Source organism: Coturnix japonica, chromosome Z (genome assembly GCF_054131305.1).
Source record: "Coturnix japonica strain WE chromosome Z, WE-NBRP24, whole genome shotgun sequence".
NCBI lineage: Eukaryota > Metazoa > Chordata > Aves > Galliformes > Phasianidae > Coturnix > Coturnix japonica.
This window is the reverse complement of record NC_140702.1, coordinates 34683898-34828076: the sequence shown is the minus strand read 5'-3', so window position 1 is coordinate 34828076 and position 144179 is coordinate 34683898. Positions and strand designations below refer to the sequence as shown.

General features: G+C 39.5%; 1 protein-coding gene across 3 annotated transcripts; it reads left to right on the top strand.

Moving 5' to 3' along the window:
- Positions 1-44201: 44201 nt before the first annotated feature.
- Positions 44202-143839, top strand: DAPK1 (death associated protein kinase 1). Of its 3 annotated transcripts, XM_015849289.3 has the most exons (26): positions 44202-44400; positions 44554-44700; positions 87210-87431; positions 100566-100704; positions 107304-107433; positions 108250-108298; positions 108438-108464; positions 108850-109002; positions 109152-109197; positions 110797-110886; positions 112087-112179; positions 115164-115283; positions 116416-116514; positions 117345-117443; positions 118956-119054; positions 120650-120847; positions 121931-122128; positions 124577-124675; positions 127549-127626; positions 129949-130171; positions 133482-133670; positions 135157-135354; positions 137917-138055; positions 139313-139433; positions 140628-140816; positions 141408-143839. In XM_015849289.3, the coding sequence occupies exons 2-26, from the start codon at positions 44639-44641 to the stop codon at positions 142638-142640; spliced, it is 4293 nt and encodes a 1430-aa protein (XP_015704775.2). In that variant the 5' UTR covers positions 44202-44400; positions 44554-44638; the 3' UTR covers positions 142641-143839. The 3 variants fall into 3 exon arrangements, with proteins under 3 accessions (XP_015704775.2, XP_085385228.1, XP_085385229.1); XM_085529102.1 differs by lacking the exon at positions 108438-108464; XM_085529103.1 differs by lacking the exon at positions 108850-109002.
- The last annotated feature ends 340 nt before the right edge of the window (positions 143840-144179 follow it).

Below are 144179 nucleotides of genomic sequence, written 5' to 3'. Positions count from 1 at the left end.
CTATCAAGGGAGTGGCATGGGACCAAGTCACAGAATCACTGAATGGCAGGGGTAGAAAGAGACCTCAAGGGATCATCTAGTCCAACCCACCCTGCTAAAGCAGGTACCCCACAACAGGTCACACAGGTTGGCATCCAGATGGACGTTGAATATCACCATAGAGGGAGATTTCACAACCTCTGTGGGCAACCTGTTTCACTGTTCTGTCACCCTTACCATAAAGAAGACCTTTCACATGTCTGTATGAATCTTCCTGTATTTAAGTTTTAGGCCATTGCTTCTCATCCTGTCACTACAGAACATGGAGAAGAGCCAGGCCTCGTACATTCGCCTCCCACCTCCCTTTAGATACTTATAAACAGTCTTTTCCCCAAGGTGAACAGAACCAGGTAACTCAGTCTTTCCTCATGAGAGAGATATTCCAGACTCTTTATCATCTTTGTGGCCCTTCGCTGGACTCCTAGGAGATCCATGTCTATTTCACAATGGGGAACCCAGAACTAGACACAGTGGCCAGAGCAGAAGAGAAGGATCACCTCCCTCAGACTGAGGCCATGGTCTTTTTAATGTACCCCAGGATACCACTGTCCTTCTTGGCCACAAGGGCACACTGCTGGCTCATGAACAACCTGCTGTCCCCATGTCCTTCTTCACAGAGGTCCTCTCCAGTAGGACATACATTAAGTGATTCCCATCCTCCAGTGAATGATGAGGAGGAACTCATGCAGGTGGATCCTGTTGAGAATACCAAGAGCCACTGGCATGACCTGTGTCCCAGGAAGGCTGTAGAGACCAGGTCTGCCCACCCTCCAAGGGACATCACAGAATCAAATCTTGTCCATTACCTGGAGAATGACAAGGACACGATGGAGGTGGATCCTCCAGAGAATATCAATCTGAACAGCCATGACAAATGTTCTGATAATGGCATGGGGACCAGCCAAGTTCACTGTTCAGAGAACAGCAAGTAACAAATTTGTGTCCAATGGCAAGAGACCAAATCATGCCCATCTTTTAAAGATGAGAAGTCCATGGAAGCAGGTCTTCCAAAAAATGCCAAAAGGTCCAAGCATGCTGAATGTCTAGAGAAACCAGGGATGCCAACTAGTCAGTGAACAACAAAAGGCATAGATGCGGCCATCATTCAGTGAACATCAGGCACACACAAGGCCATTTTTCACACAGTTATGGGAGGCACATACACAGCTACCATTCTTCACTTCATGGGGTACATGTACAGTCATTGAACAGACAATGGCGTGTGCCACAGGTTTTGCCATTTTTCTGAGAATGGCATGTAGAACAAGAATGCAAACCACTCAGGTAGGGGCAAGAGGCTCAATCATCATTCAAAGAACAGCAGGGAGCAGAGTCATTTACGCAATTTAGAGAGCAGCAAGAGGCCAAGCCATGCCTGTTATTAAAAAAACAACATTCTACAAATAAGGTTGCTGCAGCTTTGTGCAGGTTTTTGTATTTTAGAGTTTTATTTTGTTTTGGTTTTGTTTTGCTATGTTTTGTTTTTGAAGCAGTTAGAGGGTATGGGTCAGCTTTTATCTTCTGTGTGAAAACGACAGTTTGACTGTGAAGTTTGGCAGGTGATTTAGCTTAACAAATGGCATAACTGCAGCCTTATAAAGTGACAGACTAGAAAAGAAATAATGAAAAGAAATGCAAGAAAAAAAAAACGTAAACAGTGAATATCTCCTAAATTAGGTTTTACTGATGTCTCCTTAAGCACTGTATCTAGAATATCCATGTCCATCTCAGGCACAGGTTTACAGGATCATAAAGTTGTATAGACTGGAAGATCATCCAGGATGATCTAAGGAGATCATCCAACCCAGTCTCCTACTAAACCACGATCAGTTTGATGTGGGTTTTCAAAAAGCCCTTTCACTTCCATTTCTATCTTTAACACCATTTACTAAACTTCTAAAAATGATTTGGGTTTTGCTTCTTTTTAAGCACATGCTTAAAAATGACTGAACACAAGCACCACAATGCAAGAGGATGATGAAATTATCACAGGAGGGCTATCAAGATGGTGAAAGGTGTGAGGGCAAGGGGTGTGAGAAGCGGCTGAAGTCCCTGGGTCTGTTCAACCCAGAGCAGGGCACGCTCAGGGAGGCCTGATGGTGGCTGCGGCTCCTCTCAGGAAGCAAAGAGGCAGCGCTGAGCTCTGCTCTGTGTGACAGCGACAGGGCCCGAGGGAACGGCGTGGAGCTGCGTCAGGAGAGGGAGGGGCAGCTGGGGGTGAGGGACAGGGTCTGCACCAGACCCGTGAAACGGGCTGCCCGGGAGAGTGAGCACGGCCCCAAGCTGCTGGAGTTCAAGGAGCCTTAATACACCACTCTAAAGACATTGAGTTTGGATCTTGGGTGCTCCTGCGTAGAGACAGGGGTTAGAACTTGATCTTTGTTTGTCTCTTCCAAATTCCAAATTTGGTAAACCGGTAATTAAATACATTTAAGGTTAATTTGCCCAATAAAAGCATTCTAGCCATGTATTTTGTTCACTTGATAATAATTTCTTGATGATCATTTCTCGTCCTCCCTATGTTTGAACTTTCCCTTATATGCACAGACACTTTAATAGGTGGAAATCTACATCCGTATCAGAGAGGCCACATCCATTGGGATGTAGATGCTTGTGTCCTCATTAGTGCTGCTGAACTTACTCCATGCTTTCGAAAAAAGTGCTACAGCAGTATGTATAATCATAGAAAATATTGAAAGGCCACTGGAATCCAGGGCCTACATCTCTTATGGTAAAATCAATGCTTTATGCATGTGCCACTAGTGTCATAGAAACAAGTTGCAGTGGAAATACCCCACTTCCATAATGAGCGTTCACCTTTGAAGTGGCTCTTTAATAACTGTCCTGAGAGCATCACTTTGCTTGCTGTTGCCATCTTTCTTTGTGTCTTGCTCACAGCAGTTTTTTCTTGTAATGTAGCTTTCATCCATCCCAAAGGCAACCATCCTTGTATCCTCTTTGAGTTAATCTCCACAGTTGCAGACATTTACCATAATATTTGCTCTCGAACAGCATTCCTGTACAGTTCTCAGAACTGCATTTTGTATTGTCTGCATTTTAGTTCTAGCAGAAGGGAGCTGCATTCAAACAGAAAAGGTTGCTTGATGTCATCTCTTGCCCTTCCTGCTTTGTGTCAAATTTTGATGTTAACCTCCTTTGACTACATGTGAATTATTCTTCTCATATTCAAATCTAACAAACAACAGGAACTGACTTAGTCATTTTATTGACGTTTCTTCCATGTATAAGTAGCCTTACAGAAAAGAAAATTCATGTATGGGAAATCTCAGTACCTCTTGGGATTCACTTGTACTTCCAGTAAGAGAACCCAAGCAATATTGATTTGAGCATATGGCTGGAGGATATTGTTTCCTACCAATGAGCCAACAGGGATCCAAGAGTAAATTTAGTTATCTCAGGACAAAACTTGGAAAGATGTCATTCTTCGGGTCAGATGGTAGAGATGTATTTATGTAGCCAAAAGCAACCAGTGAAACCCAGAAGTCTTCATATTGAGCACTCACTCTGTCCTCACTGATAACAAGCAACATTACTGACAGAAATCAAGCTATTTTGTCTTTTTTTTTTTCCCTAAAGAAAAATGGTGATAAAATCATGAGCCTGTTTACAGACAGACTGTGAAGAATAAGAATTGTGAAGCCTGTTACATTAATTATTCATTATTAACTATTCATCCTGCTCTTCCATAAGACATCATCTCCTCCTACTCTTTCTTTCTCTGCCTGCATTTTCCTGAAGTCTTGACTGCACAATGGTGCAGATGATTCTGCTTATACTTTTTCCAGCTTAAAGTGCTTATAGCACTTTTAGGTTACACATAGTTCAGCATTTTTTGTGCTTATCTAATCTGTACAAAGGCAGGAGGCTGATAAATGCGAAAAATAAAAGAGCGGAACTTAAGAAGCCGAGAAGCAGTGTCATCCACCATTCTGCAAAATCTGTTGAGAGATGCATCTGGCAAAGATCATTTCTTTAATGAATGGAACCTGCTCAGCAGTCCTTTTGAACTCAGACATGTCTCAGGAACTTCAAGGGAATAACCTATGTGAAGATAGATAGCTTTTCCGATGATTAAGAGTGTACTGGGTTTTTAAACTTATGTGTAATTTAATAAGAAAAAAGAAATCCTGCTACCTAATTGTTCATCTTTAAAAGCTGTTTGCTCATAAGCTGATGCTTATTTTAAGAGTTCCCAAAAAATCATTTTTCATCAGCAGAGAAAACAAGCAGACTAGAAATTCACAGCGTGGAACTATATTTCTGAAAAATCTTGCATTATCATTTCTCCTGTTGACCAACAGACCCAGCCTTTTTTTCTAGCTGTCTTTCACTGTCTCCTTGCCCTTCTCAACCATGCATACCATCAAATGGTATATGAGTTGACAGCATACCTCTGTGGATATCTCTTCAATAGCATCTGAATGAGCTACTCTGGCCAAGAGACTTCTGTTTATGGCTTGGGGTTAAAAATCACTGTTTTGTTTTCTCAACATGTAGCCAGTCAGCCCTCAGTCATAAGTCGGTGTACTGCCTGGGAGACTGCATCTGAAGAGGATGTTACTTGCACCAGGAAAGATATTAGTATATGCTATAATTGCACAAGTGACAGACTGCTATACGCTGAAGTCCTATCTCTAAGCTGCTATTTGTACCAAGTGCACATAAAATTACTATAAATTGTTTTGCTTTTAACTGATTAATTCTAAATCTTTGGAAAAAAAAACCTAGCAGTCCTAATGAAGGCATCTTGACCTCCTGAGTGATACTACATATTCACAAGGGGACTTCTCAAACTATTTCCCTGTTTCCAGGCAACCTTGCTGAGGAGAAAAATAAATTAAATATTGAGCTAACAGATCAAGCTATAGCTTTGACAGCTATTTTTAACAAATACAAATCTAAACGACTGCACTCTAGAGCTTCATTCAAAATCTGTGATTTCAGCTCCATAAAACCACTAATTATTTTCATTTTCACCTGAAAATCCACACAAAAGTAATCCAAAACTACAGTTTCTGACAGGGTGATATGGGCAAGCATGTTACTGTTACAAAATACATTTGATGGCTCCTTCCATAATGATCTAAAATATATAGATAACTTGACTGTCCACATATAGATGAGAGAAAGTTATGAGTGGTTTCAATCTGGAGATCACAGAAATATTATAAATTAATTCCTTTCCTCCTCTCCAGAGAAATTTTGGAGCTAAGGTGATGGGGAACGTTCAGCTTTTCTTTCACATACCTCTGCTTATTTACAAAGAATCTACATTTTTTTTAAATTTTCTTCTTTCTTTTCTTTCTTCTACATCCGCCCCTTCCTATTCTCCCCCCACACCCCGCATGCATACACAGCTTACCAAATGATCCACTAATGCCTATTTGTAACAAAAAAATCTCTTCTACCTGATGGTCTGGATGGTCATTCTATTGCTTCAACTCTGTCCCTGTCACTGTGTAAAGTCCCTTAATTGTTCCTTGTGCTGAACTGAAACTATGAATGCTTAACATATGTTGCAAGCATGTCTATGATTATGATCTGACATACATCACTGTTGAAAGTGGCCAGAAAGACACTTTTACTTCAGACCTGAAGAAAAAACTTCTATGGGTAACTGCCCACAAAAGGGGCATCTATCCCCATTTCCTGATCTGGCAGGAGCAAAACAAGAATCAGGAACTGTTTCTGAGCGTCACCAGTGGGATCTTCTGGTATTGACACAACTAAAATATTGTCTCAAATAAAAATACTGCAAAGTACAGTATACAGTAAACTAGAAGTGTAAATTGAAATACAATATAATATTTTATTCTCAGAAATATTTTATTTGAAAAGATCATCATATTGCTTATGAGTCAGGTTGTTCAGTACTAGGAGCTCGGTGCGTCTGCTAATCTTATCTGATAATCTTATTAGCACCAAAACTGCAAGTCTGCTTTTGTTCCTTCTGCACTGATGGCAAAATTTCCATGAAGTAGACTCTAGGTGTCTTAATTAACATCTGTTGAAATTTAGTATCTTCTCTACCTTGATTTGCATAGCTTTTAATTTTAGAAAAGGAACAAAATGAGCTGAATGCAAATAAGCTGATAAGGATACTGTTTGGCAGCAGATGTCAGTGAAGATAAGCACCACAATAACAAAAACAAAAACAAAATCACTGCTGATCCTTCCAGTAACACCAAGATAAAATATTTTCTACCTTGTTTTTGGTATGTTGTGGTAAAAATTCAAGGCTTTTCAGTATTTGAATATTGTACAATTATCTCAAATTATTAGCTGAAATCTGCCTTTGGCATCATACTGAAATCCTGTAGTGCCATGCTATTGTGCTTTGGTAGACATTAGATGCAGAAGCATCCATACTCGGTAACAACACAAATACCAGGATAATCTGATACCTGAATTGTTCAATAATCTAAGTCAGCAACACTGCATAACAGAAAGCAGTATAGTTCTCTTCTTTTTCTCCTGTGATGTAACAGTTCCCTGTTGTATGTTCTGACGTTTTTGGTGGGTACTTCAGGTGATAACAAAAAACACCTTTTCAAGTGAGACACTGACACAGGTTGCCCAGAGATGTGGTTGATGCCTTGTTCTTGAAGCCATTCAAGGATAGGCTGGATCAGGCCCTGGGCAGCCTGATCTCACTGTGGATGTCCCTGTTCACTGCAAGGAAGTTGGACTAGATGGCCTCTAAAGGTCCCCTCTACCTCTAGGGATTCTATGATAATGTGAAAAAATACTCCAGTCATGTGGGTCTCTCACCTGGTGGCAACTGAAGCTACACCTGGGATCTCATCCCTGCCAATGTTAGCTGAGAATATGACTTGATTTTTTTTCAACTTCCATTCTTTATTTTCATAAATAGTCTGTTCATGGCATTATTGTGGCAACATCTTGATTTTTTTCCTCTCTTTCAATCTTCCTTGAGGAAACTGATTTAATGTAATTGTTTCTAAGTAATACAGTGCATGGAAGAAATACTAATTTGGACATCATTAAAAGAAAAAATATTCTTCATTATTGCAAGAGTGAACTACAGAGTTATCTGGTAGCCCTGGAGAACTTAAACCACTCAATATAAGGGTCAGTTTGGTGGCTCTGGAAACTGTAATTACCATCTAAAAGAAGGGGTGCAACAGAATGTCAGTTCACTGGTGTCTGAATGCTGAGACTCATTATGCTTCATTGATGAAAGCAGAACAGAAGTGTATGACACATATGTAGGGCGCTGTACCTTGGAAGAGTCTCTTCAAAAAATAGGTCAGCTAATAAGGCATGATCTTCAAAAAATAGGTCAGCTAATAAGGCATGATGAGCGATACTTTTTCATGCAGTTTAAAAGTATTGATCTTATAACGTTCAGAATATAAATTCATGAATTAACAGTCCTGCTTAAATAGTAATGGAGGATGAGTTATTTTTCTGTTTTTCATGAATTACTTGGAAGTGCAGTGCTATTATTCATACCAGAATATTGTATACCCATCATAGAAAAGCAATGCTTTCATGTGAACATGGAATCATGAGGTAATATATTTGTGCCTTAGAACAAAATCAGTGATAATGAAGCTCTTTCTCAGTTTGGAATGAATACTGTGAATCTGTTAGTTGCTTTTCATGATGCGGAAAAGGGTCCCTAGAAAAAATTTGCTTTTTATTTAAAATTACAGAAGCTTGCCAAAACATTTTAAATACATAATTGTTCTATTTTTTTAGTAGGATCCAATTTTAATTATTTATTTTCATATAACTTCTATGCAGTTGGAAGTGCAAAACTTCACCAAAAACACACAAAATACAGCAATAAAACATTAACACAGAGATTGCAAAGGCAAGAGTAACCTTTCCAGTCAGCGGAACTTACTTTTCTCAGCTGATGTTAATTTATACAAGCAAGTAGAATCTGAGGCCTCTCTTCATCTTTTCTTTTTTATTTTAACTCATTCTCATTCCTGATGTCTTCAAGCTCAACCCAGAGTTAAACACCTAAACAGTCTTAACTTTTTAACACTCTGTCATTCATAGCTCTGTCATCATGCCAGTGGAATACATGCCTGTTAAATCTGAGTCCAAATGTGTGAAAAGTTCAGCAGCCCACCAGTATCCAGGACAGATAATAGGTACGCTGAGTATGCTGTCCCACTCATTGAGCAAGGATTTGTTTAAATGGGTTTCTCCATTTTGGAAAATACACATACCATTTTGAAATGATGCCTCACTTACTGAAAAGGTGCTTCAAATAGGCCTTTTTGAAATAACCATTTTAAGATACACTCATAGATTATTTTGTTTTCACTACACTGTATGAGGACCGAAGGAGCCAGTGGGTGGCAGTGCAGCCCATCACTGGGTAGGAATCACTCAACACAAAAGAAGTCTGGGCAAAACCAGATTGAGGCAGAAAATCCCGTGTGAAACACAAATCTCCCAGTTTCTTTGGAAAATATTAGCTTGAGTTATATTCTCTGTCTTTCTTTCTACTTCCCTTGCTTAGTGTTCTTAATTGTTTTTCCTACTCCTCTTTATCTCCAAATTAATTACATTTTACAATGAATGCCTAATTATTTGTTTTAGTGGTGAATATAGAACAGTATTTGTTTCACAAATCTGTATAATCAAACATAGATGTTACTGAACATCATTGTTAGTTTGGTTTGGCTTTTTTCCTAATAGAATTCTCTGAAGCTCAGTAGATACAGTCCAAATAGTCACATAGGTTTGACAAAAAGCTAAAAGCATAACAAAAATTTAGCTTAAGGTAGTGGGATGGCTTAGGTATAAATTGTGTCAGAGGCAGTAGGATCATGACTCTTGGATAGAGAAGTCAACACAGCATAGGCAGTCTGTATTCACCTTTCAGCTCTGTCTGTCCCACTGTTTCGTCATTTGGTCCAAAGTGAGCTAGGTGCAAAAAACATCAAAGGCCGGTGATTGCATATTATTCTTTCAAGTGACAGCAGAAGCTAGAATACAGTCTAAACATGAATACTGAAACAATATTCAAAAAATAGAATTTGTTCTCAAGGTACACAAAAATTGAAGCCAGCTTCCCCATCAAAGGATGTAATCTCACATTCACATCGGATGTAAACTGAGTACAGGTGAATGGATACTTACTAAATCCCAAACAGCTCCCATACCACTGTAACAACTCTCAGCACAGCAGTATTCACCTTCATTCACACATAGTTGCTCCTTAAAATGAAATTCTATCAGTTGGGAAGAAGTAAGGAAACTGAAACCATAATTTCCTTCTTGGAAGCTGATACTAACAACATCAGATATCTGTACAATGCATTGCAGATTTCATGGATGCTAACTGAATCCAGCAAGTAGGACTTTTTATCTTACCAGTAGAAGTATGTTGATTGTGGGATCTTTCTCACTCCTGTAACATGACAAAAACCCACCTTGCTGTACCTTTGTATTTTGGGAGAGCATTTTGCATACTGTTTGTAGAAGCATGTGGTACCTGTCAGGGTGCTTTAATACGGAATAGAGGAAGCAGTTCAATAGAAGGCTGAAATGGATGCACAGATCAGCCTTCAAGACCTTTTAAGCAAATAAGGAAGATCTCCTTGTATTTCCACAAATTATTTTAAAATATAATTTTTAAAAGACCATTTAACTGAGAAGTTTGCACTGTTCTGAAGGGAAAACAGTACCTAAGGAATAGATCTAGATTCCTCAGAAGCAGTACTGATGTTGTCTTATACTCTTCAAAATAGCCTTTGCAGAATATTTCTGCGCAGTGTTCTCCGAGAAGAAAATCATCTTTGCCTTTCACTAGATATGTGGACAATTGACTTAAAAAGCCCTCAAAGCAACACTACCCAGGTGCAAGTGAAAAAAATGCTAGAGAAATTTCATTTGTCAACATAAATCATCAATGAGAGCATACCTTAGTGAAACAATTTCAGTGATGCTAAGTAACTTTTGCCCAGGATTCATTTCTCAAGGTTGTTCTAGAAGGCATTTAACAAGGATGCAGTTTTTTCTCTGCCAGTGCTTGAAAGCACACATTTCCAGTTATCCTTACATTGAGAGATCTACTTACAGAGATCACCATCAGCAAAATGTGCAAGTGTTCTTGGACAGCTGCTGTGACATGTAGGTATCTATGATATATATTTAAATCAAACAGTAACAGAAATTTTTAGTTTCACTGAAGTCCACCTTCAAAACATTATGAAATCTGCAAACATATTTTTCTCATTTGATATAAACAAAACTAACTTACCAGAAAGAAAATGGCAAAATAAAATATTTCTAATCATTTTATCATAAAGAGTGAGACTTCAATAAGAAAAAAAAAAAGTGTATTTATTATGTCACATATTTTATCATATCCTATGATACAAAGTATTAAATCTCTGAAAGCATATTTTGTATCATATGACCCTGCCAGCTGTCATCAGCTAAAAAGGCGGTGACTCAACTCAGTGATCACTCTGAGAGCAGCATCACTATGGGAGATCCTGTGCATAGTTATACTCTCTAATGGCCAAACTCATTTTAAAGGGGGCAGCCTAGGAAACAGAATTATTATTCTGATCTCAGACAAATCAATTGCATTAAGGTACAGCTGGCTTCTGCCCAGGGGAAGACTGCAGTCTGTGAAATCTGTCAACAAATCCATACTTAGAAACTAAGAACTCCTGAGTGCGTGTAGCTATGTTTGGAGGCAGATAACTAACCCCTTAACCTGAATTTTACTACCAGAATTGCCTTTTTGTTTTTCATTTTTTTCCCCACAATTCAACAAACAAGATTTTGACCTTTGATATTCAATTTACATTAGACATTCCTTAAAGTCTTGTGAAGAGGAAGTACAGTTTGTCAGTGAAAAATCTATATGGTAGTAGCCTACAGATTGGCTTAAGCATTTTATGAGGCCCACTTTAGAACTGTAACAGCACAATTAGTACATCAAACTGTGAAGCTGTCACGGTTTGAACGAAAAAATCCACCTGCGTCCGTGACAGGGGCCGTGGGCCCTGGAGGGGCCCTAGGCCGAAAGGAAAAAGTTAATTAGGAAAAGAAAACAGCAGCAACGATCTAAGGAGGCACACTTATTTACTAAATACTATATCGAAATACAGGATAACACAATATAATACAATATAATTGAAAACTGAGCTAACGAATCAAGCAAAATAGGAGAGAGAATGAGTCCCGTAACCGAGAGGCCTAATGTGAAATCTAGGCGAGATGGCTGAAGGCTCCCACACACTCCCCTGAACGCCAGAACTCGAAAGACGTCAGTCTGTTCTGCGACCAAGTTAATACAGAGTCCAGGTCTCGTGATCTATCATGTTGTTCTCTGGGAGATGTAGTACCTATTGTGTTGTTCTCTGGGAGATGTAGTCTTCTTCTATAAGTTGCAGATTCAGTAAAATTATTCGTGCTTTATATGATGTTATGATGTGGAATACTGATAGCAAAATTACAAAATTATTAAACCATGACAGAAGCTCATACAGAAAGTCTATAACATCAAGCCAGAGAAAACAATAATGCTGTCTAAAAACAGGCATTTATTGAGGAGTGCAGGCCCCCTGAAAAGACTGATGTAATAGAAATGGACCCTTCCTGTAATCTTGTTGTTTAAAAATTATTCTCGTAGTTTTAGCCACCATTACCAATGGCAATATTATGTAGGAGTGACATTTCATTTGCAATTTTTCATTCCAATACTGTTTTCTGGCCACAAGAGAAGTCTCCACTGTGCAATGAAATAACAGTTGGAAGCTTTGGTCCATATAATAGCATTCTACACTTTGTAAATGTTATCCAAATATTCTTTGACTAAATCATAAAGGAGACTTCAGAGGCAAGTAATTACTAGTGTTATTTGTTAATCAAGAGTGCAGATAATCTGAGCAGGAGATTTTAATTTGAGGCAGAGACTGTTGGTCTCCAGTTTGCAGATTTAGAGTTGTATATTCAATCTGTCATGGCTAGAGGCACTCCTACAAAGGTTATATATGACAAAACCCAGAAATTTTGAATGTAAATTACTGGGTATATTCACAGGACTGCTTTTGACTTGCTTAAAGTCTAGGTAACAAGAAGCAAGATAAGAATTGCAGTGTGTTCATTATTTATTTCAGCAGACAAGCATTTTAAACCGCATTTTTCAAACTGGAGAAAGAGCTCTGTCCTCCCCTCCTACCCCCCCCCCCCCCCCCCCAAAAAAAAAAAAAACAAAAAACACCAAAAACCAAAAACAAAAACAAACAAAAAAAAACCCCACAAAGTTAAAAACAGTGATTCTATCAGGGGGAAATGTCAGTTGCAAGTAGTCTGAAGGGTTGTTCATCTTCAGTTCTAACCCTGTTCATCAGCGCATATGACTCTTCTTTTAACTTTCTCTGTGCTTTCTCATGTGAAGTGAATAGGATAAACAAAAAAATGGCTTTATATTATGTTTCAGGAAGTTTGCAGTAAGTTTACTCAAGGCTGGTGTCTAGTCAGCCTGGAATATTAAAAACAAACCACTGTGTAACACAAACATAGAATAGTTCTGCTGTGGAGCAGGTTGTGACTAAAGCCTGCTGCAGGGATCCTGTTAGAGGAGTGGCAGAAGTTCTTACTTGGAGCTGAGCGGGAGCATAAGAAAAGGCAAAACACTGGGAAGGAGAGAATCTTACAAAATGGTGGATGAGCTGGGTTTTACTTTGTCAATCCAAGTCTTGTTTATTTCCATACTACAGCCAGGCATAATCCTCTGGCCTTGCAGACAACAGGAAAAGCTTGGTTCCAATCCTTATAGCTAAAATCTCTTATCCTCTGGAGTAGTTTGTCTTTGTCTGTATGACCCACTGAGAACAGCTTACGTACTCTGGTAATTTCAAGGCACCCCAGACTACTGCTTTGCAGGGTACTAGCTGGTGTAGGCCAGAGCTGTGCTCTGGATATCATTCCCCTGCCTTGTTTTCTGTACTAACACAGGGTAACCTGTTTCACTTGGATCCTTTGTTCTGTGAATATTGCACATGCAGTGGATGTAATGCACGTATGCTGAATAAAGCATATAATTCTTTTTTTAAAAAAATCTTTACATTTCTTACTTTTTTTGAAAGTGCAATCTGAAAATTAAGCCTAAGAGTGAAACACCTACTAGTCCTTCCATGTAATCTTTATAGTCAGACAGAATGTCATAAAATTGGCTAAAAGAGCTTTTCAAAATATTTCCCCAGGGTAGGATCTATTTGTCTTTAAAGAGGAAAAATGGATAACTTTCCCTGTTGAGAAACCTCAGGGCAATCCTGCAATTTTTGATGTGTTAGACCAGAGTACTATAGATACATATAAGCTTTCAGAAAGGAGTATGGGTTCCTGCTTAAAGAATTCCAACTCTTAACGATCAGTGTGGTTCCCTCACCATTTAGCAGATCCTTAGAAATAGGCCACAGACATTCAACTTTTAAAGGGTCTTTTAATCCTATGATCAAACTCTCGAACCTCCATTGGGTTAGGAGTCATTAGTTTGATGGGAGAAGAGGCCAACTCCCACCTCACCACAACGTCCCCTCAGGTCACTGTAAAGAGCAATAAGGTCATCCCTGAGCCTCCTCTTCTCCAGACCAAATGTTCCCAGCTCCTTCAGCCAATCCTCATAAGGCCCATGCTCCAGACCCCTCAGCAGCTTTGTTGCCTTTCTCTGGACACACTCCAGGGCCTCACAGTGTCTTTCTCATAGTGAAGGGCCCAAAACTGAGCACAGCAACAAGGTGCAACCTCACTGAGGCTGAGTACAGAGAGATGATGACTTCTCTGCTACTGCAGGCAACTCTATTTCTGGTACAAACCAGGGTGTGCCATTGGCCTTCTGGGCCACCTGGGCACACTGTTGGCTCATGTTCAACTGAGCTGTTGAGCATCAATCCTCAGGTCCATTTCCTCTACACAGTCTTCCAGCCACTCTGCCCCAAGCGTGCAGCATTGCCTGGGGTTGTTGTGGCCAAAGTGCAGGACTCGATACTTGGTCTTGTTGAACTTTATCTCACTGGCCTCAGCCCAGTGATCCAGCCTGTCCATATCGCTCTGTAGGGCCTTCCTCCCCCAGGCAGGTCAACACTTCCTGCCAACTTCATGTCATCTGCAAAGTTACAACAGTGTACTTGATGCCCAGTCACAAGAAATGAAGAGCCCCACCATACCACATGATTTGGCTAATGACTGTTGTAAAATAGTGTTTTGTAGTTTAGAATTTGCTCTCACAAACATTGTTAATGTTCTCTTTGTTGTAGTTTCAATGGAAATAACAAGGAGGCATTACTTTCAGAATGACCTACATATGAGACTGTGATGTTACTGCATTCAGCAGCAGCCAAAGTAGGAAGAGGATGTGACACTGAAGGCACTACAAGTACTCTAGGCAAAGCAGTCCAGGCTCTATCTATTTCCTACTTTCCAGAAATTAGCTGGGATTTGCGTTGATGCAAGTTGCAGATTGTTAAGTCCCTTAATGGACAATCTTGTAGTTTGTTTAGAAGGGAGGGGTCTGTGTCTTAGTATTGAAGAGATAAGGGTAGTTCCACCAGACTTTGATTTTGAATAGATAAGGAAAGTTCCACGACTCTTGATATGAAATATATAAATACCTCCAGGAAGATCTCTGAATGCATACAAACTGAAGACATTTTGTGCAAGGTATGTGTGATAGTAGGAGAGTATCTCCTGTAAATCTGGTGCTGTTTGTAAAGAAAGCCTACTTTCTAACACTACAACTTGAGTCTTAGAGAGTTTATTGATAGACTTCTTTACATTAACAGTGTGGGATACAGGGTACCAGTTTTGTAAGTTGAAAATAGCAAGGTCCTGGAAATGGTGATGACATATACCATGCACTCAGCTTCAAAAGTACAGCATATGGAGGAGGAAATACAAAAAGATGGAAAAAATTGAAATGCATGGTATTAGAATCACTGTCTATATAGCAAAGGGTATTAAGCCTGAGGCCAATGTCTTACTTTGTAATACAGCTTTATATAGTTAAGGATGATAAATTCTATGTAATTTTTAAACAAATATTTGGGTCTATTATATGGTTTGCTTATTAGCCCAGGAGTAGCCCTTGAGATGATTTTGGTCCCATGAGATTTTGTATAATCTTTCTCCCATTATCATAGCCAATGACCAAAATCATCAGGAGAGATGATGATCACCACAGCATGAAGCTCTGTCAAAACACTCATACTTTATGAGTGATTATCTACAAAATGCAAAAATAGAGCAGTGACAGTACAAGTAGAAGGCAAAGTTGTTTTGTTTAATCTGCATGGATATGAGTTCACACTCAAACTACATGTTGAGCAGAAAAAGTAATTTGTACCAGATAAAAGAGAAGTGCTTATGATGAAAGAAAATTATTTATGAGGCTCTCATCTCTCTGTGACATCAGACATTTTGTTGCACTGAGTTACTTTCTGTCCAGTAGGATTTTTTCCCAGAGCAGTTCTACATATTGAGGAATTAGTACAAAGAATAGCTATTTTGATACTGTCTCCTTAAGGCAAAGCACACAGAATTTTTTTCTTTCTTTTTTTTTTTTTTTCCCCTCTTAGATTTTTAGCAGTTTATATAGTTCTGGAGGGAAGTATTAGACTGGTATGAGACTCTCTTAAAGGTCTTAAGAGATAAATCTCTAACACAGTGAACTCTTTAGATCCTGGATGCAACAAATGAATAATGAATTATAACTTGAGTCGCAGCTTGTCGTTGTGATTAGATGCAGATGAACACCTCTTGCAGAATATAACTCGGAAACATTTGGGTAACATACAGAAGCATGTAACCCCATGTGTAATTTAAAAAAGCAGTCAGGCCAAATTACCTACCTAAGAGACAGGCAGATATGTGAGTGAGGCAAGTTGGCACTCTGAAAGTGGGTAGGTTAAATCTGGGCAAGATCGTGGTGTTGTGTGGTGATAAGGCAAGGCCACAGTTACCGTTGCCATTGTTTCTGATCTGCCCTCATGGCAAGCCATTTCAAGACTTCCACACCTCCGGACAGGCCACATCAAGTGGTCAGAGGGCTGCTGCAGTTCTTGGGATGCTGTCTGCTGTAAGCTTCTGGCAGCCTGGTTTCTTTCCTCTAGCTAACAAAGTGACATATTTCCAGGTGGCCTGCTGTCTTTAGGACAGGAAAACCAGCATTGTTGGTGGTGTCACCTGGTACTCAACAGCAGTTTGCCTCCTGCTGCCTGCTTCTTGGTCAAGCATCTTCTAGGCTTGACCAGGAAGCAAAAAATGGTTCACATGGTTGCCCATGATGACCCATGCTAGTGTGCAACAATCTTTTCAGGAAAGATACGTAAGCAGGGATATCCACATGGCCAAGCACTCGCACCAAGATGGAGGACTGAGTCTGTGAGTGGATGCTGTTGGCAAGGGTCATGAGCACCCACTCAGATGTCTCTCCATTACTCCTGCTGTGTTTCAAGTAATGGCTTCCGAGAATGTTCACAGACAAACAGTTGTGCTAGATTGAGCTCTGTGTTTGAAGTAGCCTGTAATTTTGTGTTTTTTGTTCTTTCAGAGGACAGGCAGGAAGGCCTGAGGTTTCACTAAGTTATTCATTCCCTTTGAGTTTTTAAGAGGAGGTTGTTCTTCCTTCTTTGTTTTCAGAAGTCAGAAACCTCTGGAAATATTAATGAAGTGATTACAGTCTTCTCTTCCCACGTCTTAATGAGGTGTGACTTTGAAATAACTTCTTAGTATGGACAGATTCTGTCCAGAATGCAAGCTGCTAGCAAATAGATGTTACAGAAGTGGGAGTCAGACAAACTTTTAGAGACAGGATTCCCAAACTTCAATTCATGTAAGATTACTTCCTGGATCCTCTATAGAGCTGGGAACACATAACAGAATTAATTTGTAGCATAGAACCTTTCATTTAATCATGTACATCAATGAAAATGCTCATTAGCAAGCCACAAATGCTTCTTTGAACTGAAGGCAAAGGCTGAGAAAGTTGTGAGATGAATTTGGGTGGGCAGGCAGAAGTAATTTACCCAGCTGGACAGCTAATACACTTGTATTCATAGAAACAAGTGGGAAGGAACTGCAGGCTGTTTCTAAAGTATGCAAGGAAAAATAAGATCATCTTCTCTTTTGGTATCAGCATGCAAAGTTGATCTGGTTCATTGCAAAACAATAATTTTTATTTTTATTTTTTTTATTATTTTTTATTTTTTATTTATAAAAATGTAGAATGGCTTACAGCCATTCCAAGCCAATCCAATTCCAACCCCCCACCTTTGGGAGGTCTACCACTGATCAGACCAGGCTTCCCAAAGCCCCATCCAACTTGACCTTGAATGCCTCCAGGGAAGGTGCATAGACAGGACACGACTTCTCTGGGCAAACTGTGCCAGTGTATCACCACCCTCTGTGTAAATCACAACTTGCTCACCTAAAGCTTTTCAGTCTTCTTATGCTCTTCTTAAGTAAACAGCACCCTGGAGATAAACTTAATACTTCTGTTATCTTGGATGATGAGACTGAGATTCTTATTATAAATTGAAGTCAAGCAAAATGATGAGAAAGTATTTTTCTGACTTTTTGCTCCCAAACGTGCCAAACAACAGCCACCACTACTTTGTATCCTCTGTTAGATCTGCAAGCTACTGGAAGGTGGAGCTGAGTACAGGAACGATTCTTGGAAAAGAAGGCAGCAAGTGTCTGGAGCATGGGTTCTGCTGTAGACAACAGCACGTGCAAGTGCTAAAATGTGCTGCTGCACCAGTGGTGCCTGTCAAAGCTGCTGACAAGCTTCTCTCTGTTAGCTTGCACAGAAAACAGCTTGGCTTTTAATAATCTGGAAGAGTATGAAAAAATGTCTGCCTGCATAAATTATGTCTGTATCTTAAAATAAGCTGATGTCTTTGATTATTCTACAGGATATTGTTTTCAAGTGAAAGAAATTAAAATGTTGTTAAAACTCCGTTTGGTAATAATTAGGGAAAACAAAGCTCTAAATGAGCCCTAGTGCACTATTACATTTATAAATGAAAATTATGTAGGAAATTCACCATCATTTCAATTGAGGGAAAATATTCTTCCCGACAAAAGCAGCTGCACCATATTCACTTACACATCATAAATATTTATTTTTTAGTTCTAACATATTCTACCAGCCTCATTTTTCATGCATAGTTGTCTTACCGGAGCAGGTAAACTGCATTTTCTCTCAAATATTTCTCTTTTTACCATCAAAATATGCCATAAAAATCTAGGTGGATATTATTTGAATGTATGTAAAACGCCACAACTAACAGTATTTTGAAAAACTGTAACTTGAGCTTTCCAGTAGAGAATATAGGAGCTAGTAACCTTGTCAAATGATACAAATAAATAAGTATTCCTAAATTCTAGCTCAGCCATGGTACTATTCTGCTCCTAGTGTGGCAACTGAAATGCCAGAATCTAAGCATTTTCTTCATTTTATTGGAACATAGCCTGCCAATGACAAGTACACAGTGTAGAAAACAGAAGTGCTTGGCTCTACAATTCATTCTTTCTCAGTCATCCTTTTGAAAAAGGATTAACTGATAACACAGAAGAGTATTTCAGTAGTTAAAATCTAAATTAGCTTGGTCTCAGTCTCTTTAATTTTAGGAACAGGTTTGACACAATTTATTCAATATTCACACTCAAAAGCAAGGACTTGTGAAGAGATATGAAGGAATGAATGTCAGTGAATTCTAATGGAATTCAAAGCATGTTCTCTGACAGAAACTGATCATCCTACCATCTTAAGTGGAGTATCTATGCACAGGTAAAATTGAATAGCCAATACCTTATAATAACTGACAAACTGAATCACGGGGGATCAGAGATTCCCTGCTCTAGTACATCCATCTCATTTTTCAGTCCATAATAAGGTTAGAATATGATTTTCATATACGAGCAAGTTTTTCATCTCCAGCAGACTGTGTTTCAGGCAAAATCTCAGGATCTAACTACAGTAAGGATCTTATGAATTCAGACAGTAAGAAATAAATCTATGCTTACATTGAAGTTGTCCAGTTTTATGCAACACTTATTAATGAAATGCTCTTTTTGCCAAGCTTAGCAATTATACACCTAAAATCCACTACTTGGTAAAAAAAAGATCAACTTCCTTTCGTCCTTACTTATCCTTCCTATTCATTTGCTCTGAATTCTGGTTGGTTACCTGTTACCTTCAGGTTAACAGTTCTTGTAGTACAACACAATGCAGCAATGCAAAAAAATGCAGTACACATCTTTTTATTTGTAAATAGCATACGGTGTTTTTAGGAAGAGCCCATGTAAGCACAAAGCAACTTGTAATACAGTATAATAACTATCTGGACTGCATTCATCTACCAAATAATCATTCTACAGTGACTGTAAGCAGACTATTTTATCCATTTATTTTCAGCAAATACATCTTAAGTCTTGTATAAATTGCATGTTTTTGTCATACCCCAAGTCTTTCTTTGGATTTTGTAAATAAACATTCCACCTGAAATTACAGCACAAAATAATCACACAGAAGTTTACACTTCATGCTAGTCCAATCAGTTTTCTAACTTTTGAATCAACAGTACTATAGGAAATATTTTTGACTTAACATCTGTTTTGGATGGGTTTCTTATATTTTGAGAACAGTACAGTATGATTAATATGCAACCTGACACAATTCTGTACAGTGGAACACAGAAGAACATAACTGCCCTGAATTTCCAAGATAGATCTTCATTCAAGGATTTGTGTGAATTGTCTTGCACAACTTGTCCGTGTGTTTTGCTATCCACCCAGCCTTTTTTAGCCTGTTAAGCTAACAGTGGGATCTACATTGCCTTGAACAGCTGTGCCTGTTTCTAAGAAAGGAAACACTTTCTGAGACCTGTTGAGATGGTTAGATGTAAACTGTCAGGTTTGGACTCATGAAAGGTTTTCTCTTTTTTTCAGTGGCAGAAAAGGAGTGTTAGTTATGTTGCTGTGCCTTGGTAACAACTACCTCCTACCACGCATCCGTCTGGATGCACAGGACAGAGCAGCAGTTTCTGTTGGAGGCATTTCCTCCTATTCCTTCCCTCCAGGGAGACTTAGGAGTTCCTGTTTGCAAATGTCAAGGAAACACATGGCTAAACTCTTTGCACATGGTATGGTATCTTTTTTAACTAGCAGTGCAGCTCTGCTGGCCAGGTTTAACCCTTGAATGACAGAATCATATCATCTTAGAATGCTAAAGTCTGGAAAAGAACCCTAAGATCATCTAGTCCAACCATCAGATCATACTCATCATGTCTCATCCATGTAACCATGGTTACATGTAGTAACCATGCCCCCCAGTGCCACATCTACACATTCCCCTCCAGGGATAGTAACTCCACCATCTCTCTGGACAGCCTCTTCCAAATATCCCACCACTTTATAAAAAAATAAATATTTCCTTGTATCTGACCTGTAGATCGCAATGTGTAAGAATGTGCAAAAAGCAAGTCCTGATGCACTTTCATCTGTGCCCTGAGCTACCAAACAACAACCCATGCAGAGTTTTTCAGAAACATGGAACAGTATTTTAAAAAAGGCATGCCTCAAAATGTCAGAAGATCTTAGTTAGTGAGCAGTTTATTTCTGCCTGCCTACGTAAAAGAACTGCATTCATTGCTACACTTTACATTCTTTCAGACCTCTACAAGCACAGTGGGGATTTTTTCTTACCAAAGAGAGTACAGATTCAATACCAGCTTTTAAGCTGTGAGCTTTAGGCCACAACAATTTCTGAAACCTACTGCAAATTGTACTGACAAAAATATAAGTTCTTTTCCTCCCCGCAAACTTGAGTTCAAATCTTTCACTGAGCAAACATAAGCACAGGGCTCTGATCCTATTTTTCCTCTTTTGCATACATCACATAGCCATTGCAAATCATGATTTGCTGCTTCTGTTGAAGGGACCAAATGCCAGGAAAAGGAGTTTGTCAAAGGCAAAACTCAGGTGAAGTGAAATGACTGGGGAAAGGGAGTGTAGGCTCATGGGGAGGGTATAAGTACTTCATTAGAAATGCATAAAGTAATTTCTTGTTCTGTACCTTCAAAAGTAAGCCCTTCACTAGTGAAAACCAGATTCACATTGATTGAGTTTTTTAATCCTTCAGTCAGCAAAAAATTCTGAACAATCTGTCCTCGTGAGAAATACTGCAAATTGCTTTGCATGACCAAAATTGTAGACTTTTCTTCCACATTCTGCCTGATTGCATATAACTAATGCAAACATGACAACGTGTTCTTTCTGCATGTGGACACTAATACAGTTTTGTTAACAATTTGCTTTTGAGAGCACCAGTACTTTGTCTTAATTCATTGTGTGCTGGGCAGTTATAGAATTAGGATTCTGGCCATCTAGAAGCTACAGATACTGTATGTGTGCACTGCTGTAGAAATGACTGTAGCATTAAAAACAAAACAAAACAAAAAACAAAACAAAACAAGAAGGAAGGGGAAGGGGAAAGGGAATGAGGAAGGAAAGGAAAGGGAAAAGAAAGAACAAAAGGAAAAATTCTGCATTTCAAACATTATTTTCTCTTGATTCTGTTTTCTGTAAAGACCTAGAATTTAGGATATATATTCACGTAACTATTGAGAATATATGTGTAACTATTAGGCCCAATATTCAAAAGATTCTAGGATTCTACCTCCTACTTGATTTCAGTTATGAAATGTGAATCTGTGAGCCATTGGAGCCAGGTAGTTCTAGTGAGGAGTAAATGATAAAATGATACTGGATGGAAAGATGAAAGGGGAAAAAATGAAAGAAAAAAAGAAAAAAAGCCACAATAGGCGATATTTATCCATGTGCCACCCATTAAAACATTCGCTCTATGAATATATATATTATGATGGTCATTGGAGAAAAGGCTGCATTCATGGGGATAGTCCATCTCCTTACTTCTTACTCACCAAGATGGATTAAAAGCTGCTATAAATGTTCTATTATTTCCTAACATGTTTTCAAGTAATTACTGCTGTCGCCCTTCTGCATAACTACCATTTGTCTATTAAAAGGTAAAGCAACTGCAGGTTTGCATCTTGTGTCAATAGCTAACAGTGACAGAATGTGCCAAATAATTTCCTTAATAGACTGTTATCCCAAACTGAGTAACAAATTTGATGGTGCAATCCTGCAGTTGAATTGGAAGGATCATGCGGGAGGAAGAAAATCTAGCATTTAGGGGAACTGCCACCCTCTTAATGTTGCACAATCTCATCTGGAGTTAACATCTGGAGTACACTTTCTTGGAATTCAAACCAGCTACAGCTCATGATAGTCAGGAGGGGAGTCATATTCCTCAAACTAGCACTTAGTAACCTTTGTTAGCCCGGAGGCTGATGCCACATGGCAATCTCTTCTCCTCCTGCTATTAGTTCTTCAGACAGTATTGCTGTATTGCTTCACTGGAGCTGGAAGAATATATAAGTACATTAAACATAGAACAAAGCCGAGACACAAAAAGGGATTTGAACAAAACTTTACATGAAGTTGATATATCCTAATGTAATTTAGAGCCTCAACAGACAATTGTGTTTTATGATCCTATCTTATTTTCCACTGCACTTATTGAAGCCAGCCTCATTTCACACTGCAGATGTTCCTCAGTCATTGCTAATTTTCCCAACAGGATGCAAAACTTTTGTGATATACAGAGTCGTCTGTATTTATGCAGTCATACAGTTTTATTACTGACTATAACAGCATGTCTTTTAGATGACTGCTTTTCTTACATAGATTCCCCCTCTTCAGCGGGGGGATGTTGAGCTGTGTGTTAAGAGGTCTTAATCATGGACATAGGACTTCTTGACTTGGATAGCAAGAGGCTAGCTCCATAGCTTCTTAATTCTTCAGTTTTCTTCCCATTTCCTTGGAAACAAAAACATACCTCTGAGCATTTCTATGGAGCATTACTATAAAGCATTTCTGTGTTTCATAGTTTCATAGTCTCGTGCGGGTTGGAAGGGACCTTAGAGATCATGGAGTCCAACCCCCGGGATTCGAGCCTCTGTGTAGCAGAGCGGCACTTCTACCACTTGCGCCACAGGGGGGATTCGAACTCCGGGCCCCAGTGTTGCAAGGCGGTGTCCTTAACCACTGCGCCACCGGGGCACACTTCCATTTCCCATTTCCACTCATCTGCTTCTTGTATCACTTTTTTTTTTTCTCAAGCCATTTTCAGCACAGAAGGGTACAGTGCCGTCCCCTGTGATTTTGTGAAGTTCAGATCTATCACAAGACAACAGAATGTGGGAAGTTTGCTGTAAATAGAAATGCACTGAGTTCATTGCTAGTGAATAACTCTGCAGTTGTAAAGTATTTGTCCCCAAATAACAATCAAGATTAGCTTTCACAGGAGGAAAGAACAGTGATTCACTGATGAAAAGCAAAGGTCCTAATCAAAGGCAACTTCAGCAGCCCTGAAATGCAGCTTCCTCAGCAAGTGAAGTTCTCTCCTGCTGGGAGAGAAGGATACAGCCTAACATACTTTAGCTCATTTGGAAGTAAAACTGTCTCCCAGTATGGACTGTACAGACTGTAGAAGAAAACACAATGTAAAACTGTAGACTAGCTGAAAGGAGACAGGAGGTGTGTGATGAGCTGAAGATGCTGAGCTCTGAGCTGATCTGTTCACAGTGACAGTTCCTCCTGGCTCCTCAGTACTGATTCAACTGACAGAATAACTTTTCTGACAGAGGAACTGCAAAGAGAGGAGCTCTGTCCCAAGAGCCCTGTGAACAGACAGTAGGGGTCTGTTACCAGCACACCTCCTCCTGCAGACTAAAAGGCTTTCATGGAGTGTTAGGTCTAGAGGAAAGCAAAAACCACTGTCTCATCCTGGGAAAAAAAAAAAAAAAAAAGAGAGAGAGAGAGGGAGAGAGAGAGAGAAATAGGATAATAGGATAAAATAAAATAATAAAATTGAAATATTGTTCAGTTCCATTCTTTTCCCATCCTCATCCTACATAATGGATCAAAGTAGATACCTGTTTCACTGGGGCAGGGCTTTGGAACAAGATAAATTATTTCTGTTACCACAGCCATTAACTGCTGCTTACATGAGCAGCTCCTTACAGTGATCAAGAAAGGCAAATGTCTGAATTAGAAAGAACTAGAGGTGGAGATTACCATACCATTTTACTTACAGAAGGTCAGTGGGGCTTTTAAGACATATGTGCATATGTCATAAGGAGGGGGCTCTACTGAGGAGTATGGTAACTAAAGGAGCCCTGAGTTGAAAGATGTGTGCATCAGTATCATAGTTTCTACTTCTATTCTCATGTCATTTTATCCAGAATGTATATGGGAAGTCACTGCCTCTGTTATGATCTGTACTGTGCTCCAGGGAATACAGACATGCTTCTGCTCCTACATACATGAACATAGAATCATAGAATTACCCAGGTTGGAAAAAATTACCTTGAAGATCAAGTCCAACCACAGCCTAACCATAGTACCCTAACTCTAAAAACCCTCTGCTAAATCATATCCCTGAGCACCACGTCCAAACGGCTCTTAAACACATCCAGGGATGGTTATTCAACCTCCTCCCTGGGGAGCCTATTCCAGTACTTAACTACTCTTTCTGTAAAGAAGTGCTTCCTAATATCCAACCTAAACTTGCCCTGGTGCAACTTGAGGCCATTTCCCCTCATCCTGTCACTCGTCACCAGTGAGAAGAGACTTGCCCCATTCTCACTGTAAGCACCTTTCAGGTACTGGAAGAGGGCAATAAGGTCTCCCCTCAGGCTCCTTTTCCCCAGACTAAACATACCCAGAGCATTGTGCTGCAAGCTGGGTCCAAGTAATATATGCACCAGAAATAATCTGTTTTGTCAAGAATACTCTATGAGTAGTTGAACTTTTCTTAAGTTGAAGGCGACAACTTCATTCTTACACGAATGATCAAATGAAAATATGAGGCTCTGTGTTCCAATTAATCTGTGAATCCTGAACCGAGATATATATTTCCATCTTTTCCAATTACATCCAAGGCAAGAAATTCCTGCAAAACTATTTTGCTTTCAAAATAAACATAATTGCTACAGAACTCTGCCTCATTTGATGGATTTGTTGTTATTGCTAGCTTCCTGGAAATCACCTACATGTCTCATGTCACTTTTCCATGGTCCCACTTTATTGAAGATCACCATTTTATGCATCTGCCTGACTTCCATTTATCTGTCAGTACTGTTATTTCTTTGTTTCCCTTTGGAAACCAGATGATATAATGTGCCCACTATTTGTGGTCAAGGACACTGGCTTCCAAATAGGCAAAGAGGTTTTCAAAAGCTGTAAATAGATTATAGCTTTAAATTGACTATTAAATATCAGGAAAAGGAAAGGCCAGGTATCTGGTATACCAGGCTCTGCAAGGTCACTCTAGTGAGCCCTTCTAACAGAGGAAATCAAAGATCAGGAATTGATCACTGTCTTCTGGAAAGAATGACTAAAATGGCAGAACTGAAATAGGAAAAGGCACAATACACTTTGCATCAGGATTTTGGAAGTCAGACAGATGTTCTCAGTCTTCCTTCTCATTGATAGGATTGAAAGAGATAAAGGATAGCAGGCCAAGAGAGTGAGCTGTTTTATTTATTTATTACCTTGATGTAGACATAAAAGAACAGAGTTTAAAATGAACGAGAATTGCACAGCATTAGGCCTCTCTCAGTAATGAAGCTGTAATTCCAGAGTGAAGAAGTCCCAGTGGAGTTGAGGTAGGCATGAGATCCTCCATGGAAGAGCTCTGAGCACATCCCTGCCTTACTGAGAAGCAAGAGATGTAGTTTAGACTGTTAGCAGCCACAGCTTACCAGCCATAGCTAAATCAGTCTGCATTATTTAATAAATGAACTGATCCTGCAGACATAACAGACACTCCATTGTATACAAATCTGTGTGAGCAAAATGGTTCTTTTATCATTTTTGGATTGACATGAGGGAGAAAGAAAACAAAGCAAGCATTTTTATACTTCAGCAGAAAACAACAATAATAACAACAACAACAAAACAGAGCTGTGACCACACCAGAGTGCTCAGCCAGTGAAGTACATTTGTTTTTCCCTGGAAATAAAACACTTTCTGTTCAGATCAGCCACTGTGTTACTCACATCTTTGGCCTCTCTGTGAGCACCAGAAATATAAGTGTGAACTGTGGAGGTGGTTTGCATTCTGCGCAATGCCAAGACTAATATTTGTTTTCCCAGAAGCCAACCAGACCAAAATCCTGGAACTAAAGTTAATGCATGCATACTCGGAGACACAACCTATGCACAAGCAGAATCTATCTTATAGAGCTGGGAAGAATATTTACATTTCTTTTCAGGTTCTGATCTGAAATATTTGCTTTCATTTAGAGCGGTGATATGTCAGATCTTAAACATTACAGTTCATTTGAACTCCTGTGGTTAAGCTCTTCTGTTTTCAGTACTGAAGATAAGCTATTGTCAGAAAGTTGCATTTTGACTCAAGACTGCAAATATTCAAGTTCCCAGCAACCACAAGATGTTCTTCATCTGGGGCATAAAGTACAAATAACTCTGAGGCTTCTTGATAACTACCATGCTTATGGCTTGCTAAGAGTTTGAACTTTCAAGTCATTAGTATTTTTATCTTGGCAATAGTATCTATGTTGCCTTTTATCAGAATCGGTAATTTAAGCATTTTTAAAATGTTTTACTGCATTATGAAATTGTATAAGATATTTAATGTAATAATAAAGATAATCATCCTAACCACTCTATTTTATAAAAGTCAACATGTTTTTTCTGCCCTACACAGGACTTCAAAAGTTTAATGGATGTTTTGACTTTTTAGGCCATTACTGTCTGACTGCAGTGGCTTTAAGAACTGGTTATATTTTTCAACAAATGCATGAGTTAATACTAATGACAACAGAGAAAATGAGAAGAAATTTATGTTTAGCCAGCTTTATTCTGTTTGGTCATAGTGATGGTTCATTATTTTTCTTCTTTGTCCCCTTACTGTTAAATGCTTGACACTGGGGTAGAGTATCTATGTCATGGATAAAATAGCTCAAGCAGAAGTTACAAGCCTAGGGACATGCGCTGCAGTTATTTTTCTACGTGGCACAGTCTTTCTGTATTCCTACACAGGGGCAAATCCCAGAACCACCTTCTTTGTGTTTACCAGGCAAGGCAGAGTGCAAAGAGGCCTCAGGGTATCAATGTTACTTCTTGGCTTGCTTGCTTGCTTATCGGGCCTGTCTTGGAGCCAAGTCTTCACTCCCTTAGTCTACTGCAAATGGCAGGGAAGGAGGAAGTGTGAAGCTCAGAGAGAAGTGTATAAATCAGAGATGCCCTTCCTTTGACCACCAAAGAAAATGACAGTGAACAAGAGCAAAGCAAGTGACATACTGTCAGTCACTGAAGGAATTTAACTTCCTCTTGAGTCACCTCTTTCTTCATTCTAAGTGCACCACATCCCAGTGAGCACAAAGAGGAAGGCCAGAATTACTCTATGCAAGCAGAATAACTCCATAAATTACTTTATTTATTTATTTATTTATTTATTTATTGCAGAGTAACATATTTGGGAAGGATTGTTTCTAGTGATATTTCCTTACTCTCTGTGTAATTGCAAAAAAATAGCCTTTTAATAATTAAATATTAATAATTGTCATAAACTCAGTGGGTGGTAATCCCCATGCAGACATATGGCATGAAACAACTCCTGCTGCAGGGAAGACAGTACAAAAGAAGCTGATTCTTCCACTGTGACTCATGTTGAAGCTGGTGGAACCACTCCTGCAGCCCTTCTGTTCGCTTCAGTGCAAAGTAGAAGGCCGGGCCCAAAGCCAACTGTGTTTTTTTATAAAATCAAGTCACAGATAAACAAAGACCATGATTCATAGAGGTTGCTATGATACCTGAATCGCACCAGCTCAGTGTCATTCACAGGAGTGCAATCCCTGAATGTACAGTAGGATTTCCTGCAGCTCTCAGGAAGGAACAATTCCAGCACTTACATTACAGAGAGCAGAAAAACCCAGCTATCTTATTTTCTGTCCTCTGAATGGTGCCCACCACGGCAGCAGTATTGCTTTGCCATATAGTGTGGATCATATCACTACATACCTTAATCTGGAGGAAAAAGTAAGAATGAGGATCCCATTTCACCTCTTTTCTGTCAGGGCAATGATGCAATGAATACCCCTCAGTACAACAGCGATGCTGGCTAACTGCGCAGCTTTAATGTCTAAGGTTTTAGATTGCACTGTTGTCCCAGAGGGATGAATGATGCGTAAGGAAAAATAAATGGTATATTTTTGTAGTCCAGCAAATGGATTGTGCTCCTTAACTCGGAGGTCTACTTCTTCCAGCCCCAATATATTAAAAAATATTATTTATGGAAAATTTCTATGGAGATTAATAGGTGGGTGATAAGCTTTCTGTAGAATGCTTATAACAATCCAGAAAGTGGTACAACAGAGTTATAATTCTCCATGCAAACCTATTAGCTGCTATATTTCTACTGAATCTTAATAATTTCTTCCCTCTTCAACTCAATAATGCTTTTCTATAGAACAACTGAACTTTTATTGCAACCTACACAGATACAAGACAAATTAAACCAGTATTGTTTAAAAGGAGGTAAAACTGCTACTTTTCTGTTCTGTTACATACAAATGAGAAGTCACTGCTTCATAACTTCCAAGCTTGTGATACTCAACAAAAATCAATTCATGCTAAACACAGCTTTTTCTAAAAAATACTGCAATTTAGGTTGAATTAACAGCAAAATAAAAATACTGCAATATTCACAGAGGACTATCCAATAAATATCAGCATTAGAAGGGCACAGAGGGTAGATTTATGCCTGCCACAAGGTTACTGCTTGCAGTACAGCAACAGTAAAGATGAATTTAGCTCCTACTGACTAATGTTAAAAAAACGCATTATAAAAAAATCAGTCATTGTGAAGTTACTGCCTAAACACATAGGAATGTTGTGTTCATCTTACGCTCCATTAGCAACAGGAAAGGGAGAAGAAGCTGACAGTACCATGTTGCCGCTGGTGGCAGTGCCAAGGCTCTAGTACAGGTATCCTGACAGCAAGATAAGTGGGTATGTTGTGAAAACAAGAATAACAAGTATGAAGAGCACATACCAGACATGAAAGGTGCATGAGAGCACTCCTGACCTTTATGAGACCAATTTGCACTTCAGTGTCATGAAGATGTAATCAAGTCACTTGCCATCCAGACACAATCACAACAGTTCATGTGAGTAGTAATTACAAAGCAGAAGTTTTCTCTGCTGGGCAGTTCTTTGGTTGAATATTTGTCATTTATGGGCAAGATGAGGAGAGAAGTAAGAGCTGGTCTCAGAAGGCTTTTCAGCATAACAACTCCTCTCAGGCTGCTCTGCCAATCAGACTAATGCATCTCAATATGTCCCAGGAAGATCTACCTGTTTTCTGTATCTTCTCATATTAGGACACACAACACAAGCTGAGATCTGTTTGAAGCCGTTTGGCAGCAGTGATGAGGAGCTGGGTGACACTGAGCTGCCTGTGTAAGGTCAGGGCCAACCTCAGACTACCACATGCAATATAGGTCCTCAGACAACTTCCTAAAGTGGTTCAAAGGTGAAGAAGAACCCACCGAAGTAATTTTCTGTAAGTGTATACTAAATATAGTGAAAGTAGAGACATAAACATTTAAGCAGCTAACAGATGAATTTATGTGGCTTCTAAAGTGAATTTTAAATAGAATAGCATCCTTGCCTCTTCCCGTCTGCATGTTAGAGAAAAGACTCCTTAGTTTCCTGTATAATCCTATCTCTGTGTTTACCATTGAATTCTACCAAAATCAGTCCATGGTCCTGTATAGATTCTTCTCTGTTTCTTGTTTTACTTTTGAGTTTGGTTTGTTTATGCTTTTGTTGTGCAAAACAGTCACAACTGCTTTGCTTGAATTGATTCCTCTTGCTGTAGATGTGCTGCCTTTCTTTACCACAGTTCTGATGTGACTGTTGCTGTGACTGACACTCCCAGAAGATTCTGGTCATGGAGCTTATGGCATTCCATGGCAGCATAAATCTCTTGTCCATGTTCTATTTAGAAAAAATAAAAAGATGTTAAAAAAAAAAAAAAAAAGCATTAAACAATTACAGGAATAGCCTTCAAATACTGTAAAATACATGATTGATGTAAAGAAAAACACTGTCACTTCTGTTGTAGCACTAAAGTAGTGTAAACACGAGTGTAATTCAGACAGGCATCATGTCTGAGCAGAGAAATAGCAAATGCAATTAGTGTAGCACAAGCCTCAAGAAAACAGGGTAGGATGAAGCCTGAAAGGATGAAATGAAGGTGTTGTCTTGAGGGGAATCAGAAGAGCAGAGCATGGGTAGGGGCTAATCCTTGGTTCATCAAGCAAGCAGCTCCAACTTCTCACTGAAAACCTATGGAGGGAAGGAAGCTACACTGACCACTATTCCCTCTGTCAGAGCTCAGACACTCACAAGGAGCCCCATAGCACGCATCTGGTTCCTGGGCATCCTCCTTGTCCTCTGACTGAAGGCCTAGCTGCCTCGTGTAGACATGTGTTCAGCTCTGTTGATGTACTTGAGTCACTTCAAAGCTTCAGCTCTCTCACAGATGAGGTGAAATTGCTGCAGATGTCCTTTCTAGCCAACTCACCCTGATCACATCACTGAAGCACTAATGGGAGGGAAATGCAGCTAGCAGCACATCCTGGTGTGACCACCAAGTGCCTACTGCAGAGGCCGTGAGGAAAAGTGATCACCTCCCTGAATCTGCTGTGTCTATGAAACAAAAAATGATGAGTGCTGATCTCAGCTGCATCTCTTTAATCCTGGAGCAACAGTTCAAGTGCTGGAAATGGAGTATAAACTTTTAAAGTCTGTAGCTGAAAATTAAGCACAATGAAAAACTTTTAGTGTGGATGCAAATCGAGAAAACAAAACTGAAGTGACAATACTCTGTTTAACTTAGAAGAAATGTCGTGGGTCACAAACATTTTAATAATACAAATGAATAACACAAGCAAATAAGAGAATTTCATTCAAATTCACCTCTGGTTTTATGACACTTTTGGATTGAACTCTATTAAAAAAAAAAAATTAAAAAAAATCTATTCTTTGTTGCCATAGCAATAGGTTACCTGGGTGAAATTATATCATACCTGCCTTTCTCCTAGCCTTCTGCAGTATGCAATCACCACCCACTTTCCTAGCCATCAATAATGATCCAGTAACGATCCAGGTCACATTACTTCATGGGAGCATGAGAGTTTATTGTGCTAATTTACACTAGCTCAGGAACCAGCCCAGGACAATTTTAGGATATTTAATATTATTAAATGTTCTCTACTTCATTTGAAAAAGGGCCTAGTGCCACTGTGGATTTACAGGAGGACAAACAGGCACCAGCTCCTTTTTCATACCTCCACCCAAGCCACCTCCATCAGCACTGCTCCTTCTCTGGCCACAGGACAAGCCTCTGGCCTGCTCAGAGCTGAGATCTCTTCTCCCCACAGTCAACATGCACTGGGCTTTCAGTAGTCATTCCCAGTCTTCAGTACAAATTTCTTACCATGCCTGAGTTTTCTACCAAACAAACTGATTACATTTTTCCCTCACTGGCCTGCTTATAAAATATTTGTTTTCTATTCATTGGCAACTTTCTTGCAGAACAACTATTTTTTTTCTTTTTTTAATAAATACAAAAGTTTCTAACTAGTTAAATAGAATACACTGCAAAATACCTGCACAGTGTTATGTGTTAGGTCTTTCCAACAGCATATAGGTGTTAAAAAATCAAAAGGAAAAGAAGATGCATGACAGAACTCTTCCTCTTTGCCTGTCAGTTAAATTAGCTACTAAATATGGTTTCAGGTACAAGAAAGCATTGTTAATGCATAACTTTATTAATCCAACAACAAGATGGTTTGATAGCTCATTGACCATTTAGTAATTCCTTACAGACACAACAGTACCTATTCAAGCAACATACGTGTAAATAATGTATGCTTATTATAACCAAGGCATGATGCTACTTTTATTCTGGGAAAACCAAAATTGCAATCTGCTTTTTAACAGTGGACAAAACCAAGCTCCTCCTTATGTCTTAAAGCCAGAAGAACCTGCATTTGAACAGAAACCCACCCATTTATTTTGGCAGTTAACAAGAATATAAGGGCTTCATCCCCCAAGGCACTGCACTGCTCACCCAGAAGCAAGGTTACAAGCTTGCCAGCCCTTATCCAGAAGATCACCAGCCTTGCTGTGACGGATTCAGTGCTCAGTTTGGCAATCAGACCTCTGGGCCTTCTTTGTAGAACCTGCAGATTCCCATGATGACTTTCTACCCTCATGGGCAACTGTGATGGTCACTGAGAAAAAAATAAATATATTATTTTCAGCACTGACAGTAAGAATACTGCTTGTCACACATGTTCTATTGCAGCTGAGAAGCCTCCAGGTTATTAGCAATGGGAAAGTCCCTGCAAGACTAAGGATGTAAAAGCCTAATAAGACAATTGGGTTTATGGGTATGAAGCAGCTGCCTCTCCTCTGAAAGCTGTGCAAGAAAAATCATCACCAAAACATCAATCAACTAACTGACCCATCCCAGACACTGAATTCACAGTGGAGCCCACTGAGATTTATCTAATACAGTAAGAAATAAATTAAAAGACTGCAATAATAAATCAATTAAGTTCATGCTGGCAGGGATTACCTCAGTAGGGAAAAACAGGTCCTAGCTCCTATTACCATATTCTGCACCCCTTAGCAAGGGAGGTGCTGCTGGCCTCACACCACCACTACACCCTAACATGCTTTGGAGATTACTGTTTTGGCTCAGAGCTTTCTCCCAGCACAGAGGCACTGTCAGGGAAATTGATGCAACGTTTTGGTCCTCAGCAGCCATCCCCAGTGAGATGGAACATGCTTAGGTTGCATGATATCAAGCTAACAATGAAGCCAGAGAAATAAAGAGGAAAAAACAGGCCAGACAACACTAAGCATCTCTGTCTCCTACTGCTCATCTCCCAGGTGCCGCTAGAGTCCAGACCCAGAAGCTGGTGTTTCAGTGGGACAGCAGGCTTTTCCTGTACCACAGGGAAACTTAAACTGACCTGATTAGAGTACCTGAACAATATATACTATCTTTTAATCGACCCACCAAGATCAAATATCACTTGCACAACAGAAGCCTCTTGCACTTTTTTCTAGCCCCCTTCGCATGGTGGAATCAACTGCTCACAAATGTTTAGTAATGCTCCAGCCTCACTATCATCAGGGCATGTACACAAATCCACTGGAGGATTCAAGTTTCTTTTTGTCAGTCCTTGGACAAAGGAACTGCACACAAAAAGATGGAGTGCAAACTTTGTTTCTCTCTGCAGAAATTGCAGCACAAATTCTGTAAAATAGGCAAGACGGGCAGATGGAGTACATAGGCATGAAACAAGTCAAATGTGATCACTCCATCTTCAAAACATTTTGATGACAACTTAATGCAGACATATCTGTTAGGAATTTGTGTTTAGGGATCTTTTGCTTAGGGCTGCAAATATGCAAAGCAAATGCTGCAAAACAATCAAACAGGCATTTCTTCCTATGCTAATGATTTTGTACATGAGCATTTCACTAAAAGCTGGAGTGTGCTCCACCCCACACACTTCCATTGCAGGACAAGGTGCCAGGCAGTAGGTAAACTCACTCCATTCCATGCATTCCAAACCACTGCCTATGGCTCCTCAACACCTCTAAACTGCTGCGTCATATGTGATCCAACAAAAGGAGTCTCACACAGCTTTACCATGAAATAACACCTGCTTCACCTGTTCTGGCTCAGCACCACAACAAAAGTGAATCCACAACAAAAGGGGTGATAGCCACATAATGGCACTGTTATGGTTTTGTAACTTGGTTGGTGTTGGTATTCCACATCAGAACACCATGCCTAATAATGGGAGTAAAGGGGACAAGTTTTTTTCCTGTGGACTGCCTTAATGGGCATGTGGGGAGGGGCACCGGAGGAGAAGTGGGGAAGGGGACGGGGTTGCTGGCCCGGCTCCCTGCGAGGAGACAACGCGGTCGGAGCTTCCCGCCTTCCACAGCTCCATCGGTGAGATTGGGGACTTGGTATTCTCTTTGTTGAAACTCTCTTGTTGTTGTTTAGCGTTATTAGGTTATTAAACTGCCGTTCGTTCTCAGATCACCTTTTTTCTCCTTCATTTTTTGTTAGACCCAATCGCAATCTCCCTTCCCTTCCCCTCTCCCGGAATGCACGTAGCCGGGCCGCGCCGTGCCCTACAGTGCCGCTAGAGAGAAGGGGGGAACTGTTGTTCCTGCTCCCCCGGGTTTGTTCCCACTGTCCCGGAGTGAGCTCTAGAGAGAACTTCGTGACAGGCATCAGTGTGAAAACACAGCCCCTGATCAATACTGCACAAATTTTGAAGCTCCGGTGGCAAACATGGCTTCACAATAAAGACAATGATGCTGTAGCAGCTGAAAATTTAACATGGACTCCCCAGCAGTGTATTCACCATGCCAGCCCCGTGGAAATGTGAAATCTGGGGGAGACACTGAAAGCATTAATGACTTTGTAGACAGATTTTCACAGCACATCCTCACAGGAAACGCTTCCACGTAGCTGTCTGGACTCATGGAAGCTGACAGAGGCAGTTTCTGTGACCATCAGGGAAAGGAACCTAAGCTTCAGGATAGTGTTTCTGTACAGTTATCATCACTAATCTCAGGTGTGACACTGGGAGAGTGCTGCTACAGACATGCTGAATGCTCAGTTTAGCTGTGTTTAGCTGAAAAACAATCAAACAAAAATCAACAAAAAAAAAAACCCACCCAAACAAAAACATCCAGCAATTAAATACAGATACACACATTTGGTGTTATGCCTCACATCCAGCCTGCATTTCCATGCATCATCTGTAAACAGATTACGCTAAATACTACTATGAATTATTTCTAAGTATGACTATATGTATACAATGACTACATGTAATGCAAATCATAGAATAATTGAATCATAGAATGGCCAGGGCTGAAAGGGTCCACAGTGATCATCTAGTTTTGGCCTCCCTGCTATGTGCCTAGGGTCACCAACCACCAGACCAGGCTGCCCAGAGCCACATCCAGCCTGGCCTTGAATGCCTCCAGGGACTGAGCATCCACAACATCCTTGGGCAATCTGTTCCACCAGAGCGGCCCTGCAGAGAAGGGTGGATGAGAAGCTGGACATGAGCCAGCAGTGTGCACTTACAACACTGAAGGCCAACTGTGTTCTGGGCTGCATTAAAAAAGGGCTGGCCAGCAGGGAGGGGGAGGTGATTGTCCTCCTCTACTCAGCTCTTGCGAGGCCCCATCTGGAGTACTGCATCCGAGCCTGGGGCCCCCAATGCAGGCAGGATGTGCAGCTCTTGGAGCATGTCCAGAGGAGGGCCACTAAGATGATCAAAGGGCTGGAGAACCTCTCCTATGTGGAAAGGTTGAAGGAACTGGGCTGGTTTAGCTTAGAAAAGAGAAGGTTCCAGGGATACCTCATCATGACCTTCCACTACTTGAAGCAAGCATTTAAAGAGGAGGGGAATGGCTGTTTATGAGGGTGGACAGTGATAAGACAAGGGGGAATGGTTTTAAACTGAAATGGAAGGTTTAGGTTAGATATTGGGAGGAAGTTTTTCACAGAGATTAAACAGTGATTGAGCACCTGTTAGAAAGGCAGGGACGACTTAGGGGAGCTCAAGTGCATGCAGTGTTCCTGAGTGAACAGAACAGGTGGAACCACGCTCCACCCCTTCCCGGACCTCATTAAAGGGATGGTAGTAGAGACAAGGGTATCTTGCTGGAGATCCCTTCCCACTTGAGGCTTTTTGAAGGTAAGTGGCTTTTTCCCTTTATTTTTATATCCACAGCTGTTGCATTTGAGCAAATTTTCTCAAGAAGATGATACTCTAGCTGGTCATTGCAACCCCTACTACCTGAAAGGAGGAACTCCCAGGGGAAAACCTGCATCCCCTATCTCAGACTGCTGCATGGATTATTGAAGATGATGGTCCATTATTAAATCCCCTTCCAAGATGGCAGAATTTTTGAATAAATTAGAACAAACTTTTCTAATAACAGAGGAAAGAGTAGTAGCAGCATCTGCTGTAGCATGGCTGCTGCTCCTAACTATGAGCTCATATCATTTCTCTATGGAAAGACTGAAAGATGAAATGGAGCTTTTAAAAGACTGTATCAGACAATCGTAAAACAAAATTACACTACTGGTGGGCCAAACTGCCTCCTCTTTGAATGGCAATTCCCCTCTAAAATTAAAGACTATACCATCAAAAGGGAAAAAGGACTTGGATCAACAAGATCCTTGGATCCTGGTTGAATCTAAATATAAAAAGAAAATCAAGCAGACTGAAACGTAACTGGAGGATCTGAGAAACTCAGATCCTCTAGAAATAAGACCAGTAATTACTCATAAAACCAAATGCAGTCCAAGATAGACTGGTGGAGCTGTCACCTGAGCAGTGGCCCCTGCCCACATGATATTAATATGACAGCGATCCCATACACAGCCGCCAAACTCATGAATTTGTTACAATTTAAACAGAATATGAGAGAGAATACCAGCTTGGCTCTTTAGATTATGGGGCATGGGGACTGAAAGTGTGGTAATTAATGGACCAGACATTTCTAAACTTGAATCTATCACCACACATCTGGCCCTCAGACAAAGACAATATGTGACTGTAATGCATAATGAGGAAAATCATTCTCTAATTCAAAAGATAATGGCTGCATGTAGAATCACGTGGCCAAATAAAAATGATGTCCCAATGAATACTGGTCTATGAACTTTGATGGAGACCTTCAAATTATAATAGAGAACTGGGAATGAAGGAGGCAATTTATGATAGTGCTCTTGAGAGTCCAGACCTGGTTAAGTTCTTGGCAGGGATGAGGCACCTCATCTTACAAAAGCACCTCCCCAGCAGTATGGCATGCTAGTGTCCATTCTAAACCCTCTGGTAACCTCAGAGGCCATTGTCCAAAAAGCTACTAAACTGGTGGCTGATCTAGGAGAAGCAGAGTAACTTCAGACCAGGCACTATGTCCAGAAAGCATAAGAGGAAGTGGTCTTCCCTATAAGTAAAACTAGGAGACCCACCCTACGGACTTCTCAATCAGGACCCATACATGTATCCCAAAAACAGATATTTAATGACTTAATCCAGGTTAGGGTTCAATTTGCAAAGACTGATCACCAGTCCAATCAAGTTGTCCAGCTATGGAGGCTGCTGGAAGAAAATAAAAAGTTTCAAAACACCCCCAAAAAAGCAAGGGTAGGAATTGTTTCACAAGTACCAACAAGAACATAGATCTTGGAAGATTTCATAGTTCCTTACAAAAGGAAAGACACCTCAAGTGACCTAGGCCACTGTGCCCATGCCACACGAGGAAAAAGAACTGGCAATTGCATAGTTACTTGCATGATGGGGGATGCCAGCTCCCTGTATCTAGAGGACCCAGATGGGATCTGAGGCCCTATGTTGAATTAAGTATTTTTGGTCCCAGGAGAACATAAAGCAAGTGATAGCATTAGTAGACACAGGCACAGAAACTTTGATTATGTATGGTGATCCAACTAAATACCATGGAGCTAGGATGATGATTGGTGGGTTTGGGGGACAGACCATCCCTGTAACCCAGACACGGTTGAAGTTGGGCGTTGGGCATCTCCCACCGCAGGAGCATGTATACTCAAAGTGTCTATTGTCCCAGTCCTGGAGTATGTATGGACATAGATATGTACATAGCCTGTATAGTTCTTCCACATGGCCAATATGAAAGTTAGACAGAGCATGAAGAATGACAGTGAATTACAGAGAATTGAAAATCACATCACTCATTCATGCAGCCATACCCAGTATTGCCTGATGGATTCTTTGAGTAGGAAGCTAGAGACCTACCATTGTGTCCTACACATGGCAAATGCATTCTTCAGTATTCCATCCATGAAGAATCACAAGATCAGTTTGCATTTACTTGGGGAGGCAGGCAGTGAACCTTTTTAGGTCCTGCTGCAAAGGTATGTGTGCTCGCCTACGTATGTCATACTTAGCAGTGTGTGACCTAGCAGATTGGAATAATCCCAATAACATCAAACTGTACCATTATATTGATGACCTCATATTGATGTCTGACTCACTGGAGGTATTAGGAAAGGCAGTAGACCCACTGACTACCTATCCACAAGAGAAAGGGTGGGCTATAAACCCACAGAAGCTGCAAGGACCAGGCCTGTCAACAAAATTCCTGGACATAGTTTAGTCAGGAAAGACCCAAGTACTGCCCAGTGTGGTAAAAGACAAGGCTCAGGCATTCCCTTCCATGCCAAGAATACTGTGTTCAGTTTTGGGCTTCTCACTACAAGAAAGACATCAAAGCCCTGGAATGTGCCCAGAGAAGGGTAATGAAACTTGCGAGGGGTCTAGAGCACAAGTTTTATGAGGAAGGGCTCAGGGAGCTGGAATTGTTTAGCCTGGAGGAGGCTTGGGGGAGACCTCACTGCACTCTACAATGTCCTGAAGGGAGGTTGTGATGAGGAGGGGCTTGGCCTCTTCTCCCGGAGCAACAAACAGGACCCGAGGAAATGGCTGCAAGTTATATCAGATGAGGTTTAGACTAGGCATAAGAAGAAACATTTTCTCTCAGAGAGTGGTCAGGCATTGGAATGGCCTGCCCAGGGAGGTGATGGAGTCGCCATCCCTGGTAGTGTTCCAGACAATAAGGAGCTAGAAGATATGGTTTAGTGGTTTTCTGTATGGTAGAGGGAGGACAGTTGGACTAGATGATCTTGTAGGTCCCTGTTACACGCCACCTTGCGCTCCGTTCGTCCCCGAGTATCTGCGGCTGGGCCAAATGCCAAGACAACAAGGGAGTGCGTGGCAAAATGGCATTTTATTAATGCAAACACACCCTTATATAACTTTTGGTATAGAACTTGCTAGAAAGTGGGCAAGGCTAATCCCGCCCATCGTGAGTATTAACTAAGGAGGAGGGACCTTTCCCGTCACATCCCATAGCCCCGCCTGCCACCTAATACACTACAGGTCCCTTCCAACCTTGTGATTCTGAGATTCTAAGACATCTGCAAGAATTCAGCAGTATAGTGGAATACTGGTGTGCCACTGGACCCCAGTTAGTGCAGGTGCTGAGGCCTTTATAGCAACTCACAAAGAAAGGCCAAAAATGGGACCAGGAAAGAACAAAACAAGATGCCTTCCAGCAAGCAAAACTAGCTGTTAAACAGGCCCAGGTGCCAGGTATATTTGATCCCACTCTTCCAGCTGAACTAGATGTCCATGTAACTCAGGAAATGCTTGGCTGGTGCCTATGGCAGCACCAGAATTCCATTTGAACCCCAGTTGGGTTCTGGTCTCAGGTTTGGCATGGAGCAGAAGGTACAGTATGACTGAAAAACAGTTATTGGCTGACTACACTTCAATACAGGCATTGGAGCCAATAAACCAAACAGCTGAAATTGTAGTTAAAATGACCTTGTAAATTCAGGGGTAGTTGAAAGATCTGACCAACCTTCCTAAGACAGGGGTGGCCCAAGTGCTGACAGTGGCACAGTGGGTTGCCTGTCCCAGCCAGAGAAGTAGTCTGCCTTTGTCATCATTGAAAGAAGAGCTTCAGAAGACCTAGTGACATATCATAGTGATGTGCCATAAGAGACAACAGTTGCTCCACCTGAGATAAGTCCTGTTAAGGGAGGGAAATATCCTGTTCCTGAAGATGCCTGGTATATGGAGGTTTGCTGGGATGTGACATCATGCCCCAACTGTTGACACCTCCAGCCCTGGAGCAGCTCTGGTCGCAGCTGCTGTGAAGCAGCATGTACAGGTGTGATTTTTTAACAGCCATCACCATTACAGAGATGTAGTGAAGGACAACCAAAGCAACAGATACTTGTAAGGCATTTGGGGTCATTGAGTGAAAGCTTTTAGAAATATTTCATTATCCACATTTTTTTCCTTTATGTGTAGGTGCTCTGAATTTTTCATTTGGTTCTTGATTGAGATAGTAGAGATCTTAGAAAAGGAAAAGGAGAAAACAGATGTGAAAGCAGAACATCATGTGCTGCCTTGTGCATACTGTGCAACAAATCAATATAAAGCCTATCATTTTGCAACAGCAGTACTGATTATTTTTAATTTTAAGCATGTGCATCTAGATATCAAGATGTCATCCAAACTCAAGTTTTACTACACAGTGTGCTGGACAAACTGGATCTTCAGTTTCTCTGTAGAGTTCATGAAGTAGGTTGAGCATTGCCAAGGACTTGCAGAATAGGCTTTCTTGATTTCTTCTTTCTAATGCAGGTTTACACTTCTCTAACAGAGTAAAATTTACAATAAAATTTAATAAACACTGTTATATAATTGATGGGTTTGGTTCTCATAGGGAAGTAACCTCTTTGAGCCTGAAGTCAAAAATCCAGAGGACATCCTCATGATACCTTGAGACAAATATTTTGTCTCACAGAGTATCTAATCCTATATGCAACACAGAGTTATGTTATTAAGAGCAATATTTTAACTAAATGCAACTACAAATTACACATTTTACCTTGCTGAAATTGCTTGTTAAGAAATTTGTGTCAAAATGTTTTGAGTAAACCTTTTCATGAAGAGATAGTTCTGTCAAAAATAAAATTGATCATTTATGGATTTTCTATTAAATAAATACACAATAGCACACATTTATGTGGAAGAATATTTGCAAAGAAGTTAAGCCAAAGAGCTGTAATTTCTGGTTAGTTCTAATTGCAGTTAGTGGTTATACTTGGGTCATTTGGAAGGGGTTTTAGTAGTCTTAATTCAACATCATGGAAAGACACAACTACCATGGCTACAAGCCTTCCTTTTTTCATTAGCAGCTCAATTTTTCCACTGGAAAAGAGCTATTGTCAAGGTTGTAATCACAGAGGGAGTGGCATTCAGCTTTTGGACAACCTGAACCCCAGAGTGCTCTGGCAATACTGTGGGTCTGGTCTTTGGCACAGGGAGATGCTGACATGTGCATTTAAACCCTAAAGTAGCTCAGCTAATCGGCTACTTGCAGCTCAAGTCAGGCATTCAATTAATCGTCTTGTCAAGGAGCTGCTTTGTGGGGATGTACGTGATACAACCCCTTATGAATAAACAAATGAATTAGCAGATCCTAGATTAGCTGCAGCTCTCTGGGGAGATGGAGCATATTTCTTTGTACAAGGAAATGACATAAATATCTAGAAATTACGGGAGGCATTAGTTTTTGTGGAGTGCTTCTGGAGGAACAAAGCCCGGCATTCTCGTTATGTTATCATCTTCGTGGTTTTCAAAACAGCAATGAGACAAATTTTAACAAAATGGTATTCTGCTGACCAAATCACTAAGGAGTTATTACTGCAGCCTGTCCAGTTTACCCTGTGCCACTGACATGAATGCAGTAACAGTGCTGAATCCCTTGCACTCAATCCCTTGTCCAGGTCATCAGTAAAGATAATGAACAGGACAGGCCCCAGTACGGACCCCTGAGGAACACCAATCATGACTAGTCACAGCTGGTTGTAATTCTCTGGGTCTGGCCCTCCAGACAGTTCTTTATCCAGCAAAGAGTGTATCTGTTCAAGCCACAAGCTGACAGCTTTTCCAGGAGAATACTGGGGGAGATAGAGTCAAAGGCTTTGCCAAAGCCAAGACAGACAGCATTTCAGAGAATCACAGAACTGTAGTTGTCTGAAGGGACCTCCAGAGATCTAGTCCAACCCCCTGCCAAATCGGGCTCCCTACATCATGTTGCACCAGGTGTCCAGATGGGTCTTGATTATCTCCAAAGGAGACTCTGCAACCTCCCTGGGCAGCCTGTTCCAGTGCTCCATCACCCTCACTGTGTAGAAGTTCTTTTGCATATTGGTGCAGAGCTTCCTATACTCAAGTTCATGGTTATTTCCTCTTACTCTGCCCCTACAGATCACTGAAAATAAGTTGGCTATATCCCTTTGTCTCCCACTCTTTAGATATTTATAAATACTAATAAGATCCCCTCTTGGTCTTTTCTCAAGGATAAACAGACCCAGGTCACTCAGCCTTTGCTCATAAGAGAGGTGTTCCAGGCCCTTTATCATCTTTGTAGCCTTCCACTGAACTTTTTCCAGGAGATCCTTGTCTTTTTTTTTTTTTTTTTTTTTTTTTTTTTTTTTTGGATTGGAAGCCCAGAACTGGACACAATATTCCAGGTGAGGCCTAAACAAGGCAAAATAGAGGGGGAGGATCACCTCCCTTGACCTGCTGACCATGCTCCTTTTAATGCATCTCAGGATCCCATGGTCCTCTTGGCCACAGGGGAATACTGCTGGTTCATTGCCAACCTGTTGTCCACCAGGACCCTCAGGTCCTTCTCTGCAGAGTTCCTCTCCAGTAGGTTATCCCCCAACTTGTACTGATATATGCTGTTATTCCTTCCCATGTGCAAGACTCTACGCTTGCTTTTGTTAAACCTCATCTGATTTCTTACTGCCTAGTTCTCCAACCTATCTAGGTCCTGCTGAATGGCAGCACTGCCTTCTGGCATGTCAGCCACATTTCATTCCAATGCAGTGTAAAACCTGAAAGCATTCAATGCAATCAAAATTGCTTAACTATATTTGTCAGCAATTTTACATTATTTTTCCCATTCATCACATATGGAATCTAACACCTGTCTCCAGAAGTCAAAAAAAATGTTGAAGGTGCAGCTATTGGGCTGCTTCTGCTTGTCTGAACCAACAGAGTTTCCAATTGCTTCACTTGGTGCAGGGCTGTGTTGCAAGGAATACCCTGAGCAGCATACATGAGCAGTGATGGTAGTGCAAAATACATGTGTGACAACAGGTGCTGCCTCTGTGTGAGCCCATGGCGATCACAAAGACAACAAGAAAAAATGTGAAAATCACAAAAAAACGTTTTGGCTGGCTGCAGCAATTGTCTTTGCATCCACCGAAGAAGACTTCTCCAAAGCCAAAAGGAACTTCTTAACTTTTACCCAATGCTTGTCAAAAGTCTTGGGCTGTACAAACAATGCAGCCACCTCAAATGTGTGAGTTATGACTTGAAAACCCATCAGAGACAAAAGCATAGAAGATGGGTTGAGTACAGGTCTGCTTGCCTTGCTCCTGTGTAACAGCAGTGAAGGGCAGTGATGCTCTGACTACCCTCATGTCTGTGGTGTGGTGCCTGTGGTGCGCTCCTTGGAGGCAGCATGATGGAACTGCACATCACAACCCCTCTGCCAGTACCTCCATTTCATGTACATCATTTGGGCCATAGAAAATTTTGACACTCATCCAAGTCCACATCATGATTCTCTCAGGAGATTTCAGGCCTTTGCTCACTTGGAGCTGAGCTTAGAGAAGGCTGGGCTCACTCAAATGCTAAATGGAGTGAGCATAACAACACACAACTGTGCTGAACTGACACATAGCCGTGCTGAACTCTTCACCTCTGATGAGCAATCCTTTTCCTAAGAATCATAAAGCTCAGATGGGAGCTGAAAGCTGCTCGGTGACCTGACGTCATACATTCCCTCAGGGCTGAACAGTGCAGATGAAAGGAACACAGCAGCTATAAAGAAATGTATGCAGCTAAGTTCCAACCCAGCACTGGGCCACATGCTACAGAACTTGGCAGGCCAAAACCATGCTGCCACAGACCGCAGGAAACCAGGGAAGGACAACGGGCGGCAACCATGCAGCATGGCAGCAATAATGCGTTGGGTTTCACGTGGCCCAGAGACACACCGCCCCACACCGGGTACACCCCTCCAGCGAACGGCCACACGCCCGGCGTAGATACAGCTTCCCCTCTCTGGACAGCGGGCTACCCACGCGCCGCGACCTCCATCCCTCTGCACAATGGCGGCCGCGCGTGCCCGCGGCCGACCCAGGGCGGCGCCACCGCCATCTCCTAAGGCCGGGCAGAGCAGCGGCCGCCGCCCGCTCTCCTCGGTGGGGCCGGGGGCGGGGCGGTGGCACCTTCCCATTGGCGGAGCGGAGGCGGCCTTGTGCTGTGCCTGAGCCGGCCGGGAGCGGCCGTGTAGGGCTTAGGGACTCGTGCGACAGAGGACGAGAAGGCAGGGGAGTAGGGGATCGAACGATCAAGCTCCGACCGACCGGTCGCGGGGGGCGACCGCTGCCGCCAGGCGGTTCCCAGCGCGACAGCGAGCAGGGAAACCCCTTCCCGCTTCGCCTCGCCGGGGTCAGGTGCGGGGAGGCCGGGGGGTGCCCCAGCCATGCTGGGTAGCGGAACCGCGGTGGAATGCGGCGGGCGGGCGGTGCTACGGAAAGGGGCGGGGGTCGCGGAAGGCGGGGGTGGTGCGGCCGAGGCTGGGCGTTCACATCCGCGCTCCTCCGCAGGGCGTGGGGCGGCCCCGGCGTGGCGGTGATGAGGGCGTCGAGCAGGGGCTGAAGGCGGTGGTCAGCGGTGTGGCGCGACGTGACCATGACGGTGTTCCGGCAGGAGAACCTGGAGGAGCACTATGAGACCGGCGAGGACCTCGGCAGGTGGGTGCGGGGCGGCGGCGGGGACAGAAGTTCTCATTGTGCCGATCTGGTGCCTCGGGGAGCGGCGGGAGTGGGGCCGGCAGCGGTGCTGGGGTGCGGTGGGCAACGGGCAGAGCCGTGCCGTCAGCCTCCGGCTCAGCCCCACTCAGTTCGGCCAGCTGGGGTTCGTCATCCTCCCCGCTTCTGTTAGAGAAGGCTGCGGCATTTCGGGACAGCACAGGGCCGAATCTGTGTCCTGCGGTGATGTCAGTGATTGCAAAGCTTGGACGGTATCACATTACTGCAGGGCTGTGCCGAGGGCAGGGGATGCCCTGGCTGCCCCCGGAGGGGGGGGAGGTCGATGGATCCGCCTGGCTTTGCGTTGTAGCGGGGCTCTGAGCTGTGGGACTGCGGATAGAAAGGAGCGGCATGTTATCAGGAACGTTTAAAGCAGCAGAAACGTACTCGTGCAGGCGCATGCAGAACCTTTTCTTACATCTCAGGTGTCTGCTGGACAGTCTTGTGTTGATTTGTTGGATTGATATGTGGTATACTGAACCATGTATTTCGGGTGTGTGGTCCAAATATTCTATTTGGAAAAGAAGATTTTGATAAGAACACGTGAAGTGTTCTAGACTTTGGTTTTCAGTTTCTGGACTACTGAAACTGACACCGTGCTTGTGCTTACAGATGCTGGTACATGATTTATCTTACAGAAGAAAGTAAAGACAGAATCAGAAATTATGTGTTGTGTTTTCTTAAAATTCTTTACGGAGGAAAACAGTTCCAACCTGCTAGTTCAGGAAATAACCCCTCATTTATTCGTTTTAGAGGGAAGGTGTCAGTGCAAACCTTGATCCCCAACACCCGTTTGTGAAAAAGGGCTGTTTCCATAACAATGCTTACATACTGAAGAGGTTCGATAAGGACACTCATAGACAGAATGCAAAAATATGGGGGTTTTCCCATGCAAGCATGCTTCAGAAGTCTCATGTTAGCTCAAGAATGAAGCACTGAAGGTGGGGAATTTCATTTTTAAATCATGGGGAAGTGCAAATACTGAATGATGTTGGACAACATTTAAAAAAAAACAAGTGGAGTTTTTTGTTTTTTTTAATTGGCTGAATATAATGTAATAAAATTCAGTAAAAAAACCCAAATTGTTGTGTTAATGTGATGAATTAGAAACAATATGTTACAGTATCGAGACTGTTTGCTTTTCTCCATTTTAGTGGTGTGAAACCTTGGCATGCAGTTTAAACCTGTAACATTAAAGAATTTAAAATAACTAGTTAAACTATTTGTTTTTTCCTTAAAGAAAGTGAATGTAACAAAGAACCTTACTGATTTTTAGTAACTGTTGTGAGAATATGCTGATTGATCATAAGTGTAGCCTGATGTGTAGGTTTTGCTGTAAAAATAAAAGGCCCTGAAGAGTTCACCTCAGTATCACTTTGAGAAATGCCCATCATTCTATGACTAAATGCTGTCATAAAACAGTAGGGGTAAAGAAATCTCAGCATAGTTGTTGAGCAGTTTAGTTTGCTGATGCGTTTAACTTGTTTTTGAGCTTAAGCTTCTAGGATTTCTTGAAATACTCTTGTAAATCCCATTTATCTCTCTTGCTTCTTTCCCCCTTAGGCTTATTACTTTATTTGCGAGTGTGTTTATATGCAAACATATCAACCCTGAGTGAGGCTTAAGACTAAAGAATCAAGTGACTATTAAAAGCACCTGTGACTTTACTATGTTGGGGTTTTTTTTTTTGTACTTATATGAGAACTTGAGTCATGATCTAAGATTTGGCTAAGCACTGATTAAAGGGGTTGCTGTTGTTTTTTCTGCTTTGTTTTGTTTTGCCTAAATCAGCCAATTTTTCCCTTGTAAGGGATGAACTCATTTGTTTCCACTTAGCAGCAGCGGTGAAACAAATGAGTAGGTAAGCAAACAGATTATTCTTGTGTTATTTTGTTGATTTTTATTGTTGGTTGTTTTTTTTTGTCACTAAGGGGTATTTGCATGTATGGATCCTGAAGCTCCTAGGACCACCTGCCTTTTGAGAAAGCTTTGTGAAGATGCAAATACTTCGACATTTTTGTTTTCACTATTTTTTTCTTCTGAAACATTTTGCTATCTCTGTTGCCTTGCAACACTACTGGCAGTAACTAGAATAAAAAGTAGCTTTGCTGTTCTAGCAAAGGTCTCTCAAAGAAAATATGTGGATTGTTTAAGTGAAATTCCTGGTCAGAGCTAGTAAAGAAGGTTTGAAATATTGCTTGCAAAAAACCTGCAGATGGCTAAAACAAGGGGAAGAGATAATGGCGTGCCTTGGCTCAAAATATGCACTTCTCAGTTTTATGTTATTAATCGATGCCATTGAAAAAGTAATGAACAGTCATTCTCTTGCCAACATGTTAGAATTTTTATTCCATTCTTTGGTTTGTTTTGATTTGTCACTATAGAAAATACGAGGAAAAAGATCTCAGAATTATGAATACCTGTGGAATCATTCACTTTTTTTTCATCTAGACTGTACATGAATTGTGCACATAGCTTTGTGATAGCTGAAGTGAATTTATTTCTTTTGTCCAGTTAAGCTTTTGAGTGTCCCAAGACTTGTCAACCCAATGCTGTCCACAGGACAGAACATCATATGTGGGCACTGTGCTCTTGACCATTGTACACGTTGTTCTATGGTATACTTTCTTGGATCTTACAGATTTAGTGTTATGTATCGATGTGTTATACAGGTGTAAGTTATTGTGTTAAATAATCATCTATCTATGACATTTCAAAGAGTGTTGGAGATTCTGATCCTGCTACATTAGAGATTATCTTGAAAGGGTAACAAATTTACTAAACTGGGTTTATTCATTTTATTTCTGCCTGCAGTTGCGAGCCATCTGACTGTACATTTTAAATACCCTACTGCACTGCCACTGCTTCAGTTTGCCCAAAAGATGGGAATTAAAGTTCATCAGTATTAAAAACCTTATTGGGGAAGGAGACAAGGAAAGACCTTGAAACTAGATCAGACTAATAAAAATGTTTTTTTGTCTGTGTGTGTGTGTGGGTTTTTTTGTTTTGTTTTTTTTACTCTTCTGTGATGGACTTTGCCTGGAAATGGTTGCTGTGAGAAATGATGCTCAGGAAATGACTGGGTGTACTGTCCAAGCAAAGCTACACTACATACATCGTGTTTGTTTATATTAAATGAAGTGACTTGGTTCATAGTCTTAAATACTAAACAACTTCTGCCTCTGCTTTTCTTTCATTTTTTTTTCTTTTTTTTTTTTTTAATCATTAAACTTCTCAGTGTTTCCTAGAAGAGCTGCAGACTTCTGAAATAATGTCTCAGAATTGAAAAATGGCACTTGTGTTGCATTGTGGTTTGCCACTTACTAGGACAGCCCTGTTGTTTCAAGAAGTAGGATGAGAGATCAGTATATCAGACAAATCTTAACTTGTTTGGAATGTTTGAATTCACAAGTGAAACACTTTCAACCACTGTTGAACGGAACAATGGATTTCAGCATTTCTGGAAATTCCTGTGCTTCAGCTTAGTGAGCTACTAAGAAGAGTAGCTTCCAGGGTTAGCTCACTGCTTTCTGCTGTTATCTAAGGTATCTAATAACTTTATCAGTCCAGAGGGGAAAATGCATAGGATAATGTGATGCAGGTGCTGATAAGAGAGAATAGGCAGTTGTGGAAGTGTGTGTTTATGATCTGAAAAATGTTCTTTGGAGCATTCAATTAGAAGATAAATCTTTTCTAGGCCATGTGGGATCTGATGTCAATAGTAAGCAGTGAGTACATAGGCAGAATATATATGTATATATATTCTGGTTATTCATACTTCAGTTTTCAGAAGTGCTTATTTGTAGGACTGCAGAGGCTGTGTCCCTCACCTATCTTTACACTGGAATAGTAAATACATGGCACTCTGATGTTGAGAGGAAAGAGAAAGTGGTGGACAAAAAAATGCTTGGGTGACAACTATAGCATGACCTTTGTGGTTCTTTTCAGACTTTACAACTCATACTAATGAGCTGATGTGCTGATACAACCTAAACAACTCATACTAATGAGCTGATGTGCTGAAATTGTGCATGTATTGTCAAGTTCCATTATGAGATACACAGCATGTGAAAATTCTTCAAGATGATGTTTCCTCTCAGAATGGCCAAGCTGAGAACCATGCAAACTGTCTTTTTAATAGTATCACAGGGTGATGTTTATTTCCTGTTACTTATTCTATTAGAAAGTGATGATAAGGGATGGATGAGGGAAGGAGCAGTTTGAAGGATGGTCTGGTAAAGCTTTTTTTTTAATTACATTTGTCTAAGATTTTAAACTGTGCCCGTGGAAATTACTGGATATTGAAGATGGGTAACAAACAAACCCAAACCCCTGGAGCAGTTTCCTGAGTAACTTGTGTAAGGTTCTCAAAGATAGAATTCAGTACTTTTCTGACTACATGTATGCAAATTTCAGTAATATGTGATGGTGAAATGCAGTAAATTGAATGGGCTGAAACTGTTGGCCCCAGTTCTTGTGTAAGACGCCTGAGTGGCTGATGAAGCCTAGCTTGCAGCAAAGAGCTATTTCAGTGCTTTCTCTGAGCTGTGTATGTGTTGTATCAGTACTGTAAGCTTTGAGAATCAGTACTTAATGCTTGCCTTGATAACACTGAGTAGAGCATGTCCTGGCCCTGCTGGTTGCATGGGGGCTGAAAAAAAAATCCTTTAGCTGTAAGAGTGGTGTTAAGAGTTACTCTTCTGGATCTCATCTTACTTTACCTCAAGTTCAAGCCTCAAAATGGCTCTGTTTGGGAATGTATAATAAAATGCAAGCTGCAGATCATGCAGGCTGCATGCAGCACAGCCACTGACAACTGCTGCATTTTAAAATGTGTTGAGAGGTGTTGCTGCAGGAAAACCACAAGAAGTGCAGCTGCTTTTTGGTGTAACGACTTCTTTCTTAGCTTATGTCTCTGTTCAGTGTCTGATTTATAGGTCTCCTAAAACTGAGTGTAATTAACTCTGCAGCTTGCTGATTATTATTCAATCATCTAGATGCAGAAATATTTGTAAATCTGAACTCATCAGGAAGTAGATTAAAATGTTTGTATGTTTGTCTTTGATTTCTAGCTAGACTCTGTGAAGTACAGTCAGCTCTTGAATTGATGTGCTGAGCGTGTGCTTAAACTTTAATTTGATCTTTTCAGCTTTGCTTTTTTTTTTTTTTATGAGTGTATAGGTGGTTTTTTTTGTTTTTTCTTTTGTGTGGACTTTTTTTTTTTCATCTCTGCTACTTACCTCTACAGATGTTCGGATATATCTCTTTCCCTGTTAGAACTATGTGTACTGAACAGTGTTTGGCATATTCGGCTTAGGAGGAGGCTGAGGCTCTGTTTTCATGAGGGCTGTATGCCAGACTGAGTCTAGGCTGATGGTAGCTGACAGGAGTAGTATCACTTTCCCCTGCTGAATGTTTCTACCCAGTTCTTTGATGCACAGATGCTGTCAAAGAGAAGAAACAACTTATATCTATTTTATGGTCACAGTTCACACTGTGTTTCAACTTGCAAGGAAGTCTTTGCAGATCTGCCTCAAGTTAAACGCATGGGAGGGACAGAGGTAAAGAACTGTAGCGTGAAGGCAAAAGAACATAGGCTGTAAACCAGGAAATAAACTTGAAAACAATGAGAGTGATGGAAAGTACTGAGGTGTCAGGGTAATCTTTCCAGGCAGTTGTTAAAGTTGGTAATACATTAATAGGCCCATCAGTTTTTGGAGGAAATTACGTATTTCCTGTGAGAGTCACAGCTGGTCCTTATAACCAGGTGTCCTGTTTTTGCCGGATTTTGTTAGTCTTGCAGCAAACATATTGGCATAATTGTATGTTATGGAGGAAACAATGTCTGTTAAAACAGTGGTTTAGTAGCTTCTGTTTCCTGAATGATAGAGTCTCAAGTAAGGCTTCTGTCAAACTCTCTTTTGACCCCACTGCTGGAAGGTGGGTGACCCAAAGGAGTACTATCCAGCAAACCTGAAGAGCCTTAATCACCACCACAGTAGATCTTATTTAAACAACACTAGCTTGTGGCAGAAACTGAGGTGGACAATGAAAGTTTGCTTCTCAGGCAGGGTCCTGGAACTGAAAGTACTTCCTTGCATATTTTCATTACACAGTATGTATAGAGTAATGTGAATGGTGTGAAAGTTAGTGGAGCAGTGTAGTAATTTTGCTGCAGTCAGTTCACATAACCTGGAGCTGATATAGCAAGAGTGGAGCCTGTCTTGGTCAGTTGCTGGGTAACATTCCTGTCACAGTGCAGAGGGATGCTATTCTTCTAAGTACTCTGAAAGAATGAAAATGTTTAAGGAAATGAAGGAACTTTGAACTTGAAAGATCTAAATTAGATTTACACTTTAATGTTCACAGGTAAGTGAACAGGCTGCAAATTGAAATGCTGCTGGCCTCCAGAAGAGAGAACTTTGAATTCAGGATTTCTCTTTGAAACCAGACCAGTTTGAACAGGGAACTGAAATTCTTTTAAAGGCTGAGCTTGATAAATTAATGGGGAGTTTGGCTTGACACTGCTGTGGGGAAGGAGGAAGCTGATAAGGATTTATACTTTGTAGGTCTCTTAGATGAGCTTTAAATCTGTCTTCTATACAAGCACATCATAGTCCTTGAGGATATTTCCTTCTTTATGAAGGGTATTAAATTTTGTTGTTGCATGCATTGATGTTGTGGTGAATGTCTTCTAGCAGGTGCTTTTCACCTAAATCCAGAGCAGATCACACAGTTTAGCATTGTTGTGAAACACTGCACTGAGTGATCCATTTGGTGGTGTGTAACCTTACGGTTTTGGTTTTAATATTTTTTAATATATATTTTAATATTTAATATTTTAATGTTTCATATTTTATCCCTTGTCTCTTATTCTCTATTGGTTACATAACCAGATGTGACAAATGACAACTTCTGCTTGAAGATACAGATTCACAGAATTGTAGGGGTTGGAGGGGGAGGGGACCATTGAGTCCAAACCCCCTGCCAAAGCAGGTTCAGTGATACAGTAATGCTGAGGAAGGAGTATCACTGTGTGGCTGCCCAGACCAAGTGTATGCATTCTCCACCAGCAGCATGGAGCTTACAGAGCAGTGGCATGCCACGTTTGTAAAGGAGCGAGTCTCTCCCTGAATAGCCTGTCTCCACATTTAAGGTGCTGCAGGTGTTTAGAGCATGTTGTCTGTACTTTTCTAAAAGCAAATTAGCTCTTACCAGGTGATGGCAAGTGTATGAGGGTATTTCCACATCTTTGGAGAATTTGCAGTCAGTGTAAATTATAATCATGCTTACAGCCTGATTGACAGGTTTAGTTTTGTTGGATTTATTGCTGAGCTGTTCGGGGGAATGAGCTGTTGAAAAGGAAAAAACACATTGCTGTATGCAGTGCCCTACTGCTTGTACATTTCTTGCCTCAGCTCAGTGGTAGGATTGCCTTTAACTGAAGTAATGTACTATTAATGTTTGATTTCTACTGTATCTTTCTTAGTGAGCGATCAGTGTTAGTTATAAATTTTTGCCGGTTATTTGAGGAGGTCCTGCTTACTGTCTTGTATGTCACTTGGCTTCTGGGTTCTTGTCCCTTTTTTCAGCTTTATCTCAAAGGCCATCTCAGACTCACTGTAAGGCTTGAGGTGCAGGATGGTGTGTGCCTCTGAAAGACTTTGCTGTGAGTGCCTTGCTTGCGAGCATGCCTCTGGGGCCAGGGATCAGGAGAGCCATGATCAGGAGCTACAGTGTTTTGAAGTTACTATCCTTACAGGAGAAAAAAGGAAAGGTGTTCATTTTCTGGAGTCTGTGTTAACGTTCAAGACATGATTACAGAGATACAGGATGGTGCCTTTCATCTCTTTGGTCTCAGCTGAAGTTTTTAGTCCCAATTTGTGTTCCAGGTTGTCTGCAGCTTAAGAGGGCTGTTTTTGTTTCTGAAATTGTGCCTTGTAGTCTTGCTTTTCTAAATGAGAAGAAAACCAGTGTTAAAAAATTAAAATGCTGAGATCCTGTGCTCTCTTGAGTGCAGATTGGTGTTTACTGTGCTTAGTTGTGTAGGTATCAGTAGGCACAGGTAACTCTTATGTTACTTGGTTGTATTGTATTCTCTTCTGGCACTACTAGCAGCTAAATTATTTTGCCAAGTTCACTGGAGATCTAGTGGTATGGAATTTGTTTCTCCTTGTGCAGACAGGGAAATTATATTGCTGGATATTTTACTTGGGTCTTGCAAGTTCTTGGCCAATATCCCATCACTTCCAGTAGCTCCTTTTGGCAGCTTATTACTTCCTAAGAAAACCACAGACATGGCAGTCTTGGTCATAGCATCTGTGAAACATTGGGTTAACTCCATTGGTGCAGATTTTTATGAGCGTGGAATGCAGGCATTTGTTCATAGCTGGTGAAAATACATAGCTGATGGTGGTAACTATTGGGTTTGTAGCTGAGAACTTGCTCTACCAAGTAGTGTCATCATGCTGTTTGTAACTGCTGTAGTTTCCATGAAAATAACTAGGAGGCATTACTTTTGGAGCTGCAAGAGTTGGGTCGTTTGCATAGGTTTGCTGTCTGTTCCCCAGGAAAGGAAGGCATGACAGGGAACAGCTTAGTATATTGTCTTTGTTATTGCTTTCTATTTGAAGGGGCCTTCTGATACTGTTTACTTTCTGCCTATACTGTTTATGTTTCTGCCTAAAAGAAGCATTGCTTTTTCTGCTCTTATTACTAGTTAAAACATTGATTGAGGAACAGATAGTTCCAGACTACATCTTACAACTGTTCTGTTTCTGGTTCCTCTTGTTCCTGCAGAAAGGCTTTCCATAATGGTTTTCTCTGTGGGTATGTTGCCATCAGGTAGCTCCTGGTGGGTGCTGCAGTGCTTCCTTCTTAGCCCACCCAGGTGCCCTTAGTGTGTGACCAAACCTGTCCCTAGGAGAGACCAACAAAGGTCTTTGTCCACACCTGACACACTGCCCTTGCAAACACCAGAGCCTTCCATTGTCATGATGAATGGCAGAGGAGCATGTAGACCTCCATGGCACTTCGTGGAAATGCTGCTCTGCAAATGACAGGGAGCCTGGCTGCTGATTAAACCTACATTACAAGGGCTGTTACTACATGCTCTGAGCATGCTTTCTCACTGCGGGAGCTGTAGGGCAGACAGGCAGGCCTTCCTTTGCATGGAGGTTGGAGAGGGCAGTTTGCAGTATATTTTTTTAAATGTTCTGAATTCCTAAGTGCTCCAGCTCATCTGTGAGTGTGAGCAGATGTAAATAAAGACTAAAGAGTAAGGGAAGCAGACAATTACTTTGCTGTAAATAGCAGCTCATAAAACCATAACTTAGACAGTCAGTTACTAAAGCTTTTGGTATGAGGTTTGATTATGTGATAGAAACTGTGCTCTGTTTGCAGTTCTTTTAATAACAGGTTTTGGTGTCTTCCTAAAAAAAAAAAAAACAAAAAAACTAAAAAAAACTAAAAAAAAAAAAACTTAGTTCAGTCAAAGAGAGGCATCACGTTCACCAATGCAGATTTTCTTGCAGAGCATCAATGAATTATGTGCTTATGGATTTTATTGCTTGGTGCATTTCTTGTGTATGTAGCTAATGTCAAAGTGATCGCTGAAAGGGGAAAACTAAAAAACCAAGTATAAGCTTGTGGTTTTAGGTGTTTCTTTGTGTTCTGGTACTGGGAATGTTAGTAACCTGTGGATTTTACAGTGATTATTCATACCCAGTGGGAAGTAAGTGAGATAAAATCTGTATCATACCTTCAACTGTATCCTTTCTTAGGAAAGCGTAACCAGTTTGGGGGCTTTGCAGTCTGTCTTCATTTCTGCTTACTGTCTTTCTAGCAAGTGTTTATTTGAATAATCATTGCCTTGTCATAGTATTAAACCTATTTTTCAAAGATAATGGAAAAACAACTCCTTAAGGCAGCCCTTATATATATTTCTCTGCTCTGAGTGCCATGCATTTGAATTTTTGGTTTTGTGACTTCAGTGTAGAAAGCCCCTGGAGCTGGAGCATAGGAATGTTTTCTAGATGAACATTACCATTATTCATTAAGATCATAAGTTGTCTGTCATAAAATGGAGGTTCTGAAAGGTGAAATAAAGGGAAGTTGTTCATTATAACAAAAGAGTGGTTGGCATAACTGAAATATAATAAGCATTATCATTAGATTCTTCCCAAGCTGCCAGACAAGCATGTGTATCAAACAAGCTTCAGAATCTTTTGCTATAAAGGGGAAGCAAAGCAGGAAGCTTACCTGTTTCTTTTTACAAAATTGCAACAACAGCATTCCTTGCTTAGCATCATCAAAATCAAATGTTTCTTCTGATCATATACTTTAATACTCACAACAGGATCCTAATTTCTAAGGAACTTAGGGCTGGTCTATTGTACATCTAACTTAGAATTAAAAACCATATTAATCCTTCCAACACTTAGGAGGCTAACTTAAGAAGTAATGTTAAATTCTGGTCTGGTTTACAAATTTCTTGAAAAGTCAGAAGGGAAAAATAAAGCTCTAAAGAGCAATACAAGTATTAAGGTTCAAATTCTGGCGTTAGGAACTAGCACAGTAAATTATGTTCCTTATTTATATGGCTATTTATTTGGGCATTGATTCTGTAAGTACTTGTACATGCAAGCTCCTTTTATTATTGCAAATAATAGCTAGCATAGCACTTTAAGAAAAGTGCATTTCTCTGTATCATTTCACCTTATTTCTAGCTTTTTCATTTCCATCAGAGATGTAGCTGTTATTTGAACTGTTTACAAGTGTGAGTACCCTGTTTTTCATATGGTAAAATGGTCTGTGAAAAGGCTTTAACAGATGTACATATATTCAGACCAAATGAGTCCCAGCAAGCTCCATTGTTATTACAAAATGGCTGGTATCCAGCTGGCTTGGAAGTTTTACTCCACACATATTCCCTTGGCTTATATAGTAGGTGTGCTGTGTCTAGGCATGGATTCACATTATGATTTTAAACCACGGTATCTATGAGTAGACTTTTGTCTGAAGCATTTTCTTAAGCCTTTACTTGGGCAACTGAAATAACACGTAGTTCTTCCTGTTCCGGAGTTTAATTGCTAAGTAAAGTGCTAATGTTAAGGGACTTGGCAGAAACAGCAGAAGATGTCTTGTATGACATCTTCAAGCTATGCAAGAGTGATAAGCATGTAAAGAATTATATATTTGCTTATGCTTACAAGGGGATATCCATCAATTTGTTATTCCAAACACACATGCAATAATGCTGCAATTGTTATTTGTGCCTAGGCAATAATTTGATCAGGAAAAAGAAGTGTCTTGGTATTTCTCTGCCTCTTGTATAAAGTTTCTTTGGTGTTGATAACTTGTATTTCTTGCCTTGTCTACTGACACAGCAACAAATGTGCATGTCTAGCATTATACAGACTACATAAGTGAGTGCTACATATATAATATGAAATTGAATTGTTTGCTGAATTGTTTGTGTGTGTTCATGAAATGAAGCAGGTTTTGTGTATGCATCACAACCACCTATTCTGACAATTCTAACAATTTGAAAGTGGCAAAAAAAAATTAATATTTAATTGATTACTTTAGGACTTAAATTGTTTATTCATTGCTATAATATGGTCACTGAAGTTTTCTTTGTAGCTCTTTGTTTTGAATCTGCAGTAACTTAAGGGCTTCCAGCAGGACAGAACCATCAGGCCCTAAGTAATGTTTTCTTATTTTTTTTCAGTGCATCTTCTCTTCCTAATAGCTGCTGTCAGCACAGATCCAGGGTTCTTCTGCTCAATCCCATTTGCATTCCAGAACTCAAAGTGAATGGGAAAAAAAAATACATCTGATATCAGAATTGCTGCTCAAGCTGGGGTATCTCTTTTAAGAAACATCACAGAACTTCTAATCAGCGTGCAGTATCTCTTTGTTCTGATTATCAGCAACAGCACAAATTGACTTATTTACCTGCCTACTAAGCCAGATTAATCCATTGATAAAAGCATGATTTAGAATTCTCAACCCATTACTAGTAACCAGGTTGGTCTAAAGGTGTTTCTCTTTTTCTTATTTTGTGTAGCTTGGACCTTGGAAAACACTTTTGCTATTTGTACACAGATGCTAGTTTTCCTGTGCCAAAAATGTTCGTTCTATCCACTAAAAAGTTCTAGCAACAGTGCAACTCCTCTTTCTGGCAAGGGCTTTGTAAATGCTTGAGAGTTAAAATAAATCTTCCTGCTCCTGTTTTACTTCCTCTTCCACCACGTGCTTTCTTCCCTTGACCTTCAGCTGTGTTAAACTAATTTTAAAGGGCACAGCTTGACCTAATTGCTTAACAGAGTATGATCATGGAGAAATCCCATATATTGTCTGCTAACCCTGCGGTCACGATTTCTTTAAAATCATGTGCTATTTTGAAAGAATGCATGGATGGGAGGGCTGTGTGTTGGTGCTGTCTATGCAGGATTTAGCAGCTGCATAATCTCTCACTTTTCTTCATTGTTTGAAGTACCGTTGACAGTGCCACCTTTTCTGCTTGAAAACCACTTATCCTTCATTCTTCAAGGCACTTAAAAACAAGACAGAAAATTGCTGTCCAGCTCAATATGAATCTCTGCTTTGCTGTTCTACCCAAAAGAAAAATATGTGGGTGTGACTTCTTGTGTGAACTTCCCTTGAAGACTTAACTCAATTTAGGTGTGAGTGCGCCATGCATTTAAACACATGCAATTAAAAGATAACTGCTGACAGCCCCCTCGTTCCCAAAGTCCTCTAGCAAGGTTGTCTGTGGCCCTCGGGCTGTGGGTGCTGGCTGCCAGGCCTGTCACAGCTCATGGCCCACTGTGAGTGCCAAGTGGAGAATTGCTTTCCCTGGCTCCTCTGTGGGGCCAGTAGATATGCACAGGCAGATTGGGAATTATGTTTATGATAAATCAAGTCAGATTCACTGGGGATACAGGGTTTTTTCTGATTCACAGAATGACTTAGTGACAGGAAACTGGTTGATGAAACTAATGGTTTGAAAAGTATGGTGCAAGCAAAAGCATGCATTTCCTAGCTGTGTCTGGATTCCTTAGGTAAACTAATTGTGTGATATCAGTTTTAAACTGTCTCTGAGAGCTAATTTTGACTCACGTCCTTGCATGGTACCTGCTACCCCTTACTCCACTTCTGGAGAACTGCATAAGCCTTGGTGCCATCGCCATGCTCCTTCAGTGGAGAGAGAAACCATTTTCCATAAATGGTACTTTTTGTGTTAGATCCAGTATTACTTGTCCCACTTAAATATAATCTGATTCTTCTGTGTGTTGTAACACCAAAAGAACAAGTTCAGAAAACTGTGTGACTGCTTGCCCTTCTGTCTGTGATGTGTATTGCATACCTTGTGATTGCAAATTAATAACTAAATAATAAATCAGTGTCATTCTGTCTGTGCACTTCCATCGATCTGTAGGTTATGTGGAACAGTCCTAAGTTCCAGTATTGTCAACCATACACCTGTAAATGTTACTGATGTATTGTTTTGCTGGTAGATATATAATAGAAGCTGATAGAAGCTGTCGGGGCTCACTCTCTCTGAAAAATGTGGGGGAAAAAAGAAAAGGATCCATATGGTAGGGTTTGTGAGGAGAGGTGCAGCCCATCCTTGTTGTGCTAAGCAGTGTGTCAGCTTTTGATGTTCTTCTGTGAAACAGAGCTGTTAGTACTTGCGTGATGGGATGGTTACTCAGATGAAATAAGTGTTTTTTGGATGTGTGGTTTATTTATTTATTTATTTATTTTTGGTTGTTTTTTTGTTTGTTTGGTTGGTTGGTTGGTTTTTTTGTTTGTTTTGTTTTTTTGTAGCCCTCACAGGACTTATATCTTTACATCTTGCCAGAACACTGGTGAGAGTGTGAAGTGAGTACCTGAAGCGTGCCCAGAACTGTTGGCTTAGGTTTGTTGCAGGAGTGTTTGTTCACTTTTAGCCTGGGTGCTCTCCTAGCAGAATCCAAAATTTGTTCCTAAGACTTTGTCACGGTTTGAATGAAAATCCACCTGCGTCCGTGACAGAGGGCCATGGGCCCCGCAGGGGCCCTAGGCTGAAATTTAAAAGTTAATTAGGAAAAGAAAACAGCGGCAACGATCTAAGGAGGCACACTTATTTACTAAATACTATATTGAAATACAGGATAACACAATATAATACAATATAATTGAAAATTGAGCTAACGAATCAAGCAAAATAGGAGAGAGAATGAGTCCCGTAACCGAGAGGTCTACTGTGAAATCTAGGCGAAACGGTGAAAGCTCCCACACACTCCCCTGAACGCCAGAACTTGAAAGACCCCAGTCTAGTCTGCGACCGAGATAATATAGAATCCAGGTCCCGTGACCTATCGTGTTGTTCTCTGGGAGATGTAGTCTTCTTCTGTAAGTTGCAGATTCAGTAAAATAATTCATGCTTTATATGATGTTATGATGTGGAATACTGATAGCAAAATTACAAAATTATTAAACCATGACAGACTTGCATCTGCATCGTCAGTTTGCTATCTTAAACAAAAATATGCTTAAGTACACTTAAACCTGTTAAGGTTTTGCTGATACTTTTTCTTCTGTGATGTCCAAGCAAGCTTAGCCAACCAGTAATGTCAAAGTGAAGTGAGAGAGCTTAATGGCTTTTATCTTAAAAACAAGGGTGGAGGAGGAGTGGAAAGAGACTATTTGTCTGTGTGGATGTATGGTATTTGGTTTTCCGTGCATGTTTTTTACTCCATTTTTACCTCACACGTCAACTGTGTTGTCTTGGTGTGCTCTGAGAGGTCCTGTGTTTAGTCAGCTGCATATAATGGTCTAGTAATTTATTTTATTTTTTTTTTCCCTGCACCCAATTTGGTGTTCACTTTTTTTGGGATTTAGAACTTTAAACACATTTTAAACAGCCTCATTTAAACACTCCTTTCTTTATCCTGTCAAATGTTGTATTTTTAGTAGTGTCTGGATATTAGTAACTTTTATTGTGGATGACAACCTGTACTGATCTGGAAAAAAAGGGGCATCTCTTTGATACTGTTTCTTTCATACAGCCCGTGCTGAAGAACTCACTGGAAAAATGTAAGTTCGTAACACAATCATTTTTGAAGTAAAAATTGAATCAATTCTTTAGGGAAAGGGATGAGCCTTCTGGGTGTGTTCAATTAATTTCTTTGTATCATTGTTTGCAAAGTGTGTGTGCAAGTGGTGGTGCCTTGAGGCAGCAGGTAGAGGGCATTTGTTCACCCAAGGCAGTCTTGTGCTGGGACAATGGCAGGTGGGCTCTGTCTAGCCTGTCCTTAGGAGCCACGTGGTCCTGAAGTGGGGCACTGCTGCAGCTCTAGTGAGGAATTGCTGCCTGAGTCTGCTGTTGCTCTCTTCATCCTCTTAGGCAGCTTCTCCGCTGCACAGTGTGCTTAATCTCTGCAAAGCATTGGCCAGTTTGCAGAGTATATTGTAAATATGTACCGCTTGTTTGTGTGTAGTTTTGTTCAGATTACTTATCTACTCTGTATTCTCCTGTCTCTTTCTTCATCACTATATCAAGGTTCAGTTGCTTCTATATCCCAACAAAAAAAAAAAACACATATCACTGTGTGCTGCTTTGACTTGGGTGTTTATCTTTGTTCACATTTGTCCTTTGCACTTTACCTGCTATTCAGCCTCAACTGAGTACTTGCTTCCTGATACCTACTAGATTTTTTCTTTGACTTCAGTGTGTCAGAATGCACTGGCCTGTTCTTAATACCTGAATATCTGACCAGCGGTTGAAGTTTTTCAGAATGTTCACAGTTATGAAAGGATAGAAATGTCTTAAGACCTAGTCTAAAATAATCTGTTTTCTCTGTGTAATGTACTCTTAGCCTTTGTCCAACATCCTGATTGTAACATGTACATCATAAAGTTGTCTTCTGTGATAACAAGCTCACTTTGATACTTTGTGAATCAGCAGAAGTTTTATTTTTTTATTTATGGTTCCATGACTGCTTTCACGTTGTTCCAGAAATCTCCAATGAACTCAGTTGATTAATCACTTTTTTTTTTTTCCTTTGGAGGCACCAGGTTTAATCCTATTAAATGTGTTGTGTACAACCTAATGTCACAGTCAATACAGATTTCTAGCTGAAATTCCCAAGTGGCCAAGCCAATCAGTTCTTCTCTGGGATAGGAACACTAAGTGGTAAAGAGTATATGGGAAATAAATGTTATTCTTTTGTATTACATTTCAGATTACAGGGACAGCTATGTTTTTTTTACCATTCTGCTTACTTGAAATGGCAACCATTGCAATATAGCCCTTCTGTTTGTATTAGATTTTTGAATGTAGTTTGTCAGCAGTTAAGTGTTTGGTATTAACTTTGCATTTTTTCAGCATAGGTGATCTGATGCTACTGCTGGCAAATGAAAGTATCAAAATATTCTGAATTTTGTTCTTTCTACTTTATAATTCAGGGAGGAAATAATGTACGGGGAATATTTTCTGACCTGTCTTCTTTTTTGTTTTGTCTGTATTATTTCAAAACAGTGAACTTACATTTCATGTTAGGTAATCCACCTGTAATTGCACTGTGTAAAATCAAATTTGATGCTTCTAGAATAATATCCTAAATGTAGTGAACTACCTAGAATTCAGTTCAGTTTGGTTTCTTAACTTGACATTGACTGACTTTCTGAAGTTGAGAGAAGCTGTGCACCATGGAAAAGTACTGGAGTTCTTGACTGATCAAAAGTGGTATTAAATTGCTCCTTGGTAACATCGTGTTGCATGACTAATAGATTCACCTCTGTTTTCAATAGACCAACTTAAAGGAATTCAAATTTCAGAAAGTTGCAGTGCCTAATTACTTGTTGTTGGGAAGTAAAAAACAAACAATGACAAAAAAGAAACAAAAACCAGGTGCTTATCTGATACCCCCAAAATGTATTTCCTCTTGGATTTCTCTGGCTAACATTAATTATTAGTATGTGTCTGGTAAAGCAGAAGACTTAAGGCAGAGGTTTTGGTGTCATCAATGAAATCTGAAGGAGCAGAAAATAAAAATGCTGTAAGTGTTGGAAAACATTTCTTGCTTAAAGAACATTAGTACAAATAAAGTTGAAAGTGATCTCAGATATTCTTAAATTCTAGTTTGCCTACTTATATGTTGTCTCTTTTGCCTATTTTAGGGTTCTGTCTTTCCAAATATGTAAGGGGCAACATAGCCTTGGAAAAACTTCAGTCTGTTACCATTCATTTCTAAGATGTATGGTGGCTTTTCTCCTCTGTGACTTATGTGAATACTTTGTTTTTAAAATGAATGTTAGAATGCTAATAGCTAAAAATGAATTTTGATTTTTATGAGGTCAGACAGAGGTGAAATGTGACAGCAGGAACCAAGTGGTTGAGGGTGCAGGAGTGTGTGTAAGTATGTGCATAGATGTTGTCAAGCCTTTGCTGAGGCAGAGGAGGTATTTTAGAGGAGATTTCTTCCCACAGCGCTGTACTGTGGAACTGCAACTCTGCTAACTATCCAGCACAACAAACCTGTGTGTAAAGCATATGATATTTTAAACTGATTTTTAACACTAATGAATTATAAATATATATATATGTTTGTGGAAATCTGGGGGGGGGGGGGGGGGGGGGGGTGAGGGAGGGAGGGAGGGAGGATTAAAATTCTTAATAAATTCCATGGACAAATCTACTACTCTACTTCATAGTACAAATTTTTAAATTTGTCTTATGTTCTATCCCAGTTTACTTTGTGTTTCTTAATACGTGGTCTGTGCAGGCTCTAACTTTAGAGAATAACTTAAGGATTCAGAAGGTATTGCCTTCTCTGCCTTCATTTTATGAGTTTCAGCACTGATGGTTTTCATTTCACTCTGACAGGTTTATTGCATTTACTAGTAGTGTGGCATCTGGGGAGAAGTTTCAGCACCACACATTGAAAAATTATGTAAGACTAGAAAAGCGTAATTATTATTATTATAAGTGCTGTTTCTCCATGATAGTGGTTTTCCCATAGTGTCTTTGGCAGCGGGTATTGTCCTGTATGCTCACTTTGACTCTGATACCTCCTCTGCTTCTACTGCAAAAAAGCAATGCTTATGCTCAGGTACTGTTAGTCATATTATCTACAGCCTGCTCAGCAGAGATAGTATTACCTTTCATGTGGGTGACACTTAAAGCCATTCGGTCATTTAGTTTCATCTTGCAGCCATTTTCCTGTCTCCAATAAAACCACCTTCTATCAATCTCTGTAAAATGGTCTTCTGCAAGCTTGTTTACAGTTGCAGAGTAACTTTCTTTTTTCCCTTGCAACTTGAATATAAGATGTCAATTAAATTATTTGTTCCTGTGCCTGGTTTTATGTCATCCTAGGCCTAAGTTTAGAAATATATATATTTTTATAAATCATCATGTTATTTTGCCTGCTTCTCTCTGTTGCCTCATGTGATGGGGTTTGCTTTGTGTCACTGCTGGGCACGGTCTTTAAAGAACTTTTCTGGAAGGAGTTTGTACGCAGTGTGGAGATGTTTATTTGTGTGCCCCTGATGCATTTATATCTAATTGCTTAAAGCAATGCTAGTTCACTGTCTAATGGAAGTCTGAACCTACACACCTACCAGTTTCAACTTGTTTTCTCAAAATGTTCTTTACAATAGAGTTTGAGATGGACTTTTCTTTTTTGATGGAGGTTCTTTTTCCATTTCTTTTTCCTGAGAAAGCTTTCAAAAACAAGCAGTAAATATCTTAAACTGTGTAGTGAGTGTATGGAGAATGACAGTGAATTCAAGCCTAACAAATACTCCCAAACAGCTTCAGCTTGCTGATGTCTTTATTTTGGTAATTACTGTTGCCAGTGTAATGAAAAGTAACTCAGAAACTTTTCTGACTTGAAGTTGTGACTGCATGATTTTAAACTTGAAGGTATTTGGGGGTCTTGTATTCTGTTTCATAGATGTCTGCATCATATTTTCAAGCTGATTTTTTGACTGCCGAATCTGCAGGAGCTGTTATGCATTATATGGCAGCTGATCTCTCTTCTTTCCTCTGTCATCACCAACAAGCTATCACTTCAGCTATGTTTCTGCCAGATAGGCAGTCTGAAGGTTACACTTGGAGTAGCACTTTTGCAAACTCATTAGTTGTGAGGGAAATTTTGCTGGTGTCACTTTGGGAGATGTCTTCATTTGATGAACTCATTTTTCTACTTCTTGCAATTCTGGTACAGAACTTCTGTTCCTTACAGCAAGCAGCCACCCTTCAGCCATGCTGAAGCTATAAGTCTGTAGCAGACTTACTGTATGAGAGAAATACTCCATTCTGGGAGGGAAAGGGAACCCTGACACATGGCTGCCACTCTGCAGAGTTAAACTTGCTTGCCACCTTGTTCTCTGGACAGCCTGCCAAGACCATAAGCAACTTCCGTTATTTCATCTTGTCATCTTGTCATTGCTGAGGGCTGTAATGCATATGGTTGCTCCTGGCTGATAACACTGGGTGCATCATACAGGTTTTCATAACAAAACTATATTCATGAAGTGAGAATCTACATATTGAGAATGTTGTTCATGTGCGAATACTTGCCTTTCTAAAGTTGTGCAAGTCCCTTACGTTCCAGGTCAGTTGCTGTAATCATCCAGTCAGGTCCCCGGACAATAGAAGAGCAAGGGCTGATGTGCTTGGCAGAGCAGCAGGTTATGTGAGCTGCCTCTGCTCTGTGAGTGGGAGAGGAAAGCAGTCAGTCATAGAATATCCCAAAAATATTATTGAATCCAACCTCTGGCTCCACAAAGGAGCCACCCGAAGTCCAAACCTTGTATCTGAAAGCATTGCAAAAAGGCTTATTGAACACTGGCAGCCTGGGACCCTAACCTGTCCCTAACCCCCAGCTGCCCTTCCCCTGTAACCGCTCCATGCTGTTCCCTCAGGCCCTGTCAGTGTCACAGAGAGCAGAGCTCAGTGCTGCCCTTCTGCTCCTGTGAGGAGTGCAGCCACCATGAGGCCTTCCCTCAGCCTCTCAGATGAGCAAACACAGGGACCTCAGCTGCTTCCTCATCTATCCTTCATAGTGTTTGTGTGGACCGTGGTGGAGGCTCATGCCCAGGGCAAAGTATGTGGATCAGAGGAGGAAAAAGAGATGTTTCTGGAAACATAGGGTTTCTTTTGGGGCAGATTTAGTTTATTTTTTATCCCTGTATTATATATGTGAGCATCCCCACATTTTGTGAAATATGTCCGGTGCTGTCCTCTGCTCTCATGTTGAATACCACTGTCTTAGGTGGCAGACACAGGTAAAAGGTCTGCTGTGAGATGAGCTTGTGGTGGAGGCTGAACAGGGCCTCTCCTTAGCCATGCAGTGTGCACTTGCTCCTGTGCTTCTGGAGGCAATGCAGAGCAGGCACCGCTATGCACAAAGCTACTCCTGAGTGCTGATGACATGAGGAGTGGCAGTGGCTGCATGGTCTGATGGGATGCAGGACCCTTGTGTGAGGCAGAAGGAGGGCCTGCTTCTGTCCAGACGCACCCCTGACATGGCGTGTTCTCTCACAGTCTTAAGTCCATAAAGGATCTGTTTCTCAAAATTAAAAAGGGCAATTACAAATTATTTTCAGTCCTGCTCTTTTGTAGAGTGAAATGTAGCAAATGCACTAACATACTGATCTCTGCTTTCTTGTATTTCCCCACTGACATTTTCTCATCCATTTGAAGTGAGCAGGGAGAAACCTCCAGTCGCAGTGATTTTTCTTAATCTGACACTTTAAAATGAAGAAGTAAAAAAAAGAACCATGACACTGAGGTGAGAGGTCATTGCGTTGGTTTCCTTGACCATTTGTGTTTAACTGAAAAGCTGTGGCTGGCCATAGAAAAGGCAGGGTACTTGCTACTGCTTTTTTACAAGTGGTTCATGCTGAGAAGTATGTGGTAATTTCATGTAATAAACAGTGTTTGAGTTTATTGCTTCTATGAAAGACACTGTAGCAGACCTTAAGAGGAGCCTTGCTTCAGGCTAGGCTTCACATAACTCATAAAGGAATGATTCTTTATGTTAGAAAAGGGAAGGAAATGCATAAATGAATTCGTATTCTTGAAGCTAAAAAGAAGTGTCTTGGTAAACTGCTTTTGTAACAAAAATGTAAGGAAAATTAGTTGCAACTTCGCTTGCGCTATGAGAGCTTGAGTCAGTTCTGTCTACTCCCTTTGGTATTCTGTATGGGAATATCATAATTTTTTTAAGCAGGCAGTACTGTTCAATATTTCTGGTATTTACTTGAGAAATCTTTATGTAGAAAATCAAATATTAAAGCTATCTGTGCTTTCTGAAGTGAAATTGGGGTTGTTTGTGATTTACTTCTGCATACTAAAATAAGTAGAAGTTGAAACAAATATATTTTTGATAAAGAAGACTGTCATTTGTATTCAGCATTTTTATTATTATTATCATTTACAGAAACATCTTACCAAAACTTCAGAATAATGCTTCTATGAATAGTTAAAATTAACTGAATGCCTCTTGTACCCTTGCAACGCGTCAAGAGGACTACTCCCTAACTTTCTGAAATATCTGAAAAATTGATCTCTAAAACTAATGACTGAAAGAGTAAATGCATTTAGCAAGTGACATCTTAAAGTTTTAAGAATTCATGACAGAGAAGAAGGCAGAGTAGTATCTCTATGAAGGGTGGACAGAGAAAGTAGTTTACTGAAAATGCTGAGTTAGCTATGGGTGAGCTGGTTCTGCTTTTTTTTTTTTTTTTCTTTTCCCTGGGTTATTATCTGAAATATTCTAAGTAGAAGGAAGGTGATGATTGCAATGGGGAAGAGGCCTGAATCCCCAGCTTACCTGCACTCATCTGTTTGCAGCAGGGGTGGTTTCAGATGCTTTCTGTAGGGATGCAGTGTTTATGAAGTATAACTAGAGAATGCCAACTTGCTGGAAAAAATATTTCTGGTAAAACTCAGATTACAAAGTCATTTCTGAATTCAGAAACTATTGGTTTAACTTGGAGCTGTGATGAAACACGTGTTCTCCCTTAACCAAGTGGCCTAAGTAAGCTTACTTGTTCTCTGTCAGCTGTAATATAGCATGTCTACAATATATGGGCTGCTATGAAGGTAACACCTCCAATGTTACTGTGGTGGCCCTCAACATCACAGGCAGATGTTGGTGATATGGCAGTAAAGCTTTAACCTTTCCATTAGTATTACATTACACGCTGTTGCCCTGTGACAGATGGCTTCAGAGGGACATTCTGACAGAACAGTGTCTTACATGAAAGTGTGTACAAAGCAAAGGTGTGTCACTGAATTCCTCCATGTGGAAAGGTGGCACCCACTTATATTCATTGATACTTGCTGAACATTTATGGAGACCAAACAGTGGATGTGAGCACAGTTAAAGCTGGATTGTTTGGGCAACATTTTCCTAACAGCTGTGTCGTCCTTGAATCTGTGAAACAGTGAGCCACCTCCACTGATGCAGGTTTTTATGAGCGTGGCATGCAGGTTCTTGTTCATCGCTGGCAAAAATGCATAGCTAATGATGGTAACTATTGAAGAATAGTGTTCTGTAGTTGAGAACTTGCTCTATCAAATAATGTCATCATGCTCTTTGTATCTGATAGAGTTTCCATGGAAATAACTAGAAGACATTTCTTTTGGAGCAACTTGCATGTTGGAAGTTGAGGGGGGTAGGGAGGATAGAGTGAAACAAGACTGTTATGAATAATAATACTACAGTGGAAAAATCTACAAACATACCCCATGATGAAGACAAATGTTTCTGAAATGTATTCTGTAGTTTATGCACGCCTTTGCTCGTTCCTTGTAATGGAGGGAGGAAAGGATCCTGCTTGCAGCTTGGGGTGGTTGTTATGCTGATGTCTCTATGACTACATTTTTGTTCTGAGGTTTAACTCTTAATCTGAGTAGAAAGATCTGCATTGATGAAAGCTGAGTCTGATGCGTGTGAATCTTTTGTAGGCTGGCTGAATTACTGTAGAAAGTGAAACTTCTGCTCTGCAGTGTTACTGCTGATAAATATACAACCGTTTTGGATGACAGATTTCCTGGCATCCTGTTACTCAAAACCAAACTTAGAAAAAACACTTTCTTTTTTGGCACAGAATCTGAATTTTAGGAAACAATATTTTTGGCAAGGCTGATGTAAATTTGAGAGGTTTTTGACTTCTGTTTGTTCTTGCTGTTAATCACTAATATAAAATGTGCATGAATTAATGAAAGTATCTGTATGTTGCTTACACTGATCTGTAATTTTTCCTTCATGTATTTACATATACTGTTACTAACAAAATAGTTTTCAAGGTGTTCAAAAATGTCATCAAAGTATGCATGTGGATCTTGGATTGCTTTGTAATACTGTCAGTGCAGTTAGGACTAAGATGTCTGAAGGTAGTTTCTGTGCAGTGTGTGTGCTTGCAGAAACACAGCTGGAGCGGAGTTGAGGTTCAGAGGATGCATTCATTACCAATGGAAATATTGTGAGACAACTGTGGCTCCAGACAGCCGGCTGTCAGTGCACATGTTGCCTTGCAGCATAGCTCCAGTCCTGCTGTGCGTAAGCAAGTGACTGCCTCTGTCTTGCTGAAGTTTCATTAAGAGCTATGTAACACAATCATCTTTTCATCCCAATACATCTTACACTAGTTTTCTGGAAAGCAAGCAACAGTTTATCACTGTGGAACTTAACCCTTAAGTACTCTAGATGAATACTGGAAGTATAAAAGTCTTGAGTTCCAGTTCAGACTTCAGAGATTCAGGTGAGTTCTGGATGTTTTAGATTGGTAGTGTTTATGGAGGCCCTTTTCTTTCACATCACCTTGAATCTGGGTTACTGTGTCTTTACTTACCTTTCTTGAGGTATGGTAATTTTTCTACTTGTGTACAGTAAGTAAGATACCGGTTTAAAGCATTTGAGAAGATATTTGCTTTTAATGATGAGCTGGTTTATCTGCAGTATGAAATTAGAATATGATAAGTATAGATGGCTTAAGCCTCAAAATAAGATTAACTGGAGTGCCTGCAAGTGTAGAAAAAAATGTCGTTTTCTGGATAGCAGCACTAATGCTGAGAATTGAAGCTTTTAACGTTCTTTTATTATCTAAATGGATGTTGCTGGCTTTTTGATCATGGGTTAAAGCAAGCACTTACGGGCAAAAAAGCATGTGTGTTGAAAACCATACAAGAAAAATAAGATGGTTTTGCAGAGGATGTGGATACCATTAAAAGCCTGGAACACAAATGGATTGAGCCCTTAAGGATGGTAGGAGGGTTGTTATTTTATTACAGTCAACTAAATTGAGCCAGTGGATGAATAAAGTGAAGATGTACCTTATCTCTCTTCTTAATTAGATATAAGCTTTTTCAATTTTCAGTGATTTACTGTTATATATCTTTATTTTTTTATTTTTATTATTGTTATTTTTATTCTGGAAGAACTAAACAGTCAGCCCTGTGAAGAAATGGCATTCTCCTATTTTATCTAATTACAGCTGGAATTCTAATTGGAAGCCTCATTCTTGTTCTACATGGAGCACTCACACAAGAAAAATGTATGTTTAACCTAAGCCTGTGTAATTATTCAGTAGTTGTGCTCCAAATTTGCTGTCTCTTTAGTGCTTCACAACAGTACTTTCCTGCCAGATCCTACCAGAGAATAAGAACAGCATTCTAAATGAAAAATAAACACTAGTTTTGGCACAAGTGTTTATTTTTTTAATCCATAGCTTCAGGAAGCATACTATGACTGTTGTTCTTATATTCTAAAATAATCTGGGTGCTAAACAAAACCACTGTTGAAGTTACATGAAGTGGTGATCTTTAGTTCAGCATGTTTCATCACTGCATGTTTGAACATAAAAATATATAAACTGAATTGTTAGGCTGCAGTCTGTTCTTCCTGGAAGGAGTGAGGTTAGAGAGTTGCATTATGTTAAGAGAGTTATGGGTGTTCTGTAGTTTTTGTTTTTGTTGTTTTTGTTTGTTTGTTTGTGTTTGTTTTTGGTTTTTGTTTTGTTTTTCTATTTGTTCATTTTTAAAGGTTATCAGTTATCCTGCCTTTGGTATCTCAGCGTTTGAATCTGTTCCGTGTACTGAGACTGTACAAAGTGTGCATGCCTCAGCCCTTTCTGACTTTGCAAAGACTTTTACAGAATGGTATAGGTGCTGTAAGTTAGTTATAGGGAGTAAGCCCGAGGAAAATGAACGTGCTGTTTTTGGTTAGGTTGTCCCATTTAGTTCTATTACTGGGAGACTGTTGATCCTGATTGTTATAATGGGGGTGGGAAAGAAATGGAAGGATAAATTATGTTTAGAGTCTCGGAAGAATAGTCTGTTGGAATTAGAAAAGATGTCAAACTTCGTATGTAGCAGAATTCCCAGAAGTGAAAGCATCTTGGCAAGTTTAGGAGTTTCAGATGGTTGTGCTTTAAATGGGGTTGTGCTTAAAAATGGTCTGGCCTTGGGCCTGACCAAGTGGTTGGGTGGGTAGAGTAAACATCCGAGAACTTCCTACTGAAATACCATTGGCTAATGAACAAAATTTTTTGTGTATGTGAGATTGGGATGTGGGGAGAACATGGCAAAGGAGGGGAAAGAAAGGCAGATACTATCCCTATTGCTTCTGATTAAACAGCAGGATACGTAGATTAATCTTTTTGCCAGTGCTGCAGATTGATGGGTAACCATATGATGTGCCATCTGCTACCTAGCTGGTATGTTGCATTTAGATGTTGCCCATGGATGTTTTTCATTTGTGTTTTAAGACACTTGTTACAAGTGTTATTCATCTACCAAGTAAGAGAGAAAGTAACTTCAGAAAGTAAGAATTTATTTTTTTAAATGAGGTATGTAGAATCTTTTAAGTCCTTTATTTACAATTTACTTTCAATTCTTTTATTTAGGTTACAGTAAATTATTTGTTTAAAACTGTGTTTTAACTTGCATGCACTAAACTGAATCCACTCAGTAAGTATGTAGCTGAGAAAGTAATAGGTCGGTCTCATTGTTTTGTTCTTTGTAACATATACACAAGTTTCTCCCTGTGTAACAAGTTCAGTGTGCAGGGTAAGTGCAAAGACCACATTTGGGGCGCAGTTCTGTGCTTAAACAGAGGAAAATGAGAAACTCTGGAGACAGCACTCCATTTAATCCAGAAATAAGGCAGAGTTGTTTGGCTTTGCGTGGTATTTCTTGAAGTATGTTTCTTTGATGTGCCATGCAATTTTATTAAGAAGGCAAGCTGGGCAAGTTTTGGAAGGAATCCAAGCGGTTCTGAGGACACAACATTGTGTGCACAGCAAGAGAAGAGTTGTGAAAAAGATCTCTCCCCTACAAGGCGCAGAGTTCCAATTCATGACTTTAGCTATGACTGGGGAGGGGATGTTATTGCCTGGACATTCTGTGGGTGGTGCGTGTGCCAGGGAGCATAGGGAGGAGGAGAGGAGAGAAGGCCAGAAAGACTGAGGAGGAACTTGTCGTATTTCCATGTTTTAGACACTGTAGCTTTAGTGTCTGCCTCGATCCCAACAAGGATCAGAGAGGTGGACCTTGAGGCTGGAGGGGAGGGTAGAGATTACAGAAGTCTTGAGTTAAGAGAACTCAATGAAGAAAAGAAATAAAGCAGGCTGACAACTGTCAGAAGAGTGAAGAGGAGGCCTTTTGGTTCTGTTACAGGAGCACAGCAGTGGGACTAAGCAGAAGGTGAAGGTATTGAATACTGGAGATGAACAGAAAGCCTTTGAACCTGTGTCACTTGTTCAGCAATCTTTGTTTCAACAAAAGCGAAAGACAAACAGGTGTTTTATATGTACTGCAAGCCTTTGACTTAACCCACCATTTGGTCAATTTTAAGTGTGTCTGGAAAAAAAACAAAAATTAAGTTCATTTTTACAGTTGCCTAAATTGAGGGAAATAGACTTAAAGGAATTTTGTCAAGATACTCAGCTGAATTTAAGAGTAGGTATTAGATCACATGAAAAGCAGGACTTTTAGCTTAAACTCTGAAACTGGCTAGGAGCAGTGCAGAAGTTTTAAGATGCATCTTTCAAAAGCATTTTCTTCTAAGCAGTGACTTCTGAAGGGCTTAGCTAATGAGTTGTCAAATCTGCCAATTTGAGTTTGAGTACTAACTTATTTAAAGTCCTGCGTAAATTTAAATATTTAATATTTACAAGCTGTGATGAAATACCCTTGACGGGGGCTTACAGTGATATACTGTATAAATAAAATATTTACTGAAGTAAGAATCTTGTATGTATGCAGTATTTGGTTTGTCTGAGCTTTCCTTTCTGTGCTGTAATTCCTCTACTAATTGTTTTTTGAATGAAGACCATTGTTATCTTTCAATAATCAAATTTGTGTTCAGTGCAGATAAAGTACTCAGACATGGTATTCTTCATGTAATTATAAAATTTGCTATTTTTATTTCTGATTTAAGATGTACTTATAATTTAATATCTGCCTGTATTTTGGGTAATGTTCTTGAACATCAGTTTATATTTGCCTATTCTATGCTATATGACAAGTTAATAAAATATGTAAATATTTCTTTAATAAAGTGTAGTTCAGTAACATCTAATTATATGTCAAGGAGATGGTCTGCATAAAGAAGATGTAAATAGCCTCTGTTCCAAGCAGTACACATGCTGCTGTTCTTTCAGGTGTTTCCATAACTGCTTTCACATTGAACTGCACAGTGAGGTATCTACAGCTTTGAGTTTCATGATTCCCTCCACACCCCCCAGTATGAAGTGACATGTCAGTGCTCAGGAATTGAGCAGGAGAATTTGCAGCTTCACAGGGAGATCTGGTATTATTCAAAGCACATTCTGTGCACTGCACTGTTCAGTTTAGAGCTCTGATTGGAAACAACGCCTTGCATAAAGGGAGAAAATGCTGGGGCTCTCAGATGAAAGAGAGGACTATGCTTTAATTTAGTAGCAACTGCACTTGGCATGGTCTGTGCATCAGCCTTTAAGCTAAGTACATCAACAGGAAGCAAATATTACAGGTTTTTTACCTTCCCCTCCCCCCGCACCCAGATTCTGCATTTCTAGTTAAAACCTTTCCAAGCACAGTAACGCAGTTACTGCATACCAAGAGGGAGGATTCAAAATATCTAGATATTCACTCCACAATGTAGTAGGTTAAACTGTCATTGTTTCTGCAATGCTTTTGTTGTATTATACTGTGATTCTGGCACGTTTACTTGAGCATAGAGAGTAAGTGAAAATGTTTACATGTGCTGGATGTGAACAGGAGGGAAGGTTGGTTTTTTGGTTTTTTTTTTGTTTGTTTTCCAAATTTGTTTTTAATTTGTCCTCTGCTTCACTCCACAAAATTTAGCCTAGTCCTCACAAGGCTACATCTTTATGTTAAACTCCTTATTTTCAGAAGTGAGCAACATCTACAATTGAATTTTACTGTCAAGCTGCTGATACTTAGAATGAACTTCTCCCTCTGTCTGATGACCTATACTAGTTAATAAGTGCTTTTGGTGCTGTAATTGTATGCACAGGTGTGTGCATGCATGCCTAAACAAGTTTTAACTTGTTTTTCATTAGCTGTGTTGGCAAAGTGGTATCATTGTTCTGTGAACAGGAGAACATCGTAAGCAGATCAATTTCTTCCCTTTAAGCAGTGTTGGGCCCAAGGAAGGTGTATTGTTTTTACTTTAAACATAGGGTGAAATATATGTGAAAAATATATTGGAAATACTCCAAATTTAGCTTTTCTTAATTATTTAGCTTTTTCTTCATGACAATCCTTGGCAACAGGAAAAAAAGCAATGTCACATCCACTTTAAGAAGAGTAGACAGGATGACCTGAGGTACTGCTGACTTCTCAGTCTTACCTCTGTGCTGGGGAAGATCAAAGCACAGATCCTCTTGGACACTATGCTGAGGCACATGGAAGAGTGAGAGGTGGTGTGAGAAAACCAGCATGGCTTAACTAACGACAGGTCCTGCCTGAGGAGCCTAGGGGCTTTCTGAGGTGATGTAACTGCATTAGTAGATGAGGGAGTACCCACTGACGTCATCTGTCTGGAACTCAGTAGAGCTTTATTCAGTAAGGCCCCTGTTCACTGCAGATGAGTTGGACTAGGTGACCTTTAAAGGTTCCTCTCAGTTCAGGCAATTCTGATTCACCTCCAGTTGGACCCATTCGATGAATTAACTTCTGCTTAACAGCAGCTGTTATTCTGGAGTGCCCTGTGGGGTGAGATGTGGTCTTACCAGAGGCTGTGCTTACATAGCACTTCTGTAGTGAATCTTGGCAATACCAGATACACATTTTATTGTTTACATTTTTGATGAGGCCCATTAAGTGCTGTAATGCTATGATAATCTGGTATTGTGAAGGTAGCATAACTCTTAAAACTGGCTGCTTATGCATACATGTACATGGATCAAAAGTAAGTGCCCTTCTTTCCATTTCTTTCTATTTTAGTCCAAACTCTTGTAATTATTACTCTAGAATTTTTCATACACTAGTCACGTAAAACAAAGGGCATAAGTGAAGTATAGGAAACAGTAAGAAATATGAAATCTGTCTTCTGCTCTGTCATGGATACTGAAGTGCTCTTTTGTGCTTTCATGTTGTTATGTCCTTCCTTAGGACTGGAGGCTCTTCAGGTTTCTAAGAAGATAATTATAAGGCTGAAAAATTACTATTCTTTAAGCATTGTAAACATCTAGAAAAGTATAATAGTATATATAAAAGTTTATATTATATAAAAACTAAAAAAATATATATATAAAAAATTATATAAAAGCATAATAACGGACTCCAGTGCAATCTAACTTCAGAGTAAATTACAAATTTCTGCTAGGTAGCTTAGCCAATGGATATGCTTAAAATGTATAATTTCAAAAGTACAATTTTAAATTCAAAACATGTGTATACTTAAAGTCTAGCCTATGTGCTTTTTACAGCATCTGAAACATCAAATTATGGTTGTTTTGTCTGAACTGCCATCTGTCATAGATACTGCCAGGCTACTTCTCTCTCCATTGATTTTGCCAATAGCTTACAGTTACACTGTTCAGTTTGTATTTGAATAGGTAGTACAGCAGAGGGTTAAGTTGATCTAGGCAGGAAGTTTGCAGGTGACTTTTATACACTAACTTTGATTTTATTTTATTTTTTTTTTAATATTTTGCTTAGCATGTCATATGAAGGAAGCAGATGTTTTGGTGTAATCACTTTAACTGAAGTATTTCTGTTTCTGTTGGAGAATAATCAAACTTTCATTGGCACATACTCTGGGTTACTGTATTGTGAGCAGAGTTCTTCCAAAACTCAGTAATGTGATGCTAAAAGACATTCAAAGTCAGAAATCCAGGAGAACTAAGAGATTTTTCTTGAGTTAATAAGTACATAAACACATAAACACATCTATGTGTCTGACAAGGAACTTGAAAGTTAGGAATAGATCATGTCAGAATATTTGCTTCACTTTAGCAATGATTGCAATTCCCTTTCCTTATGTCTTGCTTTTTTTTTTTTTTTTTTTTTAGCTTCACTGTTTTCTAGAATATTTCCAAGGAATGCTTATCAGCTTCTATTTTACTGATGAGTAAAAGTTACAACTTCATTTAAACTTTTTAAATGTCAGAAATGTTAGCACAACAAGATCACATAACATTATTCTTCTGCTTTTCTTTGTATGTACAGTACTTTCCTGTTTTTACAGTCAAGTTAATTTAGATCCTTTTATGTATGTATCTGTATTCTGTAGCTGGAAAAGGCTGTGTATGTAGCAAACCATCAGGTTTCAGTAGTCTTATTCTCCGTGTGCATTCATGTAGCATTTGAGCATTATTTTCTCTTCAGCTTGGTGCTAAGAAATGCTATATAATGTTCAGCTCTTCTTCTGGCTCTTCTCTGACGTGCTTCTTTTCCATGTGTCTTCTGTCTTTGTGCTGTGATCATTGCAACCTTTTTCAGAACAAGTTTTTGTGTGCAGCAGGAGTATGCTTCTTGTGATTGGGTGCTGCTCTTTCATATTAGGAGGTAGCCAAGTACTTAGAGCATTGCTGGCTTAGGCTAAGGGCAGTCTATAAAAATACTTTTCTCAGCCAGAGATGCACAGTAAACAATTGTGCTGTCAAATTAGAGATAGGTTTGTGACTTTAGGTACTTAAAGTGTAAACTTGTTACTTTCAGTGAAGACTGTTTAGGCAGAGCTGTTTTGATTTTTTTGTTTTGTTTTTCATAGAAATTTTTGTTTTGTTTAAAAAAAAAAAGAGCTGTGATCATTTATTCAGCATCCTTCAGATACAGACGTCCTGCAGTGCTCTCTTCTTTGCTTTGTTTGCCATCTCTGTTCAAAGCTCTGGTATTTGGGAGACTAAATGCTATTGCCATTTTCTTTATCCCTACCAGTGAATTAAACTTTGCAGAGCAAGGGAAGGAACACAGACATTTTGAGCACTGTATAAACACATCCACCTTTCAGATCTTAAGCAAGTGCAGTATGAGCAAATAAGCCTGTCCTGAATTAATTCCCTGTGTGGCTGCAAAATTAAAAATGTGATTTTAAGATAATGCAGGGGAGTCATGCTCTTTTTCCCCTCTGCACTGCCCTCCATGTGTCCATGCGCATGTATCTCAGTTTCTTCATCCATCAAGATGAATGAAGATTGTGCCTCAAGGCATAATGCTGGCAGTGGACATAGCTGTCTTTGACCATGGTGAATGCAGACTCTTACCACCACTTTGCTGTATCCAGGAGTGCTCTCTTGTGCCAGTGACTTACCCTGCCCTGTTAATGTTGATGGTAGCTTATCTCTTCAGTTGGGCAAGTCTAACACGGAGCACTTAAGGGTCACTGGCACACATGCAAGCTTTCAGTTACCTCTTAATGTTTGCCCTCTTGTGCAAGACTGCAAAGAAGTGGTGATGGAGAGGGATCCAGTTGGATTCCAGTTTGGCACTGTAGCAGAGCTGAAAACATAAACATTATTCGCAAGTTTTAGAAGATGGAAAAGAATCCTATGCATCTATAGCCCTTTTTCTAGAAGAACAATCTTTTGCTTTGGAAAAATCTCACTTAGGTGCTGATACCTACCTGAGTGTTTGGTGAGAAATAACCCATTTAGCAGGAAAAACTCAGATGTCCTCTACCACGACTGCACATGAGTGGTTGTGCTGAATGATGGGTGGAGCTGAGGAAGATGTGGAGGTGGCTGTTCTTATCAAGAGAAAGTGAACGATGAGTTCCCTTGCTCAACTGTACATCCCCCTCTTAGTGTCTTGTCATTTTCCATGCAGTTTCCTTTCAGTAGAATTTGGAGAATGTTAAGCCATTAGAGCAAAGACAGTTATAAAAATATGACTTTTAAAAGTTCTCTTTAAAAAAAAAAAAAAAAAAGGAACAAACTGGAGGCATAAATCTCACCAGTTTAGGAGGCAATGTCCCAGGTCATTCTGATAGGTTTGCATTATGTAACTGCTTTCATTTAAATCTGTAACAAAGCAATAAACCTTTTTTCACAAGTCTACAATATAATATTTTTAAAGCCTGCGTCTTCTCAGTACAGATACTTCTTCCACAGGGGACAGTGTATTGCAAAAGTATTTGGCATGGTACAAAACACAGAATTCTCAAAATTGAAAAAGTGTTTCCACATCACAAAAAGTCTCAGATGACAGAAAGAGATATGGGTAGGTAATTAGTTCAGTCACAGCAGCAAAAATCCACAGAAATGCAGTTACCACATGAAAAACGTAATGTGCAACATTTCTTGAATTAAATCCTGTGAAGGTGATTTTTTTCACCTTAAATGCTGTAGTGGTTTTACTTAAATACCTGCAAAAGGAGGAAGCAGTTTTTAATGAAAGGTATATGCTACCAAGACACTTGCTTTGTCTGATGTACCTGTTTAATGCCGCTACAGTGTCCTTTCACTGAAGCAACATGAGCAGATCCACTTATCCCTTCAGAGGAGACTTCTCATTTATTCAGGTTATCTTCAGATCTGAGGAGTGAAGATGAGGGGTTAAAAACCAGTCACCTGCTCAATTGGCCTTCCCTGCTGCAATGCTCAATGAGACAAATTGACAGTTGTGTTTTGGATTTGTGGATTAATACTTCAGCACAAGTACTCTGTTAGCTTTCCAGGAACAGGACATCATCAAAACTTGGGGGAAGATGTTTGCTGTTACACTTTGAGGAGAGTTCAGAAATGAGAGGGAAGTGTGAAGGTTTTTAGTCTGCTAGAGGCTGTTCTTGGGGGGGAAGCAAGTAGCTGTGTAATTGACTTGTGATCTGATAGTATTGAGCATCTTTCCAGTGGGTAAGAATGATTTTAAAAGGAGAGCAGTCAAATAGTGAAAGCAGTAATATCTGGATCTTAATACACCCCCCCCCCTTTATTTTTTATTTTTTATTTTTAAATAAAATGCAATAAATATTAGAAATGCACCAAGATATCTTGTTACTGATACACTGTTGTATCAGTATAGCGTCCCTTCTTTATTCACTTTCTCTGCTTCCATTAGTTCAGTCCATCTCAGAAAGGAGCATGATTAATTCCCCTACACTTGCACATCTGTGACAATAAATATTAGAAACTGAGCCCTGGGGCTTGCTACCTTCTTGCTTAATTTTCACCTCCTTTGGAAGGTTCTTGTCGCAAGAATTTTTCTCATTACAAAAACAGCTGATCTGGTAAACCTAGTACTGTAGGCTGGGAATGGACAGAAGTACAAGTTTTGGAACGGGTGATGAGACTGCCACCCCTAATCACTATGATCAGCCCTCTGAAAAGGAAGGCACTTCCTCAGTGTTAGGAGGATAGATTCTAAAACATCTGTGTCTTTAGTTTCATAATTCATACTATTCGTAATTCATACTAGTGGTTATTCTGTAATCTCACTAATCCAGGATCAATAAAGAGTGTGGTGTGCGTGCTTTATTGAGGATTTTGTCGCTTCTTTCCATAATTTTTGCATTTATCTATATGTATTATGAAGGGCAGCACATGTTGTCTTTATAATATAAAAACAACAGAGAAATGTCATGATTAATAGGCCAGTGGGATAAGTACTTGTTCCAAAGCAAGTCAAAAAATTCACTGGATGTGGAAGCTTCATGCCAAGTATTCTGAAAAGAGTGGATTCAGGCTAGCAATTAGCTACTGGTTGAGTAAGAATTACAAAATTGCGAAACAAATTACTGTTATTAGCAGAAGTACTTGTTCTCATGTCAAGCTGTCATCTTCACTGTTGAACCTGCTTCTGCCATGTGGAAAAAAAAAAAAAAGACACTTTTTTTTATGAGGGCTTATGTTTCTTTAATATAATTCTCTCCTGTACTTAACAGTGGTTTCTGTGACTTGGCCACTTCAAATCAAACTTGCAAAAGCAAGAGAAACTTAAAAACTCAAGTGCTTTTTTTTCTGTCTTTGAAGAAGCTAAATGAATAAATATTGGATCTGAAATAAAAGATCAGTAGGAGAATGTGTAATACATTAGCCTATACAGGGCTGACTTAAACCAGCTCTGTTGCTGCAGTTCTACAGGCTAAAGTCCAGTAAATACCCTTTGATTTACACCTCTCCTTTGCTTTTAAAGTAGAAGTTTAGAGGGAGCTGTAAAACAGCAGAGCTTAAAGAACTCTGGAGTGAAATAGCCCCTTTGATTGCAGATTAAAAGTGATCTGTGAGTACAGCATTTAATAACAAACAACTAATTGTGGGGTTATGTGCTGAATAGCAATAAGGTTGTTGAATAACTGGCACTTAATCTAGATATATGTTAGTTGATAACTTTCTTGTACTCTTGAGCAGTGGCAAAGATTCCTGGAACCCCACATTCTGATAAACTGTAGATGGGAGCAGTCTACAAAGTCATTTGATTTTAAGCAGTATATTTGTTGTCTTGTAACACTTTTATACTGTGATATATACCCTGTGCTGAGTATCCTTGAAACAGTTACAGTTTGAGGGAAAAAAAGATTGATAGTGATACATAGCTCAGAAAAGAGGAGATCTACTTGCCTTAGCTGGTCTCCATTGTTTCAGTGCTTCAGTCTCACACTGTAATGTGATAGTTGGCTCATTGCCAACATCAGATTAAAGAACTCTTAATGTTAAAGGCATCATAAGCACGATGTGTCTTTGTGGAATGGGGATACTGGAGATCCACTGACACCATGGAGAAGTCATCTTTCTTTAGCTTACAGATCTGTAACCACTGCCTGTTTAAAATCATGTGCTGAATGGAACGTTTTCTATTTAGAAAGAAGTCCAAAATGCATTACTATCTTCTGTGAAGAAATAAATTAAAAATAATAATAATAATTTAAAAAAATAATAAAAAATTATGTCATGGACTAAAGGAAAAATATCAGAAACTCAGGCATCAGAATTCTTTAAACACCAGCAGCATAAGCTTTTTCAGCGAGAAGGACTTCTCCAGAAACAGTTCCTCCTGTTTTATTTTGCTGGCCCATGGTATCAGAGGTGAATGTTTGTGGCATGGCAGTAGTGGTTGAACCTTCCCACCAGTATTCTGTTACATGTTGTTTCTGTGTGACAGGTGGCAACAGAAGGGCACTCTGACAAAGTGGAGATGTGTATGAAGCAAATGGGTGTCACTGAGTACCTCCATGTGGAAAAAATGACACCTGTGGACATTCATTGATGCTTGCTGAACATTTATGTAGACTAAATGGTGGTGGCAGTGGCCCCTTGTTCTGGACAGACATGTGGATTGTTACAGGTGTGGCGTGCAGGCTTGCTCATCTCTTGTAAAAATGTGTAGCTAATGGTAGTGACTATGCTGAAAAATAGTCTTTTGTAGCTGAGAATTAACTCTGTGAAATAGTGTTATTGTGTTCTTTATTATCTGTTGTAGTTTCCATGGAAATAACTAGAAGTTAATACTTCAGAAGAAACCTATGTACATAACTCTAAATCCTAGACAGTTTTTCAATTTTATTAAATCTTCTTCCATACCAAAATGTATTGTGTATCTACATATTTCAGTGTTACTTTGTAGCCCTGGACTTTCTTAAGCCTGATATTAGTAGTGATTCTGTTTTTTGCTTTTTTATTAATATGATAAAGCAGTAACTGTTGTAAAACTTCTGAGGCGAGTGTTGATAAGAAAGTGGTTAACCTTAATATTTCTATGACTGAAAAGGTCTTATATATTTCCTTACTCTGACTAACGACTATTTAATTGTTTTGAGATTAATGTGTTGTTTTTTTTTCTCTCCTTTTTGCAGTGGTTGTACATGCTGTTGAAAGAGAATAGGTGTTACATGTGCACGCACACAGAGTAAATTGTAAGCTTCTTGGAGCTGCGAATCACTTAGCTGCAAGATCATTATTTATGTGCTGTTTGAGTGCATATACAACTGCAAATCTGTGGGGAAAAAAGTGGTAATAGCTTATAATCAGGTTGTGGACTGTCTCACTTCTGCAAAGATTGACATTCTTTTCAAACATGGAAAAAAAGCCATTTTTTGTTACTGGGCAGAGAACACTTTTGTCTAGCCCCAGTATTTTCCTCTGTATAGTATGGAGAGATGAGGACGTTTTTAATAAGCTCTGCTTCAGAGGGGTAACTATTATGACAAGGACACAGTTCCCAGAATTTGTCTGATTTTCTGTTTTGCTTTATGGATGTAACTTCTTAGTATTGTAGTAGAGCCCAGGAAAAAAAATAAGAGTAGAAAGTGTAACAGGAATTCTGTGCCCATTGGGATTAAGCTAAAAATAACTTACTCTTACTGGTTGCTTCTGTCAGTCTTTCTTTACAGAATCATTTAATTTTGTGTATACACATCATAGGCTGGAAAGCTGGGCTTGGGTGAACCTAATGAGGTTCAACACGGCAAAGTGCAAGGTTTTGCACTTGGGCCGGAAGAACCCCAGGCACCTGTACAGGCTGGGAGGAGTTGTCCTTGAGAGCAGCTCGGCTGAAAAAGACCTAGGGGTCCTGATAGATGAGAAACTTAACATGAGCCAGCAGTGCGCTCTGGCAGCCCAGAAAGCAAATGGGATCCTGGGCTCCATCAGGAGAGGGGTGGTCAGCAGGGATAGGGAGGTGATCGTCCCTCTCTACTCTGCTCTTGTGAGGCCCCATCTGGAGTACTGTGTCCAGGTGTGGAGCCCTCAGTACAAAAAAGATATGGAGATTTTGGAAAGGGTCCAGAGGAGGGCCACAAAGATGATCAGGGGGCTGGAGCACCTCCCCTATGAGGACAGGCTGAGGGACTTGGGTTTGTTCAGCCTGGAGAAGAGAAGGTTGCGGGGTGACCTCATTGCAGCCTTTCAGTACCTGAAGGGAACTTACTCCCAGGAGGGGAGTAAACTCTTCGAAAGGGCTGATAATAGCAGGACTAGGGGAAATGGTTTTAAGTTGAAGGAGGGAAGATTTAGGTTGGATGTTAGGGGAAAGTTCTTTACTAGAAGGGTGGTTAGGTCCTGGAACAGGCTGCCCAGTGAGGTTGTGGATGCCCCGTCCTTGGAGGTGTTCAAGACCAGGTTGGACGGGGCCCTGGGCAACCTGATCTAGTAAATGTGTATGTTTGGTGGCCCTGCTAGGCAGGGGGGTTGGAACCACATGATCCTTGAGGTCCCTTCCAACCCGGGTAATTCTGTGTGTATGTGATGTGCAGCATTTTTATCCCATGATCAGCTCCCCCAGATGTCTGTATAGCATTCAACCCTGTGGGTGAATCATAAGCAGAAATATTTTGCTTCTTCTATTGTGCAGTTTAGACTTACAGGCAGAAAGCCAGTTGACCAAAGTATGAAGAAGAACTTTTTACTTCCTTCTGACCCTTGAGCTGGATTGACTTGTAGAAATGCCTGTATCTGCTACCCAACTTTGCAATTGCTCTGGAGCTTTGAACTCTCTGAAATGTGGATTGCTTTTTCAATAATACTAAATGCCTCTGTATCTCCAGAGGTGTACATATTTTGTGAGAGTGTGAGAGAATTACAGCTTTTCCTTTCTATAAGCAACAGCCTAGGGCACTGCATGAGCACTTCACCACAGCAGGGCAAGTAATTGAGTGAGTACACTGCCCTGAGTTGCTGCCCTGTAGTGCAAAACTGTACAGATCCTGGAGACCAAATCCAGAGTCTGTGTTGATTGGAGAGCTGTTGTGGGGTTGAACTGAACCAAATATAGAGGACTGAGGTACCATAGAGTGTCTTTTCTAACCCTCTGCTGCTGTTTTAGGACATCACAGCTCTTCTAGAGGTCCTGTACCTTGTCTTCTGGTCCCGTACAAGTTTCCAAGATCATCTCAGATGACTCTCAATAGCTAAGTGCGAGCTAATAACATATGTCTTCCATCTTATACCTAATCAGAAATAAGATACAGCTGGCACAGCCCAAAGCACAGGTCTGCACACTACAATGGGCAGGCAGACTGTGTTCCTGTTGCAGTGAGCCCCCTGTCCTCTCCTGCAACTAGTTATACTAATGAAGAACTGGGGGGCATGGGGCAGTGGCAAAAACACTAACTTTCTCCTAGAAGGGCAAGGTGATATTCTCCACACAGTGGTGAACCCCCTGCCCTGTCGCTGCTGAGCAGAGCAAGGCAGTTTGAGAGAGAAGGAGGAATGGAAACGGATACCAGCTTGGTGAAGTGGGCATTGTTCATCCCGACCATCCTCTGCTCCCCAGGCACCTCTGCAAAATTGGTTTGAGACCCTGGAACTCAGAGAGGTGAGTGGGGGTATGGAGGAAGGTCCACCCATGAGGTTGCCTCTGGTGAAGTAGTCGACCCCATTCTTCAAGACTGCCTCCACCCAGAAGGACAGAAGGGTTGTTGTCATAGGCAACTCCATGCTGAGAGGAACGGAAGGCCCTGTATGTCAGCCTGACCCTACCCACAGGGAGGTGTGCTGCCTCCCTGGGGCATGGGTCAGGGGCATATGTTGGAAACTTCCTGGATCAATTTGCCCTTCTGATTACTACTCCTTATTGATAAATCAGGCTGGCAGTGATGAAGTCACTGAGAAAAGCCTGAGGACTATAACGGAAGACTTCAGGGGACCGTGGCAGGTGGTTGGAGGAACACATGTGCAGGTGTTTTTTCCTTCTATACCTTCAGTGGCAGAGAAGGATACTGAAAGGATCCAAAAAACCCATCTCACAAATAATTGGCTTAGGAGTTGCTGCAAACACAGGAATTTTGGCTTTTTTTGACCACGGGGCAATTTACTTGGCACCTGGCATGATGGCTGCAGATAGGGGTAGCCTGTCTCCATAGGGTAAGAGGATCCTAGCTGAGGAATTGGCAGGACATCCTGAAAATAAAACTAGTTATGAAGGGGGAAGGGGAGAAAATGCCCCTGGAAAGGCGATGGAACAGCTTGTGCTGGATGCCATCTCCAGACAATTAGAAGTAAAGGAGGTTATCAGAAGTAGTCAGCATGGGTTCACCAGGGGAAAGTTATTCTCAACCAACCTGGTAGCCTTCTATGATGTTGTCACTGGCTGGGTGGATGGGGGGAAGATGGTGGATGTAGTTCTGCCCTGATTTCAGCAAGGCATTTGATACTGTCTCCCATGGCATTCTTATAATAAAGCTGAAGAAGTGTGGGATAGATGAGTGGACAGTGTGGTGGGTTGAGAACTGACTGACTGGCAGAGCACAGGGATCGTCGCTGGCGGTGCAGAGTCCGGTTGGAGACCTGTATCTAGCGGTGTTCCCCAGGGGTCAGTGCTTGGTCTGGTCTTGTTCAACATCTTCATCAATGACCTTGACAAGGGGATAGTGTCCACCCTCAGCAAGTTTGCTGATGATACGAAGTTGGGAGGATTGGCTGACATGCCTGAAGACAGTGCTGCCATTCAGCGAGACCTGGACAGGCTGGAGAGTTGGGCAGTAAGAAACTGGATGAGGTTTAACAAAAGCAAGTGAGGGAGGAATGATAATTCCTAGAGAGGAATGATTGCACGTACCAGTACAGTTGGGAGATGACCTGCTGGAGAGGAGCTCTGCAGAGAGGGTCCTGGGCGTCCTGGTGGACGACAGGTTGGCCACAAGCCAGCAGTGTGCCCTCGTGGCCAAAAAGGCCAGTGGCATTCTGGGGTGCATTGAAAATAGCGTGTCCAGCAGGTCAAGGGAGGTGATCCTCCCCATCTACTCTGCCTGGTAAGGCCTCATCTAGTGTATTGTGTCCAGTTCTGGGCTCCCCGGTACAAAAAAGACAGGGATCTCTTGGAAAGAGTTCAGCAGAGGGCCACAGAGATGGTGAAGGGCCCGGTATCTCCCCTATGAAGAAAGGCTAAGTGAACTGGCTCTGTTGAGAAGACTGAGAGAGGACTTGATCCAGGTCTATAAATATCTGAGGTGTGGGGGGCAAAGCGGTGAGGCCAGAGTCTTTTCAGCAGTGTGTAGAGACAGGACAAGGGGAAATGTCCAGAAACTGGAGCATAGGAAGTTCCGCATGAATGTGTGCAAGATCTTTATGGTGAGGGTGACAGAGCACTGGAACAGGCTGCCCAGGGGGGCTGTGGAGTCTCCTTCTCTGGTGATATTTAAGACCCGCCTGGACGGCTGACCTGTGTGACCTGGTGTAGGGAACTTGCTTTGGCAGGGGGGCTGGACTCAGTGATCTCTGGAGGTCCCTTCCAACCCCTACGATTATGTGATTCTGTGATTTGAACATTTGTTGGGCCCTGTTAGGCAAATATGGCCTTTGACAGCTTTGAGCTGTGAGCAGTACAGTTCTATCTTTAGAACATATATTTGCAGGGGAATAACGAAATATGCAGCAGAATTTTTTAAAATTCCGTGCCTTAAATACTTTTTTCTCAAGGGAGGTAATGTCATTTTACAGATTAATTGATTTCGTAAAATGCTGAACATGTTGATAGTGTAATTGAAGTAAAACCAAACTTTGAATGCTTCTCTCTGTGTTTATTTCTCTGGCTTTCCGTGGCAGAGTGCAAAGACTCCCCTGTAAGTGCTGGCTACTGCAGAGCCTTTCTAGAAGGTGAAGGCTGGTGTCTCTGCCCTGTCTTCTGCAAGGAAGTCACTCGGTGTGGCCCAATGGTGTGGCCCAGCTCAAGACACTTTGTCACTCAGGTCTATTTGTGGTGATAGTGGCAACCCAGCAATGTGAAATATGTTCCAGCTGATCCAGCCCTTCAGGTTTATAAATCATGAGTACGATTTTATTCTTACGTTGATTTTTGGAACCATTGGATGATTTGAGTTGGAAGGGGACTTAAAGATCATCTAGTCCAAGCCAACTACCATGGAAGTTGGCTAATTATCGTGTAATACTGCTTTTATCAGTTATTGGCTATTTTCAGTCTGTCATATGCTCCTTAATTGTTTACTTATTTCATCAGTGCATCTTGCCTGAGCAGATTCTTGGTGATGTAAATGGTGGATTGTGTTCATTTATGGAAGATTCCTACATGGCATCACTTAAGTGATGCCCTTTTAGCAGGTGATGCATCATTTTGCAGATCTCCATCATTTGTGATTAATCAACTACCAGTACAAGTTAGCTCATCTTTCAGGTACTGATGGGAGTTGTGCGTGCCTATATGTTACACCTCTGTGCAGATATCCAAGCCTGCTAAGCTTGTCTTTGGTTTAACATTTGCTATAAATCTACTTCAAGGGACAACACTTATTGGCTTCACTTTAGAAATTTAGAAATTGAAAAACTTCTGAAAAATTTCTCATTGGTATTCAGTAGTTTTTTGTACAATTAAAAAAAAAAAAGAAAAGAAAAGAAAAAAAAACAACAGAATTGCTAGAGTTTGAGAAAACTTAAGAGGAAAATTTAATAGTATCAGAAATACTGTTTTTGCATTCGATTCTTAGAGTTTTCTGTTCTGACATGCTGTGTACAACTAGCAGTAGTGTTATTATGTACCATCAGCACCTTCCTTGGTTTGTATTATGATGACTTCAGGCCTGGTTTCATGTTCAAATGTGTCCTTAAGGTAATGATATAATAAATGCAGTTCTTTGTAGTACAATGAATAAACCACAAAGCAGTATCCTGAAACAACAGTATCCTTTTAGAAACTAAATAAAATAAAAATACTTTTGAGTATAGAGTAAAATGAGCATTGATAGATTGGCAGAAGCTCAGCTCTTGGGGAAAAAAAATTCTCTAAGATGAGTGAAGATGGAGAAATGCAGAACCTTCCCCCACTAATTCCCAGTGCTCACGTGTGTTAAAAACCTAATGGTCTACGCAGGCAGTGGTTTTTTAGTCACATATGCTGAAACGTGGGTATGTGTGCATGTGATGTGTCTGTAGAATTCGTTTGGCTTTTTTCCAGATATTACTGTAGTTTTCACAAAAATCAGTCACATATTTCAGCGGAGTTGGTAAGTTGGAGTTACAGCTGTTTCTCTCTGTAGCAGCAAATAGAAACTACTCCCAGTTCTAAACATTCTTGAACCAGGTATGCATCTTTCTGTTCTTTGTTTCAGTGGGCAGTTTGCGGTAGTGAAAAAATGCCGTGAGAAAAGCACTGGTCAGCAGTTTGCAGCAAAATTCATCAAGAAACGGAGAACAAAATCTAGCCGGCGTGGCGTGGGCCGGGAAGATATTGAGCGAGAAGTCAGCATTCTCAAAGAGATCCGGCACCCTAATGTGATCACCCTGCATGATGTTTATGAGAACAAAACAGATGTCATTCTTATTCTGGAACTGTAAGTGACTAGAGATTTGGAGAAGAACGACAGATTTTTGGGGTTGTTATTGTAAAGAAATTAAGATACTTCAAGAATCATGATTTAATGAGTCTTTCTTACCACCCCAGAGGTGACTGGTAATAGCCTGGGGGTTCTTTTTCTTCACATTGGAGTTGTCGCTTCTTGATTTATACATCTGTTTTTCACTCTAAATGTGCTACAGTGGTTAAGTACATTATACTTAAGATTTTTTTTCCTGCTTGTTATTTTAATCATCATTACTGTTCTAAATCCAGAGCAGTGTAGAGCTGAATGAATGATTTCAAGATTAGAGCAAAGGGAAGTACAGATTCTGGGTGGAAGTTAGTTTAGCAAATTTTGTGATATTTTGTTTTGATGTAAAGTAGCATTGCTGAATTTATTTTTTTGCTCACATAGCTGAGAATAGAATTCTCAGAGTTCTTTCTTGTTGAAATGTAAACGGAACTTTCACATCCTTGTTTTAGTTCCCATTTGTTAATCTGGTTATTTGCTGACTGACTGAGGTAAACATGTTAACAGAGAACACTTTGCCATTGCTTCAAGTCTGACCTCAGGATCCTCAAAGGCTGCAGGTTGTCAAGTTAACCAGTATTTACCCTTCACAGCTTGTCAGTGTCTGCTTGTGGGACATACATGTCTCTAAATTGTTTGGATGCCTAATGCAGGCTGTATTATTTCTATATTTGTTCCATACCATATAAACATTTCAGAATGTGTATTTCATGCAAATACATCTGATTTGTTGTGAGAATCTTGGGCAATGCTTCTCTTTTCCTTTGCTGTTTATGTGACTTTTTTTTTCTTTCCTGTACATTGTCTTCCTGTTTACTAGCTTTCGTAACTGATAATTCCACATGCCTTATAAGGATACTTCAGTGTGGCATGTTTTCAGTTGTGTACACATAGATTTACAATAGAGATTTAAGAAATAAACTGCAAATTACCCTCTGGAGTTCTGTTCCAGTTATTAGCTATGATAAATACATTTGTAATACATGAAAACATTTTTATTCTTCTTTTAGTCCTGCATGTAATTGTTTCTTGTAATACTTGCTAACATCTGGATGTTGGCTTCTTTAGCTTCAGATTTATACATTTTTATTAGTTTGAGTTTGTGTAAATGAGAATTCTTTTAAAAAAACTAAGTGATCGACTTGTAAAAAGTATGAACTTCATAGTTTCTGTCAGAAGGTCTACTACTACTGATGCTCAAAACTCTTTTAAAAAAAAAAAAAAGTGTACTGAGTACTTTTAAAAAAGAAGAAAAAAAAATAGCATGATATCCCTCCCCTTGTTCTCACATTCTTCGTATATATATCCTTACTGTTATCATGTTGCTTCTTCTGCACTGCTTTCTTTCTATTCTGTAGTCTGTCCACATGAAATTCCAGTGTCCAGTACTTAGGCTATGAAGAAAATTCAGTAGCCACAGATAGTCATACGAGGAATGGAGCTGTTCCTTTCTTTTTTATTTATTTTTTTTCCATGTGGAATAAAAGCTCCTTTGGTGGCAAGGCTGCCTTGTGTGTCTTTCTGTACCAGTTGACTTTTATTGAAAGGAAACAGTTACTGCATCCTGCAGGACTTAATGTTTCATAAAACACAGCAGACTACTTGTGTAACTATTTATCTAATCGTATTGCCAAGTTAATAATCCCAATGTAGCGTCAGATTTTTCTCCACTTCTCAAAACCGTTTCATGAATATTAAACTGAAGAAGTGCTATTTGTGGTATCAAAAGGTAGAGTAAAGGGTCAGAAAGGAAAAGATGATACACTGGCATTCTCTTTCTAAACTGAATTGCTGTAATTGCTGTAGAGACGAGTTTTACTATCTTTAAAATCACTATGGTATCATGTGAAGTCATTGAAAATGCAAAAAAATATTTAAGTATTTAATCCTTTTTTTTTTTTCTGCTGTTCTGATACTCATATTTTTTCTAGGTGCCTACTCCTCTGACATTCTTTGTTCTTACAGAGCAATTTCAAGCAAATCAGAAATGAAGCAGAAAACTTATTTAATAACCTCTGAGAACCCAGGGTAGTGACAGTTTTCTGTACTGAATTTTCTGTATTTCTTTCTTGAACTAAATTCTTCATATAATGCATATTTTTCCCCTAGGATGTATGTTCTTGTATGACTTCAAGATGAGAGAGTGTATCATAAATAAACAGAATTTTGTGTAATTTACTCTTAACATTAGAGAGTAACTAAAACTCAGTGTTCAGCTACAAAAAGCTCATAACAAGGCAAAAATCCAGAAGAAACACTAGTTTATTATTAATAAGCAAGTATAATAATATGTGCAGTGATGAGAAGAATCTCTGGTTTCTGTTCTGTATGTCACCTGCAGTCCATAAAAGACATGCCATTGCAGCTGTCCTTTTTAGTGACTGTCAATAGGTGTTAGCACAGAAGTCTCAAGATGGTATCTGTTTCCTGTTTACTATTGATTTTCATCTCTCAGTTCAGCAGAGGATTTGCAGGATTTTGTGCAGCCTTTTAAACATTTTTAGCATAATTCATAAGCTGTTTCTAAGGAGCAGCTGACTGTAGAAATTCTTACTTAATTGTCTCATGTCCTTGCAGTGCTGAATGGTGGGAAAAAAGAAAAAAAAAAAAAAAATTATCCATACCGCTATTTACCATTCTTCTTTTTTCTCTCAAAAACCTTGTATCAGGAGACTAATCTGTAAAAGTTTAAAAAATGCCTAGTTTTTGTAACCTTAAGTCAAATGTTTACATAGAGATATCAGAAAGTCAAGGTGCATGCAGAACTAAACTTCACAAGGGGTTTGAAAAGTAGCAAGGATTCTACAGATGTGTGGATCAGAAAAGAAAGGCTAAGGATGCCTCTGGTAAATGAGAAGGAAAAACCAGCAACAGCAGATATGGAGAAGACTTAGGCATCCAAGCAGTTATTTGCCTTGATCTCCACTAGTAGTCAGGTTTCCCACATTTCTTACATCACTGAACCTTTGCTTTGAAAAGGTCCTGAAAGATCATCTAGTTCTGGCCCACCTGCTGCTGGCAGAGTTGCTAACTGCTAGATACTCAGTCAGGCTGCCCAGGGCCCCTCCGGCCTGGCCTCGGAAACCTCCAGGGATGAGGCATCCACAACTTCTCAGGGCAACCTTTTACAGTACTCCACCACCACCTCAGTGAAAAGCTCTTCCTCATGTCACAATGTGTGTGTGAGAAATGTTCACCTTAATAGTATAGCACTTAATATTTATAATTCTTTTATCCAGCTTGTGAGGTAGAAGTCATTACCATTGTTCTGTAGATTGGAAAGTATCTTATGATATTTGCTAGTTATCTCAAATAAATTTATTGACAGAGTAGGGAAATATATTACATGTCAAGTCCCAGACTGATAGTTGCTGCATCACTTCTTTTCCCTTTCATTCCCTATCTTAGTGCTGGTTGTTTTATCCACCAAGCCATTCTCCAAAATATTTGGAAAGTCATGGCTGTTAGATGAAGTTTCAGATGACTGGAAAAAGGGAAACAACAATCCCATTTTTAAGGATAGAAGGGAAGGTTTGGGGAGCTACAGGCCAGTGAGCTTCACCTTTGTGCCTGGAAAGATTATGGAAAAGATCATCCTGGTAGCTGTTTTGAGGACATGCAGGACACGGAGAGGTGATCTTAGGTAATCAGCACCATATCTTCATCAAGAGCAGGTTGTGTCTGGTGATCATGTATGATGGAGTGACAGCATCAGTGTGGGTGGAAAAAAGGTAACAGATGACATCTACCCAGACTACTGCAAAGCTTCAGGCATAGTCCCATTCTTGCCTTTAAATTGGCAGAAGAGAAGTTTGAAGGGAAGACTGTTTGATAGATAAAAAATTGGTTGGGTGGTCACGGTCAAAGGGTTGTGGTTAGCAGTTACATGTATCCATGCAGAGGCCAGTGATGAGTGATATGCCCTACTGGTCTGACATGGAACTGGGGCTCTTCAACATCTCCATCAATGACTTCAGCACTGGAATCGAGTACACTCTCAGCAAGTTTACTTTCTTTCCTCAGACACATTTGGTGTCTACTTGGTTACCTTTTCACCAGCCTGCTGGTAATCATGGATGCACCGGATCTGACTACTTTGTTTTGTTTTTCCTTCCACTTCTTTAGGACTTCATTTAGACCATAGACCTGCAAAATATTCTCAACGTGTGGTGCTTTCTAGATGTAACTATAAATAATAAGTGTTTTTATTCTAAATCCTATACAATTGCATAGTATGATCAAAAAAACAATCCTGATGGCCTTACTTTTCAAAGCAGGTTAATAGCAATAGTGGAGTACTTCATACAGGAAAGCTATGGATGGAGTTATGCATTGATATTTCTCTTTGCAAAAAAAAGGGGGGGGGGGGGGGGGGAAGGTCTTTACTTCATAGAATCATTGAATGGCCTGGGTTGAGAAGGACATCAAAGTTTTAGCCTCCCTGCTATGGGCAGGGTTCCCAACCACTAGACCAGGCTCCCCAGAGCCACATCCAGCTTGGCCTTGAATGCCTCGAGGGATTGGGCATCCACATCGTCTCTGGGCAACCTGTTCCAGTGTGTCACCACCCTCTGTGTGGAGAAACTTCCTCCTAATATCTTACCTAAACCTCCCTGCCTTGGTTTAAAACCATTCCCCCTTTGCCCTATTTCTGTCAATCCATGTGAACAGTCACTCCCCCCTCCAGTTGGCCACAATGAGGTCTTCCCTGAGCCTTCTCTTCTCCAACCTAAACAAGTCCAGTTCCCTCAACCTTTCTTCATAGAAGAGGTGCTCCAGCCCTCTGATCATCTTAGTGGCCCTCCTCTGAACCCATTCCAAATGTTCCACATCTTTCTTGTGCTGAGCGTCCTAGGCCTGGATGCAGTACTACAGATGGGGCCTGACACAGAGCTGAGTAGAGGGGGACAATCACCTCTCTCTCTCTGCTGGCCACCTGTTTTTTAATGCAGCCCAGAACACAGTTGGCCTTCTGGGCTGCAAGCACACACTGATGGCTCACGTCTATCTTCTCATCCATCAGGACTTGCAGGTCCTTCTCCACAGGTCTGCTCTCAAAGGGTTCTGCACGTAGTCTTTATAGATACCTGGGATTGCCCTAGCCCAAGTGAAGCACTTTACACTTGGCTTTGTTGTACCTCATTAGGTTTTTGTGGACCCACTTCTCCAGCCTCTCCAAAACCTCTGGATGGCATGCATTTTCTTCCCTCCAGTGTATTGACTGTGCTGCTCAGCTTGGTCTCATCTGCAGACTTGCTGAGGGTACACTTGATTCCATCATTTATGTCATTGATAAAAATGTTAAAAAGCACCAGTCCTAAGACCTAAGACACAACTTGTGACCAGCCTCCTCCACTGTGATGCAGAACCACTAATCACAACCCTTTGGCTGCATCCAGCTATCCAATTCTTAATTCATTAAACAGTCCATCCTTCAAATCCATACCTCTCAAATTTAGAAAGAAAGATGTGGTGAGGGGCCTTATCAAAGGCTCTGTAGAAGTCCAGGTAGATGACATCTATTACTCTTCTCCTGTTCACCAGTGCCATCACTCCATCATAGAAGGCCACCAGATTGATCACGCAAGATCTGCCCTTGGTGAAGCCACGCTGTCTGTCTCAGATCACTTGTTTGTCTTGTATGTGCCTTTACATTGTAACCAGGAGGATCTGTTCCATGATCTTAACAGACAAAGGGTGGAGGACTGGCCTGTAGTTCCCTGGCTCATTATTTCTCCCTTTCTTAAAAATGGGAATATTGTTTCCTTTTTTCCACTCACTGGGGATGATTTTTCAAAAATGGTGTTGAGCATAGAAATGGATGGAAAGCATTAGGAATCTTAATTTAACAGTCTTAATTCTTGTAATGTGTTGCTAAGTGTTGAAAATCTGCTTATACAATTCAGAAAACAAGAAGAAGAATGGTTTTAAAGTCTCAGCTCAGAAGGAGAGGAATTTTATTACTTGCAAGTGACTGAACGTTAGGTATAAAGGCTTGTGCTTTTAATAAGTTAGTTCCTGTGTACTTTCTTTAAAATAAAGTCCCAGGTAACTGGGCTTGTCCAGTCCTGAGAAGGTTCCAGGGAGACCTCATTATGGCCTTCCAGTATTTAAAGGAAGATAATAAATGTGAGGGATAGAGACAGGACAAGGGGAAATGGTCTTAAACTGTAGTAGAGGAGATTTAGGTTAGATGTCAGGAGGAAGTTTTTCACAGAGACAGTGGTGAGGTCCTGGAACAGGCTGCCCAGAGAGGTTGTGGATGCTCTGTCCCAAGATGTATTCAGGGTCAGGTTGGATGGGGCTCTGGGCAGCGTGATCTAGTACATGGTCTCGTATTTGAAAGTCTTCCTTGATGTCCTTTGCAACCAAGGCATACTTGCCAACTTCTTAGCACCTCTATAATATTTACCAAAACAGAACAGAACAAAACAAAGAGTGAATGATAGATCCATGTATAAAATTTTAATGACATTTTAAATTGCTTATCAAAAAAATAAGTACATATAACAATGAACTGTGTAATCTCTCTTGTATTTCATCAGAATTAACTTACAGTGCTTAAAATAGCTTGACTTCCACTGAGGTTTGAAGTTAGCACAGTTTCTTTAAATGTATTTTGACCAAAATAGCCTTAATATTTTTGTTAAATTTGCCTTTCTCTTGCTAAGAAGTTGTTTTTTATGAGCCTTGCACTGGCTTTTCAGAGATTAGTGGGAAACAGCAGCAGCTAAGCATGCTCCACAGTACATATCTTGAGATATCATGCTACCTTTTGACTTCAAAATCCTGAATCATAGGCTGTCGGAGAGATTCTCTGAGGGTGTTTAGGCACCTAGGAATAAAGGTTTAACAGATGTGATTAGGAGCAGAAAGATGTACTGGAGTCTTCAAGTCTCCATCTTAGAGCAAGTTAACTGTTAGATCCCCACCCAGGTTATGGAGCCTGTGTTCTTCTAGCTAGCTGTTCTGAAGCCAAAGCTTCTTGGTCTGTATACTTGTAGAACTCATCAGAGAGAGGATTTCACAACAGTGTATCTCCACTAGGGGCTGGAGAAATGAAATGACAAGGAGTTCTAATGCAGTAATAAGCCTTTGGTTGTTCTGGTTTTGTTTTTTTGTTTGTTTGTTTGTTTGTTTTCTTCAAAAACAGCAAAACAAAACAAAGAAACAAACAAAAAAATCTAAGTATGGTAGTGTTGCAGGGCTAGGTTACAAAAAAAAAAAAGAATGAAAAAAAAGGCAGCATCCTTGAACTGCCCTTTAAAAATATTTGGCACACTTTTTACTTCAGAGGAGTGACTTGGCAACTATATAGTTCATAAAAGCTAATAAATGGGTACTAAAACCCTTAAATAAAAATTGAATTAGCAATACTTTAGTCTTGGACAGAAAACTTGTATTTTGAAAAAATTCAAGGAATCAAAGGAGAGACAGTTGTCCACAGGAAACCATAGACTCCATAGAAGAGAGAATTTCTTCTGCAAGTTGATAACAGACTTTTGGATTAGGAAAGAGCACTGATTCCTGTAGTAGAAAATAATTCAGATAACTTCCCATATTAAATCTGCTTTAAAAATTGGAATTAACTGATTGGGGATTTTAGCTTTTCAACTTTACATTATTTTGAAATCTGAGATTGATTAAATATTTTAAGCTTAAAAGTGGGTTAAATTGCTTGAAACAAGAGCTTAGCATTTATGTTTTGTTTTCTTTAGCTTCATGAGAAATCATTAGATAATCATTAATTATCATTTAGGCAATATTATCATATAAGCAATGTGATCAGCGCAGCATGTGACTGAGTCATTATGAGGTGGCTGCACTGACTTTGAAGGTTAATTGGTTCTGAGTTCCCTGTGCCAGTTCCTGTAATGACTTATTCCAAGGTCTGCTAGTTAGCGATGTTTTCTAGTTGAGAAGAACTGACAACTTGAAACAACACTATGTAGAAGTCCTTTTTCTGCAGGTATGATCTATTTCAGTTCCCAGAGGGAAATATCTGAGCTGCAAAACCATCTTGTCAGCCTTCCTCTGGAAAAACAGGGAAATGTGCTTATCATTACTAATTTTTACATAAATATGGCAGACCCAAGGTTTTGTTCCACTTAACTCCAGTTCAGGAAAACTAGAATTGATGCCTAGTTGTGCTGGGGATGCAGTGATACCATTGTTACTCTTAGTAAAAATGATTGTACAGAATGTTTTCAAGTTCAGAGTGTTGCTGTTTCTAAAAACGTGTGTTCTGCTGCTTGAAAACAGCATGAACTGATGTTATGGCAGTGAAAACAGATTTACTTAGTCCTTACAGCTTTCTGTATTACAGTGCAGTAAATAATAAAACCTGTCGTTAACAGGTGAATTGCTCAGAAAGCTGTCTGTAACTCTTGCTAACAGTCAAAAAGTGCACAGAGAAAAGCTGTGGGCTTCCATAATTATTTTGAAGTGCTTTGCTGGAGGAAATCTTCATACTCAGTGAACATATTGCCTCTGCACCCTGAGGAAAGCAGTTTTCTCCCAGTCTGTTGGGAGCAGTCAGTTAACGTGCTGTATGGATCCCTGTGTAGTGTCTAAAAGGCAAGCTAGAAGCCAGGTTGCAGGGTTCTGGCAGCAGCAGGGAGGTTTGTCTAGCGATCGACATCACGGTTAATCGACAGATTAACCATGAGCCAGCAGTGTGCCCTTGTAGCCAAAAAAGCCAATGGCATACTGGGGTGTATTAAAAAGAGCGTGTCCAGCAGGTCAAAGGAGGTGATCCTCCCCCTCTACTCTGCCCTGGTGAGGCCTCATCTGGAATACTGTGTCCAGTTCTGGGCTCCCCAGTACAAAAAAGACAGGGATCTCTTGGAAAGAGTCCAGCGGAGGGCCACAAAGATGGTGAAGGGCCTGGAGCATCTCCCCTATGAGGACTTAGGGAACTGTGTCTGTTTAGCCTTGAGAAAAGAAGTCTGAGAGGGGACTTGATCCAGGTTTATAAATACCTGAGGTGTGGGAGCCATAGTGGTGAGTCTGGTCTCTTTTCAGTAGTGCGTGGGGATAGGACTAGGGGTAATGGGATGAAAGTACAGCATGGGAAGTTCCACACAAATGTGCGGAAGAACTTCTTTACAGTGAGGGTGACGGAGCACTGGAACAGGCTGCCCAGGGAGGTGGTGGAGTCTCCTTCTCTGGAGATATTTAAGACCCGCCTGGACGCCTACCCGTGTGACATGGTGTAGGGAGCCTGCTTTGGCAGGGGGGTTGGACTCGATTATCTCTAGAGGTCCCTTCCAACCCCTACAATTCTGTGATTCTGTGATTCTGTGTGATCTAGTTTCAGCTAGATTTACACAGGGCATTCATTCACTAGCAGACTCAAACCTAACTTGTTTTCGGTACATGAGAAACAATGCTGGGTCACTGTGATGGCAGTGGAACCAGTGTTCTTGGGAGAGGCTGAAGTTTTAAAAGGTCAGTCTTAGGGGTTGAATGGTCTGCCTCTTCTGTAGATTGAGACTGCTGCCATGCAGCTGGTAAGACTACATGCAGGTATTTTGGTGCAGTAGGGTTTTCTTTTGTTACAGTTCTGGCTTTCAGTTTCACCTCTAAAGTTAAACATAGGATAATAGATTACACTGTGTTTGTTTAGTATGGTAACACATCATCCTAGCTGAAGCACAGGACTAGACTTGGAAACATGGCAGCATTTTAGAGTTGTGAGGACTGACATAGATTTGACAGCCAGTGTCTTATACTGGCTTTTTTTAAAGTAGTTTCTTAATCTGTAATATTTGGAAGTCCACTCAAGATCATACAATGTGAATCTAGGTATGTAAGTAATTATAAAATTTGTGAGAGTAAAGTCCACTGATCAAGGGAACTGTGAGCCAGTAAATAAACTACATAATTAAAACTTAGTTTGTAAAGCTTGTTGGGTGCAAACATACATTAATACTCTACGAGTTGTTTTAAAACAACAAGTAACTTCTTATGATGCAATGATTTTCTGTATACCTATGGTGCTTGTGTTTAATATCAGACCTGACTGGGGTCAGCAGGAAGGTAACAGAGTAAGCATTCTTCTGATAAGCATTAGAAGGAACCTAAGAAACAATAGCTGCATTATTAAGCTCTTTGAAACCTCTTACTTTAATTCAGAGGGAAGCAAAGAATGAAGGAATATGTATGTGCATCCGTTTGTAAGGTCTTTCTGACCAGCCTGCATAAGATAATGAACTGTATTTAGTCTGCAGCATTTTCATTTTAATGTTTCTAAAGCAAACAAAAAAATTATTAAAGTGACCTCTCTTCCTTCCGGTCTGTAATTCTGGCATTTCATTTTGCACTTGTTTTAATAATTGCTTTCATGAGGAAAATATTACAACATCCCAAATAATACCCAAAACAACACTCTTATTGTCTTCTAGGCAGCTCAGAGAAGGCTCCAAGAACTCATTAAAATGCACTTTCATGCAGTTTGCATTACAATAATGTAGATTAAGTGTCTTGAAAAGTAGACAGGATAAAGTAAGTCAAATGTATTTCCAGAAACTTGCCCGGACTTTAGCTATTGTTATGTGTTAATCCCATTATTTTTCATAATCAGAATTTTAGATCATGAGCAGATTATTTTTTCTCTACAGAAAGACAGTTTAAATTAGGTTGTACTTTCTGATATATATACAGGTATTTTTTAAATTATCAGTTTTTTACTAAAAGCAAGGGGAACTGTGACTTTCTTTGTTGTATCTAACACCTTTCTGTGTAATAGTGCTATGTAATAGTAGAGAAAAAACAGTTGTAGTGTGTGTGCCCTTAAGCTGAAGAGAGCTTGATTGTTTTTTAGGAAAATTTGTGGATCTTGTTTCTTGTTCACTTCATGCAATGGTGAAGTTCACACTTCTGAGGGATCTGGGACCGAAAAGAGTAAGATCAAAACACTGAATTTTAGGGAAGGTAAATTCCAGCTCCTCAGGGAGTTAAGTCAACAGAACTCCCCTGGGAATCTGTCCTCAAGGATGAGGGAGCAGAACAGATCTGGAAGGTTTTTAAGGCAGTTCTCCATACTGCAGAAGATCTCTACATTCTCAGGTGTAGGAGGGCAGGAAAGGAGACCAATGTGGCTGAACCAGAACCTACTGGTCAGAATGGAGAGGAAGAAGAAAGAAAGAAAATGTGCAGGCAGTGAAGATAGGGACAGATAACCTGATGCTACTACATTGGTTACACCTGTAGTCAGGAAGAAAGCTGATGCCCAACTCTAACTGGACTTACCAAGAGTTGCAAAGAATAAGTACATCAGCTGGGAAAGGGAGGGTGTGTATTCCCCACCTAGTAAACTGTACAGGCAAACTGATAAGAGAATACAAGGAGAAGGCTGAAGTCCTTAACAATTTCTTTACATCAGTGTTCACTGGCAACTGCTCTTTACATACCCTTTGAGCAAATTTAATCAGATGGTAGGGTTTGGGAAACGCTGCCTGTCCTTCTGTACATGAAGATCGGGTTCGTGACCACTAGAGGAACCTGCACATTCCTGAGTATATGGGTCATTTTGAGATGCATCCCAGAGTCCTGAGGGAATTTTCGGACGTAGTCACCAAGCCACTCTCAATGATATTTGAAAAATCATGGCAATTAGGTGAAGTTTTTGATGAACTGGAAAAAGGCAATGTCATACCCACTTTAAAAATGGGTACAAAGGATGACTAAGGGAACTACTGACCTGTTAGCCTTACTTCTGTGCCAGGGGAAATCATGGAACAGATCCTCCTTCTCCTGGATGCTATGCTAAGGCACATAGAAAAGTAGATGATGATGCAGGACAACCAACATGGCTTCCCCAAGAGCAAGTCCTGCCTGACCAAGATGGTGGCTTTCTGTGAAGCTGAACCTGTGTCAGTGGACAAGGGAAGATCCACTGATGTCTGAACTTCAGTTAAGGCCCTTAACAGAATCCCCCACACCATCCTTCTTTCCAAATTGGAAAGATATGGATTTGATGGGTGGACTGATTACTGGACAAGGAACTAATTGCAAGATCATAATCAACAAATAGTGATCATTGATTCATATCTGAGTGGAGATCAGTGATGAGCGATGTCCGTTCAAGCGTCAGTACTGAGGCCAGCACTTCTTAGTATCTTCATCAGTGACTTTGACAGTGAGATCGTGTGCATCCTCAGCAAGTTTGCAGATGACAGCAAGCTATATGGTGCAGTCACACACCTGAGAGACCGAATGCCATCTAAAAAATCCCAAGGGGGCTCAAGCAGTGAGGCCCAGGAAAGCCTCATGAGGTTCAACAGATCTAAGTGCAAGAGCTTACAACTGGGTCATTGCAATGTCCACTACTAGTACAAGCTGGAAGATGAAAAGGTAGACCACAGCTCTGCTGTGAAGGACTTGGGGGTACCAGTGGTTGGCAAGCTGCGTGTCAGACATCAATGTGCTCTTGCAGCCCAGAAAGCCAACTAAATTGTCTTAAGAGCAGTTGTAGATTTTCCTTGTTGGAGCAGTTGTATGGTACATTAGAGTAGAAATATAACATGCATGCTGAGTGCGATAACACAGTTTCAGAGAATACACTATGTTAGTAAAAAGTTGAACACTTTGGGGGAGTTCTGTTCTTTAATTCAGTTTTCAAAGAGTAATTAAAAAACCAATGCTAGTAATTATTATAGAGAAAGTTTCGAATTTTGTATTTCCCAATAAAATACAACCAAACAGAATCTGATGTTATATGGGTGTATAAGCAAAAACAAGCTTTATTTTTTAGCTATTCAGTATGTTTTAAATATGTGGATTTTAGTTCACATAAATTTAGATACAACCAACTGTGAATGTATGTATGTTTAGTTTTTCCAACCTTTTTTTTTTTTTTTTTTTTTGTTAAAAAAGCAAACAAACAATGTTTTTTATTGTAATCTTTCCTCTTCAGGGGAAGCAAGGAGTAATTACTGTTTCAGATATTTAATTAAGTATTTTCCATCTTATACTTTGACCTTGACAGTTGATAAGCTTTTGGATGCTTTCTGAGGTTGGTCTGATAATAGCTGTGCTAAAAGGAGCCTGTAGGTTAAAACAAGCTTGGCAATAACTCTACTTCTGTTTACCTAGTGTTGCAGGTGGAGAGCTCTTCGACTTCTTAGCTGAAAAAGAGTCTCTTACAGAGGAAGAAGCCACAGAATTTCTCAAGCAAATACTTAATGGTGTTCAGTATCTCCATTCTCTTCAAATTGCCCACTTTGATCTAAAGGTATGTTGAGCAGATAAGAATGCACACAACTGTGAGCAACATCCATTAAAGTTTTGTGTCATGAAAAGAGCTAGTGGTGTGATGAATGGGGCTTCAGCTATTTATGTCATGGAACTAGTTTTGAGAAATCCAGTGTTCTGTGGGAGGATGGGGTTCATCTCTCAGAAAAGGGAAAGATCATTTTTGGCAACAAGCTTTCCAGTTTAATCAGGAGAGCTTAAACTGTAGTTGCTTAGAGAGAGGATCTTCAAACCATCCCAGTTTGAGTCTGATGATGGTAATTGGTGCCCTGGGCATGCAGTTGGATTGCAAGCCAGCAAGACAGCACCTAAGATGAAAGATAAGGGAGCTCCAGTTGGTAAATCAGTCTCTATCGGAGCCCAACTTAAATGCTTGTACACTAATGCATGGAGCATGGGGAACAAGCAGGAAGAGTTGCAAGTGTGTGCATGCCTACAGGGCTATGATGTCATTGGCATCACTGAGACATGGAATGGATGGATGTAAACTCTTTAGGAATGACAGGAAGGGGAAAAGGGGAGGAGGTGTTGCCTGCTACATTGCTGACCAGCTGGAGTCCATGGAGCTCCACCTGGGAATAGATGAGGAGCTGACAGAGAACTTATGCGTTAGGATTAAAGGAAAAGGCAGGGAAAGAAGACATCATAGTGGGAGCCTGCTACAGGATGCCTGATCAGGAAGACTGAGTGGATGAGGGCCTCTATAAACACATAGGAGCAGCTTCACATTCACAAAACATGGTCCTTGTGGTCCTCAACCACCCCAGTATCTGTTGGAGGGACAACACAGCAGAGCACCAGAAATTGAAGAGGTTCCTGCAATGTGTTGATGGCAGCTTCCTCTTCCAAGTGCTGAAGCAACCCATGAGAATAGGTGCTATGTGGACCTTGTCCTTTCCAACAAAGAGTGTCTGGTGAGTAATGTGATGCCCAAGGGCAGCCTTGGTTGCAGTGCCTGCAAAATCGTGGAGTTCAAGGTCCGTAGAGTATGAAAGAGGGTGTATAGCAAACTTGCCACTCTGGAATTCAGGAAAGAAAATTCGGAACTCTTCAGGGAACTGCTTGGCAAAGTGATGTGGGATATAGCCCTGGAGGGAAGAGAGGCTCAAGAAAGCTGGTCAGTACTCATGGACCATCTCCTCTAAGCCCAGAAGTAGTACAACCTTGGAAAAAGGAAGACAGGCTAGTATGCCAGGAGGCTTCCTTGAATCAGTAAGTTTCTCCTGGACTTACTTAAGCTCAAAAGAAAAGTGTGTAGGGCGTGGAAGCAGGAACAGGTTACCTGGGAGAACTACAGAGGAGTTGACTGAGCAGCCAGGCATCACGTTAGGAAAGCTAAAACCCAAACAGAATTAAATCTAGCCAGGGACATTAAGGGGAGCAAGAATAAATTCTACAAGTATATCACTGATAAAGGGAAGGCTAGGGAAGATAAAAGTCTTCTCCAGAAGGAAACTGGAGTCCTGATCATGAGGGATACAGAGAAAGTAAGGTGCTCAGTGACTGAGTTACCTAGACTTGTGCAAACCATTTGATACTGCCCGCACAAAATCCTGATGAGCAAGCTGGATAAAAATATATTTGATGAACAGACCACTCAGAGAGTTGTGGTCAGTGACTCAGTGTCCAAGTGGAAACTGGTGAGGAGTGGTGTTCCCCAGAAGTCAGTGCTGGGATCAGATTTATTTAACATCTTTGTAGGCAGCATGGACAGTGGGATTGAGTGCATTCTCAGCAAGTTTGCAGGAGACATCAAGCTGAGTAGTGCAGTTGACACTTTAGAGGGAAGAGATGCTATCCAGAGAGACATGGACAGGCTTGAGAGGTGGGCCCATGCCCAACCTCATGAAGTTCAACAAAGCCAAGTGCAAGGTCCTGAACCTGGGTCAGGGCAATCCCAAGCACAGATACAGGTTGTGCTGAGAATGGCTTGAGAACAGCCCTGAGGAGAAGGATTTGGGGGTGTCAGTTGATGAAAGATTCAACATAGGCTGGCAATACACACTTCCTACACAAAAGGCCAGATGTATCCTGGGTTGGATGAAAAGAAATGTGATCAGCAGGTTGAGGGAGGTGGTTCTACCCCTCTACTGTGCTCTTGTGAGACTCCACCTGGAGTATTCTGTCCAGTTCTGGGGCTCCCAACACAAGAAGGACATCAAACTGTTGAAGGGGGTCCATGGGAGGGCCATAAAGATGACCAGAGGGCTGGAGCACTGCCCCTGTGAGGACAGGCTGAGGAAGCTGGGGCTCTTCAGCCTAGAGAAGAGAAGGCTCTGGGGGAACCTTATAATGGCCTTCCAGTAGCTGCAGGGGTCTACAGGAAAGCTCAGGAAGAACTTTTTCTGAGAGCAGGTAGCGACAGGATGAGGAGAAATGTTTTTAAGCTGGAAAAAGGTAGATTTAGATTAGATATTATGAAGACATTCTTTACCGTGAGGGTGGTGAGACACTGGAATAGGTTGCCCAGTGCAGCTGTTAGTGACCTTTCCATTTAAGCACTCAAGGTCAGGCTGAATGGGCCTTTGTGGTACCTGGTAGAGGGAGCTGTCCCTGCTGTGGCAGCATGGTTAGAATTAGATGGTCTTAAGGGTTCTTTCCAACCTAACCATTCTATGGTTCTTTTGTAACATTAACCAGAAATCTTCTGTCATGCAGATCTTGGCTGTAGTTTTGTTTTGCTTGCTTACATAGGTGGGAAAATATCAGCCAATGGAAAGAAATTACTTAACCATGAATAGTTCTCATCTGTGTTTTATATAAGATTCTTTGTGGAAAATTGCAACTTCCAACAAAATGAAACCATTCTGAGGAGATCTTGAAATAAAGACTATGATTAGCATTTTATGAATTGTGAACACGAGCTGGATAAAACATCCTGGACAAAATGCCTTTTATCAACTTCATTCTTTGTACTGTTGTATATACACTGTATGTTCATGTGAATGTTATATATAAGTACTAAAATGGAACTACAGAGCAGTGAACAGTGATTCTTGTAGATCAGATAGAGCAGATCATTTCTGTTTTAGTGGATATTGGGGAAGGGTGTATTCTGTTGGAATTTTCTGTATTGTTTCTTTTTCCTTCTTTTTTAAGAATTGCAATTAATTGCATCCTGTTGGTAATGGAAAGAGGTCTTTTCAGTGTCAGCTTGGTTACTGCTTTTTTATTGTTTCCATTTCAAAATGTTTCCTGATTTAGGATTATATGATAGATAAGCAGCTGAACATTTGATGTCTGCTACAGTAAGAAGTTATGTCTCTAGAGGAAAAGGAAGCATAGGATTATATTGCAGTACAGTTCTGAAAGGGATTGCTGTATTTAGGAAGTGAGACAGGACAAGGAGTGTTTTTTTCAGTATAAACATACCTGTTCCAATCTCATCCTTATTATCTATGGTAATATATTTTTGTCTGTGTATGATAGTCAGCAAGAGTTACAAATCTAGTAAGAATATGTTCCTAATGTCTTCCAACATTCCTACCTGATATTTATTTTTTTGTCAGTGTATTTGCAATAAAGAAAACCATCCTCTCACTTGATACCAAGAATGTGTGAATTAAAAGAGCAATAGATGTATGTAACAGAAATGCAGAGAGGAAAAAAAAGAAAATTAATTTTGGAAGTGATTTATCAGCCTCATATATCAACCCTTGTTATTGAGAAAGAGAGTTAATAGAAGGCTGATGGGCCAGAGCTGTTCTTAGCTGTTCTAGATGTCCTTTTTTACAGTGTGAGCAGTATGGCATAGCTCTCAGAATTCCTTAGAGCAGTCCAGCATACTGAATCACTTATGTTTGAAAAGACCGTTAGGATCACCAGATCCAACCATCAGCATGACCTATGGAGTCTCATTACTGTAGTTGTCTGTACGCGGTCCACACATCTCCTTAAGCATCTCCAGGGAGAGGTCTGTACCATGTCCCTAAGCAATGCATTCTAACAACCACCTTCTCCAAGAAGAAATTCTTCTCAATATGCTATCTAAACTTCCCATAGTGCAGCTTTTCCTCACATCCTATCACTTGTCACCTGAAAAAAACCTCCATTTATCATGAGTCTTTGATCCCAGCTATCCAGATAGTTCTTCACCAAGCAACCGGTACTCCTATACAGATCATGAACAGTCAGTTTCTCCAGGAAATGCTGTAGGAAACTATGTCAAATGATTAACTAAAATGAGATAGAGAACATCCTCAGCCTTTCCCTCATCTAGAATGCAAATCATTTTGTCACAGAAAGAAATCAGTTTAGTCAGGCAGGACCTACCATGCAGAGAGATCTGTGGCTGCATCTGATCAGTCGGTTGTCTTATATGTGCTGTGCGGTAACATCTGTTCCATATCTTTCCTTGGCACAGGACAACTGACTGGCCTGTAGGTCCCTGGCTCCTCCTTCCTGCCTTTCTTGTAGACTGAAGTCACATTTGCTAAAATCTGTTCAACTGGGAACTCCCTAGTCAGCCAGGACTGCTGGTAAATTATTGAATTTGGCTTGGTGAGCACTTGGAGTGGTGAGCTCCTTCACTGCTGTTGGATGAATTCCTCCTAATCCTACAGCTTTGCGAATGTTAAAAGGATATAATAGGTCATTTACAGTTTCCCATTGGATTGCAGGAGCGTGATTCTGCTCCATGTCACCTTCTTCCAACTCAGAGGGCTGGATGCTCCAAGAACAATTGACTTTTAACATTATGTACCCCACCCTTATCCTTATCTTTGATCACCGTGTTTCCCCTCATACAACAAAGGATGGAAGTTCTTAGTCCTTCTTTTGCTGTTAGTTGCCTTTTACTGAACTGGACAAAATGTGTGCCAGATGATGATGTTTGATTGTCTTATTTTTTTCCTGTTGGACTTGACTGCAGGTGTATAATCTTGAACTGGCTGCCCCTATTTCCAGAGCTCATAAACTCCTTTCCTTCCTTGGCTCAGCTTTCAGTGCAAGATTTCCTTCTTGAAGAAGACCCAGCCTTCACAGGCCTACCTTCTGAAGGAAGGTCTCTCTGTCAGCGAGGTCTCTAAGTAGGCCAGAGACTGACCTCCATAATTCCATGGTACATACAGTGAAAAAGGGGGTACTGTCTGCAAGTTTGCTGGTAATGCCAAGCTGAGTTGTGCAGTTGACACAACAGAAAGAAAGGACAGGCTTGAAGAGTGGACCTGTGTGAAACAGAAGAGGTTCAGCAAGGCCAAGTGCAAATTGTTAGACCTGGGTGGGGATGATACTAAATTACGTGTACAGACTGGGAGAAGAACTCATTGAGAGCAGCTCTGAGGGGAAGGACTGAAAGTCCTGGTGGATGAGAAGCTGGACACGAGCCTGCAGTGTGCTCTTGCAGCCCACAGAGCCAACAGTACCCTGGGCTACCTCAAAAGAGGAGTGACTAGCGTGGAGAGGGAGGGGATTGTCCCGCACTTGTGAGGCCTCACCTGGAGTACTGCATCAAGGTCTGGGGCCCACAGCACAAGAAGGATATGGAGCTGATAGAGTGAATCCAGAGAAGGGCTGAAGCATCTCCTAGAGCTGAGGGTGTTGGGCTTGTTTAGCTTGGAGAAGATAAGGCCCTGGGGATACCTCATTGCGGTCTTCCAGTACTTGAGGAACTTTTTCCTCAGGTAGATAGATAGTGGTAGTACAAGGGGGACTGCCCACTAAGGGAAAGTCTCTTCAAACCTAAGCTGTTCTGATTCCATGATAAGTCTTGACATTTTTTCTTATTTGTTCCATCTTTTGGCAAATTGTGTTCACAATCAGATAGTGATAGGACTAAGGAGAATGGCTTCAAGCTAAAAGAGGGAAAATTAGGTTAGATGTTATAACGAAATTTTTTACTCACAGAGTGGTAAGACTGTCCAAGAGAAGCTGTAGATGCCCCATGCCTGGAGGCATTCATGGCCAAGATGGGTGGGGTCCCCAGCAGCCTGGTCTAGTAGGTGGCAAGCCTGCTTATGTCAGATGGTTAGATGTAGATATTTTTAAGGTCCCCTCCAACCTAAGCCATTCTGAGATTCAGCGTTGTAAATAACCCTTTGCCATGTTTTAAAAAGTAATGGGTAAATACAAGAACCTGCTATTCATCTATGGAAAGGATTTCTAAAAAGTCTGGGAGCTGGACCACTCCTGAAGTTTCTCTTGGAGAACCAAAAGCAGAGAGATATACTTCCCTGATTTGCTGTTTCCTCACTTTCTGTAAAAGAAACCTCTTCCAGGGTGTAATATTGACCAAGTACTAGTATTTATAGTTTTTGTATCTTGGAAGCTTCTAGCAGAACAGCAGTTATCATATAGCAGGGGTTGTGATCATAAGAGAATATGTTTCACCAGGGTCTGTCCAAATGAAAACTGCTACTATTGAATCCACAAGGGGTAGAATTTTGTGCCTGCAGAAGACAGCATGAAATTCTGGTTTGCTGTATTTACTTTTTATCATGTTAAATTTTGACATTAAAAAGCGGGATTTATCTGCTGACTATACAAGAATTGCTCAAGACTAAAGAACACTGGAATGTATCATACATTTTGCACCTAAATGTAATCTTGTTTTTCTTTTTTTTTTTTTCCTCCCTTTCAAAGCCTGAAAACATAATGTTGTTGGACAAAAATGTACCAAAGCCTCGAATCAAGATTATCGACTTCGGTTTAGCACACAAAATTGATTTTGGAAATGAATTCAAAAATATTTTCGGAACACCAGAGTTTGTTGGTGAGAAACTTGATACTGTTAAAACTCTTCTTTCACAGTCTGTGAAATAATAAATGTGTTTTAACTTGGTTTGACTGAAATAGAGTTTACATGGTGTCTGTTCCAAAAGTGTTACTATATTGATCCGTTACATCAGAGACATATACTGTGGGTATGGCAGTGGAAGTTTAATATTCCTGACAGTATTCCATTACATTTTGTTGCCATGTAAGAGATAGCAGCAGAGAAGCATTCTGATGAAACTGTGTTCGAGATGGAAGTGTGTGTGAAGCAGAGGTGTGTAACTGGATTACTTCATGTGGAAAAAGTTGCACCCACTGACAGTCATTGTCACTTGCTGAATAAACACTGGAGATGTAATAGTGGATGTGATCACAGTGAGGGATGGTGTGCTTCAGCAGTGACAGCAGTGATGGTGGGTCACCTCCACTGGTGTAGCTTTTTACAAATGTGGCATGCATTTTGTTCATTTCTGGTGAAAATGCATAGCAAATGATTGTGAATGCATTGAAAAAATAGTGTTTTGTAGCTGAGAATTTGCTCTCTCAAACTGTGTTATTCCACATCTGTTATAGTTTCCGCATATATAGGAAGGTACTAACTAATAACTAATATAATAGGAGGCACTAACTTTTTGTAATTTATGATATTTTAGAATTTAACTGAGCAGTTTGTAGCATTCATTCCTATTGTAAATATATGTTAAAGGTATTTAGTCTGTCAGCATCTTAGTTTATTATGTCTGACTTATATAATCTCAGGTTGAAATAGATTTCCTCATAGGCTATAATCTGATCTATCTATTTTCTCCTTCAGCTCCTGAAATAGTAAATTATGAGCCTCTTGGTCTTGAAGCAGACATGTGGTGAGTTACTAGATCTGATTTGAAATAAATGTTGTGGTTGTTTATGTGTTCTAAACTTGTGTTTTTCCTTTTCTTTCTCCATTTCTGTCCACGCTTCCTCACCCCTCTTTTTTTTTTTTTTTTTCTTTTTGTGTTCCAGGAGCATTGGTGTAATAACTTACATCCTGTAAGTATGAAAGTGTACGGGCAGTTCTTAGAATTGCTAGTTTTTTAATCTGTTCTCTGGGATTTTGGTGATGCCTATGCGAATCAACTAATTTTGATTGTGTAATGTGTTTCAAGTTGAATAATCATAAGAGCAGTATTATAATTATTGATTAGAATGGCCATTAGTGGGACTTGAGATTGCATGGGAAGCTGTCTTCAGATCTGTAGGTAATATTCTCTAAAACTGCATAGAAGCTTTTGCCCTGTTAAATCTAACCTTTCTGAAAATAGTATTTTATTTTCTCAAAGCAAGGGAAAAAAAGTTCATTTTCTGCTGTGGTTTGAGAGGGTTAACAGCTGTGTGTTTCAACATGTAATGTGAGGAGGGTTCTGTGTTTCTGCAGTCTAAGTGGTGCATCACCATTTCTTGGAGAAACCAAGCAGGAAACATTAGCAAATGTGTCTGCTGTGAATTATGAATTTGAAGAAGAATTCTTCAGTAATACCAGTGCCCTAGCTAAAGATTTTATACGAAGACTTCTAGTCAAGGATCCAAAGTGAGTTGTTCCTCTTGCATATACATTGTTGCAGCCTGAAATGTCTCTAATATTTCAAATTACAGAATATTGCACAATGTTAGTTTTTTTACTATATAGTATTTTCTGGTTTTTACTACCTGAGAAAATTCTCTTTCCTCCTGTTATAGGAAGAGAATGACTATTCAAGATAGTTTGCTGCATCCTTGGATCAAGGTGAGCATGTAATTCATTCTCTCTTCTGTTCTTCAATTGTTCTTCATTTCTTATTCCACTTTCACTTGCTAAGTTCTGTAACAAAGCCTTCAAACTGAAAATTGGTCTAATGGTTAAATGTATCTGCTTTTGTACTGCTTTTGTAGGCTATCTGTATGAAAGTATATAAACTAGTATATTTGAATTGTGGACTTGATTTACATATGCAATTTATGCAAGAAGAACATTTTATCATTAAGATAAAATTCATGTTCAACTAGAGAAGCTAGAGTTCAGACAGGACTGTACTGACAAAGATGCATTATCTCAATTTAGTCCCTTTGTTGTCTTCTAATCTCCTTATTTAGATCAGGCATAAAAGAGTCCTCTCTCTTCTATCCTTCTTCCCCCTTAAGACTGAAGGCAGCAGTTGATGTGGGGCAGTCCTCAACTTCCTTCAGTCTTCCAGTGATTGTTTTAGGACAAGCTATTGTAGCATTTCTAGGGTGAAAGGGAGAAAGTGGACCCATCACCGTTCTTAAAGTGTGCTCTAATACCTGCCATGGATTTTTTTCATTACCCTATCAAATTCTGATTATGAATAGTAAATGTCTTTAGCAGCAATGATTTCCCAAGCTTTGAGATTGCACTGTGACCTCTTCTCATGTTCCAGAGAACCAGTTCACAGTTTAGCACCCTAGGGCAGATATACTTCCACAGCAATATGCTGCAAAACTGCAGATTTGACTGGAAAAAATACCGATATTCTCTGTTCTCTGCTGACTTTTTCGTGTGTTAATCTTAACAAGTACAGATGTGAAGAAGACAACATATTGAAGTGATTTTTAAAACAGTAGAGCAAGCACTAAGTTTGTGTTTCACAGACACGTTTTCCACTCCTGCAGCAGGAGCCACTGTTTTGTGCCTTGCAATATTCCTTTATAATATTGACATTCCAAATATTCTCCTTCTGCCTTCTCCACTGTTCGTATTGTCTCTTACTTCTCATCACTACCTTTACCCATATTTCTCAGTAAAAATAATTTTAAGTACAGCATCGTGCTTTGCAAAGCTAGGTATGTTTCACTGGTGACTTCTGCTTAACATTAGCCTATGAGAAATGTCAAAGGCTGAGCTTACTGCATAGGTAGGTGGGATATAATTATTCTTTGGTTACAGCAGTGTCTATCTAATGACACTGAGATTGGAACAAAGTTTGACTAAATTCAGCCATAAAATTTTCCTAGAAGACATGTTTTGTGTAGGAAATGATACACAATTCCTCCATCAGTGTGGGACATAAAAAATTAAACTTCTTTTCAGAACGATAAATCTACATTCCTCGGCTTTTTGTTTTTCTTCTTTAAAATAAGAAACAAAAATACCCAACTTAGTATTTCATTGAATATTCTTAGATCTGGATTTTCCTTAGACTGTATTCTTAGGGAATTCCATCTGCATGCCTCACTACATCGTGGGTATTCAAATGCATGCTTACATTATAAAAACAGTGTAACAAAGTAATTATAAGTGGAAGTCTTACATAAGGGAAGATGCTTAATGAAAGTTCTGGTTGTAACTATGGGATATTTCACAGCTATATTTTACTTCTGCTCACAGCCTAAAGACAGTCAGCAAGCACTTAGTAGGAAAGCATCTGCAGTGAATATGGAGAAATTCAAGAAGTTTGCAGCTCGGAGAAAATGGAAAGTAAGTCATTCAATACATTTTCCAGTGCTGGCAATGTATAAATACAGTAGTGGTACCTGTTCCAGAAAAACATGCCTATCCTTTGTCATTTCGAATAGAGTATGAGTATAGTGAGACTTCCTTGCTAATGATCAGCACAGAAGTGCTCATGTGTGTGGAATGTTTATGTGCACATTTGTTTGTTGTTATCATCTATTTTGCTCACATTTATAAGAGGAAAGGCTCTCCTGGGTGTAGGTACATGTTTTTGTGGCAGTAATACAGGTAGATCAAACATATTTTAAGCAGGCCTCCCAGAATTCTTTGAACAAGTTATGCCAACACGCAGCAGAGTAGGAAGGAAGAAACAGTCTCTTTTGCAGAGGGTTTTTGCTCTTACACTGCCAGTGTATTTACAATAAAACATCATTTAATCTTCTCAGTAATGGGGGAAGGTATTAGCTGAAGTTGTTGATGAATTCAGGGAGCACTTCATGACAGTTCTTTCCTTCTGTTTGCACGCTAGGGAGTTCACACTGATTCTAAGCAAGGACTGACTGCTGTTTATATGAGGAGAGTGAAACATGACACAGCAGAAGTCTGTAATATTAGAAAAAGAGTTTTAATGATTTCAGTAGATGCCGGAAATAATTTTGCTAAGTCACTGAGCAAAAACAGAAACTATCCAAATATACATGTACTTCTTTTTTTTTTTTTTTTTTTTTTTTTTCCCCACAGTGTAGTGTTTCTGTTTGGTAAATACCTATGGTGTTTATTAAACTGAAATATTAATTTCTTCCTTGTAGAAAATTGTAAGTATAGGAGTAACTTATTATATAGGTATATATCTGCATATTACAGTAACAGTTTAAGGGACTGTTGTCAATTAGTTCATGCCCAGTTAGGTTTCCTGTGTGTACATGCTTTGAAATCCATGCATTTAAATACTTTCCATGTTTTGCTCTGTATATGAATGGCTTTTTGAAATAGTACCAATCAAAAAATATTACATAGTTCTACTAGTGCAAATAAATAGCTTATCAGTATTATAGTTAAAGATTCAAATGCAGCTTAAAAGGGGATGGGAGAGAGGTTGGAATCAAAATTGTTTGTGTTGCTAATAGACAGTCTTTCTTGAAAAGCTCTGCAATAGCATTCTATCAAAGTATTGTTTTGATTTTTTTTTAATATAGTTTTTCTCTTATTTTTTTTAAAAAAAAGCAATCAGTACGCTTGATATCCTTGTGCCAAAGATTATCAAGATCCTTCTTGTCCAGAAGTAATATGAGTGTTGCTCGGAGTGATGATACTCTGGTAAGTGTATACTTATATGATTAGAAAGCCTTAACGTATATGACACAATGTTTTCTGAAATGGTTCTAACACAAATATTGGACAAAGTGTTCAGGATTAATAAATCCTCACATGTATGAAGAAATAGATTTTAAATCTACAGAGGTTAATTATCCATAGTCTGATCTTGTGCATGATACCAACTTTGAAATTTCATTTATCAGTTATCATACGGAGACTGATCAGTTTGTGTTTGACATTCATTTATCTCAGATTCTGAGTTTTATTCAGGAGGAATTTTAGTACTGTAGCAATTACAATGTGGAAAAGTTGCATTTGATTTTTTTCATGGCACAGTATAACATAAAATAATATTGTGGGTATTTTTAACAGAGCATTCAGAATTACTGAGCCTCCTCCGTAGATATGACAAATGGTAGACAGCAGTGTTAAAGTACGGATAGTACACAGTTATTTAAGGATGGAATTTTAGAGTCGTCAGTATTCAATTTTTGGGGTGGTATATATCTATTGGATTTTAAGTAGTAGCAATTTTAAGTAGTATGCTTTGAAATTACACTTTCTTGTAAATCCAAGGGCATCTTATTTATCTTACTCTCCATATTTTAATACAGGCTTCAGAAATCCCATCTGATTAGCAATAATGATATGTTTAGAGTTGGGTAACTTCATTTTTCCTGTTAATTAATAGGATCGTACTTTAAAAATTCCCCAAAGCCTCTTTTGTTCTTGTTATCTTCTTTGTGTCCCTCCTCTGTAACCCCACATACCTTTGTCTCCATTTTCTCCTATCTTTCTGCTTCCATGCTGCTTATTCTCTTTTTCCACTTTCCCCACTTCCCCCACCGCAGCTTATCAGCTGTCATTATGTCTTTCTATCCTAATGTTAGATTATAAAATTAAAAAAAAAAAAAAAAAAAGAAACCACAGTGTGAAGTAGATAAGTGGTTTAAATATTTGGCTCAGTGAATTTCAGTACTTGATGTAAAATAAAGTTATGTCTGCAAATATATCTAGGTTCACTGTTTATTTTCTAGATTCCTACCTGGTCCATATGAATGTATGAAAGGTGGATACAAAGTACCCCTCCTACAGCATATCCCTGGATAACACAAAACTTGATTCTGCATTTTGTATTTGTGTATATCTTTTCTTTTAGTGTTTTGAGCATGTTGGATAAGACCTTTAAGAACCTTGAGTCCAGTGATCTACCTAACACTGGAAAGTGTACCACTACTTCATGTCGCTTACACACTTTTCTTAAATACCTCTGGGGATAGTGATTCTACCACCTCCCTAGGCAAAACCTGACCACCCTTTTTTCTGAAGAAATTCTTCCTGATTTACAGTCTAAACCAATTCTTGAAAGGGGGGAGGGCACAACTTAATGCCATTGCTACATATTTTATCACTTGTCACCTTAGAAAAGTATTGACACTGTCTTCGCTACAACCTCCTGTCAGGTTGCTGTAGAGAGTAATGAGGTCTTCCCTCAGCCTCTTTTTCTCCTGACTACATAGCCCCAGTTCCCTCAGCCACCCCTCATGTGTCATGTTTTGTAGTCCTTTCATTAGCTTTGTTGTTCTTTTCCCATGCTTAGACAAGTCAGTACTCTTTTTATAGTAACAGGCCCAAAACTGAACACAATATTTACTATATGCCAAGTATAATGAGACAATCAGTTCTCTCCTGACCACCCTATTTCTGATATAGGCCAGGGCACCATTGGCATTCTTGGCCACCTGGGGACACTTCAGGCTCATATTCAGCTAGCTACTCATCAGCACCCCCTTTTCTATTAGGAAGTTTTTCAACCACTTTTCCTGAAATGTATACCACTGCACGTGGTTTTATGACCTAAGAGCAGCACCCAGCATCTTGCCTTGTTGAATGCCATACAGTTGAATGCAGACTGTTCATGTAGTCTATCCAGATCCCTCTGCAGAGCCTTCTTACCCTCAGAGAAGCAGATAACGTTCCTTCCCAATGTGGTGTCATCTACAAACATACTGAGAGCACACTCAGTAACCTCATCAATATTATCAATAAAGATATGAAAACTGACATTAATACTGAGCCCGTAGAGAACACCACCTGTGAACAGTTACCAACCAGATTTAACTCCATTCACAAAGACCCTTTGGACTCAGCCATCCAACTAGTTTTTTACCCAGTGAACTGTACATCCACCCAAGTCATGGGCAGCAAGTTTCTTCAGGAGAGGGTTTTGGGAAACAGAATTGAATGCCTTCCTGACGTCCAAGTAGACAATATCCACAGCCCTTCCCTCATCCACTAAGTGAGTAATGTTGTTGTAGAAGAAGAACAGATTAGTCAGGCAGAACCTGCCTTTTATAAGACCACGCTGACAAGGTCTGATCACATGATTGTCCTGTATGTGCCATTTGATGGCACTCAGGGTGATCTGCTCAATGACCTTCCCTAGCACCAAGATCAAACTGACAGGCCTATAATTACCCTATTCCTCCTTCCTGCACTTCCTGCAGGAGGGCATCACATTTGCTAATATCTAGTCAATTGGAAGCTCCTCAGTTAGACAAGACTGCTGGTAAATTTTTCAAACTGGCTTGTCTAGCACTTCAGCCAGCTCCATCAACACCCCTGAATAGATCCTATCCAGCCATAGCGATTTGTGCAGTCAAGTGGCGTAGTAGGCTTCGGACCATTTCCTTTTGGATACATGCATGTAATTAGTTCTGCTGGAATTAGTTCCTTGTCTGGAATCTCACTGAATAATGAGTTTATAGATTAAGAGTTACTGCACTAGAGGTGGTGTAAGGCTTTTTTGTGTGAATTTTTGAACAATGTGCATTTTATCTGTATGCTTCACAAAGGATTACTTTCAGCAGAAGACTTTAAAATTTCACTTCTTAAAAATTTTCAGTGTCTTGTCAACTGTTGAGTTGGAGAGGGGTTGTTTTTCTTGAAGCTAACAGTTTTTCTTCTTTGTCTTTAATTACAAGGATGAGGAAGATTCTTTTGTGATGAAAGCTATTATTCATGCCATCAATGATGACAATGTTCCTGGATTACAGCACCTTCTGGGATCTCTGACAAATTATGATGTCAATCAACCCAACAAGGTAGAGTGTGGGTCTGTGATGAGGTGGGCGGCAGACTAGCTCCAGCCCTGTTGAGTATATCAGTAATAGAAATGTAACATGAAATGAAAAAGAAATGTCAGGTGGATAGGGAATTATTCTGCCTTTCTTTAGGGAAAATTTTAATAAGTTCTGCCTGCAGTCTTCTCAGGCAACGTGAAAATGAAGCCTGAAATATGCTTCAGAAAAAGTACACCTTTGAAAAACTACTAATCAAATCTGTTTAAAAGAGCTTTTTTTATGGTAGAGATTAGCCTTTGCTTTAGTTTGCAACTGTTCCTTAGAGCACACAAACGTGGATGAACAGGTACAAATAACCAGACTGACAAACTAGCTTTGCAAAGCACTCTCAGAAACAAAAGTTCCGTACAGCACAAACGCAGTGTTAGATTGTGCCGTTCATTTTCAGAAAAAAAATGAATTGCTAGATGAAGAGTTTTAGTATCATGCAGCTGCTCAAGTGGGAGTATTTTAACTGAGCGCAGGAGACTGAGGTTCCATTGCTGGCTCTGCTTTAAACCTTGGATAAATCATCTCAACTTTGATTGTCAGTTTGTTTGGTTTTTTTTAATTATGTTTGTTATAGCACACTTAAAAAAGTATTCTTGAAGAGTAGTGAAAAATTTATTATTTTGCTGTGAAGGAGTCCTGAAACTTTCAAATAGGAATTTTTGCTCAAATGATGCAGTACTGTTTAACTTTCTAATATGTTGTTAGTGGGTTGTATCTTTGAGGTATTGTGGCCAAAAACTTAGATATTCTTTTTACCTTCTTTTTTTCTAAGCTATATGAAATGTAGCTATAAATTTTGAAGGGGATCATCTTTTGAAAACTGGGCTAATGAGAACTTAACATTATTATTCCTAATTTGAAAAGTGTGCCTTTAATATTCTATGTCATTTAGCCAGTGTGACTTCGTCCCAAAAAAATGTGGAAAATTGATATGTTATAGTTGGACAGAGGGCTGAATTATTTACTGTACAGTATTCCCTAAAGAGTTATTTAAAATTGGACACCCAGAGAGGCCATTAACTGTCTTTCTTCTATTCCAGTCTCTGTTCTTAATACCTCAAAATGCAAATACATTATTTTTGCTTGTATTTTTCATTATTAGCATGGAACACCTCCACTACTCATTGCTGCTGGCTGTGGAAACATTCAGATGCTTCAGTTGCTTCTAAAGCGTGGATCCCGTATTGATGTCCAAGATAAGGTAAGAGTTCACTAGTCACTGTTTCTATGTAAGATTTTGGCTTTCAGTGCAGCTGTCAGATGACTTGCAATTCAGACAAGGCTGTACTGGAAATGAAAAAATGTTTGTTGTAGAGCTTGTCTTGTAAATTATTCACTAGTCTCTGTAGCAAAAAGAAAAAAGGCAAACTTGTAGTACCTTCATTTGTTATTAGTGCATCTACCCTCATTTTGATCACTTTATTAGCTGTGATAGTTTGAATGATACTATTCTTAAGATGTAGCTCTTGCTTATTTAAGTTTACTAAGTTAGTTCAAACTAGTGATTGCCGTAAATCAAAATGGTGAACTTAGTTTAGTATGAAATTATAAGCATACATTTCAGAGATGGGGAATGTCACAACTAAGATTCAGGTACTCTTTGCAAATAGTGTTTCTTCAAAATATCTTTGAGTGATCTGGGTCTCATTTAAAGTTAACTTGAAGTACTACCTGCTACCTAATAAATGGAATAAGCACAGCAGAAGTTTTTACCCAATGACTTCTCAATAATCTCTTTTGCAAGGGTGACGAGGATTATCCCTTGCATAGTGTTAGTCATCCTATTAATTATCCTTGTACAGAGTGTGGTGGCTTTTTGGTATTGATATGTTCAGTTGCTAAACCAACTTGAAGAAAAAAAAGGTATATGTATAAAATATATTGATATAAGTGATGGGCCCAAATTTACTGTGATGAGCCTGATTTGCTCAGAGTATCAGTATACACATGTGTGCGTTTTTATCTTAGTAAATGTCTAAAATCAAAATTCTAAAGTGATTGCTGACATTAATAATAAAACATTTTGGGCAGGCTGGATCTAATGCGATCTATTGGGCTTCTCGACATGGTCATATAGAAACACTGAAATTTCTGAATGAGAACAAATGTCCTCTGGATGTTAAGGATAAGGTAAGAATAAAATTTCTTCTGTATTTCGTGGAAGTTTGCTTGATTTTTTTTTTTGTTTTCATAAAGCTTTATCTTTGCAAAGAGAGAGGTCTTTGAATTGAAATGATTTTGAGCTGTGCTGTAATCTAAAGAATGTGTGTAGTGAAAATACTAAGTCACAGCCTGAAACAGCTGGTTGAGCCAACTCAAAGGAGCTCAGGTGCATGTAGTGAACCTGAGTGACCAGAAGGAGTGGAGCCAGGACTCACCCCCTCCCAGAACTCATTTATGAGTTGGCAGTGGAGGCATGTGTATCCTGCATGAGATTCCTGCCTACCTGAGGTAAGCGGATTTTTTCTTTTGTTTCTGCATTCACGGCTGCTGCACTGATGCTTTTCCTCACTTGCTGCAGCCTGGGACTCTGCTATCCTGCTGTCACTGCCATGTTTTCCATCACATTATAACGTTACAGAGTGACTGAATTTTTTAGTTTGGTTTTACAAGCTGACATATAGGGCTGTAATAACACAGCTTTTAAGTAGCTGAATGTACTGGATATTCTTCTGATGGATGTTAACCAAGTGTGCATATAAATGTGGTGAGTACATGGTAGGTAGGTGGAGAAGAACAAACCTAAATTAATTTTCACATGAACACTGGGTTTCATGTTGGAACTCAGGGTAAAATCGTGATTCTGTTTTTCATTCCTCTTGATTGAAAATCACTTTAGTCTGACAAATAGATTTGACTTTATGAAGTTGAATATAAAGAAGGTAAAGAACTTACAGTTGATGAGCTATTAGCCTGTATCTTGCAGTTACTTCAGCAACGTTTCCCTGAGAAAGTAGTTGCTGTTAGAAGCTTATACCACAGCAATGTTTCCACACTAGCCAAAGCTCCAATACAGAGGCAGTTATTTCTGTGAAATGTGCTTTGATCGTGGAACTAGCAAAAGGAAAGGCATGCTAGTAAAATCAGTATTCCATTCCTGACAGAAATACTGTAAGAGGAGTTACACTGTTAGTAGAAGTACTGTTTCTATTTAATGTAATTATGACAAAAGTTTGCAAATTGTTTCATGCAATAACCAAAATATACATACAAAAGGATATAATGAAATGTTAGGCCAACTCCATACACGTATGGGTTAAAGTTGGGAGGGGTAGAAATACCTGGTTTCGGAGACAGTTATACACACATCAGTCACCTCACATTACTCAGAAATTCCATTATGGTTGTGATCTTCAGCAAATTAAATATGAAAGTAAGTTCTGGAAAAGGAATGTGTCAACAGGTTATCGGCTGATCCTGCCTAGTTCTGTGACTAGTGGGATGGAAATACCTTTTGTCTGGTGGTATCGTAACTGTCACATACAACTACAGTTTGCGAACTGGAGTCCTCAGCTAACTGTAGCTGTTAGAGTACAGGAAGAACAGAGTACCCCAAAGAGTATAGACAATCAAGCTGTACATAGTGGTGTAAATTTGGGGCAACATACGAAATTACACTGTTATGTTCTTTTGTAATTGCAGTCTGGGGAGACAGCTCTTCATGTTGCAGCTCGATACGGGCATGTGGATGTGGTTCAGTTTCTCTGTAGTGTTGGATCCAATCCAAACTTCCAAGATAAGGTGAAGTACTTTTTGATTTTTCTACAGAAACACAGCTTTAGTGGATGCGGTCAAAACTCTAAGCCTTTCCTTGCAGCCTCTGATACGTTTGAATTTCCTTTCAGTGTCTTAAGGAGGGCTGTAAGAAGAAAGGGGACAGACTCTTCAGCAGGGTTTGTTGTGACAGGATGAGGGGTTTCAAACAAAAAGATGGGAGGTTTAGATTGGGTATAAGGAAGAAGTTTTTTTTTACAGTGAGTGGTGAGGCACTGGAACAGGCTGCCCAGAGTAGTGATGGATCTCCTGTCACTGGAGATGTTCAGGGCCAGGGTGGACCAAGCTCTGAGCACCCTGCTATAGCTGTTTGTCACAGGGGAGTTGGACTAGATTGTCTTTCTGCATTGTTCCATGATTCTATGAATTTGGAAAAGACAAAAAATTCAAACTATGGAAGTTGTAATAAGCAGGTACTCAAAAACTGCTGTACTCAGAAAGCACAAATTAGCTTAGAAGTGGAAGTTTAGAGATGAAGAAACTTCATATCATGAAGGTCCAGCTAGTGGTGCATGCCCTATGAGTTCAGCTAACGCTTTTTATTACTTGTTGCTTTGATTTCAGCATCTTTTTTTTTTTATGAGGCATGAGAGATTTCAGAAGTGTCAAACACTGATATTTGTAAACAGGAGAGTTCAGAAGTGCTCCTGTAAAGATCCTTTTTTTTTTTTTTTTTTTTTTCCTGTTAGCTCTGAACTGCCAAGTCTTGTAAAAAGACAAGAAATAAAAGTCTTAAGTGAGGAAAAAAACCCATACATCCAACCCAAAATTCACTGAAATTCTGTTGTGCGTGGATGTTGAGTTGTGGAACTAAAATCTGGCATCTTGTAGGGTCTATATTTCTATTGTTTAAGCAGAATCAACTTTTACTTCCTTTCTTAAATTTTTACAGAAACCTTGAATACAGCCCAGGTCTTCTGCTATCAGCACTAATTGTCTATTGTTATTAATCAAATACAGAAAGGATACTCCTTTGCTTAGAATTTATATTCTTTATATTTTTATAAAACATTTGAATTTCTTAATGATATTCCACATAATTGTTATAAAATACAGAGATAGTGGAAATGAAGTTTTGAGTCTTCCTTGGTTCAGACAAACAAAAAAGTGTCCCTCAAGCTGAAAGTCTTGTGAGATTTATCTGTTTAAGCCCCTTGGCATGCAAAATATGGATGTAGAAGGTGTTTATGAATGAAAATCATTTTTCAAATAGGAGGACCATGACAGCCACAATAGCATGGAAATGTCCAGACTATTATTACTCACAGAGTGTTGTCAACAGATGACCTTATAGTGAGAAATATGGACTTCCAGAATCTAGGTGATGATGCAGATCTAGTGCTTCATTGTAATCCCTTAGTGTGTCAGCAGGAACTACTTGAGAACGTCAGCATTTGAAATGATCCCCTATTTACAAGGCTTATATAGTAGACTGTCTTTTTTGTTTGTTTGTTTTTGTCCTTGCCATCTTGCTTTCCCTCTAAGTTAAGGAGGTGACTTGCCTCTTGTAGCATTTGTTTCTGTTTTTTTCATTGTGGGTTGTTTTTATTCTGTGTTGCTAGGAAGAAGAAACCCCATTGCATTGTGCATCTTGGCATGGTTACTACTCTGTTGCCAAAGCACTTTGTGAAGCAGGCTGTAATGTGAACATCAAGAACAGAGAAGGAGAAACTCCACTCTTGACAGCATCTGCTAGGGGATACCATGATATTGTGGAATGCTTGTCAGAACATGGAGCTGACCTTGATGCAACAGATAAGGTTAGTTATGGGTGAGTGATTTGCTTTTAGCAGGAATTGCCTCCAGAGTTCACAGGTGTCACAGAGCCATACCTCTGAACTGACTTTTTTGAATGCTGGGTGCTGGCATTCTTTTTTGGGATTTAGGATTTCTGAGCAGTTTCTACAGAGAATACGGATGGCTATACTAGTCTTTAAAGTTGCTAGCTGATTATTGTTACTTTAATTATTATTATTTTGATTATGCATTATCACCTTTATCAGTCATTGCCTTATGAATAATATTGAGGAACATGGAAGCACTGTAATTGTTAGTAGGCCATTTACTTAAAGAAAAACAATGAATTCAGTGTTTCCCTGTGATTCCCATGGGTTGGATAAGTCATATTTGTTCCCAGTATACTAAAATCAAACTATTTAAAAATTCAGCTCCATTTGATCCAAAATCATGTTTTGTCTCTCACAATGTGATCCAAAAAAATAAAGTTTCAATTTCTTAGCTTATACTTATGCTATGCTTGTCCTCATAACTAGCTTTATTGGTGGTAGTTACAAACTTGTTGCTAAAGCATGTTGAATGCAATATTTTTGTTTTTTCCCCAAAAAGCAGTAAACTGATTTATTTTTTTCTTCCTTTCTTTATTTTTTTCAGCGAAGTTGCCTGTAAGTTATTTCTCTGAGCAAGAAAGCTCTGTCTCTGAAGTTGCAGATCACTGAACAGATTGCTTGACTTTTTCATCCCTAACCTCTGTTAGTAAATACTAGTGTGATTTACAGTGCTGGGCTTGTTTTTTCAGTTAGTCACGCTCCCACTTCCCGGGGAAGTCTTCACTAGAGAATGTGTGTTTACATTTCATTCATTCCAATGCAAAGCCTGCTGGCTTAATAAAAATTTGCTTTCTACTTGTTGATCTGTTCTGACAGATATTGTGCATCACCCTGCTTCCAGCTCAGCCCTTCCCTTTTGCCTCCCCCAAAATATATATATATATATTTAATTCTGGAGGCAAGGAAATACATAAAATTACTGGAAAATGATTGTGACTTCAAAAAATACTTGGACTTTTATTTTTCCCTCACATCTTGGCTCTGTTGTGTTTTCAGGATGGTCATATAGCCCTGCACCTTGCTGTAAGAAGATGTCAGATGGAAGTAGTTAAAACCCTCATCAATCAAGGATGTTTTGTTGATTTCCAAGACAGACATGGCAACACTCCCCTGCACGTGGCCTGCAAAGATGGAAATGTCCCTATTGTAATGGCACTTTGTGAAGCAGGTTGTAACTTGGATGTTGCTAATAAGGTAAATGGCATATGGCACTGAACTGCTTTAAGAGGTCACCTATTGCATTAGATGATCTTCTCTACTTTGCTAGTCAGAAAATTATTTTTCCCTCATTTTTATATTTTAAAGTGGTCAGATGTAAAGCATTTGATGACTCATGCTGCAAACTTACCTTTTTCAGTTTAGTTCACAGATTAAAAATCCATGAAGTAGGAGCCGAAGTGAATTAATTACCACAGTGTACTCTGCTACTCAGCGCTAGTGTTGAAATCTGTGCCAGCCATCTTCCCTAGCCTGAATAGACATTTGTTTGATGTACTTTAATAATACTAAATTGCTTCAAAATTAAAGACTGATACATTTTTATTAAAAATCTTTAAATTCAGTACAGGTCTGCACTGTCATCTGAACAAGTGATAGAAAACAAGTGTGGATTCTGCTGCTGGTTATAAAAATGTTATATTAGCTGGTTTATGTTTTTCTTGAGTTCATTTATTAAAATATTAAAATAAATAATGACAAAACAATTGTACGTGAATTCTCAGAATTAAAATGTTAAAAGTAAAACTATTTTCAAAAATTGTAGTTAGATGACTGAGGGAGGAGCTTTGGGGAAATTGTCCTATTGGTGATTCTTTCACTTACAAGTGACAATTATGGAAGTAATAAACGTTAAAAGATGTTGAATGTGATACCTCTTCATGGATTACTACCAGGTAAATATGTGAAATGCCAACTGATTGTAGTAATGGGCACTTTGCAAAGAGAAAGTTTCATTGGCTATCTCTGAATTTGGAGATAGTGCTAGTGCTTTCTTGGCTTCTTTTCTTGTGCTATTGCTGCAGGGTATGGGATAACTAAATGAGGTGCTATGCAGGTTTAACATTCTTGCTTTCCTCCGATGTATCTTTAGGTGAAAAATAAGTAAGCTGTTTGAGAAAATTTTCCTAAACTGGATTTGAATAAGTTTAAAGTCTGCTAATAGACTGCTGACATGCTGTATTTAGTTTTGAAGTCTTCTCTACTCTGTTGAATTTTTGTGCTTTTTTTGTGTGTGAATTTAAAAGTCTTTTTTTTTTTTTGAGACATCTTTATGTCATTAATTGTTAATTTATATTGTTAATTTATATCTGATTCAGATATTGTAATTCACTTTTTCTGAGAATATGCATATTCCAACAGAATATTATACTAATATTTCCACTTAGTATGAAAACTGACATTCTCTAAGTAAGCCAGCAAATTAAAGTTGTAGGTCTTCTTGCTTGAAGGTTGTCCAGTGAAATCTCTTGGCTTTAATAATTAAAATAATCAGCTGCAAAGTCAAGAATCTTACAGTAATGAGCTCTCTGATCTTGCCTCTGAGCTTAAATATGATGACTAAGCAGAGAATCTAAATTTAATTGCCGAGAACACATTTTGGGAAAGTGAGATAATTCAGCAAAAGGCTGGATTAGTACCTCTTTTCGTAACTGAGAATGCTCAGTTGGTTTCAGTAGCCTGGCCCCAAGCATACCATAGGGAAATAAACAGCCTTCAAGTGGTCAGTAGATGTGGGATCATAGCGCAGGAGCTGCAGTTAAAGTTTATGTCCTGCTAGTCTTTTAGGAGTCAAGTATACTGGAGTGGTTTTTAAGAACACACTTTATCTGAAAGATTGAGTAAAAATCTTATGAAATAAAGACATTTATTTCTACTTGTGCTTTTCAGCAGTGAGACCCATGATATGAGTAAATAAACTAAGGACCATCTGTCCTTGGTCCTCAAATCTGGCATTGTCCTGTGCATATCCAGTACCAGTTGAGGGCGCTGCTAGTTTCTTTCAAAGTCCATGCGCAGCAGAATATCATAAACATTTATTTGAGTTCGAGGAGTAAGCAGCTTTTCAGTTTGTAGGTGCGTAAACTTAGCTTTGCTTTCAGGTACTCTTTTTGAAGTAAGCAAATGAATTTGGTTTGGAATGTAGGGTTAAAACAGGGAGAACAGTATTGAGAATATGAAGTAACAAGAGGAGATGATGAGAGGATTTACAAGTAATGCAAGGATTTGCAGTATACAGTAGAGTTATTTATGTTTTTAGCTATGAACGTAAAAAACCAGAAATGATTGATATTTTCATATCTGTCATCAGAAGAAATATTCCTAACCTTTTTTTTTGCTCTTTTCTCCAAATACTTTCATCACTTTCCTTTTGTCACTACAATCATAGATCCCTTCATGCACACTCCTTATGTTCATCTATTATTCCTTGCTAGGAGAACACTACAGAAACGTTATCTTCAGTAATGCTTGGTTTGAAATAAATTGAATCTACAGCTTTAAAGACTAGGGACTTTTTCTTAAAATTTTCATACTACCTTTGTGGTGTATCAGTACTTAATAATAAAACATATAATATGATTGTTAATCATAAACATTGGAATGATATTGTTTGTCTAATATGATCCTTTATTTTCTCCATGATAGTATGGAAGAACACCTTTACATCTTGCTGCAAACAATGGCATTCTTGAAGTTGTCAGGTTCCTTTGTCTTACTGGTGCCAATGTGGAAGCTTTAACCTCAGTAAGTATTAAGACGATGCTTCATGCATGTTTTATATACAATAGTAGAAAATAAGTTAATCTCAAGGGAGAGCAGTGGTTAAATACAATTACATTTTGAAATGAAAAAGTAGTAGGGAGTAGAACATCTACAACTTGAAAATAATTGTTGTCGACTTGTGCCCTTCTTACAGCTGAATTTGAAACTAGGTACAGTGAAGCTACCACTTCATCTGTGGAGTTTATTGACTTAAAATTAGTTAGAAATACAGATAACATAATGTTATAATAGGCCACTGTTGTTAAGATAGGTAATCTCATACCTTGTACAGTTGCTGTACGGATGCTTAATGTGTATCCTGTTCAGTTTTTTGGTTTTTTGGAGAAGTTTAAAAGCTCTGTTTTCATGTCATAAATGTGTGGATACATGGAAGAGTTTAACTAGAGTGCAGGTATCTTTATAGAAACAAATGATTTATATCAGATTAATCAGTACTATTACTTGCAATTCACACCACTCAATATATTTTTTTTTTCTTAGCAGCAATGTCCTTACTGGCATACCTACAAAAGAAATATCTTTCTTCCTAAACACTTTATCGACTTTCCATGCATCCAAGGCATTGTATACACCTTTACCTGCCCACCCACCATGATTTATTTTTAGAAGAATTGCATTGTTTTATGCTGCCCCTTGCTTTAATCAGTGCATTCTGATCTGAAGTAACTGTTTCCCTGTATATTGAGATCACATGATTGTGATTTGGTTATTACCAACTCTGTTTTTCAAAGTTCTTATCCACTCAGAGTATCCCTGAGTCAATAAAAATGGAGAGAGGAGGAAGATTTCTATCTCATTTCCTTTAACTATTTGATGGAAATTACATTTTTGCTTTCCCATACACCAAGTGCTGTTTTTTTGGGTTTTTTTTTTTCTCTCTAAGTGTGTATCTCACATGACACATAGAAGCCTTTCAAAAGCAACCATTGAAACTGTGGGTTTAAGAAATTTAGTATCTAAAAATGACATTTGGAAAGCTAGGTTAGTTCCTCTATTAGTCAGTAACAAAATGTGCATGCAGTAGAGTTTGTGGGCATTTTACAACTTTTTATTTTTCTTTCTTTGTCTTTTTTTTTTTTTTTTTTTTTTTCCTTATTCTGTAATTCTCTTGTTAATAGTGTATACTGTGGAGGTGAGATATAGGGAAAAAAAGTGAAGATTAGGGGATTCATGATCTGTGTCAGCTTACTTATGACAAAATGACTATTCTGGTATAATTGTCCATCTATTCCTTGTCTTTCCAAGATAAAAGTAACTTTTATCTCTGTAGTTGTGAATGAGATGACAAAGTAAATAGTGCTGATGCTAACCCTGTCAGGAGGAATGCACTGCATATAAATTAATCATAGAATAATAAAATGACTTAGGTTTGAAGGGTCATCAAACCAACCCCTGATGCAGGCAGGCTTGTCAACTGCTAATCAGTCTTTGGATTAGACTGCCTAGGGCCCCATCTAACCTTGAACATCTCCAGGGATAAGGCATCCATAGCTTCTCTTGTCAGCCTGTTCCAGCACCTCACCACCCTTGTAATGGAAAATTTTCCCCTGCATCTAACCTAAATCTTCTCTCTTCAGTTTAAAACCCTTCCCTCTTGACTATCCATGCCGCGTGGATCAGTAGAGTTGCAAAGATTCTTCTCTTTGCTACATCTTTCTGAGGAAAAATAACTTTAAGAATCTTAGATGTTTCTTCAGTAAAATTGCAGATACCTTTAAAGTTTGGAAGGAATTTTTAAGGGCAAGATGTTTGTTCAGAATTAGTTACTTCATACCATGAACCACGATTTTTACTATTACTTGCTAATGTCCCTTTCCTTTTCTGTATGGAGTACAGACTAACTTCTATAGAAAACTAAAAATAGCTACTCTATGTGGATACCCAGTTATCAAAGATATCTTTTTTGTGTATGAGGCAATAGTTAAAAGTATTGTCAGAAGCTACTGAAGACTATACAAACTTCACCTGAAAAGCTAGTAAATAAAAAAATGGAAGTCCAAGAAAGAGGTCTTAGTTTTCCAGTAATTTGTGAAAGCTCTTTCATTTAAAAAAAAAAAAAAAAAAAAAGAAGAAGAAGAAAAGAAAAAGCAAGAAGGAAGTAAAGTCCTTGTGAATTAGTTACTTGCTGCCAAAATATACAAAATTAACAGTGAAGTGGTTGTTATAGGAAAAATAGTCAGCACTTTTCTTTCAGTTTATTTCATATTAAACTGCTGGTGTATGAAATGTGGGTAATTAACTGTCAAGAGTAGGATGCTGAATGTAGCTTTTCTTCTCTTTTTGAATTTGCTGATGCAGTTTAAACCACGTCCTTCTAATTTTCACGCTTTCTCTAAACCTCCACTGACTTATATGCTATCATCATTCTTTATCCACTAGCAAGGAAAATTCACCTGATATTCATTCAAGTGAATACACTAATGTGTATTTGTGAACTGCCTAAACTTTGAAATCTATTTAGAATATAGTGTCTATAAATTACTATAATAATTGGTGAGAAAAGAAGGGATACAGAGAGGGGGTGCTGGCATTGCTGTAAGACTCTGAATTCGAAGTATCTTGATACAGTGGCATCCAGATGCTAATTTGTAAAAGAAATACTGTGGTGGGTTTCACTGTGTGTATCTTTGCACCATTTAAGGAAACAGGAATTCCAGTGGGTATAGTCAGTACAGCTTCATTTATTATTTTTTTTACCTCTTCTCCGTGACTCATCTGTGTCTGACAGTAATTATTCTGTTGTTGCCTTAACCAGAGTTGGTCTGTGTTGCACATAGCTTTTTACTGTGGGTAAGAGAGGAAGAACCTGCAGCTAATGATTTGTCTTTCAACAGGATGGGAAAACAGCAGAAGATCTTGCCAGAGCAGAGCAGCATGAACATGTAGCCAGTCTGCTTGCAAGACTTAAAAAGGTTGGGAATGTGTAAATTTTAAGAGCTCTTCATGTTTTTAAGATAGTAGAAGCAGTTTGAATATGGGAAATCATAAGATCATTCACAAAAGTCACTCTAAAAACCTCATTACAAATATCCTGGCTGCAAGACAGACAGCACCAACATTCCATCTTATCTGTTCTCTAACAGTGCCTACCAAATATTTTAAGGAATTTATAAGAAACTGGAAATTACTGAGTTAGCATATCCTACAGGACAGCTTACTTTATCAGCATTTAAGTTAGATTTGAGTTATGACTTTGAGAGGTTTGTGCCCTTCTGGAAGGTATCGTACCACTTGGAATAGCAGTATAAATTTTCTGTGTCCTCTCTTAATTCCAGTGTTTCAGTATCTGAAAATCCCCTACCTTCTAGAATCTGGGCTTCACATAAGGGAGTAAATCTGACAAGTCTGATATGCGTTGATTATTCCACATAATTTGCATACACTTGTCATAGCAAGATCCATAGTATGGCATATATGTGCTATAGCACAATATTTTTCAAAAGAAAACAAAACAAAAGCCAAACAATTCTTGACTGTTTTTGCATGCGGGTAGAAAAATGTTTCTGAGGTAGATATGAAACTAGTACAAATCAACCTGGAGCAAAAGGAACGAGATAAAGCTACTAAAATATCTTTCGGAAGTGCTAGATAAATCTCTTTGACAGCGGAGTATACTTGATTCTTCGAGGCTGACTACATACGTAGGGAGAATATGAGATAATAATACATTTGATCAGAGCTTGCAACAGAGTATTTGGTAAATTGAAATTAATAATCTATAATAAGCCACTTAAAGTGCTTGTTACTATGTAGTACTGAGTGTATCTGACATTTTTCATCATGTCTCTAGAGGATTTAGTTCCTAACAGCACACATATGAAGAACTTACTGTTTTAGTAGCTCTTCCAGATAATTGAATATTGAGCAATGAGGGTGTGCAATACTTGCATTGTAATGAATGTATTTTGTACATTCCTGTTAGGGAGGAAGAAAATAAATTTAATACACCACTGTCTCTGAGCAGTTTCTCAGTGAAGTTGCTGCATGCTCTTATTTCAGAAATTGCTGCTGTGGATTTTCTGTTAATAATTCACATTACCTTTTAAACCCAGTACAAATGCAGAACAGCAGAGCCTCTCTCAGCTCCAAATGAGTGAGTGAAGGAAGGGAACATAAATCAAATTCCTTTGCTCTTCCACCTTTTTGACGTATCTCAGTTATCTTAAAATACATCTTTATGAGGTGTGAGGCATTAAATAGTTTCCCTGTCCTAGACTGCTTTGTCTTGATGAGTTGATTTTAAAGCTCAGCTCCCATGAGTAGAGTATGAGTATCTATGTCTAATTGCTTCTTGCTGGAGGAAGAGAGCAAGATGTGATTTGTTTGTTCTGTATGGTTATTCTTGTTGCAAAACAGTGGTGATGGGTAAGCTTAAAGTGGAAAGCTCTTCAACAGAAGTTATGATTAGGTTTGGAGAAAAAGCCTGAATATGCAGAGGATACTGCAGCTTTGGAAGAGCTAATGAATACATCCAGAGGGCAAACAGTGAAACTAAGTTAAGTAGGGAAGAAGATTTATTGAGTCTTGGGAGTTAAAAGGGAAACAAGTCTAGAGGATTTAAGCTTGCAGTAGGGGGGTAGAAATTTAGAAGGTTGGAAGAGGTCTTTAATGGGAAAGAACTTCGTGGGAATTGACATGTAAGATTGATCTGGTAAGGCAGTATTTTGCTTGCAAAAAAAAAAAAAAAAAAAAGTGAAAATAAACAGACTTTTGGTGAAGAGAATAAGAGAATTCTCCTAAATATGAAAAGTACAGGAGAAGATAACAAAGAGAAAGGGAAGATGCATGTCGAGTTTTCAGATTGCTCAGATGGTTGCTGTCATTGCAAAATACTTCAGACCTGCATATATGCTATATAAGCTTAAACATACTGATTATGCTACTGAGAATCACAGGTAAGGAAAAAGGGAACTGAAAGAAACTATTATTTTCTCATTTGTCCTCTATCATATTTCAGAATGATCCCATTCACTGATCTTGATCCAGAAACTGTGCATGGTTTTCATGACAATTCAGGATCATTCTGGACAGCAGTATTTAAGCTGTGTTTTGGTTACATATCCCTCCTCCTCTGGCAGTGATTGATCACTTGCATGATGGAGCAGATGGGAGAAATGATCCAGATAAACACTAACCTGGCCTAAAAGTTTTAATTTAATCCTAGGTTTTGCGTTTGCTGGGAGGCAGAAGTTGTCTACTGCACACTCTGATTTCTTCTTTGTACTCATTTTTAGGATACGCACAGGGCGCTTTTTATCCAGCAGCTGCGGCACACACAGAACCCACAGCCTCGGATTAAGCTGAAGTTGTTTGGACACTCTGGCTCTGGGAAGACAACTCTTGTAGAGTCACTCAAATGTGGCCTAATACGAAGCTTTTTCCGAAGACGTAGGCCTAGACTCTCTTCCACAAATTCAACCAGGTTCCCTCCATCTCCTTTGTCTTCTAAACCTTCAGGTATGACTTTAACATTATACCATTTAAGTAGTAACTCATTTTTCATCTATGGACTAGATGAAACTAGAAGTCCAAACAAACACCTGTTAACTGTACTGTAAAAGACAGAATAGCCTATCTGTGTAAGGAATTAAAGCAAAGCATAGATGGTATTGACTTCTCTGCATGCAAAATCATGCCAAAAATAAGAGATAAGAGGAGCAGTGGTTGTGCAGAATGAAGAGTGGTTCAGCTTCTCTATACTATTGTGGTGTGTACATGAGCTTAAAAGAGCAGGGGACTCTTTTACAAAGAAGTCTTAAGCTGCAAATATTAGTTTCATAATGGGATTCTGACATCATGGTTTTAGACTTAAGTTTAATTGGCATTTTTTGTTTAAGTGCAAATTCAGTGTAGAACTAACAGTTGCTGCATCCTTAGATAATCATTAAATATAACCATGGATACAAAGAGAAGCTTTTTCATAAGGCATTTAGATCAGCCAATTGGTTTCTAAAATTGCCTCTAATCAAAATGAAAAAGGAGCTTTTCTAAACTGAAGTATACAAATGGTAAGGAAACCTTGCTCATGAAGTGCAGGTTGACCTGTGTAATATGGAAAGAGCTGCAGGATGTGGAGAAACTATTCAGATTTACACATCAACATGTACCTCATTCTGGAAGAGCCCACAGTTGTGGTAGCATACCAGAAAGAGAGAATTGTTTGTTGTAACACTGAAATGCTGTGCAATGTATACAAGCTAATCAGGCAAATTGAAGAGCTTGGATTTATATTGCTGTTCAGAAATAATCTTATTACCTAAGTTTCAGATTGGGTCGGTGTTGTCTTTTTCTTTAAAAACCTTTGGGTACTGCTTGCGGTTTTAGCATTACTTCTAAATAATGTTAGAGCAAGTGCTTGCAATAGATTTCTTCTCCACTTCCTTTCCTGTTGTCTTTGGAAACTCAAAGGTAATTATTATGATTTATCAAGATATCCAACATAGATTGTTATTACATTTGCTGTTCATTTATCAGAAGGCATTAATATCTGTGGTGGTGAGAGAATACATAAATGGATTAAATAAATCAAGCAGAAGTTCTTGGATTATTTAACATAATTCACTGTGTTGTACAAGGGGAGGCTAACTACACCACAAATATCAGTTCATGGAAGCAGTGCTGGAAGTTGACAGTAAGCTGAGTGGTGCAGTTAATATGACAGAAGAAAGGGGTGCCATCGAAAGGAACCTGAATGGTCCCAAAGGGTGGGCTCATGTGAACCTGATGAGGTTCAACAAAACCAACTGTAAGGTGTTGCACTTGTGTTGGGGCGATCCCAGATATGTATACAGACTGGGGGAGGAACTCCTTGAGAGCAGCCCTGCCAAGAAGGACTTGGGGGTCCCAGTGGACAAAAAGCTGGACAGCAACAAGAGCCAGCAGTGTGCTCTTGCAGCCTGGAAGTCCACCCATGCCATTGGCTGCGTAAGAACAGTGGCCACCAGAGCATGAGATGTCACTGTCTCCCTTTAGACAATTTTCACAAATTTTCACTGAGAGTGGCTAGGGTCTAGAACGGTCTGCCCTGTGGCTGTCCCATCCCTGGGGGTGTTTGAGGCCAGGCTGGATGGTGCCCTTGGCAATCTGATTGTGCTTGATTTTGTGGTTGATAACCGTGCCTGCAGCATAGGTTTTAGAACTAGATGATCTTTGAGGCTCCTTCCAAACCAAGCCATTCAAAGATTCAGTGAAGGTTTTGACTGAAGACATTTTTAATATCATTTAGTACAAGAACCAGAGAGTAATCTAATGCTGTCATACCATCATAAGTTGAAAGTTACTTAAATTGTCAGTCACACTGCTTGAAAAATCACCATAAAAGTAGCATTCACTTGAAAATAGTTTATGTGGAACATTACACTTGAAAATTGAGCAGTGATGTTCAAGTGAATCTGCTTTGTAACATCACTTTGTTTCGATAGGTGGTCATTTTGGATGGAGATCATTATGTAACTCATGAATAATGTTCTGAATGGAGTGTTATAATTGGAGACATTTAAAGCAGTCCAGTTTGGAGGATACTTGACAACATGTTTATGTTTCTGAAAGTTCATAAGTGTGAATTTACGTTATTTAATTCATATGAGCCTAAAGATTTAAGCAGTCTACCAAAAGATCAAACATTAAAGTTTTTATTACACTACTGACACATAGTTTCTTTGAATTCAGCGAGTAGAGGAAATAAATATTTACTTTCTCCACTAGATGGTGGGAGTGAGCTAAAAAGCCCTTTCTTCTTTACGGAATCTGCAGTGAGCATGAACTTAATTGCTTACAAGTAAAATAATTTCACTTAAGGGCCTGCTTTTCTCCCACACCTCCTCAGAAATAGTTACTATACAGTGTGGATGAAACACTGTGTATAGGAAACAGACCAGGAGATTTTGGTCAATGCTTGGCTGAACATGAGACAGCAGTGTGCCCAGGAGGCCAAGAAGGCCAGTGGCATGCTGGCTTGTATCAGAAATGGTGTTGTGTCAGCATTAACACTTTAACTCCCAGTGCATTACATAATGTTATGATGTGGAGTATCAGTAACCAAAAATCATATAACCTTGACATTGTCAACATGAGCAGGAAAGTGATCATCCCTCTGTACTCAGCACTGGTTAGGCCACTTCTTAAGTGCTGTGTTCAGTTTAGGGCCCCTCACTACAAAAAAGACTTTGAGATCCTGGAGCATGTTTGGAGAATGGCAGCTAAGCTGATGAGAGGTCTGAAGCACAGGCCTTATGAGGAGCAGCTGGGGGAGCTAGGAGTTCTGACTTAGTGAGAACGGTTGGTGACAGGTGGATGGTTGTACTGGATGATCTTGTAGGTCTTTTCAAACCTTAGTGATTCTGTGGTATTTTCATCCTTATTTACAGAATTTAACTGTTCAAATGTGTAGCATTTCTATGCCAATAAAAATAGCTCATGCTATGAAGCTACAGTTCTTACTTATATAAAACAGTATATCTTTGCGGTAGAAGAGCTTTGACTCTTGAAGTATTTTACTTCCAGATTATTCTTTTCTGAACTTCCTTCCCAGCAGTATACGTGCTGTAGTGCACTAAGGACCAAATGAGATCATTCTAATATTTTCCTTTCCAGTATTCAGATTAAAGATGCAGCTGTGTGTACTCACAGCTTGCTATTCATCTTTCTTTGAAGAAAATTTGGGGTTTTTTAATCAGTTTTTTCTTTTTGTCTAGCATACTTAATTTTAAGTGATGTGATTATAATTTTCCTATGATTTCTAATCTTATTTTCTTTTTCTCTGACTTAGTTTCAGTAAGTATTACAAATCTTTATCCTGGTTGTGAGAATGTCAGTGTGAGAAGCCGAAGTATGATGTTTGAGCCAGGCCTGACAAAAGGGGTATTAGAAGCTTTTGTTTCACCTGCTCATCACACTCATTTCTCTGCCGATGATCAGTCCACCAAGGCCATTGACATTCAGAATGCCTACTTGAATGGTAAGTGGAGTTCTGAGCTGGCATGCCTCACTTCTGTGGAAAAAGTTAAGCCTCGTTGCTTGTTTTTAGAAGTAAAAAATAAAATGTATGACTTGGTATGGTAGCTACTGTGGTTTAGAATTCAACACTGGGGATGAGGGGTGTTTAAGAAGAAACTATATCTGTGTGGAATTCATTACTTGTAAGACATGTAGTAATCATTTGTGTCAGTGTGCATATGCTGAACTTAGAGCATTACACAGAAGTACTTGTAAGATGAGTTAGTGGGGCGGGAGGAAGGAGTTTGTTGTAATAGGAATGGGTTATGACACTATCTACTAGTGTAAAGGTACCTAGATGTGGATTAGAGATTTTGTCAGATTTAATACAGTCCCATAGGCCCAAGTGTTCTTCCCATCTGCTTGAAGGATCTAACCATTCTCACCCCACGAGGGGGCTGGAACACATCTGGTGAGCACTGGAGTGGAACTTTAGGTTTCGGTATTTTTGGAAAGCAAGTTAACTGTTCTGCAATTGGAACCAGTTAGCAGGAAGAGGGGTCAGTAACTGAAACATCCTGTGACAAAACATTTGTCCTAGGTGCTGAAGAGTTTGGCATGTAACTAAAGCTTGTTCTTTGTATGGGCAAATTTCTTCTTTCCGTATAATTTGAAATCAGGTCAAATTCTGCAGTGAAACAGAGTTGTGCCACAAACTGTCCAATTTTTTTCTTTCTATGTACTGCCTTGATATTGAAGGTAAGAGTGTATGTGAGTGAGCTGTGAATAGATGTACTCATAACAGTATATTTTAGGTCTCTGGCATATTTTTCTCCCAGAAGTTTGAAGTGCATCTCAGTCAGCACTTAAATAAGTAAAGATAGTATAATTGTATCTGATTTCACACTAACCTGGTAGTGAGTCTGGGAAGTGCCATGTAGTACAGCATGCTGATAGTTTCCTCACCTAAAGCCAAGTAAAGCAGATCACAGAAAGAAGCTTTGTGCTGTTTCAGCCCTCAATGTAGTGATTCTTCAATCCTGACTTACAAATGTGATTTGAGTAACATAATTCTGTGAAGCAAAGTGAATTTGAGAATATCCTTGGGTTGCTTTTAATACCAGCAATCACACTTAAAAAATAAATAAATAAAATTAAAATGCTTTTTTGGAATTAGCCAAAAAAGAACAGTTATATTTTGCAAAGACTCGCTCCTATACAAGACAAAAGCCAGTTTAATATGTAAGGCTGCATTGCTTGTAAAATGCAGGTGTTTCCCTGTGACATCCAGCTGAATGACTTAGAGAAGTGAATGTGAGAGAAGAACAAACTGTGAGGACTCAACTTCTCCAATTCTGAGACGGTCTGAAACTTCACCATTCCTTTTGTTCATGATTGCATTTACAGTTTTGCCTTCTCATTTGCATGCATTTAATCTCTGAGAAAGTTTAAATTAGACTGCTTGTCTTTCCATGATGCTTCCTTACATGTGTTTGTCTGTTTTATAGGAGTTGGTGATTTCAGCATCTGGGAATTCTCTGGGAATCCTGTGTATTTCTGCTGTTATGATTATTTTGCTGCAAATGATCCCACCACAATTCACATAGTGCTTTTTAGTCTTGAGGAGCCTTACGAAATCCAGATAAACCAAGTGACCTTCTGGCTTAGTTTCCTGAAATCATTAGTCCCTGTTGAGGAGCCAATTGGTATGTTATTTTGCTTGTTAATAAAATATCGTAGGAATATAAATATTTCCCTGCAACTCTGTAAATCCTCTCTGTTGACCACTGTTAAACATTTTCATCCTCTTTTATTTAAACAAAACTGAATCATTGTTTTTCAGTAGTAGACAGTTTTATTTGTGGGACAAGCCTGAAGAATTTCATGCACTAGTTAGCCAGCTGAAAAAGGTCACGCAGTACAGCACAAAGCTCTTGTGGCAAATGAAGTTTTATGTCAGATAAGCATTCTGAAAACATGTTGAATGTTTAAACCGTTTAAGGCAAGAACAGGACATGCAGATTAAAACAGAGTTAAATCTAACTCCATTTAAAATGTTTTTGAAGGTTAAATTAGTTTTGCAATTGTGAACAGGATGGCATCATAGAATGGTTAGGGAAGGGACCATCTAGTTTCAATCCTCTGCTATAGGCAGGGACACCTCCCTCTAGCCTACATTGCACGAAGCCCCATCCAGCCTAGCCTTGAATGCTTCCAGGGAAAGGGCATTCTCACTCACTGAGCGAGCTGTTCCGGTATCTCACTACTCTCACAGTAAAGAATTTCTTCATAATATCTAGTCTAAATCTGGCCTCTTCCATTTTAAAACCATTTTGCCCTGACCTTTTGCTACCTGTGCTTAGAAAAAATCTCTCCCCAGTGTTCATGTAGGACTCCTTCAGGTACTGGAAAGCTGCTATAAGGTCTCCTCCTCTAGGCTGAACAGCTCTACCTCTCCTCAGCCTGTCCTTGTAGGGGGGGTGCTTCAGCCCTCTGATCATCTTCATGACCCTCCTCTGTACCTGCTCCAACAAGAATGTTGTTGGAGACGGGCGTTACCTTTCAGTGCATGCTGCTCTAACCTGTTTAATTAGAGTTGTATTTAAGTCTCAGCTTCTGGCACATTGAGATATACAGAAACCAGCATTTCCATTTCACTTCAGTTTTTTTTTATTTATTTATTTTTGAAGACTTTGCATGGGTTTTAAGTTGGATGACTTTGTGTTCAAGCTTTTCAATGAGTTGAAAGTCCATAGGATCCTAAGTTACATAACATAGAGTTATATGACAGGCAAACTGATTAAATTTCTTGGACTCTTCCTTAAAAGGTCTGTAGGTCTAGGTATACATATCGTAATGTTTGATCTTGCTTCTAGCTAAGCACTGGTCTAAAGTTTTATGGAAGAACTGGTTCAACTGATCAAAATGTTATCCCTGCCAGAGGATCTAACTCAGCACTGATGGATGTTTATAAAAATTGCTAGGGACTCACCAGACAAAAATACTGAATACTTACATAGGGCAGAGTATTGCCCCTCTCATTTTGTTTACTGCTCTGTTCTGTATGTATGATCTCAGCATGTCCAGTGATAATGATGAACTAAAGGGCTGACCTTCAGTTTTCACCTCAGACACCTGCCTGTCTTTCATATTCCATTTTAGGTGATAACACAACATCATGAATATAACCATTTGGATATCACTGATTTGTGATTCTGGAATGAAAAGCTTGGAAATGTGCAGAAACATATTAAAGCTAAAAATGTAGTTAATTTGCACTGTTTGAAAGCTTTTATTGTCTTAGTCTAGTAAGGAAACTTAGTTTGACTGAGCTAATACCATTACTTAGGCTCTTTGCTTAAATCAGTATTTATGCTGATAAGCTCTATTTGGAGTATATTTGTAGTATTTGACATAAGTTGGATAACATTTTGTTTTACTTTCAGCTCCTAAATTGGGAAATGTGACTATTTTTAAGAATGAATGCAAGTTCTGTAGCTTAATTGATGAAAACGTGTTTCTGACTTGTAATGTTTTTGTCAGACAAAAACTGCAGAATTGGATGTACCTTCATTCTTCTGAAATAATTGTCTAATTATGTCTCCTCTTTTGTGGAAGATCAGTCTGAGAAGAGATTGAAAATTTTGTGTTCCATGCTGTCATCTCATTCATGCCATTTGTATCTTTCTTTTTCATTCTTTTTCATGGTATCTGCCAAGCTTTCCTACTTAACTCTCTCTTAAGTGAGAGGTCACTGTTTGTGTAAGTACTGTAAAATAGCATTCATACCAGTGTGTAAATGTTGTAGACATTTTGTGTTCTACCTACATTTCCCCAAGCTTTACCTGTAGCATTGAGGTAATAAGAAACCCTTTCAATAAGCTTTTACTTTTCTTAATTATTTTTCCTTACATTGTTGTAGACTGTAGTTAATAGATATATGGGTAGTGTTATTAATTAATCTTTTTGTTAAAGCAGTAAGGGCATGTAATACCAGTATTTCTGATACTATTCAAGGATTAGAACTATTAAAATGGAATGTTATGTAGTTAATTTTATAGGTGGCTAACAGCCAGCAAAGCAATAGTTTCATTATGTAGAAACAGATGTAGCTGTGCTTAAAAGTTCATTAATCCACTGCAGAAGTGATTGCAGAAGTAATTGTTATCAAGAACAAAAAAATCTACTTCTCCTTCCCTGGCTCACTGAGGAACCCATCTTCCCGGACATGTCTTGTAGTAAAGAAATATTTTTGCTTCCATTTTTAGCATTTGGCGGAAAGCTGAAAACTCCACTGCATGTTGTTCTGGTTGCCACACATGCTGACATAGTCAATCTTCCTCGGCCTGCTGGAGGAGAGTTTTGGTATGATAAGGATATGTCATTCTTGAAAGAGATCAGGAACAGGTAAGGAGAGGTTATCAGTACTGGTTCACGTGTGAGTTTCAAAGAAAGTATACTATAATGCATAAGAATATGTAAAAAGTTTTTATTTGGCTGCAGCAATGTGATGTTTACAGAAAAGAACGTGTCCTATTTTGAGGATTTTTTTTTTTTTAATGAAAGTATTCAGGAAGCTTGTTCTGTTGGGGGGGGGGGGAAGGACCAGTTGCCAATTACTGTGTTATCAATGAGTGAGCTGGCCTAAGTGAGCGCACCTGAGCAAGTAGTGCATAACATGACTGAGGCTCAGAATTCTCACCCTGAATTTGGATTAGATCCAATGGTCAGTGTCAACAGTCTGTCTGACAGCCTCGTGTCAGCAGTCACAGAGAAGTGGGCAGTTCTGAGCTGCAACCTGCAGGAGCAAAAGAGGAAGCTTCACAGGGCAGACACCTTTTAATGTGAATTGAATTGAGACTGGTAGGAAAAAAACTAGCTAAATCTGGAGGGAATACTCACACACAGTTTCTGAAGAACTGGACATGGTGGAGTCACATACATGAAGATTAGCCAAAAGTTATTTAGTAGTCAGAGTAGCTTCTGAGCTTCTTGAGCACATGTCTGGAGAGCACACTGATTATCAGTGACATTCAACGGAGAACTTTCACAAACTAAGAAGTATTATATAAGGTATTCACATATTTGAGTTACTGCAAAATAGGTGGTATCTCGATCAGTTGAGATGAACTATCACAACATATCTGGATGACAGCACCAAAGCTTACACCTTTTTAAATGCAGATCATTCCAGAGCTAAGAAAACAAGTATGTGTGATTGAATAGTTAAACAACAGTAAGAAATAGAGCTAGTGTTTGTGTTTATGAAAACTAAGCTATTTTGAGTAGAAACTAAACAACAAATTTCAAGACCTTAAAAATAATAATAATAATAATATCTACTATCCATTATCTAGTAAAATATGTTTGTTATTACAAGTGCTCTGTAAGTGTTGGGATGCAGTTATACTTTATCTGGGACTCTTCAGCCTTCTTCCATGGAAAGATTATAATTTACTGTCCATATATCTGCTTACAATCAAAAAGATTAGAGAGCAACTATTCTGTATTTTCTTATAAAATATCTTACTATAATTAGTACTGCACTTATACATTAATCTTCAAAGGAAATCAAGTATTGTGCAAGTTAAAGCTGAAGTGCCACTGAATTAAGAAAATAGATAAGGGACTGAATAAACAGTGCTGTCCCTCTTTCTCTTTAAGATTTGGAAATGATCTTCAGATTTCAGAGAAGTTATTTGTGTTGGATGCTGGAGCATCTGGATCTAAAGATATGAAGCTTCTCCGAAATCACTTACAAGAAATAAGAAGCCAGATAATTTCTGTAAGTAATATTAATGGTCTAGTTTGTGCCAGCCAAAATGTGAAAACTTAGGATGAGAAATATTTTTCTGTAAAATTATTTAATTTCAGAAATTAGAAATGAAGAAACAAATTATTGACGTGCAAGATTCTGTCAGCAGTTCCAAAATTGCTGGCATATAGTACAGGTGCCAAAAAAAGCCTCTCTTCAAAATAAATTTTTGGGATTATCAGTTTAAAGCTATGTTCTCATATTTTGAGTTGACAGATTGGACTCCAGTCCTTGTGTGCTTGTTTGTTTTATGCCTTGTGTCATAGCAGTCTAACAGAAAAATTGAATGTATTTGATGCAAATATTTTTCACTAAAAAGGGCCTGGGTTGAACACTGCCCATATAAATAGATAATATGTAGATTATTGTATTGAAAAGCTATGCAGTTGGATTTTTCTTAGTTGTGTGTGTATATATGTGTATGAAACTAAGGGTAAAGTTGCCCTTAACTGCATGTAATTACCATGAATCTACACGAACTTCAGTACTGAGGGTGACCAAGTCACTTTGTAGTCTGTCATTTAAATTCTTCATATTAAAGACCTCCTTAACTGTATGACATGCCAATAAAACATTCTGCAGCTGCTTCTGTTAGGTATGAAAGAAATAATGAAATAACAGTTAATGGGTTGCTGAGTTCACTGTGGGGATTCAAGGAAGGTATTTTAATGGAATATAACGTAGCCTGTTTAATATATGTTTCTTTTCTTTGACAGAACTTGGTTTTGTTTTGTTTTTGGTTTTTGTGTTTTTGTTTGTTTGTTTGTTTGGTAGCAGTTTCCATTAGATGAAATTTGAGGGGGCTTTGTTGCCTACAGATTGGGTGCTGTGGCTGGAGAATGCAAGACATAGTCATCAGTAGTGACCAAAACAGTGAATAGATGAATATGCTATCTGTACATATTTCCTGATATTCTGTAGTGTCGCTTATTGAAATGTTAGTCCTGAACAGACAGTGATGAGCACATACTTCGGTTAAATGCCCAGCTGTTTCTGGAATGTATTTCATTGAGAAAAAGTAGATCTTCTCACAAGTACATACCAGGTAGAAGAGTAACAGTCCACCTCAAGGGGACTTTTTAGATATGTATATACATCACGTATGTTCTAGACCTCAAAGTTAGCAGAGTACAGTCACAAGCTGTTTTATGTGCTTTTTGTTAGACTTGCCCACCTATGACTCTTCTGTGTGAAAAAATAATCTCTGTGCTGCCTTCATGGAGAAAAATGAATGGACCCAACCAGCTGATGTCATTGCAGCAGTTTGTATATGATGTACAGGAACAGCTTAATCCCCTAGCAAATGAAGATGACCTACGGCATATTGCACAGCAGTTGCATAGCATAGGAGAAGTAAGTTCTTTTTAAACTATGTATTCTTATTATTAAGGTACTTTTCTGGCCAACTATTTTTAATGGGATGCAAGTAAATACCCTGTATTTAATTCCTTCCACTCTTAAGACATTGTACTAGTGACTTGTTAATAGTGCTCCTTGTTATCATTATTGTTTTGGGGTATGTGTTCTATTCAACATTATTTCTGTGAGACAGAACTGCAGTTCACTGTTGTAATTGTTAACAACATGAAATACATAGGATATGCTATTACTGGCATCTTGAAATGAGGTAGTGCTTAGCATGTTCACTTGAGGTGAGAAATTTGTTTGTCTGTTAGAAACTGAATTGCAGGAAAGCACCTTTGTGTAAATAGCTTTCAGAGCACTGGCTAGGCCTTAATGCTGTTGGGCTCTGGTGGCTTTATTATTAATGGAAGACAAGAACGAGTTCTTAGTTCTGAATATTTGCAAGAAATCAGAATGCAGTTCAGGTTCTGTCAGCTGTGTTATTTAAATGATTTGGTCAAAAGGTTATGAAAGACAGAGTATGGACTATCATCTTGTTCTTCATAAAATACCAATAATAGCTTTCCTATTTATAAACAGATAAACATTATGCAGAGTGAAACAGTTCAAGATGTTGTCCTTCTGGATCCTCGCTGGCTTTGTTCAAATGTTCTTGGGAAAATCCTGTCAGTAGAGAACCCAAAAGCTCTCCATCACTATAGAGGTCGATACACTATAGAGGACATACAGCGTCTGGTAACAGATAGTGATGTGGAAGAGCTGATACAGATTTTGGATGCCATGGATATTTGTGCAAGAGACCTTAGCAGTGGGGCAATGGTGGATATTCCTGCTCTCATCAAGACTGACAATCTCCACAGGTCTTGGACAGAGGAGGAGGATGAGGTACTGATTTATGGTGGTGTTAGAATTGTTCCTGTGGAACATCTTACCCCATTTCCTTGTGGAATTTTTCATAAAGTTCAGGTGAATCTCTGCAGGTGGATTCATCAACAAAGCACTGAGGGAGATGCTGATATACGTCTGTGGGTAAATGGATCAAAGATTATGAATCGTGGCGCCGAGCTTTTAGTGCTGCTTGTCAACCATGGTCAGGGTATAGAGGTTCAAGTTAGAGGACTGGAAACAGAGAAGATCAAGTGCTGCTTGCTTTTGGATTCTGTGTGCAGCACTATTGATAACTTAATAGCCACAACCTTACCAGGCCTTTTGACTGTAAAATACTACCTTAGTCCTCAGCAGCTGAGGGAGCGTCATGAACCAGTAATGGTCTATCAGCCTCGAGACTTCTTCCGTGCACAGAGTCAAAAGGAGACATCACTAACTAACACCATGGGGGGGTATAAAGAGAGCTTTAGTAGTATACTGTGTTTTGGGTGTCTTGATGTCTACTCCCAAGGAAGCCTAGGAATGGATATTCATGTTTCAGATCTGAATCTACTTACCAGGAGAAAACTAAGCCGACTTCTGGATCCACCTGATCCCATGGGCAAAGATTGGTGCCTTCTTGCCATGAACCTGGGCCTCCCTGATCTTGTTGCGAAGTACAATACAAATAATGGAACACAAAGTGACTTTCTGTCAAGCCCAGTCCATGCCCTGTTGCGGGAGTGGAGTAATGCTCCTGAGAGCACTGTAGGAATCCTGATGTCTAAGCTGAGGGAATTAGGTCGCAGAGATGCAGCAGACTTTTTACTCAAGGCATCTTCTGTATTCAAAATAAATTTAGATGCCAATGGTCAAGAGGCTTATGCTTCAAGTTGCAACAGTGGCACATCCTATAATTCAATTAGCTCTGTAGTGTCACGGTAAGAAAGAGGTGTTTTGCATAGATATCCTTTTTGCAGTTTGAAAACGTAAAAGTACAAGAGTTTCTGTACCTTCTCTATTATGAGGTTTTACAGCAAAGGGTCTTTATCCTTCTTCAGCACCACCTTTTTATGCTTAAACTTTCTACTTCTGGCTGAATTGTTGCTTTTTATTTGATCTCTTAAAGGCTGGTGTACTTCTAATGTGTTAAAAGTTATTACAGATACATAATGTGCTGCTTAGTACTGATGTTTTAACTGGAAGTCTTTCAATGCTGGGTGTACCACACTGTTTTATAAATTAATTCTCCCTGTAAAAGGAAGGGGGAGAAGAATAGCACATATTACATGAAACATGTATTTCTTACATCCTTTTTTTTAATTATTATTATTTAAATCCTGTCCTCTGTTTAGCATTTTTATACATATATTTGTAAGGAGGGAAATCCACCTACACTTGTAATCAGTCTGCCTGAATATAAGACCACATTGTTTTTAGCTGAAAAAGCGAGTGCCTTTTGCAGAAGAGGGAGGTTCCATTGGTTTGAATGACCCTGTTGGAGTTACAAGAACATGCTACCTCTGTTTCACTGAAATTGTCTGCATGCTTATCATTGCAAGTGGTGCTTGCCTTTTAATTTTTCCCTTATTTCTAAGACATTGAAAATGACTCATTTAGAGCATTCATGTGCCAATACTGTGGGTATGGATGTGTGATACCTAATCAACTTCAATTATAGTCAAATCATAATGTGAAAACCTCTTAACCTTGCCAATTACCACGCTTCTTTATTTCCATTTACCTCAGGTAAAAGTTTGTTTCATTATGGAGTTCAAAAAGGATGTACATGTGTCAGATACTGCAAAATAATGCAGAATAATACTGCAGAATAATAGCTGTCAGTTGTCATTTGTGTATACCAAATGTTTTTTTACTATTAGATCCTAAGTTACTTCTTGTACTTGAAAATTTTAATGGGGATAAAAACAAAAGGACACAAGATTTCTTGCAGTGAGGACTTTAAAAATGATATGAGGGGATACGGCGCATTCTGTTCTAAAAAGCATGTAATTTTAATGGTGCAATGTGTTTGTGTATATATATTGTATGTATATATATTAATACTATTTTTTCCTTATCTTACCATGTAGTAAAATTTCAAAGGATTTTTCTACAAATAAATTGTTTCTTGTTGCATCGCTTTTATTTGCATTCCTGTACCTTAAGTGGACCAAACCTCCTCTTTTCCTTAAAACCACAATGCTGCAGAGGCAGTGCCTGACTTCTGAAGTTGTGACCACCTCCTTTGTCACATCAGGGAGCTTTCTCAGTACACTGTGGAAGTATTTGAATTTTATCAGGTGGCTCCTCTGCTGTGGAATAGGTATGGTTTCATTGTGAAAAACAGCAAGCCAGAACAGTTCACTCATCACTTTTTCTTTGTTTATTTCAACAGTGAAAACCATAACACCGGATGCAAGTCTGTCATTGGGAAGTAATGTGTGTTGTAAGTGTCGTTCTTACTGTGTCGGAGCCTATGCA

Bases quoted from the DNA above. Each gene is read 5' to 3' on its own strand.
- DAPK1 (XM_015849289.3), top strand. From the start codon at position 44,639: ATGACGGTGTTCCGGCAGGAGAACCTGGAGGAGCACTATGAGACCGGC. The intron at 122,129-124,576 runs GTAAATGGCATA...TCTCCATGATAG, and splicing joins ACTTGGATGTTGCTAATAAG to TATGGAAGAACACCTTTACA. The intron at 138,056-139,312 runs GTAAGGAGAGGT...TTTCTCTTTAAG, and splicing joins TTGAAAGAGATCAGGAACAG to ATTTGGAAATGATCTTCAGA.